At 40.2% G+C, this 111617-nt stretch overlaps 6 protein-coding genes across 11 annotated transcripts; 3 read left to right on the top strand and 3 right to left on the bottom strand.

The window, feature by feature from the left end:
- Positions 1 to 487: 487 nt before the first annotated feature.
- On the bottom strand, positions 488 to 35587 carry dachc (dachshund c). 5 transcript variants are annotated; one of them, XM_044045829.1, is made up of 11 exons: positions 34690 to 35587; positions 25247 to 25401; positions 20077 to 20187; positions 15655 to 15833; positions 13773 to 13893; positions 13563 to 13694; positions 7406 to 7593; positions 6045 to 6195; positions 4113 to 4241; positions 3849 to 3968; positions 488 to 1040 (listed from the first exon to the last, which is right to left on the bottom strand). In XM_044045829.1, exons 1-11 carry the CDS (start codon positions 35274 to 35276, stop codon positions 1003 to 1005), a joined length of 1911 nt encoding a protein of 636 aa, XP_043901764.1. In that variant the 5' UTR covers positions 35277 to 35587; the 3' UTR covers positions 488 to 1002. The 5 variants fall into 5 exon arrangements, with proteins under 5 accessions (XP_043901764.1, XP_043901765.1, XP_043901767.1 ...); XM_044045830.1 differs by having other exon boundaries at positions 6045 to 6192; XM_044045832.1 differs by having other exon boundaries at positions 25280 to 25401.
- A 10345-nt stretch (positions 35588 to 45932) lies between these two features.
- Positions 45933 to 48907, bottom strand: mzt1 (mitotic spindle organizing protein 1). The gene is made up of 3 exons (XM_044046049.1): positions 48628 to 48907; positions 47697 to 47842; positions 45933 to 47000 (listed from the first exon to the last, which is right to left on the bottom strand). The coding sequence occupies exons 1-3, from the start codon at positions 48677 to 48679 to the stop codon at positions 46977 to 46979; spliced, it is 222 nt and encodes a 73-aa protein (XP_043901984.1). The 5' UTR covers positions 48680 to 48907; the 3' UTR covers positions 45933 to 46976.
- An 88-nt stretch (positions 48908 to 48995) lies between these two features.
- On the top strand, positions 48996 to 53796 carry bora (bora aurora kinase A activator). The gene is made up of 12 exons (XM_044045280.1): positions 48996 to 49105; positions 49298 to 49446; positions 49613 to 49719; positions 50070 to 50115; positions 50222 to 50285; positions 50401 to 50445; positions 50546 to 50602; positions 50684 to 50925; positions 51124 to 51286; positions 51412 to 51977; positions 52062 to 52202; positions 53145 to 53796. Exons 2-12 carry the CDS (start codon positions 49303 to 49305, stop codon positions 53163 to 53165), a joined length of 1596 nt encoding a protein of 531 aa, XP_043901215.1. The 5' UTR covers positions 48996 to 49105; positions 49298 to 49302; the 3' UTR covers positions 53166 to 53796.
- Positions 53797 to 54474: 678 nt separating this feature from the next.
- Positions 54475 to 62678, bottom strand: dis3 (DIS3 exosome endoribonuclease and 3'-5' exoribonuclease). Of its 2 annotated transcripts, XM_044045938.1 has the most exons (22): positions 62056 to 62654; positions 61395 to 61552; positions 61055 to 61251; positions 60839 to 60912; positions 60523 to 60690; positions 60257 to 60421; positions 60028 to 60141; positions 59752 to 59889; positions 59439 to 59585; positions 59244 to 59360; positions 59056 to 59157; positions 58167 to 58231; positions 57988 to 58072; positions 57745 to 57872; positions 57533 to 57619; positions 57223 to 57379; positions 56253 to 56472; positions 55744 to 55825; positions 55598 to 55697; positions 55338 to 55496; positions 55139 to 55261; positions 54475 to 54742 (listed from the first exon to the last, which is right to left on the bottom strand). In XM_044045938.1, the coding sequence occupies exons 1-22, from the start codon at positions 62272 to 62274 to the stop codon at positions 54674 to 54676; spliced, it is 2874 nt and encodes a 957-aa protein (XP_043901873.1). In that variant the 5' UTR covers positions 62275 to 62654; the 3' UTR covers positions 54475 to 54673. The 2 variants fall into 2 exon arrangements, 1 of the variants encoding a protein (XP_043901873.1); XR_006361866.1 differs by lacking the exons at positions 54475 to 54742; positions 55139 to 55261 and having other exon boundaries at positions 55393 to 55496; positions 55598 to 55647; positions 55712 to 55827; positions 56255 to 56472; positions 62056 to 62678.
- Positions 62679 to 62759: 81 nt separating this feature from the next.
- LOC122781870 (progesterone-induced-blocking factor 1-like) lies at positions 62760 to 83767 on the top strand. The gene is made up of 18 exons (XM_044045939.1): positions 62760 to 63326; positions 63738 to 63838; positions 63989 to 64187; positions 64282 to 64401; positions 65740 to 65873; positions 66435 to 66543; positions 66663 to 66782; positions 66876 to 66937; positions 67108 to 67233; positions 67813 to 67911; positions 72503 to 72668; positions 74957 to 75107; positions 75774 to 75864; positions 77234 to 77336; positions 80080 to 80210; positions 81425 to 81509; positions 83119 to 83298; positions 83592 to 83767. Exons 1-18 carry the CDS (start codon positions 63060 to 63062, stop codon positions 83643 to 83645), a joined length of 2298 nt encoding a protein of 765 aa, XP_043901874.1. The 5' UTR covers positions 62760 to 63059; the 3' UTR covers positions 83646 to 83767.
- A 2915-nt stretch (positions 83768 to 86682) lies between these two features.
- Positions 86683 to 99763, top strand: LOC122782245 (Krueppel-like factor 5). Its single transcript, XM_044046528.1, has 4 exons — positions 86683 to 86987; positions 89370 to 90501; positions 91794 to 91853; positions 97086 to 99763. Exons 1-4 carry the CDS (start codon positions 86826 to 86828, stop codon positions 97262 to 97264), a joined length of 1533 nt encoding a protein of 510 aa, XP_043902463.1. The 5' UTR covers positions 86683 to 86825; the 3' UTR covers positions 97265 to 99763.
- The last annotated feature ends 11854 nt before the right edge of the window (positions 99764 to 111617 follow it).

Here is a 111617-nt window from a genome sequence, read left to right as displayed (position 1 = left end):
CAAATTTGCATACTATTTAAACATTTTATTATTTGTTTTTAAAGTGCATAATGCTACAATAAGTGCAGGAAAAAAGAACAATAAATAAATAAAGAAGAGAGCAGCCGCGCGGGGCCTCAGCGGTGCATCGTCAACATGTTTTCACTAAAGGACAGTTTACGTGTGACCCTGCTCAGCAACTTCCTGTCCGACCGTCCACCCGTCAATATTTACGTGCCTGTTTTTGAAGATGGAGCAAGGATCGATGCCACTCCCCTCATATATGTATAGACATGCAAACCTATGGACGTCCCCGTCCCTGTCCCCCGTCCTCCTCACGCGTGACACAAATCTCAAGGGTTCAATGCATCACCGAATGCATTTGTCACCAAAAAAAGAACAAATAAACACGAGTCACAGAGGTGTGACGTACGTACAAAATCCATAAAACCATCTTTTTTCACACACACACACAGACAGTTAAATAAATGATGCAGAAACGAGACGATTCGATAAAAAGGATTTGTATTGTATGTATTGTCAAACTGCACTACTGCATAACATACACAATACAAGTCATCGACTGACTGTACAACATGCCGTTCTTTTTTTTTCTTTTCCTGTTTTGTTTTGATAATAATAATAATAATAATAATAATAATAACAAAAAAAGGATGACTATATATATGTACACAACTCTGTTACAAGTCAGATTAACAGCAAAGACGAAAACAAAAAAGAAAGAACTATGGTCGTTTTCATCTAGGATGGTTAAACCTCGATTGAAAGAAACACAGTTTAAAACATGTAATGATGAGAAATAAAGGACTGTTCCCACTATTATGGCCAAGTGTCGGTGATAACTGCAATAAATTAAACCAGAGAACAATGGAGGAGTTCATGATGTCTCAGACGCGCCACTGCACGTGAGGCATGCCTGTCCATTGTGAGGAATCTTCATCATCCATTCATCCATTCATTCATCCATCCATCCATCCATCCATCCATCCATCCCTCCTTACTTCAGTACATCCCAGCGGTCTGCAGGAACACTCTGCCCTCTGAAATCCAAAACAAATAAAAAACGAAATTAAACATTTTAAAACACTTTGTTTAATTAAAAAATGGAAACAAAAACACATTGACTGTAACAGCAGGATGAAAAATACTTTTCACTGAGGCTGATTCTGAACAATTAATCACTTTCAAATCAAAGTCGCAGTTTGAGACAATGCAATTAGCAAAACGCAGAGGCTGCAATTTTCCTGCGTTCTGTGCCAATGTGAGAAGAAAAAAGAAATGCAATACATAGAATAAACGTTAGACACAATTCAGTTGTCAAAGGGTTTAGGAGTTCATATTTGGGTGGTATCTCATGTGGTGATGCTCCGTCCTGCCTCTAATCTCTGGCAGTAACAATTAAATCCATTATTAATCGATTATCAACAAGTTCTCTGAGTTTTCAGCTTCTTAAATGTGAATATTTTCTGATTTCTTTGCTCCAAATAAACAAAAAAACACCATTAAATCTGATCAATTGTTGGTTTGTGGACAAAACCATTGAACATTTTCTTGACCTAATAAATGATTAAATACTGAAAATAATCATTAGTTGCAGCCCTTATCAAATCGAAGCACATATTTAGCAGAAATGTTACTTTACTAAGTTATATAGCCAAGTAAATTGCACTATTTGTCCGAAAACCTGCAATATTTTACCCAACTTCTTCAGCCCTACATTTTATTTGAACAATTATATCAATATTTCATATAACTAGACCTGACACAGCCACGTAATTAATAAAATATCTTGTTTTTTGTAAGCCTCAGTTGAGAATGTTTCGCCCCTGACAGACAATTTCCCTTTAAATGAGTTTGGGAATTTCTTCTGCTTTTCTTTTCTCCGTATAACAAAAACTGATTAAGACATTAAGAGAACATCATCAGTTCCAGGTTTGGGGAAACATTGAACAACATTTTCTGGTCCAAACATGAAATGTATTCATCAAGAAAATAATTGACAGATGAATCAAATCTGAAAAGAATCATATTAGTTGCAGAGCTTATCAAATCTGTGTCAATATTAAACTCAAACTTGACTTAAAAAGTTGCATCACAAATCAAATCGCACTATACTGTATGTCAGAAATAGACATTTTACCCAAAAACGCCTTTTTTTAAATATATGTATATATATATATATATAATTACATAAATATTTCATATAACTAGTGAATAAGGCCTGACACAGCGTTGTAATTAATAAAAGATCTTTTTTCTTGTAAGCCTCAGTTGAAAACGTTTCGGCCCCTGATCCCTATTTTTGGGTGATAAAACTTCCCGGGTACAAAGAAAAACCACATCCTGCCCCTGCTGTCTGACAGACAATTCCCCTTTAAATGATTTATTACCGCGTGTTAATTATGCAAATGATGTCCAAACAAACTCGTCACGAGGACAATTAAGACAGCCGTTAATTAGTGGTCCGGTTTTCTTCGTGCTTCACTGACATTCAATTAAAAAAGAATCGTCTTTGAACAAGCTCGCTTGGCTCGTGCGCCGGCCCCCGGCACGACCGGGGGAGCAGAGGTGGAGCCGGAGCCGTGCTCTTCTTTTGATGAGGCCGCCGGCGGCGCCGAGAGATCCCTGCCATTTCTTTTTCTGTCCGTTTTAAGACGTTACGTGTGGGACTTTCTCATTAATCTATCCCCGTGAAGAACAATAAATGTTGGCAAAAAATAAATATATTAAAAAGCCACCAGGCTCCATTAAAACGGTAGCCCCAGCGAAAACTACCTCACGCTTCATTTCATTTTGTTCATTTTCTCAGGAGCGAGACGGACGCCCTCCCCCGCAAAAAACAACCACGACTCTTCCGGTCGACTGGAAGCGTCAAGAGCACACGCAACACAGGAGCGAAATAAACCCACAAACAGCAGGTACATCACCGTTCATTTCACTGATGCTGCACCTGATTTTATTTATTAACAGTTTGACAGTCAAGTTGTTTGTTGTTTATTCCCACAAACTCGGTGTCGTGCCTTTACAAACACTGAAACACCAGTTTGTTTTGGGAAAATGTTTGTTTTTAAGCAGGAAATAGATCACAACGGAGTATGAGGGCCAAACTGAGAAGGAAAAAATTTATAAAAAGTCGCAACATTACAAGAATAAAGTCATAACATTATGAGAAAAAAGTCGCAATCTTTCAAGAAAAAAGTCGTAATCTCTCAGGAATGAAGTCGTAATATTAAAAAAGTCGTAATATTACGAGAATGAAGTCGTAACATTATGAGAAAAAAGTCATAATCTTTCAAGAATAAAGTCGTAATATTATGAGAATGAAGTCGTAATATTACGAGAATAAAGTCGTAATCTTTCAAGAATAAAGTCGTAATATTATGAGAATGAAGTCGTAATATTACGAGAATAAAGTCATAACATTATGAGAAAAGGCCGTAATCTTTCAAGCATAAAGTCGTAATATTACGAGAATAAAGTCGTAATATTATGAGCAAAAAGTCGTAATCTTATGAGATTAAAGTCGTAATATTATGAGAATAAACTTGTAATATTAAAAAAGTCGTAGAACAAGAACAAAATCATAATATTACGAGAATAAAGTCGCAATCATAAAATTTGTCATTATTAACCCTAATCTTGTAATATTACAACTTTATTCTCATAATATTACGACTTTATTCTCAAAAAATTCAATTTTTTTTTCTTTGTTGTTTGGCTCTAACACTGCATCATAATAGCTCAAGAAATAATTTATAAAAACTTGTCATTTTTCTTTCAGTGACTGACTTTTTTCCGCCCTCCTCTGCACACTGAGGCAGCTGTGCTCCTCGCGTCTTCACTCGTACCTTGTACTGTCGCCTTGGTGTCCTGCCTGTTGTCGTCGTGGTTACTCCCGTCCACGTCCTGGGTCACGGATTCTGTGTGAGGAGCTGCTGCCGCCGCCGCCGCCGCCGATGATTGATGGCCTGTAGTATGGTCATTAATTAATAAGGGCACTTAATTAGAGGCTGATGAAGAGTGGAGCCTAAGACTTGGTGACATTTAATATGAAAATGAGGCAGAAATGACAACATTTAGCGCGATGAAGAAGTTAAAAAAAGTTAGTGTACCTGTGTGTGTACTGACGGTGTGCAGGAGGGTGTGTTCTGCCTGATCGCGGAGTTTCACCTCCTCCTCCAAAGCCTCCTGTAGCCTCCTCTTATTCCTCTTCTCCTTCTTCAAGCGCTTCTGGATCAAAACTAAATTGAAGAAGAAAATATTTCACATTTACAGTCTGATGTTTTCTGTCAGTGGGTGTGGCCAATACTCAACCGGCTCCCAGTGCGTTAAAGAAGAGATTTATAAATCCTTTTTATTTGTGTATAAATGTCTAAATAGTCTGCAGTCTCTAAGATCAGCTGATGCTCTGAGCTGTTCCTAAACTGCAGCTGAAGCTCAGAAGGGACCGGGCTTTGCACAGTTGTGGAAAGGACTGCCATTAAATCTCTTTAAAGACACTGTGAGTCTGTTTTTATGCACTTTCTAAGGTGAGATGTCGTTGTCTACACATGTGTTTGACATTTTTCTTTTGTCATTTATGTCTTTATTTATTTATTCAAGTACTACCGTACAGTATTTTGGTCAATTGGATTGGATAGTGAGTGCATAACAGAGGCTGTTAGAGGCATCAATGATGGTCCAACATTTGTTCATGGCAACAATTTACAGTATAGTACAGTAACAACATGGTCATTATATGGCCACACATGCTAGAATAGAAGAGAATGAAATCGAGCCTGGATTTCTTTCGGAAAAAGTCCTTCAATGAAACATCGGGGTGAATTTAAATAGCATTTTTTAAACGGCTTGATTGATAAATGTGTAACACTAAAATGAGTGATAATAAGTAGAAACTGATCAGTTATTGATCCTGATTTTTCTGTTACTGAGGTCATCCACAGTGTCCACAATGTAAAGTAAAACACAGACGGTTGGATGATGTAAATCGTTACAGTTCAACGATAAAGATTTTAAAAGAAGAACTGACGGTGGTTATTAATGATGTGTCAGTGTTCCACCTGGGAAAATATTGAGCTCCAGTACTTTTGTACCATGTTTGAGAACCATGGGGTTCTTGTAGATGTTTCCTCTGTAACGGAACGGAAAACGTCATAAATGAAGACTAACAGCCAGTCAGAGTTCTCTTCAGATATCCTTTCTATTGCATTTCTACTTATACTGCTCTTATTGTGTGTTCATTGTGAACACATGACAATAAACGCTTTGAATCTTCAGCTCGAACTGTGTCAGTGTCGGGTCAGATTCAGTCAATATTCTCTCAGACTACCGCACTTTCATATGCATGATTAACAACAATACAAAATTAAAAATATGTTATACCCATAATATCCAGCCTCATAAACCTCTCAACATTACCTGGATAATACTTATTTACTTATCACGCCACTATAACTAATATTATATTACTAATATTACCTCCATATTAAATTTTTTTTTTACCACACTATTACCATATATTTACTGTAGTGTGATGTAAATTTGACCCTCAACGCACGACAGCGTCACCGTGATCACACATGACAGACTCGGTCGTATTTTCGGCGACACCTTGCGCGACGACTTCTCCGTCAGGTGTGACCTTTATCGAGGGAAAAACTCAGTCTATGACTGACACTTCGCTCTCACTGTGCTGTGTGTGTGAAAGCTACACGCCAAACTTGATTTAGTGTGTAGTAACACTTCCAGCCTCGGGCTAATTCACCTCTGCAGCTGCTTGGAGAGGCTAATATACAGTAGGTGTCCTCTCATCCTGATCTGATTTTCACGTTCTTGGATGTCCTGTCAGCTTACAAGTGGATTATAGCAAACCTGCTTTTGCTGCACAGCAGATTTTTTATTTTTTAAGTGTTTATACATGAAAATATGAGAACTTTCAAGTGTTTATAGCTTCATAGGGATGGAAAATTGACGCTGAACGTTAATAGAATGTAGATTTATAAGGAAAATGTACAGGTTATGAGTGTGATACGGCGTCGACTTACCTCTGTTTTTCTGCTCGATGCTCAGCTGCCGCTCCAACGTCTCTCTGAGCTCCCGCTCTCTGACCAGCTCCAGCTTCAGCTCCGTCCTCTCCAGCTGGTCCTGCTTCTCCTGCGCCCGGGCATTTTCGATGGCAACCCTCAGCAGACCCTGCTTGGAGACACACAGATGCACATCAACAGGTTACACACTGGACCAAAAGCCAGGAGACGCCTGGCGTTTCCTTTAAAACACAGAGTGTATCGCTGACGACACGTCTGCACGAGTGCACATTGCGTTACTGTAGTGACGCGACGCTTTGTGCTATCGGAAAAACTGTTTCTGAAAGCTGAGAAGTTGCATGTTAAAGCCAACGTTTATTCAGTTTATTAAGTTTATTAATTTAACAATTATTACGGTAATTTCACTCACACTGTTTCAGGAAACAGCGTGCATTTTTTGGGCCTGTCATTGCACATTGAGAGAATGGAAAAATGTTATTGTAAATATGTTTTATACTGTTCACATTTCAAATTGAACAGGAAATATCTGTTGTTCGTGTATTTCTAAATAAACCTTTTTGTATTTCTTCATCTAACTGGTGTTAAAACACTATTTTAACATGCAGTAAATTGTAAATAACTGCCAGATATTGTAAGTTATTCTGAAAAAATGGGCAAAAGCATTATTTGCAGGACATTTTCTGGTCCTTTTATGGTTAAAATAAGCTAAACCGAGCAGACATTTTGAGGGTTAGGTGTTAAAGGGTTAATCGAGTTATCATTTGGTCCATAAAATGTTGAAAAATATCTATCAGTGTTTCTCAAACCTGGAAATGATGATGTTCTCAAATGTCTTATTTTGTCCACAAACCAAAATTATTCAATTTTAATGATTTCTTTGTGATATTGAGCAAAGAAACCTGAAAATATTCACATTTAAGAAGCTTTAATGACACTTTAATGACAACGACAGTTAAAATAAGTTGCAGTTTATTTTAAAAGAGAATGCAAACCACCGTATTACAAATGTAGAGAGATAAATAATAACAAACCTGCCTGAATTCAGATTATTGCTCATGAAATCATCACTGCTCTTTTATCTTGGAGCTGCCATTACATCAGGGTCAAACCAGGTGAATAACATGTTTGTTTTTTTGCCTCCCCTTGTGTAAACCAAACCAGCGAGTGCTTTCAAATGTGACTCCGCCACAACAAAGACAAGTAAAATCTGAGAAGCAGGTCAGCACACGCCCATTCCAATTATGGCATATCTTAAATGTCTGCCATTTACCATTGCAGGAAATCCCAAAGAGTGGCTCATCTCCGTTCCTATTCATCTCCAAGTATAATAAAGTGGTAATAAAGCCCCAGCAGAGCCTCACCTGGATGTTCGTGAGCAGGGTCTCTATGGAGGACAAGCCTTCGGGGAAGATGAAGGGAGTATGGTGGAGACCTGCTGAGAGCTTCTGTCCCGCAGTGTAGGCTCCCCTCTCACAGCCTTCTCTGCCTGACGGGGGCTTCTGGTAGACTTGTCTATCACAGCTCTCCCTTGTCGCCAAGGAGCTGTTATCTGCGGGGCAAAGAGGCATTTTTGATGTCTATCACTGAGGCTAACACAATAATAATAAGTCACACTGTGTTAAAGGCTCAGTTTGTAGCATTTATGGAGGGTTTACAGGTGGAAATTGAATACACTACCCATGAGTTTGAATAGCTAGCTATACTGATAGCTAACTAGATAGCTAGCTAGCTAGATATATCTCATCACATGTTAAAAGGAGTAGGCAGAGCTATAAACTTCTATGTTCTTATCCCCCACTCCTATTACACATAACTCAATTTATAGACTACTTTAGCCCATCACTAAATATTTAAATATTATTTTAAACAATATTCTTAATGACAACACAAGAATACGTCTGCCTCTAAACGCGACCATTTCCATCGATGTCCTGGATTAAACGGCTGTTCCTCATCCTTGTATTGATTTAAAATTTGTATATCTGATTTAGATTCGGGAAATTTAGAGCTTGTACTTTTAAGAATAGTTCATTTGTGTGGTCTCTATATCCTGCGTTATTTATTAATCTGATTGTCCTTTTCTGCATCATATATATTGGTTGAATATTGCTTTTGCCCCACATCTCTACACAGTAATGCAAATATAATGTATATAGTGCTTTCTGATTAAGAATATGCCTTGTTTTCCCCATGCTGCATAGTATTTAATTTCAGCCACTAGTAGTATCTCAAATATTTCCTTCATCAGAGACGGCAAAGCAGATTTGAAATATGTTTTTCTGTCATTTCAGACATTGATTTGTCCTGAAGTGGTGAAGTGGTGCTTAAAGCAGAATTATGCAGGATTTTTATCCTAATTCAACAGCTTCGGAGTCATTGTGATGGTTTTATGTCTTGTTGAGGGGGAGGTTGTGGGGCTGCCCCCTACTGTGTTAGCGGAAAATCAGCCTTGCAAGATCAGGAGCCGCCGTCCCGGAGAACTAAGAGGTCTCAAGAAAGTGCGAGAAACACAAATTGCTTCACGGCACACACCAGGTACCAACTCTAGTCAGTGATAGCGTTATTTTAGTTCTATTTAGTATTTTATGTTCGAAAAAGAAGCAGAGAAAACTGTTGTCGGGGGAAGTGGTAGACGATGGACAGATGTTTACAATGGTGTCGTAAAAATATGTACTCTGAAACTCTAGGGGGAGCTCTGTAAAGAAAAAGGTAAAAAAAAACTCTCCCTTCTCTTCTCTTGTGTTGTCTGTACTCTGCTATTTCTTTTTGTTTCTTGTTATTTAGTCAAATGACCGAGAAACAGGTCACCATCATTAGATGCTGACTCCACCTAATTCTTCCCACTTCCCCAGTTTTTTCCCCCTGGTTCTTATAATTTATGTGTTTAATCGCGTCATGAATCGAGAGGGAGCAGTGGAAGAGTCATCATCAAATTATTCACACTTTCTTGCACTTTGCAGTTCGCCCTGCGGTTGAAGTGCAAAGGCCTTTAGGAGGAAGCCTTTTAAAAAAGTACTTTAGGTAAGGGGCCTTGCTCTGTGGAGGTTGCCATCTTGCACTGCCAGTTTCTACAGGAAGCCTAAATGGATGTAGTCTATGTGTGTAGTCTAAGCATGTAGTCTAAGCGTATAGTCTAAACGTGTAGTCTAAGCATGTAGTCTAAGTGTGTAGTCTAAGCGTGTAGTCTAAGAGTGTAGTCTAAATGTGCAGTCTAAGCATGTAGTCTAAATGTGTAGTCAAAGCATGTAGTCTAAGCGTGTAGTTTAAGTGTGTAGTCTAAACATGTAGTCTAAGCAAGTAGTCTAAGTGTGTAGTCTACGCCTGTAGTCTAAGCATGCATTCTAAGTGTGTAGTCTAAATGTGCAGTCTAAGCATGTAGTCTAAGCATGTAGTCTAAGCATGTAGTCTAAGCGTGTAGTTTAAGTGTGTAGTCTAAGCATGTTGTCTAAGTGTGTAGTCTAAATGTGTAGTCTAAGCATGTAGTCTAAGTGTGTAGTTCTAAGCATGTAGTCTAAGCGTGTAGTCTAAATGTGTAGTCAAAGCATGTAGTTTAAGTGTGTAGTCTAAACGTGTAGTCATAGCGTGTAGTCTAAATGTGTAGTCTAAGCGTGTAGTTTAAGTGTGTAGTCTAAACATGTAGTCTAAGAAAGTAGTCTAAGTGTGTAGTCTAAGCATGCAGTCTAAGCGTGTAGTCTAAATGTGTAGTCTAAACATCTAGTCTAAGCGTGTAGTCTAAGCATGTAGTGCAAGCATGTAGTAGTCTAAACATGTAGTCTAAGCATGTAGTGCAAGCATGTAGTCTAAGCGTGTAGTCTAAGCATGTAGTCTAAGCTTGTAGTCTAAACATGTAGTCTAAGCATGTAGTGCAAGCATGTAGTCTAAGCAGTCAACAAAAAGTAGAACTTCACTGTTCACCCTCTATCCATTCAAACACCAAAAACTTGCCAAGTGAACAGCTGACTTTACTACTAATGCTGACATAACATCATGTGACTCATATTCCCGTATGTGACCATTCACATATTCAGTGACATCATGATAATTATAAACAATATCCATGCAAAGAGCTGGCATCTACAATGGATGTTCACTATAAGGTGGAACCTTATGACGCAAATAGGGCTGCAACAATTATTCGTGTATAGGCCACCATTTTTTAGTTGTTTTTTTTACATTCTTCAGTTAAAAGTCACTAACTCTTACACACTCGACCTTTCATGCGGGTGAACGCAGTTCTATCTTAATTACAACTTACTAATGCATTTACTTTATTTATTGCGCATGAAGTCAAACACACAAGTGGGTGTTTACACTAATTACTGTGTGCACAAGTGCCTGTACATACATATACAAAAAAAGTTGTGTTTTGAGGGCTTGGAAATGTGGCTACCCTTTATTAGATGGCACTCTGCCTATTGATAATTCATCACAGCTTGACATCTCACATAAAAACAGCTAAGAAGCTGCATTATGGATGACCATCTGTTTGTAAACCTGAGAACTGCCTATTCCCGATTGGTGACAGTGAGGGAGATGGCGATTAGCTATTTTCTGCATTTTTTCTTTTTTTTTTCTTTTTAACCGCCTGCATCAGGCTGTTGCTCACTCTATGCGCAGACTGTCATCCGAGCCACTGAGGACGAAGACGTCCTGGGAGTCCGCTGCTTATTGGAGCGGAGACAAGTGTGAACGCGCGACGCCATATCTGGCACTTTTCTCTCTCTGTGACAAATGACAGTGTTTTCTCCACTTAGCTGACCACAGCATCTTCTGCTCCAAAACCGCCCACCTCCCCTACTCCGCCTCGGCCACACGTCTTGGCAACTGTCACATTCAAGGTGTTTCACAGATGAGAAGCAATACCCCTCCCTTCTCTCCTCTCTCTCCTCTCTCTCCCCCACCACCCGCTCTCCTCCTTTCTCCCTCTTTCTTGCTAAAAGCATTGCTCTGTAGAGAAAGGTAATTAGCAGGTGCTGGCGAGCTCAGCGGAGGGCATCCAACTACACTCCTGTGGCTCACATACAGACACACACACACACACACGTTCATAGCCAGTGAAGTGCGCAGTCAGCAGCGTGGGCTCCCCAGGCTCCTTGGATGTGACTGATCCTTTATTGAGTTACTGTTTTACGCCTACTTTACCTCACACTCTCTCTCTCTGACACACACACACACACACAGATTTGGCATAAATACACACACACACACACACACACACACACACACACACACACACACACAACTGCCAGCTCGTTTGATCATTTACCCATCTCCGTAACCAAGGTCACTGTCTGTTTTTCTCTTCTTTCCCAACTTCATTTCTCTTTTCCCCCCACCTCTCTCTCTCTTATCCTTCTCCCACCCGTCCCCGGGGCTAATGAACTTCACCACGTGAAGACTGCCAGTCAGCGGAAGAGAATGGGAGGGAGGGAGAGAACGAGAGAGAGACAGAGAGAGAATAAATTCTGCTGATGTTTGGTTAATGGGAGTGAGGTGTCAGGGACGGCCTCTGATCTCTGCTGCGTGGATACGCTGTTCAAAGACCACCAGAAACAGCACACGCAGCCGAAAAACGCACTTGCATACACACACAATCAGAGATTATCATAGAATGGATTGACAGAATGACAGCGCTCTCGAGTGCTCTTTGAAAGTCCGTCCGATCCGCGGTGAACCTGTCCCTGTGATGTTCTAGGTCAAACACAAAAGCCTGCAATCGGGCAAATGTACATGCCTTTCATTTGCATGCGGGAAAATCAATTGAAAATCAATTGCACAAATGTGATGCATGGCATTCACGTTGTTGGTGCCATCACTGTTTCGTCAATACGTTCACAGATACCTGACAGCATGTGAAACCTTACCTGGGAGGCCTTTGTGATTTTTAGATTCGATTACTGAATAATGTGATTCAGTATTAGAATACATTTACACAGGCGCGTGCACACACATACAAAACTCCCAGTTTCTCTCCCACTCGCTGGAGATTTCTGCTGACTGTTTGTCCTTGAGCAGTCCTCATTAAGCTAATGCAAACCTCCCTGACAGAGAGAACCAAACAACTGACGTTGCAGCGCCGTGGCAACGCAGGCCCTAACGACAGGGAGGCAGTCGTTATGCAGATGAGGTCCAGCTGAGAGCACGGGAGGCCGCCTGGCTCGTTAGGCCATGGCCCAGCAAATGGCTCGCTAATGTAACACTGTTTCCTGGTCTAATGGAGCCCTGTTTTGCAGAATTATTTGTCTTTGCTCACCGCGGGGAGCCAGGAGGGCCACCAACAGCGAGAAGGAGAGAAGGAGGAGTGAAGGAGTGAGACGGTGAATCTTTATCGACCTGTTACTGAGGCACTTTGCTTTCGCCAAAGTGTCATGAACACGCACTCTTTCTTGTGAATAAAAACAACCACCGCGCGGCTGCCAGTTGCCATACGTGTTTAATTCCACCGTGCGAAACCTTGTGTCATTGACAGATGGACTGGGCGGAAGCTCAATAGTGGACGGACGGACGGACTTTGATTTGTCTGAGAAATAATCATTACAACACATTTAACGATTAATGACTGTAGCAGGAACTTGACCTTTGAGGCAAGGGTTTAGAAAATTAGCAAGGGCCTCGGGGCAAAATGCCCTTAAAATATTTGAAATTGTCCTTGAAATTTGCACGACAGGGGCTTTTAATGCGCCTGTAAAATAGATGATTAACTCTCGCAAAGTCAAAGCCGAGTCAAAAAATGGCCAGTTAGGCATCCGTAGCACACATAAAACTCCCGCCCCTTCCTCCTCCTACGCATGACAGTGAGCCAAGAGCTTCACCGACTACCTGTTCACACAACACGGAGCACTTTATAAATAAAATACTGGAACTAAAACAGTCACTGCTGATGTCCCTTCTGTTAGAGTCTTAAAGTTGTTAGTTGTTAACTTAAATTTCATTATCATTAATAATACAAAACAATAATACAATGCAATTAATAAAAAGGCCTTAAAAAAGTAGAATATTTGTTGATGAACTGGCTAAGTATTACAGAAACTTAATATATGCTGCCAAGTCTCACAAAATGTGTGTTTTCATGATGTGTTTCATTCACAGGGAATTTAGTTTATACATTGTTTTTATTTAAATTAGCGAACAAAATAGATTGAATATACAGATGCCAAAAAAAATATTGGCATCATACAACAGCTGTGCTGATCTCTAAAGATCAGTATTGGCATCAGGCATAAAAAAAACCCTTATCTCTCAACGTTTATTAAAAAAGTCTAATACTACGTTATACTTATAGTTCACCCTGGCTGAAACCTGATCGAGGAAACAAGGTATTTTCCAACATTTGATACAAAAAACGTCCTGGAAATGATTCAAAATGCTACCAAAACTTATTATGAAGGGGCAAAAACAACAAATCATGTTACAAACATTCATTTCCTCAGCTGCTTTGAGGCAAAAGTGACACTGCCGTTCAACAAGTGTGCGTCACGCAGTGCACTCGAGTTGTACAAAGATCATTATGTATCTAACCTCTGTCACTGTGGCTCCTCTTGCTCTCCTTGCTGTATTCCACTGGAGTCACATCTGGATCTCTGGACCCCTGCACCAGAGCAGGGGAATGTCCCAACACACTGTGACTGGACGACAGGCCGTCGAGGGAGTCTGGACGGAGGAGAGAATAAAATGAGTTCTGGTTCTGTTACAGTTAAAGCGTCCTAACAATCTGCTGGAGGTACATACATGTGGCTTCTGCGATGCGTTCGGTATGAGATGGCGAACTCGACACGCTACTGCTGTGATTGGACGACATCTGGGCTTCCTCCAGCGAGGGAGACGGTGACGGGCTGTCACGCACTCTTTCCTGTAAAACAACAACGTCACTTAAAGGTTCTGTTACCATGAGGAAAACACTTAAAGATCCCAACAGAGTGTCCCGTATTTGTACATCGATCATATTGACTTTGCCTCAGCGTTGATTGATCTTTGAATTCATCTTAAGTGAAAGCTTCAGGAGAAAGTGCAGTTTTTCCACAACAAAGACAAAGTGTTTATTTCAGTGTCCTGGTTCAAAGACTTGAAATGTGTCATTTGCCTTTAAGCTGGCAGACCTTTTGAAAAAAAGAAAAGAAAAAGAAAAAAGCACAGGTATAAAATGTTAATGTGATTATCAACACCTGTGCTTTTCCTGCGTAAACATGTCAAAATGGCTGCGGGGCAAAAGGCCCGTCGTTACCAACACTAATGTACTTTAAAAAGTAGCATGAGTTTGAGTTAAAGTCAGTTTAGTTCATTTTGACAAAGTTTAGTGGGACCGTAGACCGTGTTGAACAATGGAAACAGCCACCAAAGAGTTTTGTTTGTACGGGAAAATGAGCGTCTACCTCCCAGTTGACTGATAACATCACTCAACTTTTTCCTGAGGAGTTAATGGTCTCAATCACTAGTTTCAGTTCTTCTTCAATAAAACATGATGTCAAATTTGTAAATCCTGTTCCCATGGAGAGGAAAATAAGTCCGATAAAGCACGGCACATAAGGAGTGGACGTCAAATTGTGAATCTCAAACGCTCCCTTTGGTAGGATGCTCAAGTTTGAAAGAGGTAAAGAGAGGAAGCAAGGAAGCACCTGTCCTTGGCACTTCGACTCTAACTCTTATCATGACTGCCAAGAGTCCTGAAGTGCGATACGCTGGTGACATGTCCGTGGTTGCCCAGCGTCAACTGGGAATGTCTCCAAGTATCTCCTGCGAGTGGCTGTCAGGCTGATAAATATATGCCGTTTTATCTTGCTGTTCATCTATTTTTACAGAGACATAATATTATTTATTTATAAAGTTAAAACTGATATTGATAGAGTTTCCTGTTTTTAATAAACTTAACTTATGTTTGCTATCTATCTATCTATCTATCTATCTATCTATCTATCTATCTATCTATCTATCTCTAACTCTCATATGCCGTGTCTGGACGCAGCCCAGAGTTTGAAAACACAATGGTCTGTATCATTAAAATGACTTACCGCTGAAGCAAGAACTTTTTGGCAAACCTCCTCAACTTGGTTACGACAATTAAATCTATGATCCTGTTTTTTAAACAAACGTGACCATATGTCCGTGTGCAGGATGTGTGTGTGTGTGAGTTTATGGTGTAAAAATAGATGTGGGACTGGCCTTAAGCCAAGGAAATGGTTATTAATATCCAGAGATTACACTGAAAAACAAACAGTTAGCCAGTGATATGACGGCAACTTGTTTACTTAAGTTTTGATGAACTTAATTCATGTGGTGGCATCAACTGAAATGACTGTTTCAGTGTGGATCCACCCGTAGATAATTACAAGTTTTCAGTTCCAACCATGGTTTTAATAAACGTGATGCTTCTGGATTCTTCATGTTGCATACAAATCATCAAATATTGGAATATTCTGAAAGGAAAGTTTGTTGAATAATGAAATTAAGTTTGATTTTTTTTTTTTTTGGCTTGTTTTTCCAAGGGTCTAATTTTGAAAAAGCAACACGTCTTCTTATGTAATGTTTTAATTCACGGTTTCTCAGTGTCACACGGACTCATGCTTGTTAAATGTCAGGGTGGCGAAGTCCACCGAGGACGGACCCCGGAGTTCACCTTAATGACGGAGGTGGGAGCCCTGGCAGGAGGGTTGGCATGAAGCTGCGCCACGTTGGCCATGCTGGCCAATGTACTCAATCGGTTCATCTGGCCCATTGCCATGGAAACGGAGGCTGGCGCCAGGCTGGCAGGGATCAGAGGATGTGACATCATCATGAAGGGCAGCTGATCCAGAACTAGGGGAAGAATAGAGTAAAATAAAAGATAAAGTGAAGCAGTACAAAGAGTTTCTCATACGGTAAAAGGTCAAACCAGGAGCTGCGTTTGAATCAAGGCTGCATCATACATGAAATAGATCTTCTTTTCCATTTTTCTTTTGTTGTATTCATAAAGGCCCTGTTTTCTTCCGTCTAAAAGAAGTGCCTCTGCCTCTCTGATGACAGGAGTGAAACCGGACACCGATATCATTTGTCTGCGATGTCAAGATTACACGGACGACTGCTTCGCCTCTACAGCGCGACTCGATAATAAGTGTGCGCGAGCATGTCAGGGGTTTAGGGGGATGTGGATGTGTGGGGAAATGAAAAGCACAGGAGGAAAGCAGATGAAAAGTGAGTGGAGTGGAAGAAGAAGTAGACGAAGAAGACACAAGAGATAAACACTCGTCCTGGTGTTTCAAACAACACAACGGTGTCGGAATTGCTGCTGCTGTTGTTGTTGTTGTGCAGCTTCATGTGCTTTTCATGAGCGTCACCTACTCAACCTCTCTCAGAGTTAAGAAAAAAAACGGGCCAACAATTTTGGCTCTTAATGACAAACCAGCTTGTTTTGAACAGTTCAAACCAAACTGGTATTATCTCGGTCAATCTGTTGTTCACACTCCCCTCTTTAAGACAAATATCCCCTATCTTTTAAGAAAATCCTTCCCCTCAAGAGCACCCCAGTGGGTTGTTGCAGTCCCTCTATTCATGGAGCAAACATGGGGGGGGGGAGAAAATGACATAAATATTTATCATTTAATAAAAGGAAAAACAAAAACAAAAGAAACACAGGGAGGAAGTGGAACAAAAGAAGCTGATGGCAGTCCTGGTGCTGGGCCAGCAATGCACGCTGGGTAATTATAAACACAAAGGAAAAAATCTTGGACTCTATTCTGCACAATTGTCACAAATAATAGAACGAGAGCATGGAAACAAAAAAAAAAGCAGGGCTATCCAAAGAGGTGGGATGAAAAAGAACAAATGAAGAAGGGAGAGGAAAGAAAGGGGTGTTGGGGGGGGTGGGACAAAAAAGGAGAGAAGGCAAACTAAGAAATAAAGAGTGAGGCGTTGACTTTACGAGTCGGGGTTCGCTGGACATATGTGCGCTGCTTTGTGCATTTGGCAGATTAGTCTCTCACTTGCCCAGAGCAGAAACCAATCCAAACAAAAGATCTGTCTGAATGGAGCTAAATAACCAGATGCTCCGACAATCAACCAGCAGCCAACTCCAAATATTAAGCCTTGGTTAGAAACCAACACTCAAACACACACACACACACACCTCCATCCCCCTCCTCCACCTATATAATTTCATTTTCATTCACTCTCCTTCTCCTTTTCTTTTTTCTCGCTGCCCCCCTCCCCACCACCCCACCTTACGTCCTCTGCCCTCCCATCACTCTCTCTTATGTTTCATTAAAAAACATCAAAAGTCAAAGTGCCTCTCTCATGTTTATCCAAACAAACCATTACTGTAAACAAACAGTTACTGTAAATTTCCCAGAAGATCTTGTTAAACGCAGAAATGGCCGCTCCCCGCTCTTCCCCCGGCCCGTAAGGTGTCACACTCAGCATTTGTGAGCGTGTAAGTGTGTGTGTGTGTGTGTGTGTGTGTAATCAGAGACGGCCTTTGTAGTGGTTAAAGATCTGGTAGGGGTCTATTCTTCCCATAAGGCCGTGGGTGGCAGTATGGAAAAAACACATTGTGGGTTATATATATGTGTGTGTGTGTTTCTCCACTTGACTGTGTCATTAACAGTGATTAAGCTTTACATGTTTATAATGGCTGGTGGTAATCATGCCACCAAACTGTGCACAGATGCCGGCAGTCGTAACGGAGTGTATACAATGGTAAACAATGCGTAAGACCGGGGAGGCGTTTTTATACGCAGACAGATTTACTACACGCCAAAAAATACACAAACACGAGCGAGGACGGCGGCGTCTTCTTCGTCTCCATCTCTGTCCCAAAGCCTGACAATATGCGCCACATGTTAAGTGAATCCCAGGTTGATATTGTATTCCGCACAGACCTCCATAAGCCCTGTCATCTGTCTAAACACACTGATGTCGCTTTAACCTGTCGATAACAGAGGGGGGAGGTGCGTCTGATTTGTTTGTGTGTGTGTGCGTGTAGGCGCGCGGGCGGGCGGGCAGGGCGTGCGTGTGTACGTACGTGTGTCCGTTCCGCCATCGATTGTCCAGCGTTTGTCGTTTGCATTCAGGACAGTGAATTAGAGAGAAGACTATTGATCTGGTCTCAGCCTCTCATCTTATTCATCGCTCTATCATCCCTGTGAGCTCGCTCTCGTCCACTGCTCCGCCGCGGTTTACGGCGGGCCGGCCCTCCTCCACTGTGACGCCACGGGTCAGTGCAATCACACACGGCTAAAAATTACATTAGGGCCGAACACTTCAATCCACAATACGTGATTTCTAGTTTGCAAGTCTAGATTGCAAGTCTCTCAATCAACAACAAAAGACCTGATTTGATGATGATTTCTAGGGTGGAAAAAAATGCTGTGTGCTGAATATTTGATGGCATTTTTGTTGAATATTCTAAACACCAGCGCATGAGAGCTAGTGAAAGGAAGGTCACGGTTAGTGCTTTCAGACAGACATGGTTCTGGTGCCGTTGTGGAGCCTCAGAACCTTGGTGCTTTCTGGCAAACTAGCTCGCATTCACACCAGAAGTTACGAAAAACATCACCGGCAAAATCTCCATATTTACGCTTTTTGTCACTCGTCTTCACAACCGAGTTTATAACACGCCCACTCATGATGTCACGGTTCGTGAGGAGGAAGAACCACTATTGGTTCCAGCACAAACGAAACTCTAGCGGACAATTAGGTGTGAAAACGACCTGAGTGTGTTGAGCTAATGGGACCGGTAACGAGATGCATTCAAGTAACCTCGTAAATTTCATCACCCCTGCAAACACACTCACTAAATGTTTGCTGTCGCTGCTGCCACCTTGTGATAACAGATGCAGCACAAATGATGGTGTCAGTGAAGTAGAAAATGGTCACAGTAATTAACCTTATAAATTAACTCTCCATCTTAATCTAATCTCACTACACCAGTGTGTGAAGTATATGTGATGAAGATTTTAATGGGAATAAATCTGCCTCCTGTGAAAACTCTGTAGCTGACTTTGCTCGACCGAGAGCTTAATATTTTCTCAGGTTGTACTTGGTATAAAACGTTTGAGAACCACTGCTCTATCATGTTCTATTACAGTGAGATTATTAAGCTGAACATGTGGTAAAATGAAAAGGTTAGCTCTAAACCCGGAACACACTGCTTACTCAACTCTTTTCCTGTAAAGATGCGTCTAATAATTACTCGACGTAAGAGACAGACGGCCGTGATGCGCATGAGTAACCGGCCTGTTTCCGATTGAAGTCTTTTTGATGTGATGACTAATATGTAGTAATGATTTGCTGGCAGCAGTTTGAGGCCGCAGAGCTGATGACTAACTTTGGATTTTTGGGGGTGTCCTGAATCACACTGTAGGCGAAGAAACATTTTTTTTTCTTTAAAAAGGTGATAAATATATAGATTTTTAGACCTAGAACAGGTATTAGCAAGTAAATGTGGTCGAGGGACATTTTTTTGTAAGCAATTGAATATTGGGGCCTTCATCTTCATCCGGCAAAAGTGCCTTCAAACGTCTTTAAACAAACAAAACACCCATGTCTGCTGCCTTAAGTTAACAATAATGTGGAGACACATGCTCGTACTGTTGATTATATATCTTCTTTGAGCCTAACACATGCAAACAGTTATTTTACATACATTTACTCTCTAAACACAGTGTTTTTATTTGTATATTTCAAATCAAACATACACTTTAGGTTAACTGTCAATTCTAGCAACAGAATCTATTTGAATAAGTTCACATTTTTTCAAAATAAAAGCTCTGAACGAGATAATTTAAGTTAGTTTTGTTAAATCATCGGATTCAGATGCTGGCGGGCCAGTTTTGTCCCACGGGCCACCAATTGCTGACCCCTGACCAAGAACCTTTTCAAATTTCTCCTCTTAGAGGAAACGTACGCGCAGGAGAGATGACGTCATATCCTGGTTTTTAATCACCCGCACGCACAAACACACACACAGCTGCTCAGATGTGTACGGAAAACACCCGAGCAGGTTATATGGCCATACTTTAATTATGTGACATATTATGTGTGCAGGCAAACACACGAGACTCACCCAGTCCATGGTTGTGGTCACCGTTCTCCCCGTTTGGCCCGCCATGTTGCTGGTTACTGTGGTAACTGGCCATCGCTTCCAGCTTGATCTTCTTGGCCAGGGCAGACAGATCTGAGAAAGAGAAAGAGAGAGATATAAAGAAAAAGAAAAAAGTAAAAGGGAGAATGGGGGGGATCAATAAGAGCCAGATCAATGGCCCCGGTGGAGGATTAGAGCAGTGGGTAGGCAGGAGGTTGTCATGGGAAGACAGAGGCCGGCCATTCATTCTGACTGCACCGCTGCACTGGCCATTTAGCCTGCCAGGGAATCAGCAGTGATAGGAACAAGCCAAGACATTCATCTCTCCCACACAGAGACAACACATCCCACAGCACAGCACAGACGATACTTTTAGATACAAAGTGCTCCTTTATCTGTACAAATTAGAGCAGGGTATGTGCAGGTTTAGGGGGCAATTTAAGGACTTTTAACTTTTCCTCTTTTCAAGGCCATTTTGATCAAATTTAAGACGTTTTCGTTTATGAAATGTGCATCAAGTTTCTTGGGGACGGTTCATGGAAGCGGAGCAATTAATAATCTGGGCGATAGATAGGGCTGCAACAACGATTCCAATAATGGATTATTAATCGATTGCATATCATAAATATCGCAGGACTTTTTAAGATGGTTTGGATTCAGATAGCAAAGAAAAAAAGAAACCTATAAGACAGAGTAGAATAAATAAAACCCTGAGAAGTGTTTGCATTAGGGCTGCATGGATTATTAATTGATTACTAAATTACTCGTCAACTATTTTGATAATTAATTAATCAGTTCACCAGAGTGTTTATTTTTTGTATTTCAGCTTCTTAAATGTGAATATTTGCTCCGTATAACAACAAAATCACTAAAACTGAATCATCGATTAGATTCAAGACATTCGAGAACATCATCGTTTGATCAACATTTTGTGGACCAAACGTAAAAGTACTCGATTAATTTAACTTTAACTTGTGATTCCTGTCCCCGTGCTCAAGTTCCTGCTCTCATAACAAAGACGGCTAAATGACACCAGAGTTCCACGCCTTTCCATCTCAATTATGCGAAAAAGCTAAAAAAAAGGTGCTGTCAACACTTTTTAAGGATCCACAGACACCCACTTGGAAGAATAAGAAAAAAAAGAAGTGCAGATACTTTTTAATAGGGGTTGTGCACTTTTGGATGATATGAAATGGAGAGCGACAAAAAGTAGCAGCAGAGCACAGCCCCCGGTTTTAATTTGTGTCCTGAACCTCCGGAGGTAGTCTGACCCACACAGCAACCTCCAAAAACCCCAATCTCATGCCACAGAAAATTAAATATGTCTTAATACAGACAAACACGGAGCATATTACTAAGAAGCTACTGCACAAACACCGACGAGGAAACGCAAACAGACCATAAGTCTTAATTTCCTGCACTTGGAAACATTTTGTAACAAAGTGAACTGCTGAGTGTTCTTTCCCCTCTCTTTTTCACACGACACAGTAGTTGACTGCACGGCGATTCTGGTTCTGGTTTGTCCCGGTTGTTGTCCGTCCTATCGACGACGACAACCAAAACAAATTGTTCCTTTTCTTCTCATCTTCCCTTCTCCTCTTTCCTGCCGCCCCCACCTCCCTGCACTCCTCCCATCGCCTCTCCTTACTTTACCTTTTCAAATGTCAGCATCACAGCGGGACATAAGCCACCGTGTTGCGTGTGTGTGTGTGTGTGTGTGAGTGCACAAGGGCGAGGGAAAGAGAGACTAAGGAGGATCACATCAAAGATTTTTTTCCCCTGCCTTTTACGCTCAAATGTCCTCCCTCTCTCTGTCTCTTTCTCCCCTCTCATGTGGCCAGTTCTAATCAGTAGGGCTGACATTGCCGCCGTGCCCTCTCCTTTGGTGGAAAAAGACTCTTTTCCCACTGAGAAAGATGCTCTTGAAACGCTCACACACACACACACACACTCAAACACCTTTTGAACAGTGAGAGGAAGTGGAGGCTAATAGAAAATGGCTTCTTTTGAGGCGGAGAATGAAAAGATCAGGTTGCAGTGAAGAGCACAAAGCCAAGGGCAACTTTGAGAGTGGTGAGGTGCCAACAATTACTTTTCTCCGTGCTGCACACACACACACACACGCACACGCGCACCCACACAAACAAGCCACAGTTGTCGCTCAAATCCACATCTATTTGTGACAACAACAAGCAGCATTACAGTCTTTGATCTGGATTATTAATTGAGGACTAAATTAATGACTAATATAAGTGTTTTTTTAAAAAGAATTAAATCAAGCTTTTTGAGCTTTCAGATTACCATCCACTCTTTTTTATGGCTCGCTTGAAAGACTTGGGTGAACATTCTCACTGCGATTGTTCTAGAGCTACAACGATTCATAGTATTACTAAACAAATTGACCCTTTTCCTAATCGATTCATCAGTTTGAGCGATTTATCAGCTTCTTAAATGTGAATATTTTCTGGTTTCTTTGCTCCATATCATCAAAACAGCCCTACTTTGATCTACAAATTAAGACACTACGAAACTTTTGTTCTGTATTAATAAAAGGTATATTCATAGCTGCTGATACTTTTAGGTTATATGGCAATTTAACTGTGAGGATCCGGACGTTTCACGACATTGTTGGCAAAACAACTCAACAGAGGACTTTGTGTTCTTACAAAGTCAAGAGAAAACATAGCGCGCTTGCAAATGATGAGCTGTTTCCTCATGTGTCAGCACTATCTATGCTAATTTTATTAATCAACACACAGGTTGCCTGATTATGGGCAAAAATGTATCACTGTGTTGTTGGTATGCGAGTAAAGTAAACCCCTCCCCCCCCCCAACCTGTATAATATCCCGGGAAAGACAAATTATTCACACGTCCTGACAAAAAAGAAAAAACAAACTAAACAAATGACAGTGTCTTTGAGACATTATCACATTTTGTGGGTCATTTTTCCAACAACACAGGTTTCAATTACACATATCACAAATCACAAATATTTAGAATCTTATCATTTTACTGATAAATATTCAGTTTTGTTTAGGTTTTATACTCCAAAGGGGGCGTACAACTCTTGGTACCTTTTCCAGAAACTTTCCATGGGAACTTTTGTTTGGGAATTTTTGAAGTATTCCAAATTAGATTCATGAGAATCATGTGAAATTTTGTAATAACTTTAAGAAACAGTCATATACAGTACATAAGCAGACATGTACGCAAAATAATACAATTCAAAAAACATGACGCAGATTAATTTGAGATGTGGATAGATATGTAACTACCTATCTATATCTAGTATTGATAGTTAACTGTATTTGCATGAAATCTGATTGTTTTTCACCAAAGATTATGCTACAATATATTATTTACTAACTCTGTTTGCACTCATTTTACCTAAGTGGAACATACATATATAATATCCCATGTTCTTTGTTTATACTGGAAATAACAAGCACATACAGTATATATTCTGGAAACGGTCTATAATGTACATTCTATTGTGTTAATCTTCATATATTGTACTTATCTTTACGTATATATATATATATATATATATATATATATATATATATATATATATATATATATATATATATATATATATATATATATATATATATATATATATATCTTTACTAGGAGGACTTATCTTAACCTAATCTAAAGTTCCCAGACCTCAAATGGAGGTTTCGTCCCATGTAAAGTTCCCACAACCCTAGCAAATGATCTACTTCATTATTTCCTTGTCCTCTTCATGACAACTTACAACATGCTATTAATAATCATAAGGCTCGGCTGCGGCTCTGATGTGTCATCATCATCATCATCGTCGTCATTGATGATGAGGGTGAAGAGAACACAAGTGTGCCATCTCTTTGATCCTTAAAAGGAAAACAAGTGTTTCACCGGGCACTTGTGACGTGTGTGATTCAGAACATCTGTGTTCCCATAAATCCATAAAAAAAATAAATACAGGTGACTCAATAAACCCTTTTTTTTCTTATGTCTGTTGCTGATCAACAAAATCCCAACCTACTGCTATCCATATTGGTCCAATTCTGTCTGTCTTTTATAATCCTTTTTTAAAACTATTAAACTGTGAATAACTTAGTTGTACTCATGTATTCGCCACCTTGTCAAAAGCAGCCATTTCAAAATCAATGACTCCCAAAGAGGAAGAAATAAAAAGCTCAGTTAAGCAATACCTGCTGCTTCTTTTCTAAGTTTTCACCCCCACAAATGAAATGACACTTGCTTTTTACAGCCTGTGCTTAAACGAAGGTCTTACTTCATATTTAGGTTTTATGGCTCATATCAGAATTTACTTTTTCCCCCTTCCTTTATCCGATTCAGTGACATGGACCAGTACCAGACAAACACAGATACCAAGTATCGGCTATTAAAGGCAACAATAATGATACCTAACACCTTTCGAGTTTCTCCTACATGCTTGGAATGGAAGGGCGACATGAAGTGACAGATATTTAGCTGTAATACACTACTTCACCAATAGATGTCTCTAAATCCTACTCACAGTACCTTTCATAAACGGAATGACAGCTAACTAGTGGCTCTGTGATGATTGTGGATCAAACCATCTTAGATTAAATACAAAGGTCAAAAAAAAAAATCATACTTTTGCAGTTTGAAACAACACAATTACCAAATGTCTAAGAAAAATATGACACTGTAGATTATTTTCTCAATGAATTGAGCAGGCTGGAAATGATGATGTTCCCAAACGTCTTGTTTTGTCCACAAATCTAAACTGTTTTAATGAGTTTTAATGGTTTCTTTGTTAAATGGGGCAAAGAAACCAGAAAATATTCACATTTAAGAAGCTGAAAAATCAGCAAACTTTTTACTAAAACACTCAAACCGATTATTTTATTAATCGATTAAGCGTTCCAGCCCTAGAAAAATCACAATGAGAACTTTCACCCAAATCTCTCGAGCCCTAAAAAAAGAGTGGATTTCGGATCCTTGTAATCTGAAAGAACGCTGAATAAAAATGTAATAAAGATTGAGTTCAGCAGTGGAATCAAACAAAAACAAGGAGAAAAAATCAATACAACTCAAACACAACATTTCAATTGACTACAATATACTTGTGATGTGTCATCTGTGTGATGCTGTTTTTCGGGCACACGTACGCACATGGGTATACATATGTACTGTATATGGTGAGACCTGGGTGGTCACCTGCAGGAGGTATGATCCCAGCGTGCATCAGCCCACTGTGGGACAGCATGTGGTGGCTCCCGCCCTCTGTCACACTTTGCAGCCTCTTGGGCGGTCGTCCAGGCCTCGAGCTGCAGGCAGAAAAACACAAACAGGCCAACGTTAGTCATTAAGGCAGTTTAATACTCCGCTCCCTCGGCCTCAGTCACTTTTTTTTTTCTTCTTCACGCTGAGACTACGTTGGGTGGCCCCCGTGTTGGAGAAAACTGGTCGCTCACTCTGTTAAAAACTCTCTGATCCTGCTGAAATATCAACAAGAAACCCGGGCGCTTCCAGGAAGGCTGCTGCACTGCAAATCTGCTCTCCCTGTGGATACGAGCAAGCAGAAACGGAGTTTCCCTATGGCATCAATAAAACACCTCATTACTGTTCAGCTTACTCATTCATTTGTTTGCTTATTAAATGTTGTTTGCTCGCCTACCTCCCTCCCTCTCCAGCCTGTCCTCGTGGGGTCGTTCATTCCCCTCCCCCACCCGTTTTTTTTTCCCGCCATGTCACAACTTCTCAACAGAGATGCTGTGACTGCGAGCACATTCACATGGTTTGATTGAGCCAGGCATGCTCAATCAATCCTTGGAGGAGGATTGTGAGTGTGTGTGTGTGTGTGTGTGTGTGTGTGTGTGTGTGTGAAAAAACTGTCAAATATCACTTTGGCTCTGACTAAACGGTGTGAATGTTCTGAGGAAATGACACATCAGGTTTAATGACAAGCAGCGGCTCATCTCCTTTCATGCCCCTCACATTTGGTAACATGAGTCTGTGTGAGCATGTGTGTGTGTGTGTGTGTGTGTGTGTGTGTGTGTGTGTGTGTGTGATATTAAAAGACGGGAGTGAGTGAAAGAAAGGGGGGAGAGAAGAAAAAAGACAGAAGACGGAAGAAGGTGTGACAGGGAGCGAAAGAAAGGGAAGGGACAATGCGCATGGAAAGGGAGATGCAGGGGAAAGATGAGGAGGTGTAAAGTGAGAGGAAATGTATAGAGGGAGAGTCTGAGAAAAGGTGGGAAAGAGTAGAAAAAATAAAAGAAAGAAAGAAAGAAAGAAGGGGGGGGATAGACGATAGCAGCACTAGCAGCAGCTTCCTAGCGTGGGGTGTCTTTGAGCAGATTTTAATTAGAATCTAATCCAGCCGTCATTAAGGCCCCATAAACGAAGCTGTCAGTCAGGAGATTAATGGCGCCTCATTTGCATATTGCATATAATTCATCAATTACCCAACAGAAAGGACCAATCCCCTGTTGACACACCCACTGGCTGAGAGGGGGGTTAGAGGAGGGAGACAAAAAAGACGGAGAGGAAGATTGTGTGTGGTGACAAACTGTGGGAGAAAAACAGGTAGCTTGGCGTATGTGTGTGTGTGTGTGTGTGTGTGTGTGCATGAGAGTGCACACCTGTATGTGAGTGTGTGTATGTGTGTGTACTGTGTGTGTGTGTGTGTGTGTTTCTGGCATGTGTGCGTATGAAGTGTTCAAAGGTTAATTTGATGAGCCGATGAGCTCCACAGTTCCTGCCCTCGGTTTTAATGAGTTGTTATTATTGTCTCTTATTATGGGCCCAGACCGACTGGGATGTGACAGCTGACATCAGATATCACACACACACACACACACACACACACACACACACACACACACTCACACTCTCTCTCGCTCTCTCTCCCACACACACGCGTACACCTGCTCACTCCCTGCCACACAGACAGTGAGAAAGACACACTCAGGTAAGAGGGATAAAGTCATGTATGTATAGGAGTGTGTGTGTGTGCTGTTCATCTAAAGAACCAGGGTGCCTTGACATCACATATTTATTTTTTATTTTTTTGGTGCTGCATACATGGCTATATATATATATATGTGTGTGTATATATATACATATATATATATATAGAGAGAGAGAGAGAGAGAGAGCAGCATACTGCGTTTTAACAAAAGCAGGAAGTGTATTTTTAGGTCTCAAGTTTGAAGGGTAACGCAACACATTTCCAGTGTAACTGATGTTGAAACATATCAAATGACACACACACACACACACACACACACACACACACACACACCCCCACACACACACACACAGGCAAACACCAGTAGGGGGAAATAAAATACACAGAGACCAAAGTCTGTGGTTGGCTTTTTACTGCAGCCGCTTCCCTTTCCCTTACTACTGTTTATTTATATACACTAATTAATGGCCTGTGTGTTGATGGGTGTGTGTTTTGTGTGCGCCTTTGTGTATGTTGCATTTTGGGAGGGTGGGGGGGGCGTAAAAAACTGGAACCTAATTTTGTGTTTAGTCTGCAAGTGCGTTGATACATCAAAGTGACCCGTAGAGGGAGGTCTATGTGTGTTTGTGCGTTACGTGTGTGCGTGTGTTTGTGTGTGTGTGTGTGAGGTTGGAGAGCACCGGTTCCCTGAGGTAGGATTAATGAAAAAGCCTTTCATGGAAAAGTCATCAAGCTGAGGGGATGGAATGAGAGAGAGGAGGGGGTGAGAGAGAAAACAGTGCATTGTGTGTATGTGTGTGTGTGTGTGTGTGTGTGTGTAGAAGCGGGGGTGTATGGCTTATGACCTCTTTGTCTCAAACTTTAATTAAAATCTCACCCAGACGTCCTCCCTCATGCCAACGCACTGCCCACACACACACACGCGCACACGCACACACACACACACACACACACATACAGGGTACCGTGTACAGTGAGTTCTGCCCTGCTAACTTCACATGCATGTTACCTGAAACATGAAACGGCAAACATGGCAGCTGGAGCTTAGCACAGGTGGAACAGAGACAAAACGCAACAAAGATGACAGATCTCTCTCTCTCTCTCTGTTCCATGTAAACACACACACACACACACTGGAGGGGGAAAGAGAAAAGTAATGAAAGAGGAGGAAGTGTTACAGTCAAAACACTGGAACAGCTACTGGCTTTGGAGGAACTGAGGTGCTGATAGGTAGCAGCTGTGTGTGTGTTTATGTGACTCTTTGTAGGAGAGGAAGAGAGAGAGAGGGGGGGAAAAAAAGGAGAACTAGCTCAAACAAGGTTTTGTTTGGAATATATTAGCGGCGGTTTACGGCTCCCATCCTTTCAATCTGTGTCTATCACGCGGGTTTGTATTCACCGTCACGGTCCGGTTTGATAAATCATATCGTCGCGGCCGCCGCTGTATGCAGGAAATCTTATGCTGCTGGTTAGGGGAGGCAGAGAAAGATTGATGGTGTGATCTCGTTCACAAATCGAGGGCTGAAGAAGAAGCTTTTTCCTGTGCCGTTGTTATTAGAAGAGACTGTGTGATGATGTCATGACAGAGGCAGGCGGGACAATACGAACACTGTCTCACACACACACACACACACATTCACAGCCGTTTGATCATGGCAAGAATCTGATCTCCTAAACTGATACCGCCTTACATTCCTCTCCCACATTCCAGGGTCAAGACGATGTCAAACCTGTGTGTGTGTGTGTGTGTGTACTCCATTTAGACCTGTCATAGTAGGAGACATGGAGGCCCGCTCTACCTCATCATGCTCTTCTCTATAAAACATCAAAAGAGTGAGGAGGTTAAAGTTGACCTGAAAACCCCACCCCACAGCATACACATGCACTCACACACAAAATTGATTTTATATCTTAGTGAGGACATAACAAATTCCCTAGACCCTTACCCTACCCTTAACCTAACCCTGCAAACTCGGTCTTAACCCTGAAAAGGCCCTTTAAAGTTGTGGAGCACAAAGATAGTTTCGTACTTTTTTTGGACCTCATAAAGATATAAATACAGTACACACACATATGTTTGTATAGCATTCATAGTAAGGACATTCATAGATATAATATATTCTCTAGCCCCTAACCCTAACCCTTAACCATCACAACTAAGTGCCTAACCCTAACCTTTACCCTAACCTAATTCAAACCGTAACGCTAAAAACAGGTCTTAACCCTGAAAAAGTCTTTATTAGGTGTGTCCGAATGTGAGGACAAGCCAATATGTCCTCACTTCCTTAGGTATATAAGTTTATTGGTCCTCACAAAGATACCCATACAATAACTCACACACACACACACACACACACAGCCCTCCTCCCCTTCATCTTATGGCTGCTCACTTTGACAGTGAGTTATAGTGTGGCAGTGGGACACAGCTTTGAGGAGCCCACCTTCTCATGCACACACACAGCTTTTCTTTTTACAAACACTGCATCGACTTCCCATCACTTGGACAACGTAAATAAAGCCTTATCCCGAACCTGAACCATAACCACAAACCCAAACTTAACCAGTTCCCAAGAAATTGGGACTACTGGACCTGACAAGGCCAGTGTTTATGCCAGAAATGGCCCTGAAAAGGTAACAAATACAAGTACACACACACACACAACAAACAGCAGCTTGCCGCTGCCAACTTGCGAGGCCAAGATTTGCCACAGAGAAACACAAAAAGTGGGCTTTTGTTGCACTCCACAGGACGCTGCATCGCCTTTATCAATCATTGTGTGATAGAGCAACATTTCTTTTGTTGTGCCTGATGTTTGTTCTTCAACTGCTTAAAAGATATTTAAGCCATACATTTACCCTTTTATCTTTCATCGATGTCAATCCCTGCATGTGCCGAGGTGCAGAGGTTTCACTTCGTCTACTTCCACTCAATTCATGAAAGCTGTTATTTACTGTGTATGAGTCTGTTAAATGTTCTCCACCTGAACATGGATGTTGTTCATTTTTAATATCATTTTTTAATGCTTTTAAAAGCCACAAACAGTGAACTAAAGCAGTGGCGTCAAACTCAAATGACCTGGGGGCCAATGAGCGTCTAGTGGTCTAGAGAGAAAAGTGGGAAAAAATAGAACTCTTCAGTAGCAGGTGGACAATATGAGCCTAAAATGATAACACAATAACAATATACATGATGATCTTTCACAGAATTTCAATGTAGTGCTTGCTTAGATATGGAACGTTGTATACTTCACAATAAAAAAACTAATGAATGATGCAAAAATAAACCTATTAATATGAAAAATTTGGTAAATAATAGCACCAAACAAGCTTATGTATATGTAATTTAATGTTGAATGTAATTGTTATAGTTACAACTGAATGTCTCACTATTACTATTATAAAAAATATTGCTAGTAAATGTATTAAGTATAATGCTCTGTTTAAAGGAAGAGGAGTTCTATGTTTTCATAGTGGGCCGCATGGAATGGATTTAGGGGCCACATGTGGCCCGCGGGCCGCCAGTTTGACACCTCTGAACTAAAGGAAACAAATGCATATAACTATTTTCGAGCCAGATCCCAAAAAGCAAACAAGAAATATCATTATCAATATGATTTTCATATAATTTAGATTAGCGCAGCTGCCACTTTTCAAGTCTCAGATGTTTATGCACTCAAATGACGTTTTTTATGACCACATGCTTTGTTACAAGAACTCTCGTCCCCCCATATTGCACAGTTTTTACCTAATGTGAAGGGAGGGGCATTTGTGTGTTGAGTTTCCACACCAAGCATGCATTTCATATACTATGTGAAAAAGGGTGTATATTATACACACACACATACTGTTTGACCTGGTCGAGCTGTTTGATGTGTTTTTCTAACTGAGAATGAAACTGTTCCTTTGTGAGCGAGAGAGAAAAGGACGGAGGATCAGGTTGCCTCCTACACACCATGTTCTCTCTGTGGAACTAATGTCATTTAGCAGCAAAGCCAGCAAACACACAGGCGTGACCGTGTGAGTTTGAGTGCGTGTGTGTGTGTGTGTGGAGGTGACAGACAGAGCAGAAAGAGTGTGTGTTTTTGTGTCACCTATGCATGAATTATAACTAAGCTTTGACTGAGGGTGAAGTCGGCCCTTCTTCATGGTTTGATGAGTCAGTGGTCAGGGCGTGTGTGTGGTCCAGCTCTTGCTTATGTTGTGGGGACCTAAATGTGTTTACACAGTCACACGATTGGGGATTTTGTTTTTTTCACAAGACAAACTATTGAAATGCCTTAGGTAAAAGCACGTTTAAAGGTTAGAGTAAGGTGAAATTGGCATCACGGTAAAGGTTAGGGTGAAAATAAATAAAATAAATAAAAGGTATGGCGAAGGACTGCATAAGTCCTTAGCCATAAAATCCATGTAATGTCCTGTGAAGTCATGGAGGCACAGCCATGTGCGCGTGTGTGTTTACTCGCGCACACACAGCAGGGGTGAAAGAGTGAGACAAAGAGGAGAAGAGAAAAACAATGATAACAGAGGGCATTTTCACAACCTCTGCTTCAGAGTGTTTAATTTTAATCTTTAAAAGAAAAACCCCATTGAACGAACAAACAGCCGAGAGAATAAACAGCGGGGATCCATGTAAAAGAGTTCCGTTAGTCGTGTGAAACAATCCGACATGGCTGTTAATTCTCCGCCAGCTTGTCTGACTGCACTGGACTGGACTGGAAAATAATAAGTGATGTCTGTCTTAATCAGTAACCAAAGGAAAACAAATGAGCGCCGACACGGTCACACACACAGACAGAACATCATATTTGTGGAGATGTTCTGAGAACTTTTAGGTTTAATCAGCCTTCCTTCCTGTTTTAATAAACCAACCTGTGTCCCACTTATTTATTTCTTTTATTTTTTTAAACTGTGTGTTGAATCCACATCAGATTTGACTATGATGTAAGGGGATGATACTAATGGCAGCCACAGCACACGTGAAGCCCACAGACAGAGAATCACGCAAGTCTTTTGAAGGTTTCGCCCGAGTGATGTTTCCACATCTCATTAACTAAAAGCCGTTTGAGTGTTGTCTGTGGATAATTAGAGATGTTGGAGGCTATGTGTTTTCAAAGTCACAGAACAACGTTGCCAGCATTAGCACCTGACATGGAGGAAATCCCAAAGCAGCCGGAAGACGTGTCTGGATTTTGTCTTGGTTGCAGGGCCTCAAATACTTACATACGCAGGTGTTAATCCCAGCTCATAGAGCTGGGAGCTGATTCCTGCAATAGTTTGTTCCAGGGTGCTCGTGGTTTTTGCTCACCAAGTCAAAGCTTGTCTCAAAAACTAACACCTGGTGTTAATATCAAAGCACTAAGCTTAGAGATTAAACAAAACAGAGGCACATTAAAAAAAAAATGGACCTGGATGATTTGACCTCCACCCAAGAATCATAAAAGACAGGTTAAAAATAGTTTCAGCATTCCCGATTCAGTTTGTCAGTGCAAGTCGTGTCACATCTTGATGCATCCTCAATCTGCATATAATGGCAGGTGTAAATTGGATCATTCATGCTCCGAGGAGGGCGGATTAACTATCAAACAATATGAATTCCCCAAACTCGGGATAATCCGCACTCCTCTGGATTCAAATCCATGCTGTTATGAGCATGTGGTCTGCACAGGAGCAGACTGGGGGCACCAGGAAACCACAAATCCCATCCAATTTAGCCCCTTTATCCAAACATCTCTGTGGCGTATTGGATTGATGACCCGTGTAGCTGGTCACCATCGGAGTTCTGCAAAACAGCTCATTTACATAATCGCATCATAAACACCGAGAATTCATTTAATCATCTTCTCTGTTCTGATGCTCAGGGCTAAAGAGTGTTGATATGATAAGACAGCGAGTTATTAAGGAAGGAGAGAGAGACGGAGGGAGAAAGAGAGAGGGAGGAAGAGTGAAGGAAGAGGGAGAGAGCAAAGGGATCAGTGAGTGAGTGAGTGAGCTTGTCCTGATTTAAGCTGCCGCTTGGGGCCAAATGAAAATTAATTAATTTCTGTGAAGAATCAATTTCTCAGAATGACAGTGTCAGATTCAATGTGTACAAGTGTGTGTGTGTGTGTGTGTGTGTAGAGAGAGAGAGAGCGAGAGAGTGTGTACATGTGTGTGCATGTCAAAGAGAGAGAGAGAGAGAGAGCGAGCGAGAGAGATCACAGCCTGCGATAACTTGACAAACTTTAAGAGTTTTCTTTTAATTAGGATTACTAAAATTCATTATCATCAACACCATCATCATCCCAACTTTCATCGCCCGTTAAAGCAGTAATTAGGAAACAGGCCCAGCAGCGGTAACGTGGTGAATAAAAGGGTCTACAATCAGTCACCTTCAAATAGTTTACAACCTGCAGCACAATCAAAAACAAATCATACTTAATCAGAGGAAATAAGTGATAGAATATCCCTTTATGGTTGACATGTGGCCTCTGGAAGTTATCACCACCCCCTTTGCCTTAGATGGATCTCACGCAGTTATCAGCGTAAGGTCAAAGCCAAGTGGAATATCAGTGCCAAGTGATATCATTTAACATAATAAAGATAGAACATATATTAATAGAATGTTTATGCATTATGCAAACACAGTTTGAGATTAAACACATGATCAGGATGTGAATTTTGCCTCAGATGTGTGAAATGTTCTGTCCATAAAGACGTTTGAAAACCACAAAACAACATTTATCGCAGTAACTATCCATGTCGGGATAGTTATCCAAGTCCTGAAGCGCTGCAGAAATATGATGCATTTATAGTATCATCTAAAACCACATGTCAGTAAACATGACAATAACCAGGGACATGACAGGACCAGCAGATAAGAGAAGGTGAGGTGTGAGACAGGACTGCAGAACACGAACAATAATGTCATTATTATAATATTTTTCAAATGAGTTCATATCCGTAATCATTAGGATAAATACAGATGTTTATACTTGTGTAAAAGATGAGTTACTGTGGTTTTAAACTTCTTTAACGGACTTGAAAAGTATAAACACTTATTGAACAGAAATGTTAAACAAATCTGAGGCAAAAAAAACATTAAACATGATCATGTATGCGCTTCATAAGTCAAAGTGTATTGGGCAGTACATCTATTGATTATTTTCATCATCGATTAGTTGTTAATTGCACATGTTTTCAAACTAATGATGTTCACTTTGCAGTCATAAAGGAACAATGAAACTATTGCTTCAGATTATCACATATAGCACATTTAAGAAGCATATATCACATAACTTTATTTAAAAAAAGTAGTTGTCAGTCAATCACTTGCTCCAGCACTAAAAGCTATATATTGCAACATGTATAATATTGAATTATAGCCCAGCTTATAAAGAAAATCCTAAAATTGAATTATTACACGTAAGGCTAAAGTTTCATAACGATAATTATCGCGATAAATGGTCAGCTAATTATTGATTTAGTTTTTGCTTCTGAGTTAAAGTTATATGTGGTTTTAAACTTATTTTGGGACTTAAAACAACAATAACTTGTTAAACTAAGTTAAAACATTGTCACCTGTCACTTTCCCTCTAATACACATTAAAACTTAAAATGGCTGACCCCCAGGTCACCGTGTTGACCCGGCTTCCCCCCCGCCTCACCTTGCGTTGGTACAGTCGCTGTAGAGCGTCTCGAAGTCCTGTCTGGAGATGAGTTTGCACCGGTTCACCCCGGGCTGGATGGCACCGAGCCCCCGCAGCACCCGCACCTGCTCTACGTTGCACACCACCGGCGTAATGTCCAGCCGTTTGAGCTTGGTATAAACGGTGTGGAGCCCCCCGACCAGGTGCTTGAGGAACACGTCGAACGCTTGCGGCAGGCAGATGAGCTCCGTGTCTCTCACCGTGAACGAGGCCAGCTTGGCACCTTTCACCTCCACCAGTTTACACTCGTTGTTCTGCGGCGTGCTCTCCACGGGCGACGGCGTGGCGTACACGGGCTTGGCACTGCCGGACAACAAGGGGGCTCCTCCGCTCTTTAACGGCGCGCCGTTCGGGAGTAAGAGTTCCGCGCGGAACTGGTGCAGCAGCGCCGGGTGAGCCACCGGAGGAGCCGGGGACGAGGCGGCGGAGGTGGCTGCAGGTGGCGGGGAGGTGTTGGCCGGAGACACGGAACTCGGCGCCGCGTGGTGCGCGAGTGAAGCGGCCGGGAGCAGAGTCTGAGCAGCCGCAGTTGCCATAGTAGTCATGTCCGACAATTTACACTTTTCTGACAGGAAAAAAAAAGTAAACTTTAACGTAAAACTAGTAAAGAAATACAGTCAATCGGCTGCGGAGCGAGAGGGAAGTGCGCATGGATTATGCCAAAGAGGAGAGGGGGATGATAAAAGAAGAAGAAGAGAAGGAGTCAAGATCCGTGCGTGGGAAAACAGATCATCACATAGTTGATTCAGAATGAGAGGAGGATTGTCTCCGAGCTGGAGGAGATGCTACTGTCACATTATCATAAAGAGGAGGAGCCTGGGCTTGTTCTTAGAGAGTGAGAGACACTTTCACAGACAGAGAGAGAGAGAGAGAGAGGGAGAGAGGGAGTCAGAGGAAAAGATTAGCCCACATAAACTTAGGATAAGCCTGTTTATGAACGCCTAACTAAAACACACTTTTTATAATATGTACACTTGTAGTGGGACTTAGAGCATCCATGGCCTTAATCATCTCCTTTACTGCATTTTAAACCTTCACAGTAATCTTTACTTAACACAAACATGACACTAATAGTTGTGCACTCACACCCTATATATATGTGTGTGTGTGTGTGTGTGTATATATGTGTGTGTGTGTGTATAATCTTTGATCTCTTTACTGTCTTTTCTTCTGAGCTCTGTGATCATTCATGGATCACAGAGACTTTGATACATCTATCAGATTCAAAATCAGAAAAATAAATGTGATTTATGCAAGAAACTTTAAATCATTAGGAGTGTCAAACTTGCGGCCTGGGTGCCACTTGTGGCCGTAAAATGTGGTTTCTGTCATCGGATGGCACCTGAGCACATATAAGTACAGGTGTAAATACATTGAAAAAGTACCACTATTTTGATTAAAATTTTTACTTAAGTACAGTTTACTTTTTTACTTCTTTCTTGTGCAGAATCTCACATGCATTGTTTTCAATTAAAGGCAAACCTTTACAAATGAAAGTGCTGACAAAATCTAATATGTAAACACATAATGTATCAGTGAAAATGGGTCAAAGGTCACATACGCATTAACTTTCTCACTCACTCAGGCAGCATGTTAAAGGATAAAATCCGGAGTTACAGACATTCTAGCTCTATTTTCAGATAATAATGAGTTCCAACAATATCTTTGTTGTTCCATATCAATATAGACTTTTATTTTGAAATTCCGTGAAATATCAGCACAAATATTGTTATTGCGATATCGTAATAGAATATGGTGATAGAATTTATCACCCACACCCCCTTGACTGGTGCCCTCATGACCAGACTTGATGCTCGGTGGCCCCCTGGTCATTTGAGTTGAAGACCCCTGCTTCAAATGCTGCTTTTTTGAATGTGTGATTATATGAGGTATTGACACCTCAACATCGGCTTTGAACCAGCCTGGAACCCAGACACAGACGCTCTGTCTCACTGTTTACATGGCTGCCAGCAGGAACAGAAGGAAAAACAGATTTTAGCCACTTAACAAAAGGCTCACCTAATAAAATCTACCCCCTGCTTAAGTCCGGGAGATATTAAGAATTATGTTCAGCACTTTGTCGCACTGGATGGCAGCCTTTTTTTTTTTGCCTGAAAACTAAAGTTTGTTAACCGCTCAATCACCCGCACTGAAGTCCATAGAGAAAGCCAGCGATTTTAGCTCGCGGGGATACAGGAGCTGCTGTTGTGCTGCTGCCTCGTTTGTTAAAGTCTGTGGCACGTAGGTCAACCCGGACAAATGATGCTAGATTCCAGAGGTATAAAATAACACATTTGAATTTACTGGTGGAAGCAGCTGTGGATTAACAACGCCTGTGTGCTGCGATGTAAAATCGCTGGTTTTCTCAATGGACTTTGGTGCAGGGAGAGTGACCAGTTTAGAAACTTTAGTATACAGATGGAAGAAGTGGTGCGAATGGCGAGGAAAAGGCGGCAGACATATTCTTGAGATATCGTACACTTAAATAGGTGTAGATTTTATTTGCTTTATGAGTCGAAAAATTACGTAAATTGTTTTTGTTTTTCATAGAAATCTTGAGAACAAAGTTGGGAAAAACCTTATTGGTACTGAACATTCAGATGTTTTCTTCTCTCTCCAAAACAACAGGTAAAGAACAATCAAACAACAGGTTAATTGCCATATCAAACCAATTTAAAGAAAGTTTAACAACACAATAATTAAAGTAGTGCTGGGCCGTTAACGGCGGTAACGTGCTGCGTTAACGCGAGACTCTTATCGCGCGATAAGAAAATTATCGCCGTTAATCTATTCTCAAAGTTGGGTCTGGGACCTGGGTCCACATAGTGAGCAAGCTATGAATTTCACTTTGATATGTTAGCGCGGATGTATACCTGGCCCAGAAGGCTCTGACCTGGCTGAGCGCGGATGTAGGTAACGTTACGTTATGTAATTTATTGTCATTTTTTGTTTTATAACGGTCTATGTAATTTACCACGGTGAAAATGGTTTCAGGTTGGATATCCAACCGTCGCGTCCGACAACTGTCTGAATGAATATCCAACCTGAAACTAACTTCACGCGGTATAGCTTTAGCTAACGTTATCAACGTTTTGCTGATTAGTTGCTGATAGTTGCCTACTACTACTAGCAATCTTACTCTGATATACTTTTTCTGTCCTACTCCTAATGTTAGGTGTGATGAAAACAGAGGAGCGCCACTTAGCAGAAGAAGAATTCAAATGAGCCATTTTAATCTAGATTAATCTAGATTAACTCCAAGATTGCAGTGAGATTAATCTAGATTAAAAAAATTAATCTATGCCCAGCTCTAAATTAAAGCTAACGGTAAAAGAGACTCTTGTTACCTCAGTGAAATGTGGGGAAAGGTGTCTGCCAACATTATTTGGAAAAGCTAAAACTACACAGAAATCCAGAGACATCCTCGTGAGCGTTATACCTTAAGTCAGGAAGTAATAGAGTTGTCACGTTAAATGTTAAAACAGACTTTTCACATTTAACACAGTTTTATTTTATTCTAAACACTGCGGTCAAATATCCTCAGCTCCACTCCGCACATCATTTATGATTTTTCCTCCTAAGTACCACCAGAGGAAGCCCGGCGTACCACTGGTGGTACCTGTGCCCCAGTTTGAGAACTGTGGCCTTAAGTAATTCATGTTGTACCTTTTTTTTCCTGCTGCACATGGGCCGTTTGGACATCGTTTGTTCTCTGGATTTTTTTCCCCCCGCTGTCTCAAATCAGCAGAAAATCTGAATTTGAAGAATTTGAAGGTGTTAGAAAACGCTCCCGAGAGACGAGAGACTGTACAAAAGCTTGTAAGGCGGGAGGAGGGTGCAGTAACCTTGGCTTGACAAATTGACCTCTTTACCTGTTCCCTTGTAATGCTTCCTCATCCAGTCTGCACACACACACGCGTGCGCACACACCCATCATTTACATATGGCGCTTGCAGTCCTTTCAAAGTGGCTTTCACGGAACATTGTGCTGATAATGATCTTGGTCGTGAGGGAGAAAGAGAGAGACACACACACAGATCTCCGGAGACCATCTCGCCATAAGACAAGGGGGAAGAGGATAAAACTCTGACTGTACTACAACTCAAAGGACTCCGACACCCTTTTCCTCCCAACACCCCCACCCCACCCCTCTCTCCAATAAGCCCTCTTGTGTTTTTTAATTGGCAGAAATTAATCTTTAGGATGTAGATGGTAGATTTACATTCATTAAAAGTCAAGAGAGGAAGCCAGGCTTGATGCTAATCAAATCTGCTTAATTATGCTTAACATGAGTATCTCCAGGGGAAGAGAGAGAGAGAGGGAGAGGGAGGGAGAAAGAGAGATAGCTAACTCGAACTTTTTACTTTTTGCCTTTGATAACTCCTGCTGAGTATGGCCTTTTCCTCGCCAAAGAGAAATGTCACGACTCTCTCCCTCTCTCTCTTTTTTCTGTAGAAAACACACTGATAAAGCCATCAGTGTTACGCAGAGCTGATTCATGTTGTAAATTCCCACCTTAAACTGTTCCTGAGCTGTGAAATGTTCAATTTTAGTCACAAAGCGTTTGGCCCGTGTGACTAAAATTGAACACTTGCCACCTTTGAAATTGTTTGGAAAGCCGGGCGAAATGTTCAATTTTAGCCTCCCAGGCCGGAGCTTTTTGAGGCTTTAATTTAAGGTCATGGCGTCAAATGTCAACACGTATGATGATAAATTATGAGCCATAATTGTGATGAGTAAACATGTCAGTCTTTAAAGGAATTTTTCATTTTAGTGTTGAAGGGAACACACGCAGGTTAGGTTTCAGGACTCCCTGGTGGGAAGTGACTTTTTCTCACAACAGGAAGGTCATTGGTTTAATTCATGCAGCCGCTATTGTGCTTAAACTCCCCTGAAATGAAACAATGAGCTGATATTGAATGTAATATCCCTCTAGTGACTGGACTATAAAAACACAACATGTGATACAAAGGGGAAGACAGAAAGAACAAAATCCGTTCATGTACTTTGTGATATTAAAGAGGAACTTCCTTGATTTTTTGTTTTGAATGGAGAGAAAAAGAACTGGCTCTCCTTGATGAGTTGGAGGGGAAAAAAACAACCCTGCCCATCATCATGACAACATTATACAAGCACAACAATAATAACAATAAGTGGAGTTTTCATTGTCCTGATCCTAGGCCACTTCTTGTTCCACAGGGGGGAAAAAGAGTCTCCCTTCACTAGATTAAGCAAAGTTAATTAATAATTTATATATTCCTCTAATTGCTTCAGTACACTTATTATTCTTAGATTTACCTTCCCACACTTGGCCCACTTGCATTCGTTTGCCGCTATATATTTTGGAGCCACGGCTCTCAAACTGTGGCACGTGTACCAACGGTGGTTACGCGAGCTTCCTCTGGTGGTAAAATCAGAAATACTATTCTACTGTTTATACCCAGGTATGTGATCAGAGTGGAGCTGAGGAATTATGATGGGAATGTGTAGAAAATAAAACAAATAATAATAATTAGAGTCACCTTATGTCTCGCTCCATCTTAATCTAACCTCACTATACCAGTGTGTGAAGTGTATGTGAGGAAGAGGAGGATGATGAGAGAGTAAATGATCTCACTGGGAACAAATCTGCCTCCTGTGAAAAGACTGTAGTAAATTTAACGTTAGTGGCGATAATTGGGGCTGAACAATTGATCCAAATTTGATCTAAATCACAATACAGTCTACAGCAACTTTCAAATCGCAATATTTGTTAACCCATGGTGCTCCCTTAGTAAATTGCCGCAGGAATGACTACACAACTCCTTATATGGACATCCTGGGGTGTGTGTTTATAGGTCACATCTTCAGGTGTTTTTATCGTCTTCTTATGTGTTGATGAGTCAAAGTTATGATACGTTTTCTATCACTTAAAAAAAATAGTGAGTAGTGATAATTGTGCAGAAGTCACAAAATTGACGTTTTTTCTTTAATATTTATTCAAGCCAAGTGAAAAGCCAAATTTCACAAATTCAATGCGATTAAAAAAAGGGGCACTATTTTTTACTCGGGTGAAAAATCTTTTTCATCAGATTGCCTACAGGTTGTGCTGAAAAAATGACATAACACACTATATTGGACATTCTTATAGCTTCCATATATACGTGTCAACATAGCAATGGAAAGAAAGCAGCCTAAATGCTCTGTGTTCTAAGGGTTCAAGCCAAAATGTGTGTCAAAATATCATTTTGGATGAATTATTGTCTTGATCTTTACACGTCATATTCTACAGACTCCAGTCTTTGTTTCTCACAGATCTGCACACATATCACACAGTAATCATTTTAAATATGTTCTTCCAATGAAAATGAGAATAATGGTGTAAAAATCGTTCAGCCATAGCGATAATAGAGTTACTTTGAGAGCACAATATTTATCTCGGGTGGTACTGCTTTAGAGGAAACAGATGACATGTGTTTATGACCTTTTATGTACATTTCCATCACATATATGTCAAGAAAAGGGCCACGCGGTGGGTGTAGTGGTTAGCACCCGGGTTCGAGTCTAAAAACATACATGCAGATTTGGGGATTAGGTAAATAGGACACTTTAAACTGACCATAGGTGTCAGATGAGACCGCACCCCCCCATGACCCTCATCTGGAGGATAAAGCGGTAGAAAATGGATGGATACGTCAAGAAAAATAAAACAAATGTAAGGATTCACTGGTGAAGCTTACTCTTTACAACTATCTGAGACAAAAAAAGAGATACAGAGATACAAAATCTGGCTGCAGCTATTTTGACAATTACTCATATTTATCTTGCCACACAGTGCCACTGTGAGCCAAAGAGACAAAGATAATGTTCATGTTGTGTCCCTGTTTGACAGCCAAGCTGCGGCCCCATTTCCACATGTCTGTTTTGGCCAGCGAGTGGCACAAGCATGAGGGAAATGTGTAGGTGGTTAGATCAGCCGATGAAGTGTAAATACCACTCAATCTGTTCTCATTAGAGGAGTAAAAACATACGAATCACTTCGCCTCTATTAAAAATGCCCCAGGGTCCCTGCTGCGTAAGTGTGTGTGTGCGTGTTCGTGAGGGGGAGACAGATAGAGAAGGGAAGGGGGGGGTCAGAGAATGATGTTTTGGCATTTGTGTCTGCAGAGGGGATCTCAAATGCCACCACCATCAACGCCGCTTAATTCTCACAAACACACTCTTAATCTGAACAGACAATCCGTTCCGACAGCCACTGTTATGATTCAAATCAACTTAGAGTGAAGGGTGTGTGTGCGTGCTCTTGTGTGTGAGTGAGAGTGTTTGTCATTGTGTTTTGGTATGTGATTAGACGTCTTTGTGTGTGTGTGTGTGCTCATCTCCATCTCTGTGTGTGTGTGTGTGTGTGTGAGACCAAGATATCACACATCCATTCCACATTCCCCCTATGATAATGTGGATTGATTATGGATATGATAATGAGAGGCCGGCACGGCGTCGCGACCTTCACAAGGTCTAATTGAAACAAGCGTTGGTCCTCCGAAGCACTTATCAAGTCACACAGCACATCATTAATCACACGGAATACAAGCTGTCACTGCAACACACACACACAGACACACAAACACACTTTTTTTGTTTTTCTAACACACGCACACTCATTCTCTGTCTCTCGATCACACACACACACACACACACACACACAATGCAAGCTGTCACTACAATATGCCTGGTATTGTCTTCTTTTAAGGCGAGTGGACAGCTCGTCCACCCTCCGTCTCTATCTCCTACAAGAAAAGTTAAGGCACAAACAGGCTGTTGGGAGTTGAACCTTCTGAAAAAACAACAAAACAAAACTGAAAAAGGGAGAAAGACGGAAAAGAAAACAGTGAGGGAATGTTAAAACAATTCGACTAATATGAGCAGCTGCTCACTGCGCCCCAAACTTGCCTCAAATTGAATTAGCCCAAGTTGTTTTACTACCTGCTTTTTATTAGAAGACAATTTACACAACCAAATCTGATTCCAATGTCTGATTAAGGCGGCATATGGTGCTCACCTGTTAAACACAACATGTTCAGCACCAGCTTAACGCCTCGGTGAGCCACCCGAGTAAACTAATAAGCCCAATATCATATTAGTCATTACATAGTCCAACACACAAAATTCCAATCTGATAAAAAGGTGGTTTCATTATCATCAAAGGGAAAACACAAGGGAGTTTGCGTGCGTGCCGTGTCGATGCCATCCCCAACTTTGTTAATTGTTATTCAATTAACTGCTTTTGTTAATGAAACCAATTAATGGCCTTAAAACAAGCAGGGTGATATACGATTATTATGCATCTATGCATAGACAGCTAATTACATCTGTAAATCAATCAATTCCACATTAATCTGCTTGGAAATCGTCCAAAAACAACAAAGTCACCAAAAGACTTTGGAAGTTTTTTCTTCTTCTTTTTTTTTTAAACATATTTTGATTGCCATGCCATTATCCCGTGTAATGATTGTTAACGATCCTGTAAGGAGTTTATGATCCAATTTCCTATGCTGTGACTTTAATTGGGGAACTAAATAGTATAATCTTACAGTATGAAAGTGAGGCCCGTATTTAATCAAGGTTGTGTAGGAGTGGAGCGGGAACAAGGTCACAAAACTCCTCTTACTTAGGGGCAGTTAGTGAGGCTTGTTGACAGGTTCAATCAGTTACAGAAATATTCATAAATCCGTCTCTGCCCGTGTCACGCAGACTTAATGAGCTTAATGAGTATGATCTCTTCTCAAGGAGTGTTTAATCTTCTTCTCACTGCATTTGGAAACCATTCAGACTCCTTCACTTATCATCCCTATACTGACATTGTGTGGTCTTCTGTGTGAGAGAGAGTTACTCAGGAAACAAGGGGTGCACTGTAACTGCACCTTACAAAGCATATTGCGGAACATTGTTTTTAAGAGGTATGATTAAGGGCATTCAGGGTCACTTAGTGATTGTATGTAAACAACAAAAAGGTTGGTCAGTGTTTGTCAAACCTGGAAATGATGATGTTCTCGAATGTCTTGTTTTGTCCACAAACTAAAATGAGTCACTTTTAATGATATCTTAAAAATATTCACATTCAAGAAGCTAAAACAATCAGAAATATTGTTTTAATCATGAAAAAAGCTTCAAACCGATGATCAAAATTGACGATTAAATTAGTTATCGATTAATAATCGATTCAATTAGCTCTAGTGGAAAGTGATGAATTCCATTTTCTTGCGCTACTGTAATTGAGTAGGGTTTTTTGACATTTTACTCCAGTAATCTACGTTTTAAATCACATCCGTTACAGAGTAAAAAAAAAAAAATGTTGGCCTGAATAAAATAAGGAAATAAAATAATTAGTTATACCAAAGTGACACCAAACGTCACAGAACTTGACAGACATAAAAACAATGAAGCTTGACTTTTGCACATGACTGTAAAGATACAGTAGTAAGTAAATATTGTGTTGACATATTGTATGTAAATATTGTAAGATACTCACTAGTTGAGAGTGTTGACCAAAGGATTCAAAATGATAATTAATTTCTTTCTTAATATGTTTGAAACCAATAAATCAATCAATTGTACTCACCGTACCTGGCACCGTCTGACTCGCATGCAGATGAGGAGAATCTGGAAGCTTAGGCTGTGACCTTCCACAACAGATATAGCGAAGCTTCAACATCAGACAACATCGTTATTTTAACAGAACAATTTTTCTCGTGTGACACTTTTGGGTGAGGCCCGACAACTTATTTGCAAATGGCAAAATGTAATTCAGTAACAACGTATTCAGACCGCTCCCTGACACTTGAAATTTGGGTCAGGTACTTTCTTTTGATTGTTCGTTGAGATGTTTTTACACCTTGATTGGAGTCCGCGTGCAGCTGACCTGATTTATATTTATATGGGAGGCAAACATCCGTCTATATATGTTTCCCCCATTTCCACACAGCTCCTTAAAGGCCCTACTCCCCTGATTGTTAATTTTGTCCAGGGTTGGTCAGGTGGTTGTTTTTCCCCCTTTTAGTTAATTTCTCCTGTTCCTGTGTTGTCAATATTTTTGTATTAAGTAGCATATTGAAGTTGTTTTCATAAGACAATATGGGTGTTAAATTAGTTTTGTACAAACATCAACAGATCCTTTACATAAAAAAAACTTCTAATCAGTCCAGTCTAATTATTATATCCACCACACACACCTGAACCATAATTGCAACACAGAGATCAGATCTTTCACTTTTTAAATGAGACTGCCCTCATTTATCAGCTGGCCTGGATAATTATCAGACGTACAAACATAAACACCTTCAGAAGTTCTGACGAGGACCTGCTTGCCTCTACAGTTTAGAGTCATGTGACCTGACCAGTGCCCTAGTTGAGCACCTCTTAGATGTTTATGCATATGTGGACGCTAATCTCTCAGTCAGGACTATGGGATTTGGGAATATTTTGTTTTACAGAGATCAAAGTAGCCGCTTTGGATCAGGAGAAACCCTTCAAACACATCAAACAGAGAGCGGTGCGTCCCGAATCTCACACCCACAGTAGCCAATCAAGCCGTGCATAACTCTTTTCCTTTGTAAAAGAAAAAGGATTCTCAATATGGGTCTCCCACATCAACATCTCACGCAGCTCACCCCCCATGGAGGCCAGAGGTTGTTTGGGCTTATGCGCTATCAAGGAGAGCCACTGCACCGTATCTGTATGCCTCTCTTACTTGGCTGACACGATGCTGGTATTGAGGAACAGAGAAATACTGTGTTAAGAGATCAAAGCAGCGGTACAGAGATTTAGACTCACAGGCTGTCAGTCAAGATGGCGAGACAAAGCAGGAGGAGACAGAAATGCTTACGCGCACACACTCTCCTGCTCACTCACTGGCTTTCTCTGTGGTGTGCCTGTGAGGGGTGAGGCGTTACTCTCCGACAGCTTGGGGGCTACTCATTTGTAGACATCTACAGCGCTGCCTGTACACCTTAACTCACATACATGGGGACACGCACACACACACACAAACCACTCATACAGGCCTGTGTGGATGAGAGGTGGCTTCTACCTTATATTGGCCTATGGAGGAATGTTCTGTGCGCTCAGCATTTTCCCTTGTCTACAAAGATGAATAGAGTTACTTTACAGACAGTGGCAAAACAAAAACAATGCTTCGTTGAGATACATGATTTAGAGGCTTCATATCTGCTTGAACAAAGATGGGTTTATTTTGTCAAGTTTGCAATATACCTCAGTTTTTTACACAACGGCAGTAAAGGATTTTGGAGCAATTTCTGCTGTAATGAATGACCTCTGTTTATGTCGTCTCTTTTGTGAGGTATGTTAGCTGTGGGTGTGATCACTCCTGCACGGTCTGTTTTTGTACTGTGCAATTGCCCACCTCTTCATGTGCTCCTTTCACCTAGTATGACAGGAAATATTGTTTCCTTTGTAAAATGCCTGGGATATTTCTAATGACAAGGGACCAGAAGGAGTATCACTAGGGGAAAATCTTCTAAAATGGGATCAACACAGAAAAAGGGAGATATATTTATACTTAAAATGTGATTTAAAAGTCCTTGCACCTGCCAAAATGATTGCATTTAAATTACTTTTGATGAATCAAGACAGAAACTTGCACAGTTGGACACAAACAACCAATGAAGACCTTCAGCAGTGTCCCCCAGACTGTAATAGGGATGACACCACCACCTAGTGGCTGTTGACTGCAACTTTTTTTATTTCGATTTTTTGGTTCCATCGTTGATGGTTGAAGGTTGAATGCACAACAAAAATGGCAGAAGGATTAAAATCCTGCATTACCTAATTCAAAATCAATACAAAAGCTCTGAAATTATAGACAAAAAAGGGTAAAAAAAAAAACATCATTATGAAAAGTTCCACACAAGTTCAAAAAATAAATTAAGGCAGGACAACAACACTAACACGTCTGTGAACTTAAAGTGCACAAATGTTGTTGGGGGAAACTTTGAACAGGTCTACATTTGAGACAAAAATACTCTGTTCACATTCATGTTTGGAGAAGACCATTTCAAAGGAAGACCTGGGTCAATACCACGACACAAAAAATCGGGCTTGAGTCAAATAGGCAGAATAGAAACATGCTTGTCACTGACGGGTGAAGACCGCCAACACAAACACAAATCTGACTGTGGCTGTGGAGGCCATGGTTAGTACAGATCCCAGGATCATTTTAAGTCCCACACTGAGGTGTTTGGTTTTCACTTTCAGTTTGTGGAGTTTTCAGAAGCCTGTAAGAAAAAAACAATACATGTAGTAGTAGCAAGACTCACACTTTTTTTTTTGAACTCTCTATGAAACAACAGGATATTGCTCATTTTAGTAGAAATTTTCTTTGACAGAAATCAAAATGCTCCTTCCACAATTGACTCACACTTAGAAGATTTGTGTCACCTATAGGAGGTGGCTATAAAAACTGTCCAGTAATTCCAGGACACAGTTATTCATAACAACCTTGTATACAAAAACATTTTATCTTCCAAACTCAGGAGTACTAGTTAACCGATTCACTTGAAATAGCGAAAAGTTTGGTCATGTTATTTGCAAATGCTTGTGTGTATTTTTATTATCTCCACTTAGGTGATGTTTTTTGCCATGTTTTTCTGTTTGTGAGTAGCATAACTCATTGATGATTCATATACAGACCCAGAGTAAGATATATTATTTTGATTGACATTGTGGGAAATTGAGTGGCCTTGGTAGTAGATTCCTCTACTTCACATGTATATACTTTTAATTATTTATTTATCTTCTTATTTCTGTCCATGTGTAACTGCATCTAATTTGACTGTATCTAAATTGACCGACCACATATTATACTGTTTTTCCCCCAAACGATAGACAGTGGGGGCTTCATTCTGGGACAACAAACAAAATTAGATTAAAATCCCAACGGTTGTAATGTGACATACTGTATTGCTCTGTACCTTGAGGGACTCTGAGGCTTTACGCAGCTCTTTGATGACAGAAGACAGGGCCTCAGGGTTGATGCCTTGTTCACACAGTCTCACACATATAGACAAAGACTCCATGTCCAAACCAGTATTCAGCAACCTGGAGATCTCCAGCAGCACTTTGGGGTGAAAAACATCACATGTTATTAATGTAGACTTCATTAAAGACACTATGGAAAGTCCATAGCACAATATACTGTACATTTAGAATAGTGAACAATTAGAAAAGTCAGCCACTTTCACTTGAACACAAACAATAAACTCTGGATATCAACCTGACAGAGCTAAACTACATATTAAAGTGTTTTCTAAAGCAGTCTTGCTGCACATAAAGTAGGGGTGGGGGGAATTGATATAGTGATATATATATGTTGCGATATTTTGTGTGGCAAATAAACATGAAAGTGTTTGTGTATTATCATGTCAAAATTAAATGATATTTCAGTCCACTAGATGGTGCCAAGTGCTCACTGAAGCTGTGTTGCGCGAGTATATCGCAATTCTACATTATTTCACAAATACTTTTCCAATATCGTGATGATATCAGATTGTGACTTAAATGTCGTGATAATGTCGTATCATGTGTCGTATCACTATACTGGCGATAAATTGTTAAATTGCATTTATCGCCAGTATAGTGCTAGTCACATTTAACTAGCACTATACAATTTGGCAGTAAAAGACGCAGTCTCATGCCAAGATATTTAATCTCATCACATAATTTTCAAGTACAATATTATTTTAAAGACAGTTGTATATTTAAACCACAGATTAAAATGTGGACTGCTGTGCGTTGTCGCCAGTTTATTAGCATAACGGTGAGCGTAGGCAAAATTGTTTATTTTGCAACTGAATGTTACGTTATTTTACACATATATATGCCATAAAAAGAATACATTATTACCGTCCATTGTCTCCCGGACTGCATTTAGGTTGCTATTTGCTGCACTTGCCATGTTTTCAATGAGTAGTTAGCCAAGGCTAACTAGCGGGAGGCTAACAAAAACGACTTAATTAGGTGTCTAACTGTATATAAGCCAATTAAATTATTAAACTGAGTTCAGTAAGACAGAAAATTGATCATATGCAATACAATACGCTTTCTAAATGTTATAAATGAGGAAAAGAATAGTGGCCGCTATTCTGTCTGGTCTGCTAAACTCAATAGCGGAACTGGTAGAGGAAGTGACGACGCTAGGATTTTCTGTTCTGATTGGTTGTGAGGAACTTCCGGTGGCATTTCTATTGGCTCGCTGGGCCTTTGGGGTGAAATTGAAATCAACGTTTGGGCGACTCGCCGTCTCCTTGACTTGTTGTTTGAGTCCTAAATCAATGTTGTATTTTTAACCTCGTCGCTACAGCATTGACTTCAACAGCAGTCAGTAAGTACAAACTACGAAACGTAGTGAACACGTATGCATAATGTATTTGTCGTTAAATGTGTGTGTTACATAACGCTGTTGCTACTTACCATAGAAACAGGGGAGGTAGTGAATCTAAACATATGTAGTTTGAGATTTTCTATGTTTTATTACGTTTATTGTTGAGTTTTACTCTTCCCTTCGTGTTCTCAGCTAGGATGGGGGACCATTTTGAGCTACAGATTACCCCAGAGACTCCAGGCAGACCTTCCATAAGAAACCCATTTGAAAGTCCTAATGACTACCACCACCTCCGTGAACCTCTGGTGCCCAGTCCGTCTGTCTTCAAGTCTTCTAAAGTTGTAAGTCTGACAGCATCACATACCACCTCAGAAGTTTGTACATACTTCACCATATCTACTGTAGCCTACACCTTCCTGCGAATGACTCTGTTAAATGTTCACAAGTTTTACTCGGCTAACAAGAGTATGTGATCTTTCATTCACTTCCTTATTTTTCTGCCTGTAGACTCCTGCCAAGTTTAACTGGTCTATTGAAGAAATGGCCAGTCTTCTCCCAGCACACATTGATCCAGAGGAAATCCAGCGACAGTCTCTTTACCTCAGCCAGACGAGGCATGTACTGAAACACAATCATCTTGGTCGAGCTGTATACCAAAGTTTTCTGATCAAGTTGCATATTTTTGTTGGTATTTTGAAAGTCACAATCTGTAGTTTGAGATCCTCCTATGTAACCTTTTGACTGTAAACTAATGGAAGAATCAGGAAGAACTGAATAAAAATTTATACATTTTTCCAATTGAACAAACAGGGAATATATATTTATGTCAACAGAATAAAGGAATATGGAATATATACTAGTAATTGCAGACTGTACAAACATACGAGAGTAAACGAAGCTCATTCTGTGGCAATACATTTGGAAAAGGAAGTTAAAAACAATGTTATTTTGTTTTTGCATCTAGGACGGATTCTGACATTGAGGAAAAGCGACAGAATGCTATTGAGCAGGTATGGGATTCTAATTAATTTTAACCATAGTGTTTAATGACGGACCCATAAGAACATTAATGCTAGTTATTTTGTAATTGTTTGATTTATGTGCCTTGCTTTGCAGTTTTTCACCAAAGGAGCCATCGTGCCGTCGCCCTGGGCAGCACCAGATGTCCGTAAAGCTAAAGGTAATGTATATTATTGTTGTACTCCTGTTAAGTCATTTATTTTCATTATTTTACTAGCATTTAAGTTCCATGCTGTAGTTATTTGAGTGTTTTGTGTTGATACCGTTTTACACAGGTTTCACGCCTGCAGTGTTTGCTGAAGAGCAGAAGAAAACGTCAGGTTGGTGTGAATCGCACTACTTTCTGCAAACAGTGCTCCCTCTTTTCTTCTCTCCTTCATTGTTTTCAAACCTGTTTTGACCTCACTGTTTTTTCCACAGTTGCTTGTCAGACAACTCTTTCATTACCTCTGGCTTTTGATTTGGAGAAAGTACTTGGTAAGTCTCGAATAATTACCAGCACCAATCACACTATGAAGGGAGTATTGTCATCATGTTCTGTTTATTTTCTCTCCTCAGGTGAACATTACCGCAACGAGGAAGCGTGTGATGCAGTGCAGGAGAGCCTCAGCTCCTCCTCCCTCAGACGAAAACTCTTCCTCGACGGTCAGGGCAGTTACAGTGGCTCTGACAGCTCCAGTCCACCGAGCCCAGAGAGAAGCCATGCCCGGGGAGAGAAAGCTGCAGAGGGAGAACAAGCCATATCATCTATTTTTTCCTCCCCTTTACCCGGTGGTGTGTCGGCTCCTACTCCCTCCACGGTAAGTGTCGTGGAAGTTAGAAGGCGCAATTATTTCACCAGTCTGTTCGTTTTACTGTCCTTAGAGTTTTACCACAATATATGAACTTTGTACAATTTGGGAGTGGTAAATGGTACAGTCTGTAAAATAAAAACTTTTGTAACATTTTAGCTTGAAGTGTTTGTCCTCAAACCTGTACTTGCATTGTCTTAACTCTAGGGTCAGTTCTCGTCCAGTCCCATCCAGCATGGCTGCTTCCGAGACTGCAGCCTGGGCAGCATCCCCAGTCCTTTGTTCCCTGACAGGTCGTCTCCCGCAGGCCTGGTCTCCCCCACAATTTCTCCTATTGTTGCTTATACAGCACGCACACCCATAGGCTCAGGTAGAATATTTGATTTCGCTTTCACTCAGTGTTTAAGTAACATGTTAGAGTTTGCAAACCTTTTTAAGGTTACTGTGGTGGTGATCACTAATTCTCTCTCCAACTCAAACCTGTTCTTTCTAAAGCTGAGAGGAAGCAGCCAAACAATTTGACTCCACACGGTGTTCCTCTGGGTGCTGACGTCACTTCTTGCAATGAGAGTCCCTATGTCGAGGGTTGCTCTCCCATTCGGAACTGCTCTCCGCACCACCTCCATTGCCACAATGAACACCAGCACGATGTCAGAACCAAACCCAGGGCCAGAGTCCGCTGCTGGGCCTCCCCTCCCCTCATCTCCCCCATCCTCAACCCTAAGTTCCAAGACCATCCGGAGTCTGATGACCAACTCCCATTTTCCTCTCCTTCGATCCCCTCAATGGAGCTAGATCCACTGTCGCCTCTGGCCCAGGACATTCATACAACTGATGCTGAGAGAATTGACATCGATCCTGCTGAACCTGTGAAAATGGAGGACGATGGGGACAACAGGATAGAAAGGAAGCTGGAGGAAGAGGATGAGGAGGAAGCTGGGGGACTTTCGGGACAGCTGACCAGCTCTCGTATGGTCAATGCATCTGTAACGGAGAGCTCTCACATGTTCGTATCTCTTCTGGCAGAGGGGAGCAGCATACCCTACGACTCTAGCATGCAGGTTCGTGTAAACGGTGATGTGTACTGTTTCTGTCACTGTTTCATTAAACATTCCTAACGGTAGTTGTTTCTTGGGTTTGTTCAGGTGGACAGTGGCTACAACACTACCTCAGCAGGCACCGCCAGTCTTATCGATGGCTTCAGCACAGACTGTCACAGCAAAGAGTCCTTCACTTCAAACCTGGCAGAGGAAGCCTTACCACTCAATAAGCACACTAAGATGAAGGTACTTTTAACCCTTAACAAACACTAATAGCATTGTACATATGCAACTTAAAGCTGTGGTAGGCAGGAATAACATTGAACAATAATTCTATAATAACTGGAGGTTGACTGAAATTAGTTTTTTTATGGCAGCGGTTACTTGATGCAGTTTTTTTTGGCCTATATAAACATGTATTTAGCCTATTCTGTTTTCCTCAATCTGCTAAAATATAACAATTTAATGATAATAAATAATATGAAAACTGCTTCACTTTCATTTACATTTCACATTTTATGTCTGCAGTGTAATTATATGCAGTATTTTCAATAAAATGTTATGTATAAATTCAGTATTGAATACACCAAAAGACCTTTGGATGAAAAAATAAAGTTTTCAGTGACCTGGCAACATAACTTGATTATTTAAAAAAAAAAAAGGGCAAATATCAAGGCAAACAAAATCTGCATGAACTGTCTCCTCTGATGTGGTGGTAGGGGCTTAGGTCAGAGAGCCTCCATCTGAAAATGTTAGTATTTAAAGCTGCATTACACAGGATCACTGGAAAGGTAGTTTTGTTAACGTTCATCTGCAGGTTATTAAAATACTTTCTCTATCTCCATCCTGAGCTTCTCTAATCAGTCGTGCACGGATGAAAAAAAAACATTTCTTATATAACAGATCCTGAGTTAACCTCTCCATATATGGAACTCTGCTGATATTGGCTGTATTTCAGCCATTTTGTTATTAAATTCAATGTTGACCCTTGTACTTTTGTCAAATTACTTAAAATTAACTGGTGATTGTGTAAAAGAATTATGAACACAAGTACCATACCGTTCAATTGAGACTCACCAATCCATTGTCTATTATAGGATTCCTGCCTACTATAGCTTTAATGTCTTTAACAACAGCAATGTACATGCCAGTTAAAATGACTAAATATGTATATTTTTTCTTTTCCAGGTATTTTATCCCCACCACTAAACCAAAAATTGGATATTGAAAGGGTATACCTCCTCTAGTTTAAGCATTGTGATTATTATAATTTTGCAATCAAATACAACGTTTACACTTGAATTTATGTCAAATCACTAAGTGGTCGAAATGTTCACATTAATCATGAACAAATGTTATGAGGTTTCCAAGTGGTTTTAAGTTCTTTTTAAGGTTTTTTTTATTTGGTTTTCCTGACTGAAGGCACATGTTTTACCACATTGTTTTATCACAGGTTCAAAGGGAGAAGATTAACCTGCAGTAGTTTATCTTTAGTCCCATTTACATTATACGACTCAAAACCTATTTAACCGGTGTGGTAATGGGGAAGGAAATAATCAGTTCTGTATCACATTTGCACATCATTCTCCTCCTCCTCCTCCTCCCCCTCCTCTTTGAATGCTCTTTTAAAGCTAACGCCGTCATTTTCAGCGTGACAAAATATTGTACTGTATTTGTTTTTATGAAATTTTTATGACAGATTTATTTCTTCTTTTTTTTTCCTTTTATCGAATGAGTCCGAATTGTTGAAACTCAGGATTACTTGTGGATCTTACATGGATTGTTAGAATATTTATTTTTGAATGATGCCACTTGCGAATTAAAAGCAGACTGAGCCGAATGTTTGCCACTTTTTCCCCCTCACACATTAAGCATGGCTTCAATCATTGTCGCATTACATTAACTCTAAGTCTGACTTGAGCTGATGAATCCAGTGTTTATTTTCACAACAGAAATAATGTATTATTTCTTTAATATAATATTTAGGTATAAAATAAAACAGTAACCTTTGTCACTACATGTACACTTACTGACATGTGATCTTTTTGTGATTCACATTTCTTGACAAATTTCCATAACATTGTACAAAAATTAAGGCTGCAACTAATGTTTTTTTTCATTGGTTAATCTCAATTATTTTCTCAATTGATTATTTGGTTTGTGAAACATGAAAACATTTTCCATTTAAGCAAATTAAATACTACTTTTTCAAATAAAAACTACACTAATTGAATTATAAGGTCTGTATTCAAGTTCTACAGACATTTCAGTTTGTCAAAATCTTAATATTACCTTAAAGTGTGTGCTTCACTTTACCTTTCCAATAAACTAAAGTGAACACCATCATAAAGCTAATAAAAATATGGTTAAAGTATTATACTAATCCATAAAATGCTGCAGCCCCTATGAACACAAGTTTTTTTTCCATAATGTACAATTTGAAAAACTTTAGACAATAACTCATTGCTTCGATCAGTGTTTGAATGTACAAGTTAATCAAGTTTTACACACAAAAGGGTTATAATAAAAAAAAGCACTTTAATGATATAGTGCATTTACAATGTGACATTCAACTGTTCCAAACATCAACACGTGGATTAAATCAAACATACCACATAATTGTGGTTTTATACATTTAAAATGTTATTTCTGTCAATGCATCACAGAGGTTAGACCTTCCTCTTGTATAGACTCGTATGAAGTATTGTGCTGAAAGATCAGCTGTCGATTTTTGGTTTTTTAGCCAGTGGTTCAACATCTGGGGCTGGAACACTCACACCAGGGATCTAAAATAAAAACAAATACTTTATTTAGTTTAGTTTAAATAATTGAAATAAACTAAATTTAAAGCAATATAGATGCATTTAGTTATTAGGCACGTAAACCTTCCAAAATGGTGGAAGGGAAGTTTTTGTAGTTTGAATGAAACATTTAAAAAGTAGCTATAATCACATTGGTGCCAGAAACAAATAACAAGGTTACCACATCTCAAATTCAAGGACTTTCCAGGACCAATTTTCTCAAGTTTAAGTGTGGGCACAGCTTAAGATTACCTAAATATCAACTTAACTTCTTTCTTGCACAAAATTGAAGCACTTTCAATTGGCCCGTGTCTATTAAAAACCTTACAAGGATGGGAACGCTGGAATAAGTAATCACAAGTCCAGTTTAGTTCGTCTTACCACAGGGTCAATCAGCGCCATGCGGATCTTCTGGTGCTGAATATTGGAGGCGTCTAAGCTGATGGTGACCTTCACCTTGTCAAATATGTGGAAGGCGTGTTGTTCTACGCTCAGCGTAGGGCCCTGAACACACAGAAGAGACAGGTTTAATAAACGGTGCCAGTCACGAATGAAATGAAACTCATTAAGGTGTTCATACCTCTTCGTCAAAAACAAGGTTCGGGCCGGTTTTGTCTTTGCTGTCAAAGAAGACCGTTCCTTCCAGGCCGAACTTTGGGATGAGCACAATGATCGCGTTCTTCCTCACAAAGAGAACGAATCCCTCTTCGTTAAGGATTCCTCGGTTCTTGAAGAACAACTGCAAAGAGATCCATTTGTATTAAAATCACACTAGCGCAAGTATCAGAGGAGGTTCTCCAGTCAAATTTAAAGCGGGGCGTTCATCCAGTTTGTGCTAACCTGTGTGTGGAAGGCCACGGACGCCCTCTGAGCGTACTGAGACATTTTATGTCTGTAGTTGAGGTTGTTGCTGAGAGCCGACTGCTTGTGTTTGTCCGTACTGAGACATTTTATGTCTGTAGTTGAGGTTGTTGCTGAGAGCCGACTGCTTGTGTTTGTCCATCAAATCTGGGTACGTGCTGTCTGCGCCTATGGCCACTGCCAGCAGGCGGTGCACTATTATATCAGCTGATCTGGTCACACAGGGACCATTTTAAAGACTGTTTAAAGCTTTAAAGATAAAATAATTCTAAAAACACATAGAAACTTTGTTTGTCTTTTACAACAATAAGTTGGCATGTCCACCATTTTGATTTGATCAAAACCAATACAAGTATATGTGGAAACTGTGGTTTTTCAGAATAAAACACACCAACATCGACATATAACTGATTTTTCATAAATCGTTTTTATATTATAGAAATATACTCTGTGACAGAAAGTAATAGACTCATTATTTTACTGTATATAATAACATTCCAAGCTGCACAAGACAGAAGCATTCATCTTGCTCTTAATTCTACTCTCAGGACGCATTTTCCAGTAGTCAATGCAGCGTCTACATATATACAGTATGTCGATGTTTACAAGCCCTGACCATTCAAATGTCTGTTCCCATACCTCCTGATAGGCGAGGTGAAATGTGTATAAATGGGTGAGGCGAGGCCGTAGTGGTGGAAATCGCTGTCCATGCCAGAACAGAAATAGACGGCCTGCATCATGCAGCGAGTGGCCAAGATTCGCAGGAGCGTGTTAAAGTACGGGAATCCGTCCACTTTGGCCACGTCCAGGGAGTCGGCCAGTGCCTTGGCAGAGTCCGTGTGGATCTCCACATCCTGATGAGACGTGGAAAAAAAAAAAAGTTAGGACTCCTGAAATCAATTATTACACATTATTATTCACCTTGTTAACCACCAACACACATTTTTAAGGATCTCCTTGAAATTGACTAGATTGTTTATTTAAGTGTTTTATTTCCAGCTTGTGTTGGACACAGGGTTCCCGCACCTTGGTTGGACATCAAATTCAAAGACTTTCCAAGGAATTTCCAGGACCAATTCCCTCAAAGTCAAAAGTGCTGACACAGCTTAAGATAGGAGGGCAACTTGTAAGAGCCGCTTCGCTCATGGTGTCCACTTTTATGGATTTGCAGCACACACTGTATCTGGACAAGTGCTTGTTCTTGGGATTTTGGTCAAAGTCAGTCTTTGTAATTTTCTTTATTGAGACAGAGATCTTGGAATTTGCATTTTCCCAGTGTCCCCAACTCCGCTAGTAATTATGGCTCGACGTTTGTTCTGCGTAGATCTAGTCTATGCACATCAAGCAATGCAGGGCATTTACCTAGATATCAACTTAATTTATTTCTTGCACAAAATTCAAGCACTTTCAATGACCCATGTCTATTTAGGTTTTTTTTTTTCAAATTCACAAACTTTTCAACGACCCGTGGGAACCCAGCGCACATCTGAAGATAATAACATACTAGAAAACATCCTGTTCTGAAATTTTGCTAAACAAAAAAAGCATTTCACTTGAAAGCCAGCACAGTTTTTTTTCCCACAGAAGCATCTGCCTTCACTCACTTTGGACTTTGCAGCCTTGAGGAGAATGTCATAATTGGACGGAGGCGGCGCTGGATGTTTTCTCAGCATAGCGCACTCTGGAAATTCATCATAAATCTTCTGGGCAACCGAAATGTTGGCCAGCAACATGAACTCCTCCACCATAGAGTTTGTCTCCCTACCAGCCAAGAGAAGAGATTATTTTTCCATACACATGTCCAAAATACAGAGGACCACTAAAAATAGTGTTTTTGTTGTTGGGTTTTTTTTTATAAAGAAAAGGGATTTCAAAAAAGGATTCTGCAGAATGCTCCTTTTTGAAGTTACGTACATGAGTTCTTTGGTCTGGAGGTCAATGGGGTCGTGGGTTTCGCTGTCTATGTGGAAGCGGACCTCTAAGGACGACAGTGTCAGCGCACTGAAAGACACAAGTTGTCAGTGAAGACACGTTAGTTTGAAAACACAAGCCAACAGAATATTCTTCTCTACGTATTAGACTGTACTATTCTTCCACTTCTACTGATCTTAACCGCTCGTCCATACCCTTTCTCTATCCTCCCCCTCTTCAGGATTTTGGCTAGTTTGTTCAGACCCCGCAGGCTCTTGGTAGTCTCGTCATTCTTAGTGACGTCGTCGATTCTCATCTGGGCCTCGGCGTATGTCAGAGACGCCTGAACCAAGTCGGGAAAATAAAGAGGAAATTAAGATGCCTGGAAAACAAAACATGCCTAAAAGTTCTGACAAAATGTGGTGCATGTGATTCCATCATGCATGTTGGCATTGTACCTTAGAGTTAATGACACTTTTTGTGAACCGCGTCTTTAGTATTTCAGCTTTCTGGTTCATTTCCCAGATACATGAGAAAGCGAGCCTTGTGACAAACAAGAGACCAGAATCAACATTCACATTTCACTGCAGAACCATGATGTTATACATAAAGAGGAAAAACTGGAATCAGTCCTCACCTCTCCACGTTGGAGCGCAGAGAACAAAGATTGGAGCTGAGCAACTCAGGAACCATGTCTATCCTCTGTTGGACACAACAATAAAAGATGCGTGTTAGCCTTGTGGAGCCAAAAAAATTGATTAAACATGAAAGCTTCATGCGTCAAATAGCTGAAAGGCTTATGCAGATGGAGGCTTTGCTACATGTTTTTCCCCATTTGTTTTTGTCGCTGTGCCTAATTGTGATTAATCGTGGAAATTAAACAGTTGATTGTGATTAAAATGTTATTATTTTGCATATCACAACTGTTTTAAGTTGTAAATCAATGCTTACCTGTGTATCTTCATTGGGAACCAAATGAATGCAAAGAAAGTCACTTTATAAACTTGTCTTTTAGATTGCCATAAGTCCGACATAATACGGTGTCTACTTCAGAAATGTTAATGTATCAGCATTTGCACTTTGCAGGAGTTCCAGTTTCATTGCCTTCTCTGTTTCTTACAGGCTGTTTATTATGTTTGGGCAGATAAATGAATCTAGATGTAGCATTAACATATACAAACAGTCCAAAATGTTACACACAGCGTGATTCTGTGACACAGAAGAGGAGCCGGGTGAATTCTCACCATCCCAGCAAATACAGCAGCATTTATTTATTTCACTTCCACAACTAAGGGATTCATTTTCAGTCTTTTTCCCCAAAGCTTCATTGTTTGCAATTTTTTTGCTACATAAGCCATGATGCGCAGAGTAGAGCGGCTCCGCATGACATTATGTCGGCCCTTAATTAATTAGGATTAAAGCGGACAGCCCTACTTTACTCAGGAAATGTAACCTTGGTAGTACGTTTGAAATTCTGATGTTCTAAACTTTAAGATTCAGCTGTGTGAGTGTGCCTCAGTCAGTACCTTGCCACACAAGTAGACAGTGGTGCCACGGTTGGCAGCTTCTTTGTCCAGAGCGTTGCCAGGTCTGATGAAGTGAGTGACATCAGCGATGTGGACCCCCACCTGTAACAAAAAAAAAACAATTCCTGGAGACTTGCATAAAATGTAAACATTTACTCAGTGGAGTGTGTTTTTTAAAGACTGTGTACCTCTAGGTTTCCATTTTCCAGCTCTCTGCAGTGCAGGGCGTCGTCTATATCTGTACATCCTGGAGGATCTACGCTGCACACTGTCAGATGCCTCAGGTCTTCCCTTTTCGCCATGTCCTGTACCACACATCCACATTTATATACTGTACACACTGGCCTTTAGTGGGACTAAAATATATCTCTCTGTGCTGTTACCTCTGGAGTAATGGCCCATGGCATCTTGGGGAGGAAACTTAGCACAGCCTGAGAGAAAGCCTGATGGGGGACATCATGCTCTAGTAGCAGCACCTCCTGCTCCGTGTCCTTCTCCCCTGCACCACCCAGGCTTCGCACAAAGTGGCCCTAAAAAAAGAAGAACAAAAGGACTTCTCTCCATGGACTTTGCTTGTGTTGTGTGCTTCTTATCACACGTAATCCAGGATAAATACAGCTTAATGTAAGCAAGAAAAGACAAGAAATTATATTTCCTGTTCATCTCTCAGATTTGATGGTGTGAAGATAAACTCACGTTTGGATATCTGGAGGATTTGGGCCAGCCGTCAATGGCCACCATGATCCTTTGACCTGCCAGTGTTGAGGCCTGGCGTGTTTCAATGCGAATGCGTGGGATTCGGCGGTCTGCTGGGGTGAAGAGATGGCGGGTTGACTGAACATAGGAGAAAAGACAAGGTCAGTGCTGGACAGATTATACAGTTGTCTCCACCAATTTACCACCAATCACTGATGTAAGAAATATAAATTATACGTATATTACAAAGAGTATCATAGAATTGTTTATACTCACTTCCTTAATTTGGGATATATTGAGCATTCCACAAAAAGGCCTCCAGTTCCTTTTGATGACTCCCACCACTTTCCCTGTAGGTTTCCTGGCTGCTTCAGCTGCTGAAATCTTCAACTGTCACAGGAACACGGAGATAATCAGGGATGGACACACTCACACACAAAAAAACAATACACTCCATCCTTTGAATATAAGCAGAGCACTTTTTTTCATTCAAAACAAAACTCACAGCTTTCTCCTCCTCCCCTTCTTCAACAGCATCATCTTTTGCTGCACCTTCATCCTGCAGCACGACTGAGGAGGGCGCCACCCACTGATTCCGTGGCAAAAGCTGCACAGCAACCACATCTTGGTGCACTGCTCTGTTGAGGTTCTGAAGACCCTGGATGAGAACCTGAGAGCAAACCGAGGGGACAATACTGCTTCACTGCCAATTCAGTTGGAGTTAATCCACCTATTAGCATATCAAATATTCACCATAACCCTGATACAGACCTCTGTGCTGTCTTCCCCCTCTCCCTGAACAAAGACTGTTGCTTCAAGATAGTTGTCCCTGCTCGCTCTAAAGGTTCCCTGCAGGAAGGAGCCGCTCTTAATTCCTGATTGAATCCTGGACAGAGGCAGGTGCTCTGGAAATAACACCTTACTACTGGTGATTTCATTCTGTGGGAGGAAAGGAACAGAAATGGAAAGAGAAAAGAGTTTGGGTCTAAAGGTAAAATGTCATTAACTGGAGAGATGGATAAAAACCTAAAATTAGAAGTAGCTTTACTCTCTACAGTTCAATTGCTTAAAATTGCAGACATTTTACCTTGTCATTATTGGACAATGCCAGACGATCCACAAGCTCAGGGTTTGCAATCAGACTCTTGATGTACTCCTCAACTAGAAGGTAAGTGAGACAAAGAGGAAGAAGCTTTTGACAAAGTAATGCTGTATGTGTAATACAGTATGAATGATAACCCTTTGAGAGTTGTGTTATTTTGTTGCTATTTTTCTTCATATGCAAAGCTGTGAAATTAATTACATCTGTACACCAGCAGACCGCTCTCCTCTGCCTTCTGCTTGTTCCCTTGGTCATTGGTAAGAAGAACCACACACAGACCGTCTGTGTCGGCCTCAAACTTCTTCAAGTGTTGGCTGTACCACTTGGCTGCAACGCGGATTGCCCGGTCATTACGATCGTTGGCAGTCTCCCCTGGTTCACGTTCAATAAACGTGTCTCTGGATTAACACAATTTACAAATGTAAAGTAGAGTAGAATATGAGTTGTACCTTTGCACAACTGATTATTTTCATACACAATTCAAATATTACTACTGTGCAGTCAAGTTGTTGCAGGACAAAAGTAAGTGGTGTCCCTGTACCTGTGGTGCTCATTGGTAAAGGTGTAGAAGTGCTTCTCTTTCTCGTGTATGATGTCCTTCAGGCGTTTATAGACTGGCGCACTGCGGTGGCGAACTTCCTGCAGCACAGTCTGCAGGATAATCACATTACGAATCACAGGATCCTCCAACACGTCAATCTGCGGAGTACAGGAAATGGTCACACACAAAATCCACAGTATATATAACATGAAAATAAAGTTAAGCTTTTATATATAGTGCTTAACAAATTTATTAGACCACCACCCAATGTAAGCTTTATTTTGCCCTAAATTAACTGTTAAAATAATTGTAATGGTTAATACACCAGTATGTAGACGGTCTTTAACCAAAATGATAAGCTAAAGTATAGTTATTTTTATCCAATAATTGTTTATATCTATTGCTATACAATAGATTTATTTTTTTTATCGGTGGAGCTGGTATAAACAGTAGTGCAGTATTTCTGATTTTCCTCCAAGTACACATACCACAGTTTTAAAACCAAGACTATACATTTAATTATAAATCTCATATCATAAGGTCTGGTTATCCTCAGTTCGTGGATCTTGTGTGTTATGAGGAAATGAATGAGAGGAACAAACTCGCGTTACGAGTGTGTTTTAAAAAATGATGTGCAATGACTTTGATGTTTTGTTTTTACCTGATGTAGAACCACGTTCGTGTCAGGGACCAGATAATGAGGAAAAGAGCACAGGTTGCTCTCAATGCACGCGTCTTTTAGCAACTCCGTGGACTCCTGCTTGCACTCAGTGCATGCTTCACTCCCGCACCAAATATCGTCTCTCAAATAATGCTCACGCACTATTTTCATCACTCCACCCGAGCGGGTCTTCTTGACGAACGTTTTAGACTTCAACATTGTGACGAAAATTCTGTTAAAAGTCAGGGAAAAGAAGATGTTTAGGACTGAGGCAGCGAGTTAAAGACACCTAGCTGCCCATGTGTAAACTAACTCAGTGGGCCGACAAAACTTTCCCGGAGATAGAGCAACTCGCGATGTTGTGGTTTTTATCACATGCTCGTCTACATTCGTGTATATACATACTCTATATAGACACTATTACAAACTTACACGCGTTTTAGGTTGGAAGTTCAAGGTTCAGTGTTTCTGTTTAACTATTTAAAACACCGTGGTTAATTTTGGTCGGCCATCTAATTCTTGTTCAATGAAAACAACAGTAAAGGAAGGCGGAATAAGAGCTGGTGGTTCCGGTTTACTTAAGAAGTAAGTAATTGTATAGCGGCCCTTGCGGTTGTGGTGGAGACACGCAGGCACTTGACGTTGCCTTCTATTGACAGTGGAGTGGACGTTGGTGGTGTTACACGTCATTTTCTACAGAGGGCGCTGTAGCTAAAAGCACCAATACTTGAAACAGTGGCGGTTAGCAGGCGGCTCGGAGCGGGACCCTTGAAAACGAAAACAATTCCCCGTGTGTGCGGTTATCAGCTCCCCGTAAGTAGCGGGTATGCTGTTTAAAGAGTATTTTACCTATCCCCCTTTTTAATAAAGTAAAAAGGTTTTGTTTTTAAACGAAAGAGGCATACATAGTGGTTAGTGGTTTGTTGGCGTTTCTCTGCCAACAAACCGCTGCATGTGTGTGTAGCTAAACGTTAGCGACAGAAACAGGAGGTATAGCGTCAAGAATGCCTCCCAAGAAGTATCAGCTGAAGACGGCAGCGGCCAATGCTTCCACCTCGCTGGAGCCCGAGTCTGAGGACATCAGCCTGGAGACGACCGTGCCCACCACCGAGGATGTGTCCTCGTCCGACGAGCAGCGGGGCGGCTCCCAGAAGCCGACCCGTCAGCTGTTGGAGAGGAAAGAGCTGCTGTACAGCGTCCAGCTACTGAAGATCGAGCTGTCTCAGAAAAATCTCACCATAGACAACATGAAGGCCGACCACATGTCCAAGGTGAGGGGGATATTCAGTCTGACCCAGAGGAATAATAATATAGATAGGGCTGCAACTAACGATTATTATCTTGATTAATCAAGCACTTGTTTGGTCCCTATACTGTCAGAAAATGTTGAAAAATGCAACATTACAAACGGCAACTATAGATGATGTGAGTATTGATAATAAAAGAAATAATGGTAATTCAGTAAATGAATAAAACTAATAAGAAGATATACGAATGGATACGAGTGAACTAGAATATAATAATAGATGTACAAAGTAAACAGAAGATCTGATAAGAGTTATGTGACAAAATTATTAACCTGTGACTTTCATTATCCTTGAAGGAATCACAGGCTTGTGTGGCAGAGTTATTATTACAGCAGTAATTTGTCTGTGTCTGTGATCGTTGCATGTCTGTTTCAGATTGATGAGATGGAGGAGAAGCTGAATGACACCATACATCAGAAACAAGTGTTGGCCCTGAGACTGGACAGCCAGCTGAAACTCGCTCAGGAAGAAAGCAGGTACAGTAAGAAAGGTGGACGGTGGAGAAATTATGACATTCTCAAATGCCTAGTGATTCAGTTTTAATGATGACTTTGTTATATGGAACAAAACAACCTTATTCACATTTAAGAAACTGAAAAATAAAATAAAAGGCCTGTCTTCTATAGAAGGGAGCAGGCTCTGCGGAAGCAGGAGATGGAGACCCTTCTGCTCAAGCAGCAGCAGCTGGAGGAGACAAACCGACAGCTGTGTGAAAAGGCTGGAGAGCTGCGGAAGTCTCTCAGGGATCTGGAAATCTCCCAGGACAAGTACCAGGAGCTCCGTGACCTCCCTGAAGACACTATCTCCATACAGGAATACGTAGCTGTAAGTGTGGTGATTCTCTTCCTGATTGTAACCAGAAAGCTCAGTGCTCAGGGAGCATGGTGAATTTTCTTTTTTGTGTAATATGTGTCTCTAGATGCGTTTCTATGAGGTGGTGACTCCTCTCCGGGCTCAGCTGGCAGAGCTCAGTGTTAAGAAGGGCAGTTTGTCTGAAGAGCTGGTCACACACAGAAGTCAGATGAAGGCTTTGATGGAGGTACCAAACACACACACCCACACATACACACACACTGGTTTCCATGACTCCAGAGGACATTGCAATTACTTACATTAATTTCCTGGTGACTTACTCTAACCTAATTACTACTGGAGAATTTTTATTAAAAAATAAATAAAATTGATTTTTGGAAGCTTCTAATCCAGTGGTTCTCAAATTTTTATGTCAAGTACCACCTGAGAAAATATTGACGTCTTGAAGTAACACCATTATCACCAACGTTAAAATACAGTGGTGTAAATAGGCCGAGCAAAGTCAGCTACAGACTTTTCACAGGAGGCAGATTTATTCCCGATAAGATCTCTCATCATCCTCCTCTTCCTCACTAATACTTCACATACTGGTATAGTAAAATTAGATGGAGATGGAGCGAGAGATAAGGTGACTCTTATTATAATTTCAAATTATTATCATTATTAGTATTATTATTTTGTTTAATTTTCAATGAATTCCAGTCAAAATCATCAGTTCCACTTTGATCACATAGAACAGTATTTGTGATTTTTCCTCCAAGTACCACCAGAGGGAGCTCACGTACCACTGGTGGTACACATGCCAGAATTTGAGAACCATGGGGTCTAATTGATTTAAAATCTTGAGGATAAGCATCACAATTATTACATTAATTGATTTCTTTTCACACCTCTAATACTCGGTGTCAACCGCTGTCATTTTTATTTATGAGGTTAAAATTCATAGACTGTTACTTTTAACACTGATTGCGCCACCTGTGCATCATTGTCTTCCATCCTGTCAATATTCATTATTTAGTGTCTGTGTAAGTTGGTTACAGATCAGAGGAGTCTGTGATGAAATGAGACAATGAATGATGATTCATCTGGAGGCAGGGTCAGAATCTGGCAAATGTAGCCTGTAACCAGCCCCGGGCTGCTGTGTGTAGGTGTACTGACATATAAGGAATGTGTTTGTGGTACAAGACCAAACAAGTGACAAGTAACAATGCCATAACACTTCATTTTGAAGTTGTTACTGAACAGATGCTTGTTTCCTGATACCACTGAGCATGCAATTTAGTCATTAACTCAAGGTCATTTCAGGACAACGATGAGATGTTTGCAAGGAGAGTGTCTGCTGCATCTGTATGACACTACAAGCTACAATGCTCCTGGAAGTGTTTTAAACAAGTATGGTATTAATAAAAAATAAGATTTTGAAGAGTCCGAAGATGCTTTACCGTTAAAATCACAAGTCGTCACATTCGAAGATATAAAAGCATAATTTTCATTAAAAGCCAGCTTGAAATTGGCGCAGTGTCCCTGTCATATGAAGTCTGTAAACGTGTATGCGTATCTGCAGAGCTACGAGGAGGAGCGGCGACTGCGTGCTGAGCTGGAGTTGAGGAGCCAGAGACTGACACTGGAACTGGCTGATACCAAGCAGCAGATCCAGGAAGGAGACTACCGCCTCGTCAACTACCCGAACATCAAACGGTGCATGTGTGATAGTATGAGAGAACCAGAGATATATAGATTTCTTCTTTTCGATTGACAAACCTGTTGCTCAACATTTTCCTCTCATGTCTTGCACCTGTTGGATTTTCTTAGGTCATGAACACAGTCATAAAAAAGGAAAAAAATAAATCTCCCTGTTTGTTTCAGCGGACGCTGAAATGGACCACCTCCCTTTCTTGTTCCTCTCAGTAGTTTTAAAGTTTTAAAACCTTCTTTCTCCTAAATTGACTAAACGTAGTGAGAACATACAATAAACAAGCTTACAGAAGGATACTGATCTTGATATCAAGGCCTTAAAATAAACAAGGAACAGAACTGGCTGAAGGTTTATGGTTTCCATGGAGACATGTGGACCCTTTTGTGGCTCTTTAAGTTTTGTCAAGCAACAGTTATCAGAATGTCAAAGCACTGAAGAATAAATTCTGGATACTGTAAATGGATGAAACTCACTCAGTAGATTAATGAATTCTATTACTCCTCCATGTTCATGATGTGGATATTTAAGTTGTGACTTAACCCCTTTCTCTCTGCTATTTACAGAGATTGTGACAGCTTTGAACGAGAGCTGAGGGAGTTAAAGAGGAGATTTGAAACACTGGACCTGACTCACACTGCAGTGACCAGAGAAAGGGACTCACTCAGTAAAGAGGTGCTTCACAAGTCTCGAGCACACACTGACAACATGTTTCATCTTCAGGATTCTCACTGAATTCATGTTTGCTGTGTGCTGTCATCATTTCTTTAATTTGTCCCATACTTTTCCACCAGGTGGCAACATTGCAGCAGACAGTGACTTTACTAGAGAAAGACAAGGACTACCTCCATAGGCAGAACATGGAGCTAAATGTCCGCTGTGCACATGAAGAGGACCGCCTAGAAAGACTTCAGGTCCTCAAAGATCAGCTTGGAGGATCATCTAACTCCAAAGTAATAGGATGAAGGCCTCTAACGTAACTTTCACTTCCTGTCTCTATGTCACAGGTGCAATTAGAAGACACCAAGAGGGCCAGGGAGGACACCTATGAAAAATATGTAGCATCCAGGTCAGGCTCTTCACTCATTGTTCTCATCTAATCTTTATAAGCTCTAACTTCTGTAGAAAATCACCCACTTTTGGTATAAGTGATTTCATCTGCCAGCAAAACGATCTGACTTGTAACAAGAAATTGTACAAGGCACTTCATTTAATTAACTCTCCTTCTTTCTGCTACAGAGACCACTATAAGATGGAGTATGAGAACAAGTTAAGAGAGGAGTTGGAGAACATCAGGCTGAAAACCCATCAGGAGATTGACAACCTGCAGAGAACCTCCAGGGAGATGTACGAGAGAGAGAACAGGTACCTTCACCATTTAAATCTGACTGAAGAAACACGTGTAAATATCAGGGCTATTTAAACCAAAGGAATAGGCCAATTTTATTAATGATGTGTATTAAAATGTCTTTATTTGTTTGCTTGTCTGAAATCATGAGGTAATATTTTACATGCAAGAGGATTTAGCAAGTAGTAAAAATACAGTACATCTTAAATAATTACTGTATAAATAAATTATTATTTTCATGATCGGTTAATCTGTCGATTATTTGATTCCATGTTTCCCAAACCTCAAAATGATGACTTTCTCAAATGTCTGCTTTTGTCCACAAACCAAAACATTTAAGAAGCTGCAAAGTTGGAGTAATTATTGAAAAAACATTAAAACCGATTAATTAATTGATTATCAAGATCTTTGGCGATTAATTTATTTATCGATTAATCAAGTAATCTTTCCAGTATCACCAAAATAAAGGCAAATACCGACATAACCTTAAAACAACAAAGATGTGTTTTATATTTACAGCACAACACAAGCAGAACCCTCTGCACAAGTGTTGAGAGCATCCTTTTAACGGTCTGCGTGCGTTTTTGTTTTACCAGGAATCTGCGTGAGGCCAGAGACGATGCAGTGCTGGAGAAAGACAGAGCTGTGGCAGCTGAGAGAGAGACTCAGTCCAGATACGATCAGCTGCTGGAACAGTGAGTTTTACCATCCATCACACACATGGTATAACTCGATACAGGTGTCCAGTCCATAGTTTATTTATTCCTCTTTTCTTCTTTCTTTTATGCTTTTTCCTTTATGGCTGCTAAACTTCATTGTACTTTATTGAGACAGTGACCGAAATCCAATCAAACAATCGAACATTACATGTATGGCATTTTTCATAAATTACAGTACAAAGTGCTTAACATACCAAGGCCAAAGTTATATAATTAGATCGTTTTATTGTGATCTTTAATATTCCCTTAATTGCTGCTTCTGATGAAGTTGTTTTACCTCATTATGCAGTACTGCTGAGTAGTGCAGCAGTATCACTGTTTATTGCAGATAATTCGCTTAAATGCCACTTTATTAGGTACACTGGCCACCTACTAATGTGACAGCCGATGTGGTCTTCCTGCACTGTAGCCCATCATCTGCACACCTGGCTTGTAATGAGTGCTTCTTTGACTTATGGTTGCATCCAACAACCTGCACCAGTCTCGCTGTTTTCCTCTAAGATCTGGCATCACAGCAAGGCATTTGGCCCAGAGAACTGCAGCCCACTGGATATTTTTTAGTCTTTTTTCCGACCTTTTGTCTCTAGAGATGGTTGTGTGTGAAAATCCCCGTAGATCAGCAGTTTATTAAATACTCAGACCAGCCCATCTGGTATCAACCTAAATGCACTGAAGTTGCTGCTCTGTGATTGGCTGATTTGGATATTTGTTTTAACAAGCACTTAAAGCAGTACATAATACATGGCTTGGGAGCGTGTCTTACATTAATCTGAAGTGGCAAAGCATCTAGTCAGTAACTTGTCAGATAAATGCAGTGTAATGTATAAAACATGTAACAACAGGAAACAACACCACTAAAAGCTACTGTTTTTAATAACAAGCACGTTCAGTCAACGTTAAGTCCACCTTGAGCCCAAAGCTCTTGGATACAATAGTGTTTGAATCATCAAGCAGGATTGTGTCATCAGTGGAGCATGACCACTGGCGATGTAGCATTAAAGCAAACACTGTGTTCAGCAGCACTGGTGGTCCTCAGGGAGTTAAACACTCCCAAGTGTAAGCCCCCCCCCCCACATACATCTGCTGCACTTAAAGATCCAATGAAAGGATATTGTCATTATACAACTGAAATTTGCGAGGTCAAATGGAGGAGTTGATCTGAGCCCGGAGGAAAACCCACGCAGACATGTGGGAGAACATGCAAACTCTGCATAGATAGGTCCCAGACCGTGAATCACACTCGGTGTATAATTTTCTTTGCATTTTTTGGAGCCTTAGAATAAGTCATTTATTGGAAAACACACCCAAGTAAAGACTCACCTACTGGGAAAACACAACAGATTGTGCATTTTGAAATGAAAGTCACTGCTCAAATGTTCCGAGAACATCAGTCTTTCTGGTGTACGAGGCCCACTTAAGTTTAAGGGAAAGGGAGAAGTGAGCGAACTCTGCATTTACACGACTCTTGGCGAGTCACTGTTAATACTCATTTACAGTGGAAAGTAAACGGAGTTCACCTGAGGTGACCAACGGTTAAACTGTCACGAGCCAACTGGAACAGATTTTACCTGTATATCATCCCATTATTTTCAATCAATCCCTTGTCTTTGTTGGCCAAACATCAATTGGAAGCACTTTTTGCGTTTGTCCTGAGCCAAAATAGCGCACCGCATAAATTGAACATAATCACCGCACTCATTAGTGACAACATTTTTAAACGTACAATTAGATTTATGGGTCACGTAAGATCACGCTCACTTACCGTCAGCAGAAATGCCTCTTGCTGATGTGTGAGCCCGTCGCAGGCTGTCACTGGGTGCAGTGGGACTGTTGTAGTTGTTGTTTACCAGCTCTTACTTAAGAGCACATGGACATGTTTTTAAGAGCCGTCCAAAGGTTACATATTATAAGTCAGAGGTCAGTTTAGTACGAGCTGGTCTTACTGGCCTACTTGGTGGGAGTAAAATACTTTCAGTGAAAGTAGAATGCAAAGGAGAGGTTCTTATTGAACTCAGGCTGACAGTTTAAAGTGAAATGAGTTGCAATTCCATAGTAAGACCTTGTGTATTTTTTTGTTGTTGCATTTATTTATTTATTCATGTCCTCTTGGTGCCTCTGGGTCATGGTCATGTAGAAAGTTTCAAATTTTGCACATAAACTGTGACTTACACAGAAACACACATGCAAATATCACACATACATCTCTTCTGCAAACAATGCTATACGAAAACAGACAGATTCAGCTATCATACTCGCATTTAACTTAGAAATGAGCTTGACAATATTATGTGATCATCACATACCTAAGTAAGTTTTTCACATATGATCATCACATACCTAAGTACGTTTTTAATGAGGTTTATCAGTAATAAAAGGGAAATGAATAAATACAAATGGAATAGAATCAGAATATAAATACATATAAATGCATATTGTGAATATAAACACTATGTACACAAATGGAATATATGGTAAACACTGTTTTTGTACTGTATTTCTCCTGCATACATGCTGGTATGTATCAAGTTATGTGTGTTAGGCAAACGCGCGCACACACACACACAAATCAGTGACTATCGATTTATGATAAATAGATTTGATTGGGGCTGCAACTAATGATTATTTTCATAAACAATATTTTCTTTGATTTCTTTAATATGTGGAGAAAATAAACCAGGACATTTTGACATCTACGAAGCTGAAAAATTGTTTTAATTCTTCAAAAAACACTCAAACCGATGAATTGATTGTCACTATAGTTGACGATCCATTTAGTAATTGATTAATAGTCGATTCAACGAGTAATTGTTTTGAGTTCCATTAAGTTAAACAGCCTAATCTAAAATTAATCTAAAGCCCAAAATTCAAATCGTAGCCTTAAACCTAACCAAGGACCAGATGTTGGTCTCCACAGGGGACTATACTGGTCCTGACTAGCTCAGTGCAGAAAAGCTCCTGAAGAGGTAACGAATGTGCACACACACACACACACTCACACATGTAGACATGCAGCAACAGCAGCCGCAGTAGTAGTAGTCGTAGTGTCCCTGTCCTGCGTTACTACTACATGCCAGTCATTTCTCCAGATCCAAACCACCAGCTGTTGGAATTTCCACACATGCAGACAAACACACACATGCACGTCACTCTCCCTCTCTCTCTCTCTCTCTCTCTCTCTCTCTCTCTCTCTCTCTCCCCGTCTCTTTGCAGCGATCACGTTGCCTCGCTGCGTCGCATCACAGGCCAGCAACGACAGATGCTAGCCACAAGCCCTTAACACCTAACCCCACGCACGTCCCTATTTTTGGGGCAAAGAATGAAGCAGACAAGCTTGAAATGGCGTCAGATGATCATAGCGTAGAGAACCGGCTTGAATCTCAGTGCTCCGTTTCAGAATGCCAGTTATGGCAATCATCTCCTCAACAAAGTATTGAATACAGTTTTCCATGTTCAACTTTGTCGTGGACAAAAACATGTCCCCATGGAATTTCTACTGGGAACTAAAATTGCTATTTAAGAGGAGAGAAAAAAACATTTTCACTCTCTTAGGGACGTTTTGCCTCTTTGAATCTAGATTGCGGTGGCCATTCATGAACGAAGGCGTAATATGCCGGCCATGTGTACACGTCTGTCACTGTGAGCACACAGCTAAGGCCTGCGCTCTATGGATGATGAAATTCTATCAGGTCAGCTGTAATCGAGAGTTATTAATATTATCCAGAGAACATCTACAGTGGGACAGAGCCTCTGTGTGTGTTTGTGTTTGAACTCTGCCTGAAGAAGCACACACGGCTCACACAATTATACTGATTAAGTTAATTTTTACTCTATAAAATGTCTTTAAAAGGTTTTCATGTTGCTTTGCTAACATCCAACCAACCGTTGAAACCCCAAATATCCTCAATTTAATATGAGGCAAGCAGTAAATTATCATAAAACTATCTCTAATCAAAATTATAAGCCTATTATATTGTTGTGCTCTTGGCAAACTGTCTCCGTGTCATGTTTTGTGTGAGCTTTCTCACTCGCACGCATTTTTGTGACGAGGCTTTGACAGTATCATCTGTATCATCTGAGAGTTGCTACCCACTTAATAAGAAACATCTTCCTCCAGCTGCCAGGTAGAATCATGGATGATCAAATGAGACCAAACTTTGCTGCGAGCAACATTGACAAATATTCTTCTGTCACCAGATGATTTAAGGCCTGGCGTAGCTCTTGTGTGATTTGGTGTCATGCTGTAGATATCGAGCCTCTTAGCACTTAGCAAACATGCAAACTTCCCCCCAAATGATTATTGCGCAAGGCAGAACACTGTCAAAACAAACATGTCATTGTGTAGATTATCACTAGAATGCGATTATATTCCTATGAAGGACAACGTTGCATCATGTGCCAGGTACATGTCTGAGCTTAGCCAGGAGTTTACTGTCCACATCTCTGTCTGCACCAAAACAAATGAGCTCACACTTACTCATTTCTTTTTTTTGTCTTTTCAAGGAACTGACTAGCATTCACATTCACCGAGGTGTGTAATGTGCCTGTGTTTGTGTCTCCGTCCACGCAGGTACCGTCATCTCCAGCTGGGAACTGACAGCCGGGTAGCCGAGCTCTCAAACCAGGCCAAGCTGCACTCCTTCGAAGCCGAACGTGCTCAGATGGTCAAGGAGGAGACGGCGAAGTCTCTGGCACAGTGTCAGGTGGAGTGTGAGAAACAGCAGAAGAAACTGGAGGTACTCCTAAAATAAACCAAAAAAAGGATTGTTGCATATACCCAGTTACAAGTCCTGCCCAGTTTCCAATTAATTTGGAATAAATAATGATGGAGGTGAACGAGGGATTTCAAAGACCCACTGAAATAACAGCGACAGACTGTTGCAACTCCCGTTATCCCTGGAGCTGATTGAGTACAACAAAGGATACTGATTTGTAAAGTGTCCTGTGGTGCTGCAGAATAAACTGCTGCAACTGATACTGTCACTAATCTGTCATAATCAGCTCTTTAATGCCGACCCCTTGTTTGGGAAGCAGAAGCACTAATGTAGAAGGATTAGCAGATATGCCAAATACAAATCCTCCTTTTGCCACATTATCAAATAAATTACAGTAAAACGTATTATGATGATAATGACATGAAAACGTTTACAAAAGCAAACTCTTCAATCCTGTTGTCCAGGTGCAGTTTAGTTAGTTTGTATGTTTTTAGACTAATTAAAACAGGCTCTCTGGTTTTTCAGCTTCATAAATGTGAATATTTGAAGAAAAAAGAATCAAAAAATAATAATTTTACTTTGTGGACGAAAAGAGACGTTTTAGATCTTCACTATTTAGAGAGTTGGGGAAACACAGATGATCATTTTATGGCCCTAACAACGGACTGATTCAACAAGAAAGTATATGAAAATAAAGGTATTTGTAGCCCTAAAGGACAAATTGTATTAATGATTATAGTCACCTATTCTCCGTCAACTGTTTGTAATCAGGCTTAAAGTCCTGTGTCATGTGTTACACATTCGTTCATTCCTCATTCTTATGCTTGCATTGACGGGTTGTTGTTTCTAGAATGTTTCATAAATCTCAGTCTTGATGTTCTGTTGTACTCTTCACCAACATTATGAAAGCCAGAATCGGCAGTAAGTAAAATACTTGCTGCAAATATCACATGAATGAAAGCAACCAAATCAAAACTCATAGCCTTTAAAGATTTGTTTTGCTTAGAATTATGTCTTTTTTGCTCTTTCTTTCTGTACTGTGGCTCCATTACTGTCTCTGTCCTTAGTCCCAAACCTACACATTATTATTGATGTATTAATGAACCAAGATCAGGTCCATTTCCTCACCTTTATTGAACCCTGTCCTGCTTAACTGAGCGACAAACACTATGTACGTGATTCAGTGATGCGTTGCACACACTTGCGCATTTTTCGTTCCTTACAAGCAAGTGAACAGTTCAACTGTTGGCATCTTAGTTTGTTGCTCAGCTTTCATTTTGTTCCAGTTCTTCCTTTCATGGACTTTTTCTTCTTCTTTTTTTAGCTTCTCTGTCTTTGTCAGTGTGGGAAAATGAGAAACAGTGAATCGCAAAATGCTTTGTAGGAAAACATTTCTATATTTACCATAACAGTTACTCTGGAGGACAAATCGTAAAAAAAAAAAACCAACAATTTGGTTTTAGTTGATAAATGACACTTGAATGAAATAATCGATTCATCTGTTGATTATTTTCTCGATTAATCGCCTGGTCCATAAAATATCAGAAAACGTTGATCAGTGTTTGTCAAACCTGGAAATTATGATGTTCTCAAATGTCTTGTTTTGTCACGAACCAAAATGATTCAGTTTAAATTATTTCTTTATTACGTGGAAAATATTCACATTTAAGAAGCTGAAACAACCAGAAATCTGGTTTTAATCATGAAAAAAGCTTCAAACCAATGAATCGATTATCAAAATAGTTGACGATTACTTTAGTTATTGATTAATTTGCTAAGTAATTGTAATTGAGTAATTGTTTCAGATCTATACAGATACAGATTAGATTATAATCTTTTATCCATCATTTCATTAGAAAAGACAGAATGTGCTGGTACTAGGACCGCAAGTAACGATTATGTTCATTGAATATTTTCTTGATTAATCCTCAGTTATTAGGTCCAAAATAAATTAATGTTTCCCAAACCTTGAAATGAAATTATTTCAAATGTCATGTTTTTTCCCCACAAACCAGAATTATTCAGTTTCACTGATTTGATCGTTCTATAGAACAAAGAATACCAGGAAATATTCACATTTGAGAAGCTGAATGATCAGAGAGCTTATTATTAATAAAAAAAAAGAAGTACTCAACCAATTAAACAACTATTAAAATTATCGCTGCAGCCCTATACAGAACTGTACTACAATAATACAGTGCAATAACTGACAGTAACTTTATTTCCCTGGAGAATATTTTGTTCAAGTTGAAAAGCTACTCTTCTTCTTCTTGTATCTCTCTCTCCCTCTCTCCCTCTCCCTCTCTCAGCTCCTCACTCAGGAGTTTTACAGGCTGCAGACGTCATCAGACAAGCGGGTCGCGGAGCTGCAAGCTCGGAATGCCGAGCAGGCTTCTCGCCTGGAGACATACGAAAAACTGGAGCAGGAGTTAGATCAAGTCACAATGCAGGCTGCTGAGAGTAAGCATGTAATGCTACCTTGCTCAAGCCCATGACGTTACAATAGAACAACAAACAAACAAGGAAAACAGATACTGTACACATGTCATGGACATCACCAGGGCTTTAAAAACGTGTGTGATACAAGTCGAGATGTAAGGAAAATCATTTGTTGCTTTGAAAGTGTGATCAAGGGACCTTGAGAAATTTGATGGAACAGGACTTTTCTTTCATTTTTAAAGTCTAAAATGTCTTGTGTGTGATATTCAGGTGGGGTAATTGGCATACATTGAACATACAACCCATAAGTATGTTTGCATATATGTATAATCATTTTTAAAAATCATTTGTTTGATTTTCATAGCCTTAGAATAAGCCCTGTCTACTTTAAGCATTGGCTTGCTTTATAGATGCCACCATCTTGTGCTGTCATGTTTCTGCAGCAGTGTTTATAACTTTCATGTTGATGATGTGCTTAGGAAAGAATGGAATAAGAGGAGTCCCCTCTGTTTGTTGCTCTCTGCAGTTTCAACAGAGAGCAACATATGAGATGACAATGTTAATGTGTAGTTTTAGACTAGTTTTTACTTGGTGATCCCTTCAAAAATTCTGAAAGAACAGAATATGGTTATCAAATTGGTCATGGAGTTATATAAAGACTTGTTGTTTACGTTTGTTTGTCTCCAGTTGAGGACGAAGAGGAGGCAGAGAGAGTTTTGTTCTCATATGGCTATGGAGCCAATGTTCCCACAACGGCCAAAAGAAGACTAAAGCAGAGGTACAGCACATGATTTATTTCAAATATGAGATCATGCAACGGGAGATGTCATAAAAAGAAGAATGTTTTATTTTTTGTAAGCTAAACAAATCAACCTTTCAGTCATTTAATTTGCATGGTTTCTTGTATATTTTTAATGCAACACTTATAACTTAAAATAGCAGCTTCAAAAACTTGTGATAGGGTGAATGGAGCCTCTTTCACTCCCATTCTTCGTCTGCCCTGCACCATGTACTGTATGTTTAATGAGCAGGTAGGAAAACTGTGTGCCTTAATAATAGTCTGCGGGGTCTGTAAAAAAAAAAAAAGAGAATTGGAATTGGTTTGCTATAGACACAGCATGTTGTGTTAATATTTTACACATGGATTTTTCTCAACAAAATTCATGTCGGCTTTAATTCTTCTGCTGTCTCTCCTTAGGTTTTGTTTTTATCCGTGTTTGTCTGTTTGTTTGTGTGTCAGTGAGCAGCAGAACTCACAAAATAAAATAAAAGGATGGATTTTTATCAAATATTCTTGATGTAAATTATGGCCCAAGGAAGAAATGATTGGATTTTGAAGAAAAACAAAAACAAGACTTGTTTACTTTGTGCAATAACTGAGCAGCCTTAGTGGACGTTTGCACTCTCTTGAGTGCTTTCTCTTCTACCTTTCACATTGTATTATTATGGCATGCTGTATGTTATCCGTGTATTATTTTCTGGCTGAATTGATTTGTTGATTGGCCCCTAAACTTGTGAAAAAAACCAGTCATTGTTTTAGGGCTGAAACAATTATTCGATTAATCGATTTTTAATAGATTAATAAATTAATCGATTTAGTAATCGATAAAACGGTATGAGTGTTTTTAAGGAATTAAAACAAACAGCTTAAATGTGAATATTTTCTGATTTCTGTGCTCCATATAACAAATAATTTATAGTTTAGAATAGATTTTGGACAAAACAAGACATTTGAGAACATCATCCTTTCTAGGTTTGAGAAACACTGATCAGTATTTTATGGACAAAACTATTTGATTCATCAAGAAAATAATTGAGAGATTAATCGATTATTAATCTCTTATGTAAATAATCGATTAATCTGAAACGATTATGAAAATAATCGCAAGTTGCAGCCCTATAATAATTGTTGTGGCTCCACTGTCACCCTCATTGTCTTTTTATACTCTCATTAGGAATCGACATGTTGAAGAATCCTCTAATATTTTCCGCACACAAATCTTTGATTCAAAGCATGTACTGCGTGTGCAGCCATAAACCTCTGCTATGACTACACAAACATCATGGAAATTACACGCTAGTGTAAACTTGTTTGTGTTATCATGTTTTGGAATTTTCACGACTGTGTTTGTGTGGCTGTCATGCAGCGTTCACCTGGCCCGCAGGGTGTTACAGCTCGAGCGGCAGAACACGACACTGAGGAGAGAGCTGGAGAGACACGAGTCACAGTCGGGACGGATATCCGAGGAGGTAAACTAACCCATACCAACGTGAATGTAAGTGTGAATGTAAAACCAAAAGCAAAAAAGGTAGCCATTCAAATCATAGTGACTGCGATCAAAGGTTACAATGATTTATTTCTTCTGGCTTTTGCTTCTCTCTAATGACATAACAGTTATTATCACAGAGCTAAGCTCTGGAGCTCGTCTTTGATCGTTCTCCGTTTCTTTTCTCACACACAGCTGCTCTTCTGAGTCAGTAGCAAAAGTACACGTAATTGTTCTCAAAGAGAGACTCAGTCATGACACGACTGAGAGTTGCTTTTTTATTTCTCTGAAAGGAAGACATTGGCCACAAAATGACAATTTTATTCTAATTCAGCAGCTTGTGCGGTTGAGTGCCACATACTGCGATCTATTCTAAACTTTTCTAAAGGTCTTTAACAATGGCAACGCTGAGTTTCCGCCTTTTTAACTCGTGTCAGTAAACTGACAGTTTGTTTAAGAACTCAGACCCAGCATGTGAAAAGTGAAAATCTTAAGTCTTCACACTTGTCATACTTGTCAGCAGAGCCAAAAAACTGTGACGGCCATGCTCTTCACTCGCCCCACCAACAACACACCGACTGCAACGATCACTGAGGCTTTTGTTGCATTTGCACGCTGTGTGCATGTGCAACAACTAAGACTTTAATTTTAGGTGTGTGTCTATGTTTCATCACGTGTCTAACACTCGTGCTAAGATTGTAAAAATCATCCAACGTGAGTTTTACTTCTAAGAATGACACCTCAGCTCGTGAGCTTGTGTGTTTAGTGCTTGTTTTTTGTTTTTTTTAATAGTATTATTATTATTATTGTTATTGTTGTTGTAGTCTCACTGAGAGCAGACAGGAGAGAGAAGGCTGGGCAGACTTTGACCTAATGAGCCATAGGCCATTCAACTGTCATCTATGACTGACTGCTACTCATGTTGAACACCTCATGATTCATCGAGTATGAAAGGAAAGGGTGAACAATTATACATCCCATTCACTGGCACGGGCAAGGGTGTTAACCACTTAACCACCCACACCGGTTCCCTGACTAACTATTCTCCTTACCCTCCCAGCCAGTTCTGCTCACTGCTGGCTGTAAAAGTGGTTTAATGTGTAACACCCAAACATTATCTATTGTTTCACAGACGTTTAACCAAGATACAGGTACAGAACATGCACTCTTGTAAGGGATCGTTACAACACTGTAAATGGGCTTTTATGTCATCAAAGGCAAGGAGGAGGTTGTTAAGTTTTTGAATTTGTGTTGCATTTTCTTCTTTATTTCTTCCTTTTTATGTTTGCAATTTGGAGACGTGTCTGAAACCCTCCAGGTTCTTGAAAAGTGGCATTTTCCATGCAGTAATATATGTATTTAATTATTAAAAATTAACATAAAAGCAAACGTCAAAATGTCAACACGACACATGACAACATACTGTAAAAAATGTAAGCTTAATTTGTTTACATTAAAAAAACTACAAAATAACTAAAGTGATAACAGACTAATGTTAGGTTTCAGATTTGCATACATATTTACTTACATATGTTTTTTAGGTATTGCATTATACATCATGTTTTTTCATCCTGTAAAAATATATCACCATTAGGAAAGGGATGCTTTTCGTTAGTGGCTCTTGCAAAATTGTGTCTTTGTCAATGCGGCTCCAAATGAACGCAAGGTTCAGCACCGATCTAAGATATATTAGAATTGGCGACTTTCATGTTGACGTCTCACTGCTGTTATTTTTAATTGACTAAATGTTTAATATACTTTATTATTAGGCATTTAAATCTGAAATTTGACTTGTATAATTAGATTTGCAGAACAATTACGACAGATATCGGCAAAATAGACAACCAAATCACATCAAACAAAACAGTTAGGTTTCCCCTTGAGCTTGGGATTGGTGTTTAATTTTAGGATTCACCGATGCACACGAGTGAGTCAGTCTGATCCTAGTAAATGTTGCAACCATGTGTCTCCAATCTGTATTCTCCGTTCAGGGCACGATTAGTGTCGGAGACAATATTATTAACTAGCCTTAACATGTCCATGCAAAGAGTTCCTCCAGGGGTTGGCTTAAAGTCTCTGAACAGTTTTGGACTGTTGAGGAGTGGACAAACACTTGTACCATGTCATATTACAGTGTTGCAAAGAGCAGAAAAAAACTGTTGCATGCTTCACTATGCACATAAAATGTAAAGAAAAATGAGCTGAAGCATTTGATCTGAGTCATGTTGTGGGCTGTTTATTTCTTTCCTTTATGGAAGAAGAATATTTGTGACACAGTTGGTGAATAACGGCTGCAGGTGGAACATGCAACAGCACAAACATGTTGTTAACAGCTTCATAGTCTAAAATGACTGAATCGGACTGGTATCGGTATCGGCAGATACTGGAGTTTGTGATATTGGTATTGACACAAAGAAGTGGTATCGTGCCATCCTTACTTTGTCCCAAAAGATTGAAGTTCGCGGAGGAAAGTGGATTCTCTGCTTTGTCATGTTCAGTATGTTTTTTTCAGGTTAACAAGTGATCCTCCATAAGCCTTAAGTATTTATATGAGAATACCTTTGTCTTTGTCTGTTTTCTCTGTGAATAACTATGTAGTCATGAGATGTGTTATTAAATGTGTGTGTTGGAGGAGGAGGGGGGGAGGGAGTGAGGGGTGGTGCAGGGGAAGTTATAGTTCCTATAATGACTCAGCCATGCAAATGCATTTTTTTTTCTTTTGTCAGTTGTCGGCAGCCAATCGTCTGTTGGAGCAGACGCAGCAGCCCTATAGCTACCTGATCGAGACCGCCCGACAAAAGGAGGCACAGATCGGCGCGCTGAAGGAACGCGTCTCGTCGCTTGAGGACGACGTGAGGTACATGAACAGAAGTGCACATTCTCACATGTCTCTATTCAGCACATGAACATAAAAGAATATCAACGCACAAGCTTTTACTTGATTGAAGACCATTAAGTCTTTTGTTTTGTGGTTATATACTGTATCTTGTAAGTTAATCATCCTGGCAGCAGGCCATACCTCCCCACCCATTGCTGTTTTTTCAGCCCTGTTTACTTTTGTAATCCTCTCTCTCTCTCTTTCTCTCTCTCTCCTTATCACACACCTTACTCATTCTGCCGTTGTGCAAACCTGCACGCATTTGTTTATGCACAAGAAGTGATCGTTTTTGACATGAGCACATGCATGTACAGTAGAGCGACCTGGCTCTGACCTAAATCGTCGCTAGTCCCCAATCTGCATTTTGACCTGGGTAATATGCAAACGCACAGACTGCAGGTTTTCTCTTGCTGCTTCACAACTAGCGAGCGCTCACCTGGGGCAAGTAGGAGTGCAAAAAAAGAAAAAATAAGAAGAAAAATAACAAAACACTCCTGACACTATCTTCTCATGCGTCACATGATTGACAGTGACATTGAAATTTCTTCTGTGGTTGTGTTTAACAGTGCATATCACTGAGTTTCTTATGTAATACAGCAATTACACTCAAAAACCATTTGAAAATATTTCAAATATTAGTTTCAGGTCATTTTCTGTCCATAATTTTCAGTTTATCCATTTTTTATTTTGTTTTCTACATGGATTGTTTTTCCACCGGATAGAGACACAAACCAAGAATTCCAATGCATTGATTACTAGTTTATTTCTGTATAATACAACTTAAAAAAAACAACAAAAAGACATAACAGTAACAGAGGGTGTGTATGTAAGATATATTACACACACGTCTAAGTCGTGTGCCTTTACATGACACCTATGTGTGAATGCCACACATTCATACCTGCTGAGTTGACCCAGACCTGACCCTCATTTAAGGCAGAACTCATTCTAAAAGCCAATTGGCATTTACTGTACAGAATATACATTACACTAATTATACAACCTTCACAAAACCCTGCCTTACGGAATTACATAAGCAGGTGGCATATGACAGGACTGACTTGTTCAGTGAGTTACCCTAGACTCACTCAGAATATCACAACGTAGTCATTATAACCTGCAATAAGAACAGTAATATTTCTTCTGTAAACTCCCACACCCTCCACATTGTATCTTTTTGGTGTGAACCACAGTTCTCTGAGGAAAGAGCGGAATGGTCTGCAGCAGGTGAAGAACAACATGGCCGCCGATCTGGAGCGACTCCTTAACCATCAAGAGGTACACGTGATGATCTGTAAATTGGGACATAAAATCATAAAAACATCCTTAAATGTCTTGATTTGTCTACAAACCAAAGAGTAGCAAATTAACTACAGATTAATCACATCTAACAACAAAAAAAATCAAGTCACAGTTATTATTTATTTGTTTTAAGTGATTTAAGTTCAGTGATTAATAATCAATGAACTGGTGTGACCCTACTTTTAACATGTGATATTATCCACTGTGATGTTATGGAGCTGTAAAAGCTATATTCAGTTACTATATTAGTAAGAAATACCTCTGTGTTAATCAAGATTTAGTTTGGAAAAAAATATTACAAAACGTAACACTAACCTGTGAATCTGGGAGAAGCTTCAGTCACTTTTTTCCCTGTTCTCCATTTTAGTAAAATACAACAACAATATTTTCATTGTAGCTGCAACCAAAGACTATTTTCCATTGAAGTGGTGTATGAAATATAAAACAACTGTTTCTGTATCTTTACAATATCTATATACCATATATTCTGTCATTGTGTATAAAAAAATATTTACTTATGTGCCTTACTACTTTTCCTTAATCTTATCTGATCTTATCTCATTTCATCTTACTGTAGGTTATCCTATCTTCGTCTTAGCTTACCTTATCTTTCAAATGGCCGTGCAGTTTCCTTTAACTCGCAGACAGTATTTATCTGTCTTGTTTTGTTTTATCCACAACCTGAAAAATACATTTTACAACATTTTATTCTCAACAAATATTTTGTGTACTTACTTGTATAATGACAAATAATCAGAGTGAATTTGTAGTTGGACTCTTCACCCACTAACAGGAAAGAGAGCTGGGTTGAGACCGCCTTGAGGCCGATGATGCATTGTTGCAATTTCTTTTCTTTTTTTTCTTTTTTTTTTTAAACCTTTAAACAAACAGGCTTTTTATTGCACTGTGTTACACTGTTTCCTCCAAGATTGCGTGTGCCCGTATGTGCACACACGTGGGAGTCTACACCCCCCCCTCTTAAACCAGCCGTTTGCTGTATGAAGTATGTGCCCTGTCACAGACAGCTGTTCCTTAGCCTGGCTGTTTGGGATGCCACCAGGGTGCGTGTGTGTGCTCGTGCGTGTGTGACATGCCGGGGCTCATGTCCTCAGGAGTGATAAATAGAACCGTGAAATGGCCCGGAGTCCTCCAACTCTGCCCTGCTACCACCACTGCGGACCCTTGGGCTTGTCGAGCTTATTGCAAATTTTCCCTCAGTTGGTCTTGGAAGAGTTCAACTGTGGCATCGGACAGACATTTCACCAGATGTATATGTTTTCTTTTGATTTTAAAAAATTCAATTAGAATTACACACATACAACCAATACTCACATTTGGGAAAATTATCATGTCATAGCCCATAACCTCTGTCGTGTGTGTGTGCGTGTGTGTGCGTGCATGCATATGTATGTATACATATACATATGTATGTACATATATATATATATATATATATATATATATATATATTGCCATGTGTTGCCATGTGTTGCCATGTTTACCAAACTTTCACCCATTTATTTTTCTTTGAGTTTGAGTTATTGTTGTGCTTATCTCAGATTGTACGTGCGGTGTTGTTGTGCAGGAGTTAGCCGTGATGAAGCAGGTCCTGATCAGAATGCAGTCCGGAGAGGGAGACTCTCTGGACCTGCTGGACACAGCCAAACCTAGCGTCACGACCTTTGGTGCAGGAAAACAGCAGACCAAGCGTATCAACAAGGCCGCAGTGGAGGAGTCGCCAAACAAACCCAAACCCATTGTATTTGTAAGTGACTAATATTGGTAACACCCTTGTATGAGTCACACCACCTGAACCTGTCCAGACAGACGTTCACACAAAGGGGCACTAAAGTTTCTCTCGAAATGACAAATTGCTTTTGACACTTGGTTTTCATTCAATGTTTTCAGTGTAATCACCCGAGTAAAGATATGCCGTAGAATACCATATTTCCTTTGGATCATAAAAGAGTCAGCAGCCATTTGTTGTCACACATCGAAGACTTTTCTGACCTTACCTTTTCTTACCCCTTTCTCTTTGTCTCCCCAACTCATTTACAGACCAATAAACAAGTTCCGGACTGGTACCAAAAGCCGAAGCAGAGGCACAAATAAACAGCCGTTTATTTTACTGCTGATGTTAATTGTCGAGCACTCAGGTCAAACTGTCTTTCAATTTGTCAAAAATGTTTGTATTTAAAACCTGTGAATTACACTTTTATACAAAAACGCAGAAACCTGTTGTTGTCCATGTTTTGTTCTCCACCTTGGTAACAGATTATTCAGAGAGGATAAATTCTCCACGTACTGGTCCAAAACCAGAGGTAGTACCTTCCACGGGGTACACATTCCTAACTAACTGACTGCCCAAGAATTTCTCTTTCTTGGCAGCACTCGGTTTTATTAGGTCTGTCTATCATTATTTCTTCATCTTTTCCAGGTTTGCAGATACTGGTGGCCACAAACAGCATTTGAAGGAAGCTTAGCCCTTGATTTGCCCAAGCTGAGGCTCCTTTGGCTTTAAATATAGACATAGCAGGCATACCTTTTATCATTTCAGACCATGTTCTTATCGGTGTCATATTAAACATGGCCAGATGACTGCTGCGTTTGTCACTTTTCCCCATCGGAGTGCCTTTTCTAAATCGACCCTGTAGTACGGCACAATACACCGCCTGATTATCTTGTTATACTTGATAACTAGAGCAAACATCACATCAGAACTTAAAGCGTGCCTGTCACTTGTATGTCTTATCGATTTATGTACACATTGCACAATGTGTTGGATATCTGCAGGCCCCCTTTATCTCTAAATTTCAATAGCTCAATGTATTTTCCATAATAGAGCACAAGGTGTGAAAATGTGTGACTGTGCGTCCTAAACAAAAGGGTTCTCTTATTTTAAAATCGTTTTAATAAAAGAGCACTCCGCAATCTCGGTGGGAGGTAATACTTATTTGAATTGTTAGGATATTAAATATCACTGCTTCTGCTGCGTTGATTGTGGCTATTCTTATTTTGTCGTATGCCTTTCCGAGAAATATGCTGCCTCCAGACACGTGCGGAACTCTTGGGATTCTCCAGAGAGACTGAATGTGTGAACACAAATGTCCGCTGAAGTCGCTCTGGAGATTCTTCTGCCAGCTTCTCGTGAGTGAGAACACAGCAGGGAAAACTCAGAAGAATCCACAGCGAGTGAAAGTGCAAGTGTCCTGCTTCGTCCAAGCTCAAGCCCCCACATCCTCCTGCTGTTGTGAACACGTCTCAACCAGACAACGTCCTGCTGCTGTCGTTATACGTAAGTGGCAAACCCACACAGTTCATGTATGAAAACAACATGAGAAAACCACACCAGTGTTTCCCAAACTTCTTACAAGCCCATTTTTTACCCATTTTTTTTTAAAGACTGCAAACTATTGTGACCCAAATCACAAAATAAATTATGATTGGGGAAAATTTGCTATATCTGTTGCACTTGTTGACATTTTTGGTAAATGAAATACAACTCCATTTTATGCATGTTATTTCAAACATACACAAAAAAATGGAACTAAAAGGTTGGGGAACATTCTGTCTAAGGATCCCCCAAAAAAATCCCCCACCACCTGTCTGTGGGTCCCGACCCATTCTTTGGAATAACTGACCTATAACGGTTATATGTGTCAAAATAGACATTTGTCTGATGGTAGCTTTAACTGTTTATAATGAATATATATAGATATAATATAGATATAGGTATAGATACCCAACATATACTGTAACACATACATTTCAACTTAAATGCAGTATTAATGGTCTATATAATGTATGTTTTATTTTAAGTTTTTTTAGTACTTGTTTATATTTTGGTGTTAAAATGTACAAGATAGATGGATGATACTTTATTGTACTCAACAACTTGTAAACAACACTAGACCTTAAATAAACGAAGGAAAACAACATTATATAATGTTAGAGAGAGAAGTCATCCTGAATGCTACTGTTAAGAGTTGTGATTGGGACTGAGACAGATAACCAGATTAGATTTGGAGCACAAAATGAGCTGGTAACTGGTCGATGATCTAATGCAAGAAAATGTTTTTCTTTTAAATTCCTTCTAAAAACTCACATTTATCGCTTGGTAATATCGTTGCATTTGGTGACCTTGCATGACGGGGAAGTGTTTAACATTTTCATTTATAACTGATAGAAAATGAGTATTGCTAGTCATGATTCTAGTTAAGGATACCACAAGCTCATAAATATAAACTACAATAGATGAAGTATACATGTAAAGTAAAGGAGATCACAGCTATACGAAGAAAAACGAGTATATATAGAGTACAGAGGTGCAGGGGTTTGTGTATGTTAAGTTACATAAGAGAGTCCAGAGTTTTCTCTGTCAGACAGAGCTGATGTGATTATGGAGTCTCGGTGCCTTTGACATCAAAGATTTACTGTTTCTTTATGACACAGAAGCTGAACGAGTCCTGTCTGTTCAATGTGTGCACACACTTTTAGTCCTAATGATAATGATAGTCATATTTTTTCATTATAAAGATCAATTTTATTAATTCATGTGCACTATAGAAAGTATAAACAAAATGTTGGACTGCAAAAACCTGATGGGCGACATTGTGACCTCTGATGTGTTGTTAATTGTCTTTCATTTCTGTTTTTTTATTCATCTTTTTTTCATTTTAAAGCAATTCGACTGCCATTGTTGTTTTGTTAAATATGTTATTTTACCACGTTAGGTTAAAGATAAACAAACAAAAACCCCAACTCGAAATTTAAAAAAATTACAAACAAAAAAAGTCAAATACTCTTTATTCCATGTTTATTTATAAATATTTTAGAGGAAGAATAAAAACAAACAAGTTCTTAATACTAAAAGGCCGGTATTTATTCTACTGTAGTGGGTGTGTATGTGTTCTTGTGTGTGTGCTTAGAGTCGTGTGTGTGTGTGTGTGTGTGCTTTGAGTCGTGTATGCGTGCAGACGGAGCGCAGGGCGGTGGCCGCCGGTGAATGAATGATCAAAGCCTATTTGAACGTGTGGTGGGCGGAGCCTGAGCTGTATTTACTGTGCGTGGCCCCGCCCTAAAGGCAGCAGATAGAAAAGTGTCCGTGGTCCGGTGGAGGGATGAAACAAGTGGAAGAGGATGTATCACTAACAAGTCCACGCTCTCTCTCACACACGCACACGCACACACACTCGCGTCGCCTCCATTTCCTCTCTAGCATCCATCCATTATCCATCCATTCGTCCTCCGCGCTCGCTCACTGATCCTCTGCGGTGGTTGCTCCGGAGCTCCATGGCCGCGACACTCACCATGAGCAGCGGCGGCGGGCAGGAGGATCCCTTCTACCCGCTGCAGAAGGCGACTCTCCCGGTTGTGTTCCCTCTGGAGGAGTCGGCGTTGTTCGGCTTGGACTGCAAGCTCTCGGAGAAAGCCGGACAGGATGACTACACACAGGTAAGCCCGAGCGGCTTTACACCATTATAGTGATGTATTTCATTGAATGGGCGTGGCAGACGCCCTCCCTGTATGTGCGTGCATTTATTTATTTGTGTATATTTATTTTCAATGGCCTCTAAAATTGTGAATCCACCTCGCTGCGCGTGTCTCTCATCATCAGCACTTTTGTTGTGCGCTATTTGCGGTGATAGGCAAAACAGGCTGCTCCGCCTGCGTGCACCGCATGTTTGCCCTGCTCCTCCGCCAGTTGCTCACCAGTTGTTGTGTTGGTTCCCCCTCTTCTTCCTCCTCCTCCTCCTCCTGCTGCTCCACCACCTCCTCCTCTCACCACCATCCCAGCCTGACAACAACTGACTCCAGCGCCGGACACTTTTAAAAGGTCCCGGCAACTTCGGACCGCAGTAAAGCAGGAAACTTGTGCAGCAGCAGAGGGGGGAACACAAGTCTGTGCACAACAGCTGGTGGGATAAGGAGCCTAGAAATAGCAGTAGTAGTAGCAGCAGCAGTAGCCCATCCCCAGATACTACTGTGCTGCTGCTGCTGCTGCTGCAGGGAGGCATGGGTGTTTCCCCATTCCCTTTCATGTTGCTGTTTTATCCTGTGCTGGGCTTCTCTCTCCAACTTTTATACCACTCAAATCAGACCTGCAACCACCAGGATGATGTGACTGTAAAAAAAAAAGTAAATTAATTAATTGACCAAAAGAAGGAGAAAAGAACCCTCCCTGCACAGACAAAAACAAACAGGTGCTGGAAAAAAATGAAAAAAAAGTGAAAAAACACTGCATGCTGAGTGAATAATTCCCCTGTGGCTTCCTCTGGCTTACTTACCTCAATTGGACACATATTCACAACTAAAGTAAATAACACATTATGTGTCCAGTCTCAAAAATCCCTATTTTTCCAACACCTGGTGGACACAAACATTTGATTTTCAAACAAATTTTTAAATATAGAATGAATTAAATCAATCTAAATAAGCATTACTTTTTGTGTGTGAGGTGGTTTTCCACTTTTATACTAAATCAAATTAATTAATTCAACCTTATAATATGTTCAGAAATGCTAAATAGTGAAGTAAAATAACAGTTAAGTGGAGTAAAGGCTGCCGGCAAAAGGACATAAACGTTGCTCGTCTCTCACTCACAGCTGTTTTTTACTCACCTCCTCTGCTCCGGTTCAGTGCAACAATCCAATAGTCATACATATCTTGTTCAGTAACTGTGTTGCTCTTATTACTTTTCTATTGATGCATAAAAGTTTAACAGAAGGGGTGGAAAAAACACCTGAGATCACTTACATGAGCCAGGATCTGAGCACTATTTCTGTAATTATTATAGTGTTAAGAAAAGTTAATTCATTCATTTTCATGCGCTAAGCTGGAACTGGCCCTTGTTGACATGTAGGACAAAAGGCGGGGTACACCTGTGATCAATTTAGAGTCTGAAAATACCTTAACTCCAACGTGCATGTCTTTGGAATACCCAGGGACAACCCACGCACGCAGAAATCTATTAAATCAGGATTCAAACTGGTGACCTTCTTGTGCTGAGTGGACTATGCTGACCCGCCACACCACCGTGTGACCTATCATAAGAAGAACAAAGCACACTCTGATACCCTAAATATCATTTAAAAATGCTTTATCACGCTTACACTGATCTGTCACAACAATCTAAAGAAAACTCTGCAAACTGGTTTCTAAAAGACTTTGTAAAAAAAAGCCATGGGCAATATTTGAAAGTTCAAAATAATTGAGATGCCATTACAGATTAAAAGTAGGCACGAAACCAGTTATCTGTTCAATTCTGTGGAAGATGGGTGTTTGGTAAATGTGTTTTCAACACTTGACTTAAGTATCGTCTTTATTTATTCAGCTTCACATTTATACACAGGGACAAAACATCAGGGACAAAAGTACAAAATGTTATTAATCTTAATATTGAGACTAGTTTTAAGTATTTTTTTGCTCCTGACGTTTTGCTTTTTCTTGAACAGATACGTTGTTTAAAGAGGGAAAGTATTATCAGGCGTGAAAGTCATATGGTGCCATCTCTACATCATAATCACAGATGTGCAACATTTCTAATTCCGCATTTCCTCCAGACCGTCTCCTGCTCCTCAACTGTTGCCCTCAGCAGCTGATGTGTTTCTGAGTTCAGCCTTGCAGGCACAGAGGGAATGTGGCAAGCGCCTATTGATGACTACTTGATGAATGTTTTAGCCATGACTGTGCTATCAAACCTTTGTCTTCTCAAAATAGCACCTCCAAATAGTTTCACGATGGCTCATGAGAAGCACTTGCTGAAGTCTGACCTGGATAAATCCGACCAGAGAAATGATCTCTTTCTTTTTGTGTGTTTTCTCTTTTTACCGACAGGCAAAATGTGAGATGGACAGATATCTCTCCCCGCAGCCTCTCTCCCTTCACCCTCCCGCAGACAACCACCAGAAGTCACACAGAGACGGTGCATCTGTGGTGGATCACTTCTTCACTGATGATCACACCGGCGCCCCCTACACACTAAACATGAATCTTTACCTCCCTGAAGTCGCCTACCTGAGAATGGGATTGTGTCAGCAGCCGCGGCCTCTACAGCACCAGAACCACACGGGTCTCACTCAAATCAAAACAGAGTCCACCTCCCCCTGTTTTTCCCCCAACCTACAGCCGCACTGCCCCAACACTTCACCTTCAAATAGCTGTAGCACATCTGGGCACGGCCCCGGCGCTCTTGCTATGGAAACGTCTGCCATAAACATGACACTAACAGGGTTACCGGACTTCACCAGTGTTTTCAGCCAAACTGGAGGCAGCCAAGGTGGCGAATCAGTGCCAGAAGTGTTTGTCAAACAGGAAATGACATCACAGTTTGAGCCGCACGCTCTCCACCACCATGACAACAGCGGCTCGCTGTTTCAGCTCCTAAACTCTGGCTTGGACCATCCACACACCAACAGTATGGAGGCTCAGCAGCATCATCATCAGCAGCAGCATCAGCAGCAGCAGCTACACCACACTTCCACAGTCCACGCACCTTTCCATGATCTGTCGGTAGCTTCCTCTTCATCGCAGCAGGAGACAGCCAAGCCTGCCTACTGCAGCCTGGGTGGGGAGGCCTACACACACCCCCACCCGCAGGCACACCCACATTATCTCCAGCAGCAGGTGCCGTACCTGCCGCCGTCTCCGCCCAGCTCGGAGCCCGGCAGCCCGGACAGGCAGAAGGAGCTGCTCCACACCATGTCTCCTCCTCCGTCATACGCAGCCACCATTGCCTCCAAGTTGGCAGTCAGCACCCCAGGACACGCACCCGGCCCGGGACCAAGCAGCTTAGCCCTGCCTCTCACTTCAGGTCTCGCACCAGTCTCAGGTCAAGCGCCCGTTCTTCCCCAAGCCCCCGAAATAACCACGACCCCAACCCCAGCCCAGACCACCGTTTCCATACGCTACAGCCGGAGGAACAACCCAGACTTGGAGAAACGGCGGATCCACCACTGTGATTATCCAGGTTAGAACAAAAGCACTGTACGCGCACGCCGGGGCTTGTCACTGTTGTGTGACTGTTATTTTTACACTGTGCTGTGGTCAGGTGAATCTCAGGTCACTCACTGAGGTCAGCTATAAGAAAAAACAGCTGTATTTTGAAACACCCGTGCATTTTTATAAAATTACATGTTGCATCTTTTGAATGACTTTCCCTCCGCCTCTGTCAGAACCACAGCAGCAGCAGAGAACATGCTGCTCTGGAATTTGACTCTTTTGGCAAACGATGTTCTCAGTCAGTCAGTGTGTGTCAATTAAGGATCTGTTTAAGACCTACTTTGTACATTTATTAGCACGCACCTAATAGCTGCTAGTCTCTCAGTCACACACTGTTGTGGCTTTAGAGTCATCGCTGTGTGACTGTGGAGTGAAGTGTTTGTGTGTGTGAGTTTTAATTACATAGATGTTCTTCTTAAGTCATTTGATTTGTTTTGTTTCTCCACACATTTGTGTACAGTCATGCTGTAGATAATTTTTTTCTTAACTTGCTCTCAGTCACACACACACACACGCACACACACACACACTCCTGCTGTAGCTCCAGTGCGATGTGCAGCTACTTGTAGGACGTATAAAGGCAACTGCCTCGCGGCAGCATGTAAAATGGGCTTAAACGGAGCCTCCTGCAGCGTGTTTGCACAAGTCTAATTTCTTTAAAGTCAAATGAAGTCGAGCTGTCATATCCACTGAAGGACAGAGCCACACTTTACACACTTTGCTCACTGTTTAATCTTTACAATGCAGAAAATTCAATCTGAAGTATATTGATTTATTCTTTACAAATACAGGCAATCTTTCTGACATTGCTGTATATACAGTATATATATATATATATATATATATAAGATGTGAATGTTCTTAATCTAAACGTTAAAATGTCTTGATTATGATGTCAGACTAACAAATGCACAAACTCATTTTAATCAAATTAGTGCCATGTTTGATTAGTGCAGTGGTTTTGAAAAACCTCATTGTGATTGTGTCAAATATAAACAAGTTTAACGACAAATAAGAGCCCGAGAAACACTTCGTTAACAAAGTCACGGGAATGTTATGAAAATCAGAATACCTATGTGTCAAAGTAGCTTTGGTTTTCCCCACGAAAATCACATCATCTGCAGCTTCTGTTCTTCATTAGTTTGCATGTCTGTCATACCACAGCTCAGTTTATTCGGGTAAATACATATCTGGCTCATGCGAGTTATTTGGATTTGGATTTAGCTTTCTGTTTGTGTTTATCTCCCTGTCTGTCGTCAGGCTGCAAGAAGGTCTACACCAAGTCGTCCCATCTGAAAGCGCACCTCAGGACTCACACGGGTAAGACATTCACGATGATCTTTTTAAAAAATCTTTCTAATCAAAACTTATCAACAACAAAAAAGTGACGCTCCGCACACGAGTCGTATTTCGGTGTCTGCGCTGGCACCGTGTTGCTGGGCAGAGTGTTGTGTTCTTGGCATGTGCGTGTAAATGTATCCTACCCCATTCCCATCCTCTGCCCAATATACTATTCCATCAAAACAGGTGGAAGTGACACACTTCTGCCAGGGAGATGACTCTCCCACTATGTGGCCACTGCTAGACATGTGGTGCCATCTCTCTCGGGAGCCCGTTGCCGGTTTGGACATCGATATTTAAACACTTAGACTACATTCAGATTACCAGGCTGCAGGAGCTAATTTCCGATTATTTATATTTTTCTTTCTTTCAGGGTTGTGTGGACACAGTAATCCAATAGTCAATTCCAATTTCCAACTCAGATTGGTGTCACTTAAGTATGTGGTCCTCGATCAGATACAAATCCAATATGTGGCCATGTGACATTAATGGGAACGGTCAGATTCAGCTGTGACGCCACCCACAAGAATCTGAACTTCTATTTTTAAATGCTTAAGATTCACAATTTGATTGATGTTGTGGTTTGCAACTGAAAATTCTTGGCTCTGGTGTCCACTCATATATAACAGTGATTAATTTATTTTATTTCATATTTTTCATCTAAACGGTACCATAATTCACAAAATTGACATTGCGGTTCAATGGAAAAGACTTAGCACCTATATGAGACTATTAGTGCCTGTATGTATATTCATGCTATAAATCAAGTGAGTTCAGAGTTCTTTTTTGCAACCAGCAGAGGCGCCCTCTGGTGGCTACTCTACTACTATTCTTACCTCCTGGTTAGCTTCACCTGGAAAACTGGAAGACTATGTCCACTTGTTATGTGCAATCAAGGCTACGTAGGTCCTGAGTGTTGCCGCCATCGACCTCCAATTTGGAAATGCGGCAAAATCAAATACCAATGGAGGACGGTGTCGCACTCTAGAGCTGAATCTCACTCACAAATTTGCATTGATAGCCTCCAATTCTGGATTTCCCTCGTAGGGGATCAATAAAGGAACTTCGTAAAATGTGAATCGTCAAATCAGATTTGAAAGGAGTCAGATTTAGGACACGTGGCCGGTAATCTGAACATAGCCTTGCTCAACACCTGAAATCAGTTGTACAAAAATATCAGCTCGTCCATCACAGCTCCACCTAAGTTGTCCCTTAATGCCTGAATCATTTTCAAGTCAATCTCTTTTATTCTTTTATTCCCACCCCCCCACACACACACACACACACACACTTCAACTATTAGTTCTGGATAAGCAGATTCAACAAACAAGTGTTCAGGTGTCGCGGCTCCACCTCACCCCAGCTAACACAACAACGCCGCCGTTGCTCATCGGCGATTCCCCCCCGCTCCTCGCGGTGCCCCAGACTCTCACCTCACCTCCGTCGAGAATCGCTTCCTTTCGTGAGCCTGAACAACTTGTTCGCAGCCTTGTTGTGTGTGTAATTGCCCTGCATTTTCAGCAGTGGGAACATGACACGACAATTAGACCTGGCACGGTTCCCGCTGCAGGCTGATTGTGGTTATTGCAGTTATTACAGACCACAAAACGAGAACACAACACGAGAATGTTGCAGTGGCAGCTTCCTTATCCTCTCTGTTTTTGTCAGTCACGCTTAGATGTTTTTCCTTTTTTCCCCCCACTCCTGTTGCTTTCATTCATCTAATAATCATCCCTTCTGCGTTTGTGCCACCCTTCCTGCACACCACACACGCGTTCTTATTTCTATCTCTGTCTGTTATTCAGCCTCTTCAGCGTACTCGGACACACACACACACAGACACGTCCACACACACCTGTCAGTAATCTGTATGAGATGATTCCTAATGCGTTTTGGGCCCCAGTGGGAGTTCCCACTCTAATCTCCATCAACATCCATTACCCTGATTGTTTGTGTGTGTCTGTCTCTGTGTGTGTGTGGGTGGGTGTGTGCGAGTGTGTGAACACTTCTCTCAACCCGCTCTTGAGTTTTTCTTTTTTATTGTCTTCCCTCCTTGTTTTCATTTGCAGGTATGTGTTTTTTTAAGTTTGGTGACACTGTCGTTAATAAAAAGCCATAACAGGTGCAGACCTATGCTGTGCTGATTTAAAGGGTAATTGCGCCTAAATGGCCGAAGGAAAAAAAAAAGCTTTCTGGCACTTATTGTAATTATTTGCCCTAGTTTTGACATCTCCATCTCTTAGAACTCAGCCTCGACTTTAATTTGATTGAGCTGCATGGTGTTGTATTAATGCTGCTTCTAAATATGACTATTTAAGTCTGAAGCCTGTGGCTGAAATGCATTTTAAAGTGACCATGCCACTACATTATTCGTTTAAAAGAGAGTGCTTTGGAGTTTTTTTTTTTTTTTATGTTTCCCACCCAAAGCGCACCTCTTACTAATCTAATGTTTGCCCGCGAAGCGCTCCTACCCAAAAGAATTTCCAATGACAACTTAATAGTTCTCTCATGACATTAACATTCAGCTATTTTTATGGCTTTACTCGACAGAAGTAGCTCCAGTGGCAGCAGTTCAAAGGGTGGTGTCTGAGAAATGTCATGCGTTATCCCTATAAAACAGCTTATTGTTGTTAATTTGAATAAAAAAGATTTTTTAAAAAGATAAGGATGTGAAGAACAAAAACTGGCCAGGAAGCAAAGTTTCCATTACATCTGTTTGATTGCGTTGGCCGTTTCATTCCTCGCATTTGTAAATATAAATAGACGGTTGTTGCACACCTGACTCTTTTAATATGCAGGTAAAAATACAAACCAAATCATCCATCGTTAGAAGACCAAACTAAACACATAGAAGTGGTAGAAGGGATTGTTAGGTCTCCTTAGGATTACAAAATATGTGTTTTACACCTTTTTTTCCTTAAAATAGCAGTTTGAAAATCGACTTGTTACCGGGGCAAAAATGTCAAAATCTGCTTCAAAACTTGAACCAACAAATTGAACCCAAATATGTCAAAATCTGGACAAATTAATCTGAGGTGCAGATATATCAGTGCAGAAGTTAATTTTCTTGCATGTAAGCTGCTGTGCAAACAGTGTGGAGAAGGAAGCGGTGTGGGAGGTTTGAGTCGAGGGCCCTGAAAACAGAGAGACCTGTCTTTGGCTGGCACCGAACAAGACTGGTCACACTCGTTTTTCCTTCCTTTGAACAAAGTGCCTGCGGCTGCAGCTGAATGCTGCTGGAATGACAAAGAGTGACAAAAACAAACACTACATCTGTCACAGATGCACACGCTGGAGCAAAGGCAAACAATGCAGGCGAGTCGTCCGTGGGAAACTTGTGCTGTGTCAGGGAACGAGGGTTTGATGAATGTGTGTGTGTGTGACACTCGTATGACTGTTTATGGTGATAGACAGCTGCACTTTTCAGTAAAGCCAGTTCCCCCAGTTCCTCCACCCAACTGTATGAGTCACGGCATCTCGGGGAATTAGTGTCTGTTTTAATGATGCCAGGTTTAATCAGTGCGATCAGTTCCTCTAATCACATATTGACACGGTTTTCCCCCGCCGTCCCAGATTGGTTGAGATCATGTGACCGTGCAAGGAAAGAAATTCCGCTGGATAGGCTGCTTTTAATTTAAAAAAATAATATACACATGTCAATAACCTACTATTTTAACTACAGAGTAGAACGTACATTGAGCAAAACACAACAAAAACCTCTCTTAAGTGAAATAGTGTTAAAGCGAGGTAAACATAAATCGTAAATAGTTGAAATGTCCACAGCTTCACATCCTATAACTTCAAAGTCAAACACATGGAGACAAAAAAAACCCACTCTGCATAAAAGAAAAAAAAAACACATCAGAAAATCAAATAGGCACACACCCTGGTTTAAAAGTCTATTTTATGTGTTCAAGCCTTGTCCTTTTTCACCCCATATGGTTCCATGTTGACTTAATTTGTTATTTTCTGTTGCTATTGTTTCGCTATGATCCAATAATAAGGCATTTCTTTTGTTTTCCCAGTGCCACAGTGTTGTAGGTTACACAGATTTTCAAAATGGTGCACATTGTGAAGTGATACAACCACCTGGGCAAATTTGAATGAATTTAAAAAAAAAAATGCTTGCAAGATGTTGATGTAAAAGTTGGGTTTGAAATCCTGTAAAATTCAGCAACATTCTCTCTCACTCACACACACATACTCCTTAATCTTGTGTAAGATGAAGGAGATGCGCGGCAAAATGGAGCAACACCACCAGCAATTGTGGGGGGCAGTATAGAGTCAACATCAGTCAGAAAAACGATAAAGAACAGTCGATATGTGCGTTTTAAACTTTTTACAATGTTTTCAGCCACTATTTTCAAACATATGTTCACATTTTTTTGTTCATTTGCTTCTCACTCACTTAAAATATGAACTTCTTGAGTACGAGCGATGAAAATCAAATTACTGCTTATAATTAAGTCTGTATCCTCCATCAGATTTGTTGTCAATGTATAATTGTTACCCTAAAACTATATTTGAACACCTCCAGAAACAATGGGAAACATGTAGTGAGGCACGATATTTCTTAAAGCCAAAATGTGTGTCACATGACCATTTGAGGTGAAACATTGTCCTGACCTGTACACATCATGTTCAATATCACACAGTAATCATTATGAACATGTCGTTGAAATGAAAATGAGAATCATTCTTCTCATATCAAGTCGTTCAGCCTATGAAGTTTTAAAACAACACAGATTCTACAGGTTAAAAGTGTCATTATTTAGTGTGTGTGCACTTTTGCCCTGGCTCTCTTTATGTAAAGCTGGTGTGCAACAACTTCATTAATGTTCTCACAATTAAAACCTGTTTATCCTGCGATTACATGTCGACACATTTCTGCTCTGCACTGGGTGTATTTAAGACATGCATGAGCATTTAATACACGTTACACTTCCTGTCTTCCCTGAGTGTCCTCCTTATAGTCCTTTATCTTGTTTTTCTTTGAACATTGCACAGAAATACTCTATTTTCTGCCTTGGAATATCTTATATCTTATAAGTCGTATCATTCCAATCCAAACGGCAATAATCAGAGAATTTGAGAGAACGCTGGCGACGCACGGAGACTTTTGCACAACTCTGTGTCTCCTGCACAACATATTCAAGAAAGATTGAAAGTGTTTCTGCACTGTTAATGCTCATGCACACTTTCTCCCCGCAGGTGAGAAGCCGTACAGGTGCACGTGGGACAGCTGCGACTGGCGCTTCGCGCGCTCCGACGAGCTGACTCGTCATTACAGGAAGCACACAGGCGCCAAACCCTTCCAGTGCGTCGTCTGCTCCCGCGCCTTTTCCCGATCCGACCACCTCGCCCTGCACATGAAGAGACACCAGAACTAGCAGCAACACACACACATTAAAAACAAACGCAAACACATTACAAAAAAAAAACACAAGCACTATCCTGACACACATAAAGCACTCACTCTTTCAAAAACACTAATGTTACAAGCTGCCTGATGCAGCTTCTCACTGACGCCACAGCTCCTCTTGGTGCTGCTATCATGTGCTAAACCCCCATCCCCCCATACGATAGCCTAAAAAAGAGAGAAATGTGTTGCTCTGCACGTACAGTAGAGCCCGGACAGTTTGGAGGTTGTAATGTAGAGAAAGGCGACGGCCAGAATTCCCCTGGTCCCGTTTCCTCCAGATATACTTAGTATATGTTTCTTTTGGAGGAATAAAAAGAGGAAAAATAGTACCAAAAAAACTAAACAAATACTGGACTGGAATGAAAGCACTTACCACTCAAAAATGTGTAAATCCTTTTTCTCTCTGTTCTAACATAGAACTGGCTTCTTTCTTTATATCTTTATATCTATAGATATATAGATATAAAGATAAGAGAAGCTTTTGTTTGAAAAACTAGTCAAACCAAAACCTTTGTTTACTCCATGGATTGTTAGTTTGTTTGTGAAAAACTGGAACAGTTTACGTGTTGTTGTTTTGTTTCTCTTTGTTGTTGTTGTTGTTATTATTCTTTACCAATTCCTTTGATTTGCACTAGAATTGGTCGTCGTAAGTCTGAGCCTGAATGGCCCGCGCGTCTCTTTTTCACCACTGGAAACAGATCATTATCACTGCTGGACTGAATCTCACAAATCATTACTGTTCAGATATTAAAAATTGAAGGCATTTGTACTCTGGAGGGAGGGAAGAAAGTGCGCACGTGGTGGGAGGGGAGGTTAGGGAGGGGTGCGAATGGAGGAGACAGAAAGATTTTTTGATTTTAGAGAGAGAGAGAGAGGGGGGCGAGCCGAGGACGATGGAGAAACCAAGGGAGGTGGAACGGTTGCTAAAGAGCAGCAATTAGGCGATGAATTATTCAGGTGGTGTTTGGATGGATTTCCAGAAGAACCCGTGGACTTGTCCCAGAATTCATTCATTCATTCATTCATTCAGTTAAACACAATCGACTGTATTTGATGCACAAGCTTGGATTTTCTCCCAAAATGACATTTACTGCACACACAGCTACTGTTCCCAACCAAAGCGTCATCTTCTTCATCATCATCATCATCATCATCATCATCATCGACACCTTATTAATAAGTGCCTCCTCTTCTTCTGGTTTTGTGCAGAGTGGTAACAGAGCTGTGGTTGGTGTAGACAGACACACACACGCACACACGCACACACAGACAGACAGACACGCACGCCGTGTATTGTTGTTATTTAACAGCTCGGCTCAGGCCGCTCCACATTAAAGTGACCGTCTGTCTTTTCTCCCTCAGACTCTGTACGCAACAAACTCGCTACGCAGCTCGATCAGTCCGTCAAACGCAGACGTCTGCTCTGGTGAAGAATAGGCTCACTTTTTTTCTTTTTTTTTGTTTAATCAGAAAATATACTCACTTGTCCATATGTTACAGCGTAACACATGATTGGTTACTCTTTAGTGTTTCTCTTAAAAAAATCGAATTGTGTTTTCTACGGAAGGAGATTAGGGCCACAGCCTGAATTCTGAGATTAAAGTCAGAATTTCAGAATTTTGTCTTTAATCCCACTTTAGTCGCATACTTTTTTTCTCAGAATCTCAGAATTCAGACTGTTGACCTTTTTCCCCTCAGAATTCAGACTTTTTTCCCATGAGAACACTGAAATCTAAGATTAAAGTCAGAATTCTGACTTTTTTCCTACCAGAACACTCTGAAATCTGGCGTGCATTAAAATCAGAGTTCTGACATTTTCTAGCTTTGATGAGGAACAACTAAAAGAGAAATGTTCATATTCAAAAAAAACAACACAACCTTTTCAATAAACATGTGGACGTGAGAATAAATAGAACAAAAATTTTTAAAAAAAGTGACCCTTCCCTTTAATATAACATTCAGTGTCCATGGTGGTGTCATGGAAACTCTAAATAACTGTATTTGTTCATTCACTGCAGGTAGCGTTTAAGATAATTATAGCACTGTAATGTATCATGGTAAATCTATTTATTTGATTGTGTAGAAGTGGGGGTTGTTTGTATCACATCAACCATTTTTATCCCCAGCAAAAAAAAAATGCCTTAATGTAAATATATGCACTGTAAATAACGTGATTAAGTTTGTCTTTGTTTTTTCTTCCTCTTTTGATATTATTTTTTAAACAAAAGGGCAAACAAGAGGAAAATGCCCCGCCTCCCAAAACTATTTGAGCCTTTTATTATTTTATGATTCATTGTTTTTAAAGATATTTTGATGCCATTGTTTTATACATTGTCCTTCCAACAACTTATTTTATAAATCTTTTTTCTTTTTTTTTTTCCTTCTGTAGTAAAACGTTCCAAAGACAAAAGTTGTTTTTCCTTCAACTGAGTGAAGCCGATCATAATAAAGTTAACTGACACTTTTACAAAATGTGCTTTTGTGCTCACGTTATTAGTGACATCTCCTCTTTTGACACATTATATAGCCTGGGTTTTTGTTTTTATTAAAAATTTGTTGTTTTTTTTCCCTCCTAAGGATTAGGAATGAGCAGATTTGATACTAGTCAGGAAACAGGAAGTGTTCCTTTACCTTTTAAGCAGGTGACAGTTCTGAGGAAGGCGGAAGATACACGCTGAAACTGGTTAACAAGGTAAAGGAAAAACTTCCTGTTGTCTAAAAACCTTAATTTTGGGTTATTTAGAACGTGTGTACTTTGTGGTGAGTTAGACATTGGTGGTGGACAAGAATGTGGTGGACAACACTGTGTCTTCTAATATGGTAGAAATGGTATAGAGCTAAACGACAGATAAATGACTAAATAACAAGAAAGTTAGACATAAGAAAGTTTTTGACAAAAATGTCCACAAGAAATCTTTTGTACTAAATTGTTAAATTGTAGAATTTGTTAAACAGGATTTTATTGTTTTTAGTGAACTCCAAGCTCTACAGGTAAACATTTTAAATTGTTCTATATAATTTCCACAAATGTGTAATGTCCACATGTTTCCATATTGTGGAAAATAAAGTTAAACCTAAACCTAAATCTCTAGATTTGATATGTGGGAAAAGATATATATTATATACACATTTAATAAGAAGCAGCATTTTAATTTAATTTAATTTATTTAAGAGTTATGTTTTTACCAAGTCTTCTGTGTGTCCTTAAAGGCAGAGATATATTAATCTCAAAACAGTATTAGTATTAGTATTAAATACAGATATGACTTGCTAAATGACATGTAATGTAATGTAATGTAAAAATACAGATATTAATGTAATGTATAATGTATAATGTATATAATGTATATATATATGATGTCTTAAATATCAGTCTCTTAAAAACCTTCAAAAAGTGAACATGTGGGAACAAGGTATTTCTGATTTTCTTTCTGATGTGTTTGAAGTGGTAAGTTCTATCATTGCTTTGTTCCTCTTGCAGTAACATCACACAGGTCTGGAGAAAAAAAGGAGATTTGGCCGAAAAAAAAGTACCAACCAATAACCAATAAACTCAACACAGTAAAGGGAATAAAGGCTCTGTCTGGACTACATTCAGATTCACGCTTTTATTGTGAAATTGGCCTGGAATTTGATTCCAAGTAGCATATTTTTCTTTTTTGAATTTATCTTGGCATAAACTGTAAGAACCATATGCTTCACAGTTAGAAAAGAACACTGTGTTTTTCAAATGCCTCAGCACAAATGTCTTATTTACATCTTAGAAGAAGATAATTCACTAAAATTGACCATCAACACCTCAGGAAAATGTTTCCTGATGGTATAAGTCAGGGATGTCCAAAGTCTGGCCATCGGTCAGATTCTGTAATGCCCGCAGCTCTGCTTTTATAACGTAATATTTATGGAACTTAAAACCCACCTGTGACCATGTTATTTGACTCCAGATGTGAAAGAAAGGCAGATTTATTTATCAATTTTCTCTCTCTCCTGTGTGGCTTAGATTTGGTTACATTTCCATTTAAAAATGACAATTGTGACAATGCAAGTTAAAGGGCCAGTTGTACTAATTTCCAAAGATAAATGTGTTATTTGATCAGGCAGTTACCAGAGATACATTCCCACAACAACAGATTGACGTCAACTGACAAAAGGTTGACGTCTAAACGACTTCCTAAAATAAGAGCCCTACACCGTTCTTCACCACGTTTCTGAGTAAAAAACAGGTCAAATTGAATCCAACTCTGTATTAGAAAGTGAGTTAAACAAACACAGCAGCATCATACTTGCTTTAAGTTGACTTTTTATTTGACCAAGTGGGAAAAAATTGGGTGAAACAGCCCTTTAAATTATTATAAAACAGTGCATTTGTATAAAACGTTTGCTGTTAAAAAAGGTCTGAGAGGACACTGGCCCCTCTTCACCTTATCAAAGTGTGGACACCCCGGTATAAGTGGAATAAGATGGACTTCCAGTCGCCCCCTGGTGACTTTAATATATTCCGACTTCCTTTTTAGCTTCATTTGGGAAACTGGAAAAAACCGGGGCCACTTTTTACGTGCAGTCAGGTAAATACTGAAGTTTGTGATATGAGTAAATTTAAAAAATGCATCTGGGATTTTCTCTAGCACATATTTAAAATTCTTGACGTGTTATTGAGACCAGGTTTCCCACTCCTTGGTTGACATCAAGTTCAAGGACTTTTCAAGAACTTTTCCAGGACCAATTCCCTAAAATGTACATTAACCTAATGTGCTGACAAGGCTTCTTCGCCCAACGTTGAATTTCTGACTTCCTTTTTAGCTTTATGTGGGAAACCGAAAACACCTGGGCCACTTTTTATGATCGGTCAGGTTAATTCCGAGGTTTTGTTGTGCAGATCGTGTGCATCATTTAAAAAATGAATGAGACATCATCTCACTTAATCTTTTAAAATCTCTTTTTGTGTTTTTTTTTCTTTTAGTTAAAGTGCTGATTCTCTGCATCTGGCATTATCTGTAGCGCATTGTTTTTTTTTTTTTTTTGGAAAGAAATCATGTTTCTGCAAAAATAAGACGAGGCGAAGAAGATGTGGAGGAGAAGAGAAGAGAAGAGAAGGGTCCTCGTCCTTGTCCACAACCTGCCGGTAACCTGCAGCACCCTCGCTGGTCAACAAACAATAGTCCTTTGATATCCCAGCATGAGACAATGGACAAGAAAATAAATTTGACCACCACTCCGGGACCATCGGGGGAATCCCACTGCATTGAAATGGACGGACAAACATACGTACACACACACAGAGAACATATGTTCCTGGTTTGAGTCATAAATGTGACCCTGGGTCTTTGTTGTAATCTACCTCAGATGTCAGAGAAGAAGAAGGAGGAGGAGGTGGAGGAGGAGAGAAAGAAGGAGAGACAGAGAGTGAAAGAAGGGAACTGCAGGACAATCTAAACAAAAGGCTCTCAGGGGAGAACCAATCAACCACTTCCGTCCTCCTACATCTCCTCTCTCTCCTTCACTCCTCCTCCTCCTCCTCCACTTCTTATTACAATTTCATTTTTTCCTCTCACTTCTCTCTTTTGTATTTCCACACACCGTATTCCTCCGCTCCTCCTCTCCCTCCTTTCCCGGTGGAAAGTATTGTATGAAAGTCCAGGGGCGCTGCTCTGTGGGTCAGAGTGGAGTCTGTTCTCATAACCTGCTTCACTCCTCATCTTTTCTCCCCCCCCCCTTTTTTTAATCATGCACCTCATCTCCCTGTTGTCTTCTCTGCTGCGTCTCCTCCTGCCTGCAAAATCTGATTTGAGTTTCTTCTCAGCGTCGTTGAAGAAGTGCTGACATCTAGGAGTGAGACTGCCCCCACTAAAAGGTGAAAAACTCAGTCATTTTCATTTCAAAACTATTTAAATCTAATAAAATTCATTATGTGCGCTCTGTTTTTTTTTTTTTAGCTCACGTTGGTGGTGCTCTGGCAACCCATGTCACTTTGAGGGTGTGTATCATGGAACAGTCCGGTTTGGTACAGTATGGTACGTAATTTTTTGTGTGTTTTATTAATTTAATGCTCTCCGTCTATTCCTGACGTGTTGTTGCGACCCGGGTTCCCACACCTTGGCTGACATCAAATTCAAGGACTTTCCACAACCAATTCTCTCAAATTCAAGGACCGAAAGTGCTGACACAGCTTAAGAGGGAGGGTAACTTGTAAGAGCCTCTTCGTCCATGATGGCGTCCACTTTTATTGATTAGCGGCATGCTCTGCAAGTGATTTTTGGGATCTTGGTCAAAGTCAGTCTTTGTCATTTTCTTTGGTGAGATAGAGATCTTGGGACTTTCATTTCTCAGATATCACGTCATTTGCTTAATGTTACTCACACATTGTTCTGCATGGAGTCTCACGTCAACGTTGTGTGAGAGAGAGAGAGAGAGAGAGAGAGAGAGAGAGAGAGAGACAGTCAGTGGACAGTGTCCACAACACCGCTAGTAAATATGACTCAACGTTTTTCCTGCATAGGCCTAGACTATGTAGGACACATGAAACAGTAGGTGGGTTTGTAACAAACGGGAAACATTTGCCTCAACTTAACCTCAAATTAAAGCACTTTCAATGACCCAGGTACTTTTCTCAGTGGAAACACAAGCCTGATTCCTAACCATCAGTCACAGTCATATGTATACATATATATATATGTATATATATATATATATATATATATATGTATATATATATATATGTATGTATATATATATATGTATATATATATATATATGACATAGTTCTTATGTTCTGTACTAAACCTTTCAAGAGCTAAATAAAATTTCAGACCCATTTGTTCAGTTCCAAAACAATCCACAATGCTTCCATTTGTATATACATATATTTATGTATATATATACATAAAAATGTATTTTTAAAGAATTTCCGTTCACAAAATGTTTTTTTTTTCAATTTTAGTTTTCGTTATTTTATTAGAGAACTAAAATAACCTTAATACACACACACACACCTAACCTTCACAATCTTGAAGTGTGTGTGAATATTAAAATAAAAATTAGGACACACACACGCACACAGCCTAAACAAAGAGTTAACCCTAACTTTAAACACAACCACAATTTAAATCTTAGCCTTAAACTTAACCAGTTCCTCAGAAACCATGTTCTGTCTCCATGAGGACCACTGGTGCCAGAAAAGGGTCCTAAAGAGGTAACACATACAAGTACTCACACTCACACACACAGTGTGGTGATGAGTGAGTGGGAGCTACCGGTTCATGTTTTGGATCAACTAAATTAATGTCACACATCTGGAAGAAGGCTCCTGCCTGCTCCACCCTCTGCTGCGCTGCTGCGTTGGTGTGATTCCCAGTTTCCCTTTGTGTGTGTATGACTGTGTGTGCGTGCCTGTGTGTGTGTGTGTGTGTAGGTGTAATGTTTCCAGTGCTCCTCTCTTGGAACAGACCACCCACTCAGAAGAGAAATAGAGTGACCACGGGGAGCCTGGACGGACGCAGACACACACACATGCGCAGAAAAAAAAAAAGGCCACACCGTGCAACTCCCTCCCAAAGTCAACCCTTCCCGATATTCTCAGAATAGAACATGTTGTTATCAGAGATTAAGAAGATACCAGAACAGCTGACGTGCTATCGCAAAGTTAAAGATAATATCTGGAGTGGAGCAGAGTTGTGTTCCAAAACACTTGATTCACTTGGAAAAATGTAGCCTCAGGTGAACTGTCCAGTCCTCACTGAGAGTTAGAACTCAACAAATCTGATATACACACTATATACTCTCATACCAGCTTTACCTATAGAAAAACACTGCTGGAACTCAGTGTGGGTGTTTTCCTATAGATAACAACATAGATAAACAAATTAAAAGTGAGTGTATATACAGTATATATTGTTTTTATGAACAGAAAACCACTGCTGGAACTCAGTGTTATTGTTTTAACAATGTAGAAAAACAAAGTAAAAGTGAGTGTATATATTGTGTTTATATACAGAAAACCACTATAGGGTAGCACAATATATGTCATACAGCAGGTTTCTCTATAGATAACCATATTGGGAAACACAGTAGAAGCAAGTGTATATATTCTGGGAAGCACAGCATAGATCCTGTGTTTTCCCACAATATTTAATGCTCCTCAATAGCTTTTTTAAATTTCACTTAAGTGAAACACAATGTATGAAAGAGGAAAAAAAATCTTTAAATCCAGCTGTCATAAAGTTCCCAGACTTTTTTTTTTTTTACAACTACACTGATTTTATATTCTCTCATATTGAAAAAAACCCGCAAAACTTGAATTAATGACCTGATCAGACCAAATGTTCCTAATCATCCTCAGCTGCTGCTGCTGCTGAAAATGCTTAAGAAAACGCTGGAGGCTGAAGTCCTGTCTTACTCACAGTCACAAGTTGCTCTATTGTTATTTCTTAGTTACTGCCTCGCCATGTGAAGCGTAACAGTTTGGGTCTCAGCTGTCGAGGAGTTTCAACATTACTCCACGGTGACTAATCAGAAAAAGATGACAAATCCTATAAACTGCGGACCGCAGTAATAGTCTTAGATCAACACAGTTCCTGATAAAGAACTATTCATGGGTCCAACATTCGCAGAAATCTATTATGAAAACGGTGAGTGAGCCTCCTTGAGCACAGTTATTCCCTGGGTGGGTTCGTCTACATGTTAAACGGGTTCAAAGGACAAACCCATTAAGGCTTTCGTCCGTATCAGGCAAATAAATATCTCTGCACCTGTGAAACACGGGGCGGTGACACCCTGAGTGGACTCAACAAAACCCTTTTGCTTTCACACTTCACAAGTGTGGAAGTGGAGTGGCGTTGTTATCGGGGTTTTGTGAAAAGCCTATATATTTTCCATATACACCCACTGTTTGCTCGTGTTTAACTCCTCAGCTGTGCTGAACGCCTCCCTGACCAAACAGCTAATAGTTTCCTCTTGTTTTCTCACATGCTTCATGGCTTAGATTATAGAATTCACTGAGCACATGTGATTTTTTTTCTTTTCTCTCTTTTTTTTTGTTATTCGATTGTATTATAATTGGAACCTTATAGGTTCAGCCCTGCATGACACTGAGCTGTATATAGAAACCCTGACTCACATAAATTATGTCAGGGGCCAAATAGTTACTCCTGTTTTTTGACTTATGATCATCAAGCAACAAGAGAAAACTAACTTTCGCCGTGGAATGGAACGGTTCCGTTTGGTACAGTACCATATATATTTTTTGCATATCCATTTGGAATAGTTCCAGAATAATAAATAAATAAATTATCCCTTTATCAGTCCCACATTTAACCCATCCTCTACTAGAAACCTTTCTAGAACTAGGTGGACAGCAATTGAACAGCTTGACTTTCCTTACGTTTCTCCTACAAATGGGTGTTGAGCTTGTTTGTAGGTTCTAGCAGGGGAGCGCAGCTACTGGTTTTCAATGAATGGTCGTAGGATCGTTGAGGGAGGAAGGGGACACCCACCTAGCCAGCCAGATCAGCCGAATCAACCCAAGCGATCAATGGCGTGACATATGTCGCAGCCGGATCGCCGTCACATCCAAACCAGCCACAAGTCACACACAGCTGACACAGTCAGCTGGTTGTGAGACAAAAATGAGTCCATTTTGCAACTGTCCATCCATTTTCTACCGCTTTATCCTCCACATGAGGGTTGCGTAGACATGACGACAGGTAGAGTACATCCTGGACAGATCACCAGTCCTTCACAGGGCCACACATATAGAGACCTACGGTCAATTTGGAGTATCCAATTTATCTAATCCCCAACATTATTGCATGTTTTTAGACTGTGGGAGGAAACTGGAGAACCCGGTGAAAACCCACGCACACACGGGGAGAACATGGAAACTCCATGCAGAAAAGCCCAACCATGTGGCCCCAGTCTGTTCTCATACAAATACAAAGGGTTTGGTTTGAGAGACTAAAGCCATTTAAATGCACTTTAATCAACACTCTTGCATTACAGACGCCACCGCCGTCTTGTCCCCCCGCCAAATGAGCGTCCATTTAGCATTTTGAAGATAAAATCTCACTCCACAAATGATGAAGAACTGCCTCCACCGACATAAACACAATCCAAAATACAACCACACAGGAAACAGCAAAAGAGAGTAGGACAATGGAAAGCGTGTTTACATCTTTTCTGGTACGTAAGGGCCACCGTAGTTTGCTGAGAAAGGGCGGGGTGAGCAGAAGAGTCCTTACCTTTTTGTCACCATTAGATGTCACCAATTACCTCACACAGGAAAAATTACCTTGAGGATGAGTCGCTTTTAAGTTTGATATTTTCCAAACTTGCAGCAAGCATGTTTGTATATTATATGAAAAGATGTTCCCTTTTATTTCCTACTTCCTGCTTCACTACTGTGAAAAAAACAAGTTCCTCCTTGGATTGTGCCCAACACAAAAGTTCTATAAACTAGTTCAGTAGTTTTTGAGTCATTGTCCTGACAGACAGACAGACAGACAGACAGACAGACGCCAATGACAACACACACACCCCTTTGGCAGAGGTAATTCATTGTTAGGGTCATAAATTTACACAATGTCACCTAATTGTACAACATTGAAACATAATGGAAATCTAGTGTTGATTTGTTTTTTAAGTTTGTCCTGAACACAACCATTAAATATGCTTCTCTGGATATTAATCTAGAGGCTTTTAATGATCTCCTGACTCCTGCCTTATGGTGATTCATTAGTGTTAAATAATCATATTGAGCTGCAGGCAGGAGACACGCGGTGGAATATATGGCTAGGACAGTTGCCTTCCAGCGAAAAGGCGTGGGTTCAGGACCCGGTTCTGCCTGTTCTCCTCGTGTGTGCGTGAGTTTTCTCTGGTTTCCTCCCACAGTCCAAAAACATGCAGAGGTAAAAATTGACCGTGAATCACGTCTGCGAACAATATAACAATAGTTTTCATTTTTTAGTTTTAGGGTTTGCTAGTGAGAAATTGAAAACTGAAGCAATTAGTCACAAAAACTCATGAATTTTTGTGACCACATCAATCCTGGTCTAAATTTTAAGTGTGAAAGTTGAAAAGCGTGGACAATTGGAAGTGGGAGGGGCTATTATTAGGTGATTTTTTAAAAATGTTTCACGTACATGAACGAAAGTTGTTACATGTGTGTCCAAAAAGTCAATGACGACTTTGCCGCAAGTCCTACAGGAAGGCTGCCATTTTGAGTTGAACGGCCATTTTTTGGGCGATTTCGGCAATTTTGCACCAATGGTATTCAAACGAATGTTTTAGTGTTAGTTTGAGGGTTTATTTTGTAACATGGAGTAGATTTTAATTATAGTATATATAAGTATAAAAGATGCTAGTTTAAAAGTTTATTAGGACACATGAACAACCATCCCAGTGCAATTTGATCTAAAGTTGGACCAGTAAAATAATAGCATAATAACCTATGAACATTTTTTAAAACCCTCTGTTTTACATTTAATTAAGTTCTTTTTACGAAAGGTATTATGAACAATCTGAAATTTCTTGAGAAAAATAAGTGCAATTTCAACAACATAAAATAAACTGACAAATATAGTATTTCACATCATGATTAGACTGTAATCATACTGTGAAAATTTAACCAATTTCTCCTGTGGGCTGGATTGGGCCCTGAGGTTGGCTGGTTCTGGCCCGCGGGCCGTACATTTGCCACCCCTGACTTAGATGAACCAACTCAACCAAATTAACTACATCACACAGGTCCCAAATTGAAAACATTTTGTTATGAATGAATGAACGAAAAGGCTGACTCAAATACAATCTTTCAAAATTGCCGGCAGAGAAAAAATAAACACACTTTTTTTTTTTTTTAATTTAAGACGAGTTTCGCTACCATTTTAGTTAGTTTTAGTTAGTTTTATAAGCACACAATTCAGTTTCAGTTATGGGCTTTTGTTAACTGTAATAACCTGGTCTGTGACCTGTACAGGATGAACCCGGGTGGAGGGTAAAGTTATAGACACTGAATGAATGAATGAATGAATGAATGTGCAGTGAGGCACAGTGCCACACGTGTCTCTGTTTAATCCCTAAAAAGTGTTTCCCCCTCTCCTGAAAAAAGCTATTTCCCACATCAGCTCCCCATTTGACAAATCACACACATGTCATCAGATATTACAACGTGTAAGTCATCAAATGTGGATGAATGGGAGAATGGGATGAAGGTCAGACAGAAAATGAAATGCATTATCAGGAGGTCAATGACTCTGTCACTCAGCATGAGCACAGTTGACTGAAACCTGTAGTCTGATTACACCGTCGACCGTATAGAGTTTCAGTCTTGAGAACCAAGTTTGTTCTGTTTAAACTTAAATCTCCGTGAGGAATATCCTTCATTTCCTGTCATAACAACAAAACCCACACTAGACACTGATGAAATACAGTGGTCATTGTTTAAAGTCTTTTTTTTTTTTTTTTTTAAACGTTTATTTGAATGATGATTGCTTACTCTGTGTGAGACGAGAAACTTTAAAAGTCCTAGTGAGACGCTTCTTTTGGGAGAGATTACATCTGACGTCTATAATTTGACGTGTTTCACTTGAAACGGGTCATAAATCATGCAGAATTCACTAATGAGCAGACATCGTTTTTACACTATGAGAAAGTTATAGGGTCAAAAAAAAAAAAGAACAATATGTTTGGGTTTGGGGAGGAATTATTAAATCTCACCAGCAATGAGCCATTTGTTTCTAGGAAGTAGAATATATTGATGCTCTTAAATGCAGGAGAGTAAAACTAGGCGTTTCTGAATAAATACACAGGTTTGTTTTGGTTTTTATAAGGGAGATAAAGCCTCTTATTGGATTTCCTTTTGTGAAATCGCCCTGAATATGACAGAGTGCAAGTGTCCATGATGACTGAGCTCGGTGAAGAGATTTTGTTTGCCGTGTGAAATCCCTGCAGATGTAAACATAGATTGCAAACATGTATTTATGGCTTTTGTGGCACTGGGCCAGATCTCAGGAGGTCACGTCAGGTGCTGATATACCATGTCCTCCCATGTTTAAAGTGAGGATGGAGGATTTTTTTATGTGAGGTTTCCTCCCACAATTCAAACACTTGTTGGAAACGTTCAGGTGCGCGCAGCCAAGATAAAAAAAAACCAACAACTTTATCACAGTGTAAAGAAACAACTGGACATATTGTGCCGGTGATGAACTTATATTTGAAACATTCACTCAACTGGTGGAATAGGTAATAAATTCCTTTTTCACATCTGAGGAGCCGTCTTGTGGGTATTTCCCCCCATCAGTCCCGTGGCAGACTGCCTCTGTTGGCCTGTTCTTCCGGGGATATTCAGTATTTCTCTGCATCTCTGAAGTCGGAGCAAAAACCGGTTAAAGATGCTGTTTGTGTAATCATAATGACCGATGACTAAAAAGCGTGCATCAAACTTTCCAAAAAAGCCACGGAATTAAGGCAACAATGTTATGAAGCAAGAACCAAAAAGCGAATCTCAGAGTGCTTCACATTCCTCTTACACATAAACCTAATATTTTTTAAAGTCCCTGCTCGACCCGGGCCAGTTGACTAAGAACAAACACATTGTTATTTTCAACTCTGGCCTTGAGGAGTATTTGCAGTGGGAGGAATAGTTGCACATATTCACACACTCTTATCCAGGACTTGTCTAGTGCACAAAACCACAGCCACTGTGTCCAGTGTTACAGTACAGAAGCAGGGCTGAGGGTTTAATTGGCAGCCATTAAATATACTACCCATTAGTATGTTTGTATTAGTGTATAATTACTTTAAAGGTCCAATGTGTAACATTTAGGAGGGTTTATAGGCAGAAATGTAATATTTGACCCACAAGTTTGTTTGCAGAAGTGAATAATTACACCAAAATAAAGTTGTTTGTCTTACATGACGTGTTTCCATTGTGTTACAGAGCTGAATCACGCTGGTATTGCAGTACAATATATCATTACGCAACAGTAAAGTAAAGCAATTTCTCTTCTGTAGGAATAAAATAAAATAAAATAAAGCAAACAAAGTTTCTGCCAAGGCTGATCAGTTTCCCACACTCTCACACTACACCCACTATATCTTGTAAACCTCACAATTATTTTATTTTACTTCTTTTAAACCCTTAATCCTGATCCTTAATCTCAAAAATAATAATAATTGGCAGAGGCAATAAAGTGCTTTCAAAGGGCGCCTAAAAATACAATGTACTATTATTATAATTATCATTATCATTAAAACATTGTTCTATATCTGACATCATTTCTTTTGGCTTTGGTGTGATCTGTTTAGTTTCAGGAAACAGGATAAATACAGGA

The sequence above is a fragment of the Solea senegalensis genome, linkage group LG15 (assembly GCF_019176455.1).
Source record: "Solea senegalensis isolate Sse05_10M linkage group LG15, IFAPA_SoseM_1, whole genome shotgun sequence".
NCBI classification, from domain to species: domain Eukaryota; kingdom Metazoa; phylum Chordata; class Actinopteri; order Pleuronectiformes; family Soleidae; genus Solea; species Solea senegalensis.
This window is presented reverse-complemented; position numbering and strand designations above follow the sequence as displayed.

Excerpts from the sequence above, each read along its gene's own strand:
- dachc (XM_044045829.1), bottom strand. The coding sequence starts at position 35,276 with ATGACTACTATGGCAACTGCGGCTGCTCAGACTCTGCTCCCGGCCGCT. Across the intron at positions 25,402-34,689 it reads AGCGACTGTACCAACGCAAG|CTCGAGGCCTGGACGACCGC; the intron begins GTGAGGCGGGGG and ends TTCTGCCTGCAG. Across the intron at positions 1,041-3,848 it reads CACCAAGGCGACAGTACAAG|AGGGCAGAGTGTTCCTGCAG; the intron begins GTACGAGTGAAG and ends TTTGGATTTCAG.
- mzt1 (XM_044046049.1), bottom strand. The coding sequence starts at position 48,679 with ATGGCAAGTGCAGCAAATAGCAACCTAAATGCAGTCCGGGAGACAATG. Across the intron at positions 47,843-48,627 it reads AGTCCGGGAGACAATGGACG|TGCTGCTGGAGATCTCCAGG; the intron begins GTAATAATGTAT and ends TTCACCCCAAAG. Across the intron at positions 47,001-47,696 it reads AAGCCTCAGAGTCCCTCAAG|GCTTCTGAAAACTCCACAAA; the intron begins GTACAGAGCAAT and ends TTTTTCTTACAG.
- bora (XM_044045280.1), top strand. The coding sequence starts at position 49,303 with ATGGGGGACCATTTTGAGCTACAGATTACCCCAGAGACTCCAGGCAGA. Across the intron at positions 49,720-50,069 it reads CTTTACCTCAGCCAGACGAG|GACGGATTCTGACATTGAGG; the intron begins GCATGTACTGAA and ends TTTTGCATCTAG. Across the intron at positions 50,116-50,221 it reads GACAGAATGCTATTGAGCAG|TTTTTCACCAAAGGAGCCAT; the intron begins GTATGGGATTCT and ends CTTGCTTTGCAG.
- dis3 (XM_044045938.1), bottom strand. The coding sequence starts at position 62,274 with ATGTTGAAGTCTAAAACGTTCGTCAAGAAGACCCGCTCGGGTGGAGTG. Across the intron at positions 59,361-59,438 it reads CATGGGCCATTACTCCAGAG|GACATGGCGAAAAGGGAAGA; the intron begins GTAACAGCACAG and ends TGTGTGGTACAG. Across the intron at positions 55,698-55,743 it reads TTGATGGACAAACACAAGCA|TACGGACAAACACAAGCAGT; the intron begins GTCGGCTCTCAG and ends AAAATGTCTCAG.
- LOC122781870 (XM_044045939.1), top strand. The coding sequence starts at position 63,060 with ATGCCTCCCAAGAAGTATCAGCTGAAGACGGCAGCGGCCAATGCTTCC. Across the intron at positions 67,912-72,502 it reads TACGATCAGCTGCTGGAACA|GTACCGTCATCTCCAGCTGG; the intron begins GTGAGTTTTACC and ends CCGTCCACGCAG. Across the intron at positions 77,337-80,079 it reads CGGGACGGATATCCGAGGAG|TTGTCGGCAGCCAATCGTCT; the intron begins GTAAACTAACCC and ends TTCTTTTGTCAG.
- LOC122782245 (XM_044046528.1), top strand. The coding sequence starts at position 86,826 with ATGGCCGCGACACTCACCATGAGCAGCGGCGGCGGGCAGGAGGATCCC. Across the intron at positions 86,988-89,369 it reads GACAGGATGACTACACACAG|GCAAAATGTGAGATGGACAG; the intron begins GTAAGCCCGAGC and ends TTTTACCGACAG. Across the intron at positions 90,502-91,793 it reads CCACCACTGTGATTATCCAG|GCTGCAAGAAGGTCTACACC; the intron begins GTTAGAACAAAA and ends GTCTGTCGTCAG.